The sequence below is a fragment of the Periophthalmus magnuspinnatus genome, chromosome 16 (assembly GCF_009829125.3).
Source record: "Periophthalmus magnuspinnatus isolate fPerMag1 chromosome 16, fPerMag1.2.pri, whole genome shotgun sequence".
Lineage (NCBI taxonomy): Eukaryota > Metazoa > Chordata > Actinopteri > Gobiiformes > Gobiidae > Periophthalmus > Periophthalmus magnuspinnatus.
In genome coordinates, this window is record NC_047141.1 from 6,899,144 (window position 1) to 7,043,322 (window position 144,179).

The 144,179-nt window shown below is 40.7% G+C and overlaps 1 protein-coding gene across 6 annotated transcripts; it reads right to left on the reverse strand.

Moving 5' to 3' along the window:
* Positions 1-3,405: 3,405 nt before the first annotated feature.
* Positions 3,406-116,829, reverse strand: LOC117384035 (DNA-binding protein SATB1). 6 transcript variants are annotated; one of them, XM_055227855.1, is made up of 13 exons: positions 116,691-116,829; positions 83,425-83,768; positions 75,524-75,700; positions 72,078-72,204; positions 67,194-67,242; positions 49,148-49,259; positions 44,874-44,951; positions 39,362-39,852; positions 34,713-34,925; positions 32,759-32,866; positions 31,819-31,974; positions 9,799-10,005; positions 3,406-6,004 (listed from the first exon to the last, which is right to left on the reverse strand). In XM_055227855.1, exons 2-13 carry the CDS (start codon positions 83,741-83,743, stop codon positions 5,411-5,413), a joined length of 2,631 nt encoding a protein of 876 aa, XP_055083830.1. In that variant the 5' UTR covers positions 83,744-83,768; positions 116,691-116,829; the 3' UTR covers positions 3,406-5,410. The 6 variants fall into 6 exon arrangements, with proteins under 6 accessions (XP_055083830.1, XP_055083829.1, XP_055083827.1 ...); XM_055227854.1 differs by having other exon boundaries at positions 32,801-32,866; positions 39,362-39,849; positions 67,119-67,242; XM_055227852.1 differs by having other exon boundaries at positions 39,362-39,849; positions 67,119-67,242.
* Between the last annotated feature and the right edge of the window lie 27,350 nt (positions 116,830-144,179).

The window sequence follows — 144,179 nt, forward strand, 5'->3', positions numbered from 1 at the left end:
TCACCTGCTCCGCTCCAGATGTTCACACCATGCAGTTTTTATTATTATTACACATTAGACTTATTACTCCCAACTGCAGCAACGCACTCAACAGGTATGAGAGAAATGAGCTCATTTACTATATATATGTACCTGCTTGTCTCCATGGAGATGTTGGTTTGTTGCCTGGGATGTTCCACAGCATCGCATTAGATCGAATGTATTTTTCTTGCATTTATTCCATTACAGGTGGATTTATTGTTAAGACCAATTTGAAAGAATGTATTCCTCCTCTGATCGGCGACTCCTCTCCACAGATCTGACCTGTAACTCGGCCTGGTCACCTACTTGTTTCCATGGAGAGAAATAAGTCTTCTGCCTAAATGTGGAAAAATCTAGGCAAACCAATGATTTCTCCATGGAGACAAGCAGAAAAACTACCAGAAATGTTACATATATATAGCCCCTATAATGAAATTGTACTTCTTGGAGTACTTGAGTAATAGTTTTTCATTAAATTAACATCATAGTAAACGTTTTGGTCACTATCCTTGCTGTGATAAAGTCTAAAAGTGACAAAAGCTTCATGTCGACAATAGGTATGGGACGATATATTGAAATTTAGCGTCACGAATATCACGTCAAAAATAATTGCGATAAACAATTATATCATGATAATTATTGTTGCTGGCGGTTTAAAAATGTTCTGAATTACAATTTGAATATTATGAATAGGATCCATTTTGTATTGTACTTTGTTATAAAAGAAAACATCAGTGATCTAGAGGAGATCATCAAGAAGAAGTAGTTTTTTCTGCACATTCTGGTGACACAGTGATGATTATCTTTGTTGGCGGTTATCACGATTATATAAAAAGTGCCATGAACGATTATTGTCAACCGTTTTTATCATGATAAACGATATTATTGTTTATCGTCCCATCCTTAGTCGACAATATGAACTGATTTAATATGATTTAGTCGCATTTTTGAGGTCCATCTTTTAACTTCTTGAGTAGTAGTGTCCCCAAATACTTTCACCTTACGTCTTTTCTTGGACCACTACTTAGTACTTTTAATTTAGTTACACTTTTTTGATGTGGCGTAGTCCTTCTTGAGTACAGTTTTGGATACTCTACACACAGGTCTCAGTGTAATAATAAAAGGGGCCTATTCACACTTGTTGCTTATTGTTTTTGCTAACTGGAGAAGACCTTTGAAATGTCTCTGAAAAGTGGGTCAAATGCAGAGGACCCATATCATACACTGCCATATAAAGATAGCTTTGTTGGGATTGTTTAATATAGATATGTAGGTTGTCTAATAATAAACCAAACACTATTTTTCCTGGTAATAAAGGTACATTTGTTATGCCCCAGTACATAAGTATTGAAATATTGACTACTCTAACCTCGAAAAGTTGTGATACATGCTTTTAAAATAATTGACGTGAATTATTTTGGATGGTGGGAATGCATTAGGAATAGGGTTAGGGAGTTTAGACCGATTTTTCATGTTTTTTAGACAGTAAAACAAACAAAATAAAGTAAAACAGGTTAAGGTTAGGGTTTAGATTAAGATTAGCCACGTAGTAATTACATTTAAGGTTGAGCGACAGTAGCTAACTTGGTGTTTGTCCACTGATCTAAAGGTTGGCGGTGCGATTTCAGCACACACGGATGATTACTGTTGTTGTGTCCTTGGGCAAGACACTTAACCCACCTCTCCCCTAGTGTCTGCATTCACTGGTGTATCAATGTGCGTGTGAATGGGTGAGTGTTTCCTTTATGTAAAGCGCTTTGAGTCACTTGAAGGTGGAAAAGCGCTATATAAAAATGTGACTGTTTAGCATTTAGCATTTAGCATTAGCAGTCTCTAAGAAATGAATGTAAGTGAATGTAATATCCCCTCTAGACGTGTGTATTTTACCGTGATATCGCTAAGAATAAGAGTCCACACCGAACACCAGCTCTTTCACAAAGTTCAAATATATTTACAATAAACAATCACTGATATGATGTGCTATTTACACGTCAGTACAAACACGCGTGACTCCCGCCCGGCGCCTTCACATTGTTAATGCCAAAGATTCGGTGACGATACAAAGCACTCCCATGGAACACTTAGAAAAACAGTCAATCGTAACAAAATAACTGGTGTTCTGGTTTGAAATGATAAAAAAACACATTTGTACACGTTTTGTCTTTACAGGGCTGTCCCGCGGTGACCTAAAAAGGAAGACGCGTCCGCACTCCCACCGCACACAGATTGCATAAGTCACTCCTCCGTTAGCCTAGTGGTCCTTGTACCTAAGCTTATTTGCATGATAGGAAAGATTGCATACGACGTAATGGTGAAGCAAGGAGCATTTCAACATACATACAGCACTTTTTTTTTTTTAATATAGGCAACCGTTAAAGCAGTCCATTGAAAACGTTTAAGACACTTTTTGTTTTTACTGCCCATCAAAATGTATAAATAGGAAAAAAATAAAATTAAAATTCAAAAATGAATTCAAAAAGCGCTATGGAACGTAATATTTTCAAAAGGTAATTACATCGGAAACACTGCATGGAAGCGTTAAATAAATAACATAGGGACATCGTGGATTCACATTTAGAGGAGTGGAGCCCCAGTCTGCACGGCCAGGCATGAGAATAAAGACTTCTCTCTAAGCAGGTCAGTAGTTTCAAAGGAACAGAGCGCAGGGGTGGCTAAGGTTTGTCATATTGTCGCATAAATAAAAGTAATAAATTAAAGTGGGACTAATCACTAAATGCACTTTTTTTCACTCCTGAACTGTGTTTGAGTAGCGTTATGTAATGATCCTAGTCACTTTCTAACAATTTTAGTGAAAATTAGGGTAAATTTTGCAGTATTTTCATCAAAATGTTTGCTGCCTTCAGTGGCCTTTGCAGTTTCAAGTACCACGTGACATCACACAGGACTGACTCAATTATAGCCAAGTCGTTTTGATTACAAAGCACGAAGTTTGAAGTGTGGATGCCTCTTAGTAGGGATGTATCAGTAGGCGATGTATCAGTTCCTGTACTGGTATCAGCCGATATGATAAGGATTTTCGATACTGGTATCTATAGTCAATGCGATATTCAATTCTGATATTTTTTTATGCTTCCTCCTTTTATTTTCACCCTTTTTGAACAGTTTATTATTTTTACAAGTGAAAAAGTTGTTTTTTTTTTACTTAAGATACATCTGTAGGCCTCGCTGTGGATTTTAAAAGCTAAACATTGGTATCGGCAAATATCGGTTATTAGCCACAGTAGCAGGCCAAATATTGGATATGGACTAAAAATTTGTTAGACCAATCACACTGTCCCCCAGAACCCTCCCCCTCCTCCCTCTTTTCTTTAGTCCTTCAGGTACTGCCCAGTTTAGGAGCACAATTTGAACTGTTTGTGGGTGGAGTTTAGGTGTTTAAAAAAAAATAAAAAATGGGGAGGAGAGGCAGAGGTCTGGAGGTGTACGGAGCAGTGTGATTACTCTAACAAGTATCAACATTTCAAACTCTGCCCCTTCACCTGGTGTTTCTGATCACAAACACTGGGGCAGTATTTGAAATTACAATGGCCACTGAAGACAGCAGAGACTCAAAACTGCAAATTCACCTCATTTGCTCTAAAATTGCCAAAAAGGACTAAGGACAGTAAACAATACTATTAAAACACCATATACACTGTTTTGTAGTAAAAAAAAGTAGCTGTAGTGTTTAGTTCCACTTTAAATCAAATATGATCAAGTTTGCAGATTAAACTCGGACAGCAGGGCGTTCTTCCAGTGAGATTAGGTCACGTGTAAAAGAGAATGGTACATGTACAGTGGAGTAGAGTAAAATAACATGAGGCTGCCCAGCGCTGTGCCGTACTGTACTTGAAGTAACATTGCATTGGGTACATATTGTGTGGTGTTTGTGTGGTGGTTTGCATAGTAATAGTCTGAGATCTGATTGTACATCCTCACAGCTCTCCTGTTTAACAGTCACTACGTTTACATGCTCGCCAGGACAAAGAGCGGGATAAAGGGCCTAGTCCAATTTAAATCCGTTTATCAAAATGGGAACGATTGAGGTGTAAATCAAATCTCTCAGATCCAAATAACACATCTGAATATACTTGGATACCTGCTGAATGTAACAGAGCAGTCCAATTTAGTGCAGACTAGGAGAGGCATTCAACTGCGTCAAGTAAGAAATAGATAAGTTTGGACATGTGCCCACTGATTGTAGATCAGCAGCCGTGATAAATTACAGACGCTCCACTGCAGACTCCACATGTTGCTTTGTTTTGGTCTGCTACATTGATGTGAAAGTAAAAACTACCAGGGCTACAATGTATTTATTTGTGCTGCGGAGGGAAAATACCTTTTGAGTAATGCTGTTCGTAGCATGTCTGAAAATCAAAAGATTTGAATTCTGTTGTTCAGCGCACTCTGATTTGTATGTGCATGTAAACATAGTGACTGTCTGTAAGTTTACAGTGGACTTCTACACCTGTGACGTCCCAGTCAGGTGTCTGCACATGGCCTTATACTCCCACTGTTTATCCAAAGAAAAGATCATTTCTGATTGATTGAACTAGCTCCCATTCCCCTCTCTGTGCGGGTGGGGTGGACCTCTTTATTCTCATTCTGGATGCGCGTTTCCACCAGTCTCCAATAAACTGCTGTAAAGTTACAGTGACAAAGGTTTTGCAAAAGAATGTAACCTCGGCAGTGCCGTATAGTACAAGGCATTTGTTGGCATAGTTTCTTTAAGACTGTATTTTACAGTTACAATATATGTCTATATTTATAAGTATTTATATATATTTATATTTCTTTCCTAACAAACATGTAAAGACTGAGCTGTCCATGGTAATCCAGCAGGCTCCACATTTCTACCTCATGATTAAGGCCTGGTCAACTACTTGGTCCTTTGAATTCATTTTCTGTTTTAAAAAAGTCTGGTTGGACATCACAAACACCTATGGCCGCCCCGACAAAGTGCAGGACTGTGGAATCAGTAGAATCAGTGAAATCAGTAGAATCAGTGAAATCAGTAGAATCAGTGAAATCAGTATGTGAAAAAGTGAAGAGTCAGTGTAAAAGAGGGACATCCACAGCATGATGTGTCGCAGTGTTGAGTGAGCTTCAGTCTGTACAGGCATAATACACAATACTACAGGAGGCCCCAGCTTCAGTCAGTCTGCTCCTGCTGCGGTCCCACTGGAGCGGTACGGCTCGGATCAGTCCGGCTTGTGTCTGTCTGCTACAGTCAAACTCTCATCACTCAAGTGCTTGTTGCTCCATTGTCTCTGTATGAAACATGTTTTAAATGTAAGTGCTTTGCTGATACAAATATAAACGTCTTCTTTTCAGATGTTGCCCCACACTGACTCGTCCCATACTGCTCCAGTAAACTGCAGGCTTCCATCTACTCGCTGCTGTGCTCGCTCTCCGGCTGGCCCTCGCTTCCCCGGCCCTCCTCCATCTTGACGCTGAACATGTTGCTGTTGTCGGTCTGCGTGCTCTCGTCCAGCTCTTTGACCTCCCTGAAGTCCGTCAGCTCCTCCTCCAGGGCGGGGCTAGAGCCGGCGCTGCTGCTGGTGCTATGGGGGCGGGGTTCTTTGCTGGCCGCTGCCCCCTTGTGGTTGGTGGGCTGGTTAACGTAGAACTGCTGATTTTGGAAGAACTTGATGATGGTGAGCTTGGGCAGGTCAAGCTGGGCGGAGAGGGTGTGCACGGCCTCTTCGTCTGGGTACAGGCCCACGTCCTGGATGAAGCTCTGCAGGATGCCCAGGGCCTCCAGGGAGATCTTGGCCCCTGCTGAGCGGGGCTTATTGGAGGCCCGGGAGCCCTCGGAGTCCTCGGGGGTCTCTGCGGGGGAGCCGGTGGAGGGCTGGCGGGGCGGCAGGCGGGGGCCCTGCTGAGGCTGGAGGGGCGGCTGTGGGAGCATGGGCTGGGGCAGGACGGCCTGAGAGGGCAGCTGCAGAGACAGGGGTGGAGGGTGCTGACTCTGGGACTGGGCCTGCAAGGAGCACACATCACACCATTATTAAAAGGAGAACACATAAAACATTTTAAACAAAATGTGAAAAATAATACTCAAATAGTCAGTCGAGACAGTTGTGTTTGAAGAGGCGGAAAGAAAAAAATACTATCGTTGTGTTGTTGCTCAGCACTTTAGTAAGTTTTGTTTTTGTTTTAAATGCGCTCTATAAATAAATTTGATTTGATTTGCAGCAGTAAGTAGGTAACCTCCACAAAAGCCTGATCAGTCAGGTCTCAGAAGCTAAACAGGGCTGAGCCTGGTTAGTGCTTGGATGGGAGACCATTGGAAACATCAGGTGTTTTAGTGGGGCACCAGTGGCAAAACTGTTGTTGGGTCTTTAGGCAAGACACTTCACCCACCTTGCCTAGTATGAATGTAGTGTGTTGGTGGTGGTAGGAGGGGCCAGTGTTGTAGATTGGCAGTCTCACTTCTGTCAGTCTCCCCCAAAGCAGCTGTGGCTACAATAGTATCTTATAAAAAAAGGCCCTAAAAATTAAATTGTCACTGTACCTTTTTAAATACATTATCAACCAAATAAAGGTTGAAATATGTTTGAAATATGGTGCTTGAAGGCTTCTAAATATAGGTTTTGATTGAATCGTGCCTGTCTTTGTTATAAAAGGTCTTTTAGAAAGTGTACAATTTACAATCACATTATTTTTATAGTCAACTTGTCACAGTTGGTCGATTAATCGTTGCGGAGCTACTTGTTACTATAGTAAAACCAGTGTCAGTTAATTGACAAAGTCCTGACACGATGCCATTTGGTACTGAGGAGCTGGTAAGACTCTCTTCTAAGCTCTATTGTTATTGAATTTTCAGAAAAATCCAACCACCCGAAAATCAAATCATTTATCAGTCACTTATCTTGCCCCTATTTCACCCAAGCACTACAATGTTACAGATACAGATCTTTGTGTTACGTCATTGACATTCCAAACGTGTGATGTTCCCATAACACATTCAATAGAAAACCTATGAAAAATAATGTGTTGGACTATAAGTGGAACACATTAACAATACACAAGTCAGCGGTGCCATAAAGCGGAGTTTGTTATCAGGGGCCACTTATCAGCGGGCTTTCATTGGATCTACAGAGCTGTGTGAAAAGTCCTGTCCCTCTCTGCTCTCTCGTAAACACACGATTGTGGTTTGGATGTCGCAGCTGATTGGCCGACTGTTTAAATCCTATCGCAGACCGCACTAGTATAAACAGCACTCACATTTGTCTCATTGTGAGTGCAGGGGCCCGAGTGGGACTCTATGGGGCCCCCTGACCTCACAAAATGGCCGCTCTCTCTCCTGACTCACTATACAATGGGTGTTTCATAATCAAGTGGGCAAAACAGCAGAATGTGTCTATAGTTACTGCATGGAGGTATTTTTATATTGAAATGTTATGAATACATTTACATAGGGGTAAAACATTAAACAAATCTAATTGAAATGAAAAAAGAAATAACATTAACCACTGGAGGGCAGGAGCCTACATAACTCTACAGGAGATTTGTGTTTTTTGAAAGTATTATCCAAAATGAAAATGCACATTTGTTGGAGATTGGTTCCGCATATGTGCAACATTAAAGAATTTGTTTTAAATTTCATAAACATGACCTATCTGTGCCCTCAGATGTGAGGTACACGTTCAAATCAAATATAACAATTCTCAAGACGATTATCCAGTGGCCTCACATGAGTCTCATTTGGGACTCTCTCTGATCTGAATGGTCACTACCTAAACCCCAGAACCTGCAGCCAATCATGAATCAGTGCTAGTGCAGCCTCTGCAGCTCAGTGACTGAAGGAGGTTCTGAGCTTGTTCAGTGTTGACTGTAAGAGCACAGGCTGCACACAGTTCCTTTAAAGTCCTTTCAACTGACCACAATCACGTCTTTAGGATTAAATAATGGCACCTCTTTCTGAAGTAATGAAATTAAATGAAATAATATGATTTTATTTTATTTTATTTTTTTTGTGCTGAGAGGGATGTTTTTTATGTAGATAGGCCCAGTAATTACAGAGATATTAACCATAAACCAGGTCAACAAATCTGACTGTTAAACAGTAAATTCCACTCTATAAAACTGACCTGTCCTCCAGCCCAATTTCACACTATAGTATTTAAGAAGCTTTGATGTCACATGAACACATTTATTTTTTGATATTTTATTGTATCTTATTTTATCAAATTTTGCCCAAATCAGAAAAACACCTTCGTGACAGCTCTCATAAGTTGGTTAGCGCTAATCCGCAGCATTAAAACACTAATAACATCTCTTTATCCGTTTACCCGAGTGTCCAAAACTCCCTCATTCCACAGGCCGCTCCTCACTGCGCCATTGTAGCTCAAATCTCATTAGCTTATTTATGCTAGCTAAATGGGTGCCTTTGTGCAGTATCGCGCGCTAACCACATCAGTAATGGCGCTCAGCTGTGGCCCGCACTTTTAATAGAAGTATTATTGTGCCTGATGAACAAGTCGGTCCGGTGTGCGCGCTCATTCGCATACCAGCTGTCGCGCTAGCTCGGTGAGGAGAAGTTCAGATGTGTGAGAGAGAGAGAGAGTAACTTTTAAGTGCCGTGCGTCTGTAATTAAGCTAGCAACACACACCCGGTCGGCTTTAAGGATAATTGGCTGGAAATGAAGATGAAATAAAAGAAATTGTGTTTGTTGGAGTTTCGCTGCAACAGAAATGCTGGGATATTAGCTCGGTATACAGTGGTTGTTCAAAGGCAGCTGTGTTTGATTTAATGGAGTTATTATGGGAACAATGTGCGCGGGGTTAATTCTACAGTGAGGAAGTAAAAGCAGAATCTATAAGTGTAATTATCAGCACTTCTCTTCATTAGGTCTGTTTATGTAATTTGCTTTTTTATTTATATATGTGTTTCTCGGTGCAATTGAGACGAGCTTAAACTTTTCCACTGATGAAAAATCCTCTAATGTATTGATCCACTGGTTGCCTTTTCAGAAAGCAGTAGTTTGATCTTGTTTACATCTATTTGTAGTAGGTTTTTAGCAATCAGTTATCAAATTTTGAACCATGAGTGAAGAACATGTTTCAGAATGAAATGTTAGTCCCGCCCCCTCAGTAGTCCCTTCTTTAAAGCTCATCCAACAATGTTTCTGATTGGTACTTTTACACTTGGTGTGTAAAAGTCAGGTACTGGGCCTTTAATATCATAATGTGAACATTTATCAAAAACTAAATAACACTCACAATGCAATACAGTCACATTTTCAAAATTATAATACAGTTTTATGTAACCTTTGCTCCGTAGTTTTGAGTTTAGTTAATTATGCTGCTAACATGCTACAAAAACAATCAGTTCCATACTGACACACTAAAGTGCAGCCAGAGCTTAAATAAATAAAATGAGTCTTGTGAGGGTGAATGTTGAGTGAACGTGGGTTTAGAATAACATAGGAGCTTTATTATGTGGCGTATTATTTCAAAATCCATATGGGTGTGAGGTCATATGTTTGTGTATGAACATACAGGAGCTGCACACTCAGCCTGCTCCTGTTTACAGCACACACTACACCACATATGTGTGCCATGCTTTGTGTATGTACTCTTCTGTTCCTCACATTATGAGACAATGAGACAAAGGCTGCACCATATATGGTCACAAGATGTTTAAGTTGCAAAGATAAAACTCCTCTCTGTACATAGTGTTAAAAAAATAAATAAAATCAACTCTAAACAAGTAAAAACATGTTAAATCCATGTGAACATTGTAAGAGGGGACTTTAGTACTGTGTGTACCTGTATCTGCTCCTGTGACAGGTGCAGCAGGTGTGTGGGCCTCTCGCTGTGGTGCTGTTGCATGGCGCTGCTCTCCTGCTCGTAGATGGCGTCGCGCTCGCCCTGGGGCAGGTTGAGGAAGCGGCGGATGGTGGAGATGTTCTCCCACAGGGTGCGGTTTTCCGGGGTGGGGTCCTCCTTCCAGCGCAGCAGCTCACACAGCCAGCCCTGCAGACACACAACACACAGTGTAATGCTCAGTTGTATGGGTCACAGTAGGACAGGGTTTAGTCATTCAGTTGTGTCATTCATTTAGTCATTCGCATTGTGTTGAAAATGACAATATTGCTTAACAAAACTTTTTAAAAGATCATATGGGTTTCAAAATTGTTATCAAGTATCGAGTCTATGCCTTAGGATCGAAAATGAGTTAAAACGTTTAGTATCATGCATCAACACTAGGTTTGAGTCCTGGCCTATTTACAACAGAAGGTGCACTTTTATTTGCCGCTTTTTTGATTTGGGGTTCACCCCTGCTCGTCTCCATGGAAATGTTTTTGCTTTGCCTGGAATGTTTCACAGTATGACTTTAAACTTCTATGTCCATGGAGACAAGCAAATGACACCACCAGGCCAAATTACAGGTCAGATTGTGAAAAGTAATTCTAACTCTGGGCGGAGTTGCGTTTTTTTTTTAGTTTCTTTTTTTTGGCTACAAAACACATCATCTTACATTATCATATTGTCTTACAATAAATATAAGACGGATACATTTGATACCATACTGTGAAACATTCCAGACAAAGTAATGGAGACAAGTAGAAAAGGTGAAGTGTTAGTCACAGTATTTAATAAAATAAAAATCTTTATTTATCGATTTGGAACCTCATTTGCAGACAACGGGTCAGTGCAAAGGGGATGTGTGATGTCAATCCATACAAATCTACTGATTAACAAATGTGCTATAATTAAATTCATTTTTTAAAGTAATATTGTAACTACTGACCCAGTTTTTGATTTGTAATATTAAAGATTTTGTGAAATGTATCTAATTTCAGAGATTTTAACTGAAGATTTTCCTGCATGTTTCTTCTGGAAATGATCAGTTCAAGTCCAAACTGCAGCGAGTAAAGTCCAGTACAGTGAGAGGAATACAATACAATCCCACCCACTTGCTATAGAACTGGCGCCGTGTGTGTGGTGCCGCCCCAGTGTGTCCTGGCAGAGTGTCAGGGGCGCGATGTAATCCCCCGGCCAGCGAGGGGCAGCACCTTCCATGTGCTCGGGATTACGCACACACACACACATATGGGAGGACGCTCTGCACACAGGAGATAACTCAGCAGTTTGTTGGTCCCCCCGCTCCAACCAATCCCCCCCCAAAGCCCCCATCAAACCGGGAGGGGGTCCGGGCGAGGGGGAAGTGGGCGCGTACAGCCTGCCCACCTTGTTCCTTTGCCACGTTTATTGTTGCGTTTTTAATTTGCACGCGGAGGGATTTGGAACGGCGCTGGCGTTGGGGCTGTCGGCGTGTTTCAGCTGATTCGGCGGAGAGAAAGATGGAAAGGGAGAGAAGAGCCAGAGAAAGAGTACCGGAGCCCGACCGAGAGCGCGCTAATCCAAGGCAAACACTCCCCAAAACCGGTAGGATTAGACCCCCGAGCGGAGCCAAGCACACAGGCGGGCGCGGCGTGAACTCTGCGCGTGCTGCCAGACGGCCCATTTGATGAAGAAAGTCAGGAGTTATTAGGCAAATGTTGGCGTCTGATCCGTATTTTTTTTCTTTTTCTTGTTTTGTTCGTATACAGTTTCTGAGCTGACATTTGGCACGAACAGAAGCAAAAATGACCGAGTGCAACGTTAGCGAAGCATTGTGTGGTTAGCAGCCGTTAGCTAGCTGCTCTGTGGACGGGCCATGGCACATCGGAGAGATCTGTGGTGTCTGATTGTGCGGGCAGGGGCTGTTACAATTTGCGTTTCTGTCGACAAATTAGCAAATAATAGCTCTTCCGTCATTTTTATTTTTTCAGATTAAACTTTGAAGCGGTGGAGCTGGCAGTGTGGTCTGGAAATGAAGAATCGTGGCGACAAACAAAAACTTTGACTGATGAAATCCATTGTCAACCTGGCGTTTTATGGTTATTGCTGGGGAAATGTCTAATTGCAATTTTTTCAGACAAATATTGCAATTGTGATTGGATTTGTGACATGGTTTGAAAATAAATACTTTTTAGGCATGTCCAGGAGCCTCCATGTTTGAGAGAACTGGACAAATCTCATGCATTTCAGACATGTTTGTAGAGGTCTAAACTCACAAGGTTAGCAGCTTTTAACAATACGCTCTGGACACATGAAATTATTGTAGAGGACATTATATTACCAAAGAGTTAAAAGTACAATATGTAACTTTCTGGAGGCCACTTGCATGATTCCATAGAAATAGAAAGTTAAAATCAAACTTCAGAACTTTCATCGTCGAATATTATAGTCAAAGGAACAACGTTTCCATGGAGACAGGTAGGAGGAGTAAGTTTACGAGTCAATTGGCGGGTTTCAGACATCATACCATTCTATAGGCCAATAATGTTTAATACAGACGGGGGCAGATAAAATGTATATGGGTAAAATGCGGATTCTTGTTGTAATACAGTGAGTTTTTGGGTCTAGTAAATAAAAGAAATGGTTCGATTCCACATTGTGAATTTACCTTTTGGATATTTCGTGACAAAGTACAGTGTAATCTGTATCTCAAACTGGCCCTTGACCCCTGACTGGCCTATGACATCATCATATTGTACAATCTGAAGCACCAATACAAGTCAGTTTTGTGGAGATGCAAGCCCATTCACAGTAAGGGTGCATGCTTTTCAGCGCAATATAATCAAAATGAAGAATGTGCTTTTATTTTACTCTTATCTTTGGCTAAAAGGTTACATAATGTGACTTTAACTTTGGTGAAGACTGACAAACAGGTGAGTCTGTTAACGGCAATGAATAATTCCACTTGAGTTCAACAAGTGGAGGAAGAACTTTTCAAAAGCCAGTCAGAGAAATATGGTGGGCTCAAACACTGCAGATAAGAGCAGTTGCATGTAATTGCCAGATCCTGTACAGTATTAGCCGTTGTAAGTACTTAATATTTTAGGTTGACCGTCGCAGTGTGGCTCTGACTAAGCCAATACAACTGTGCTTCTCTCTTTTTGTTTAATGCCATTTGAAGCTCTTCACTGCAGCAGACAAGCACCATGGAACTTTCTGCCCTTGTGTTTAAGTGTCCAACTCTCTGGACAAACACAGTGTAGGGCTCTTCAGACCCTGTAGTGTGCATCATTAAGGGCCCTTCATGAACAAACAGCACAGGGCTACTTGTGACTCTGCTGTCAGGGGAAGTCAGCATCGCAGCAGTTTAGCAGCTTTACAGGAATACTTTATTTTCAGATTGACTTCTGTGCAAAAAAGAGACTTACAGTTGCTCCAACAATAGACATCTGTGCTTAAGGTTACCCAAAAATTATTAAAATAATTGTGATTTTTCTGACAAGCATTGTGATTGCAATTAGATTTGACATTTATTTTTTAGAAATAGTATTCAAAGTTCATATTTCAAATGCTTCCAGCAGAATCGGGCAACAAACTTATACAAGAATCACATTTCAGATCTTCAAGGTTAGCAATTTTATGTTAAATAAAACAGGATATTTTGATGTTGTGGAGGAAATAATGGTAGTTAAAAAACTGCAGCGTTTTTTGCAATTTGCAAAGTTTATCCATCCAAATTGTAAATATTTCTCTTTTCCGGTGAAGTACCATCAGGACAATGCCAGGAGGACACGGTCACTACATGAGATTGTACATGAGATTGGAAATGGTCTAAAACATGACAAAACTCGATCTAACTAGGTCTAACCAAACCATCCCTGTAAAACTGAAAACTGTTACAGATGTTCATGAATATGCACTGTTCATAGACAATAAACTGGACTCAAAAGTGGACTGTAGAAGGATGAGATCACAAAGCCTGTAGGCTCTGATCGATTAGTCAACTAAAAATTAGTTTGGCAAAAGCTTTCAAAAGTATTACGTATGTCTATGTGTCTGACCCAAACCACACTCACAAGACTACACCTGCACGGGAGTTCATGCAAAAAGTAACTATGCAGGAAAAAAAGTACTAGGAAACAATGTATTTATATAAAGACAGATTAAACTTCTGAATCATGGGATTAATCTTTTTACATAGATACCAAAATGTACCAAACCTTCTGCTAACTCACTCACTTGTCCTTTCTGCTGTTGTGTCATATAAATCCTGTCCCATATAAAGCTTCTTGAGTGGTGCGTGTACCACAGTTTGAAAACCACGTACACCTTTCACCAGTGTCTATGCGGGATGAACATGCCCACATCGTTTTGGCATAAATAAATACCTACTGTCTTCACAAACTAGCCTTAAACAAAGTACCCCCCGCCTGCAGGTCCATATGCATTAAACGTATAAGCCCACATTTCACTGCTGTCCCAGATGCAGCTGTAGGAAGCGTTAACGTGGGATTAGCTAAGTGTCGGCACGCACCTGTGACAGTATTGCGCCATAATCTGCCCCCCTCCGGGTCACTGTCGCTTCGTTTCTCATTCACTTTAAACAGTGATTAGCAATCAAGCTGCCGCGGGCCTTTTGTTTTGCACACGCAGCTCTCAGCCTGACCAGCCCGTGGATCTGGGGTCAGTAGGTGCCAAATTAAACAGCTAATAAACTCCTCAGCGCTCCATTGTAAGCGCTTGTATAAATAGCAGCCGGCTGGGGAGATAGAAATATTTGGGAGGACAATAGTTGAATTGATGAGTGAGATTGAGCGATGTCACAGGCTGCCAATGAGAGCCTAAAGAACAGGCCCTGCATTCACCTCCGCCAACTGCAAAAAATTAGGATAGAAATGAGATATAATGACTTCAATATTTATCTTGATTTGCAAAGCTTTAGATGAATTGGCTGATTTTCATGTTTCCAGCGCTCAAACTGACTTCAATACAAAACATTTCCTGCTAATAACGTACGTGGACATTGCAGTTTTTACCCATATCCAATCTGCCTCAGTGTTATATTTGACCAAACTAAGGTTATTCATACATTTATAAAACATGTACTAATACTAAGATGTCCAAAAGTATTTAAACAGCAATATATCTCCTTTGCCAAAATTAGTTATTTCTTTTTGCAGTGTCTAAATAGCAGCCAGGTGTTCAGACACAAATATTTGAGAGGACAATAGTTGAATTAATGAGTGAGTCTGAGTGACATCACAAACAGCCAATGAGAGAGCAGGCCCTGTGTTCAACTCCAGCACTCACATGGCAAATGTTGTACAGAAAATAACCTTTGTGTATTGTTGTTTCCTGTTTAATTTAATCCCCATTAGCAGCTACACCTCCAGCGTCATTTAACATTTTAGTTACAGTTACAATGACATATAGATCATGTGCATGTTTAACTTTTTACTAGTTACAGGTAAATGGTTTCAATAACATGTACTTCTACTTGTGCACTGGTATTTAAAGACCCTGCATCTGATTTTTACTATTTTAAAAAAGCGAAAAACTGAGCTAATTCATTTTAAACAGTTTGCAGTGAAAGTTATCCCTCACTTACCTTATGCATTCCAAACATCCTAATTATTCACCACAATTAATTTATAAGCGCTTTTCACAACTCTCAGTGACTAGAGTGGAGTGCCGTTTTGCCAGTCAGAAAAACTAACAACAACTAGCATGCTAACACACACCTCCTGAATATTGGACAATAAAACACAGACAGTACACAGTGGACATATTTTTACACAATAAATATGTCCGGGTGAGCTCAAGTACATGGGGAAAGCACTGAATTCATGTCATTTCAACGCAAGCATAGTATTTTTCCAGTGTATAAATAGCAGCCGTGAGTGTGGATAAAAATATTCGGGAGTACAATAGTTGACTTGATAAGAGATTGAGTGACTTGCGTGTGTTTGTGTGTGTCACAAGCTGCCAATGAGCGCACAGGGGCTGCATTGAGCCACGGCCCTCCGCATCAGGACAGAGCAGCAGAGGGACCCGGCTCAGACGGTCACACGGCCAGCCCGCACAACACCTCCTCTCTAATCACATTTGCTCTTATCAGGCCCATCAAGCTGACCCCGGTCACTACACAATAAATAAACAAAATAAACCAACAGATGTCCATCAATTTGGCCCTTTTTGCCCTCGGGATTATGGGCAACTCTAACCTGCCTCTGGGTGTCTCAAAACAAGACAACTTTTTTTTTATAGTGCATTACAACAGGATTAAGGAAGTATTCTACAGTAGAGTCCAACTGGACAGAATGGACTCTTGTGAGCTTTCAACCATGTTATAATGCTGTTACCTCCTCAAAAACATACCCAGAGTTTTGTCTTGTTTCATTCAAACATGTCTGAGTAATCCTTTAGTATTACTACATCTCCAAAGCTCAAAATGCTCTGTTCCACCTTGTGATGTCATATAGTGGTAGGTTTCATGTTAATAGCTACCTTTTGCCTTTAGTTCAGTAGTTTGGCTATTCCAGGGCTGAAATCATCCAAATGATTCATAATGATGATAATAGTGAAGGTGTATAGAGATTAAAAACACAGTGGAGCACTTCCTGTATTACATGACATCACAAGGTGCAACAGAGTTTTTTCTGTTTGAGAAAATAACTCAGCCGAAATATTCAGGATTTATGAATTAAACAAACAAAACTCTGGTTAAGGAAACAACACTCTGAGGAAACAACACCATAACACAGTTCATAAAATAGCATAATATGGGCCCTTAAAAGTTTTGTTGCCCCTATTGACCTTATTCGGCCCTGCTCACATTTGCCTCTACATGATATAAAGTAGGTTGATTTGTGTAAAATGTTCAGTGTTCATGTGACCAAAAAGTCAACACTGCACTAATTCTCTGGGGCCTTTAGAACTTATTTACTGTCAGGACCGGCAGCTTCATGCAAAATAATACAATATGAATGACGGCGCGCATGGCAACTTTCGGAATAAGGTGAATAGGAATAGCATTCAGGAGCAGAGGGTGAGCTTCTCCAGATCTTAAGCTAGTGTTAACTTATTTGGAAGTTTGTATGTAAATCCCATTTTGCCCTTTGATGTTTACATTGATATAATAATAGGATTCTGTTTAAACAACTGACAAAAAGACTGAAATATGAACTGATAAACTAATACAAGATTCCATTCATTGTTTTTGGAGGAAATTATGGTAAAAACTGCAGCCGTTGTGATTTGCTACTTGAAATATTCAAATAGTGATTTTGATTCGATTGCGATTAACCTTGCAGCCCTAGTTGGCAGTTAGGGCTTATGTTCCCTGTAGTTTTATTTATGATGGTGTTTAGTGCTGTTATTCTGTCTTCTATCAGTGGGGACACTTTAGGATCCTGTCACTCCATGATACGACTGTGCCATATAATAACAGGCCATGGTGGAGCAGAAGTAAATGTTATACTGTATTTGATGTAATTAAGCCCACACTATTTTCTCCACTGATGATTAAGTAGCAGAGGTACAAAACAACAACCATATACAGGCATTTAAAGCTCTTTACGGAGAACAATTTGTTCATTTTCATTAAAACCTAAAGCAAACTTCTAGGCCAATTAACAACACTTATTTAGCTGACACAGACAATTTACAGGTTCTTCGCTATTTCAATCCATAATTCAATAAGATCACTCATGATTTATCATCTTAATTATGCTTTGATATTAGCAATTAAAGCCCAGCTCTGAATTAAATCTCAATCAAGCTCTTATAATTGATGGAATCAGACGCATGTAGGTGCGGCTGTTGTGTGTTTATCTCACTTCATCTGCAGTGTTTGTGTCCTCTGTGCATTCTCCATCTGCCTCAGCGCGTCACACCGGAGACGAGGTAAACAACAGCCACAGCAGAGGGAGGGGAGGAGGGAGGGAAAAGGAGAGAGGAGGGAAAGAAGGGGAGAGGAGAGGAGGGGAGGAGAATGGAGGGCAAGAGAAGAGGGGGAGGAGAAGGAGAAGAGAAAGGGGAGAGGAGAGAGAGGGGAGAGGAGAGAGAGGAGAGAGAGAAGAGGGAGGCTCCACAAACCAGCTATGTGCTGTAGACCAGTGTTCAATACAGAGACACAGGGGACCAAGGCCAAAAACTGGCCATGTAATGTTCCATAAGATAAATTATTTCAAATGAGCATTGAGGGAACATAATGTTACATGCACACACATTTTTATGTTTGACATTTCTATGGATGACAATGGTGTAGTCTGGAAACATTTGCCCTTTAACCAGAGGGCAGCTGGTTAAATTATCATTTGACGTTCTGTGTCCCTTGTGTCTTTATTCACATTAGCAGCTTCTGAGACGATCTCTGCATTTGACTCTGTTTGATTTGCTCTGCATCTGACTCTCTCTGTGTTTGACTCTGTGTTTGACCTGCTCTGCATTTGGCCGTCTCTGTGATTGACCCTCTCTGCTTTTGACTCTCTGCGTTTGACTCTATCTGTGTTTGACCCGGTCTGTGTTTGAGTCTCTCTGCATTTGACTCTCTGTGTTTGACTCCCTCTACGTTTAATTCTCTGAGTTTGACTCTATTTGACCTGCTCTGTGTTTGACTTTCTCTACGTTTGACTCTCTGTGTTTGACTCCCTCTACATTTGACAGTCTCTACATTCGACCCACTCTGCGTTTGACTGTCTCTGCTGGTTTATTAGCGCTGCAGTCCGGACAGTGCTATTGTCAGACTGCAGCCTGTTTCCTGCACACTGCACAGACTCCACAGAGTGAGCCGCCAGTCTGTTATTGTTGTCGACTTGCTTATTGTATCTGCAGAGGTCACGACCCCTCTTCAGAAAATGTGCTCTGCTTTGGCGAGGGCTGCTCTGTGTGGCTGCTCCAATAGAGATTAATTGTTTGGCATGTATGATTCCGACTGGCAAATTTTCCCGCTAAAGCGCCGATCTTTGCAATAGACGACAATCTGGCACGTGCGATCTGGAGCGGCGCGACCAACCTGCTTCAGTAATAATCATGAAAAATGTGGTTTTCAAATGATTTAGATGACTCAGTTTTAATCTTCGAGAGCTCCCCTCAAAGGGAAAAATGGCTTAATGTACACACCAGAATTTCATCATTCTCTTCTGCTCGCAAATCCACCGTTCCTTTGGGCCTAGCTGTCATCTATCAAAAGATGTCCAACTCAGTCTGCCATGGATTTGAATAATTTATCTGTGTACAAATATTTATGGAAAAATCCAAATCAATGCCAGGCTAATGGGAAAATAAAAGCAAAAAATTATGCAGTAAATTTAAAAATAGACAGTTTTTAATCTTCACACACTGTTTATAGCCAACCGTAGGGTATTCATATGTAAGACAAATTGGCTAATTACTACAGCTTGTTTGAGAAAAGAAAACATATTTTTTATCTCATCTTAAAGCAGTATAAGTCAAGTTTTTAGACACAAATTATAATTATTGTGTTGTGTTTTGGTTTCAACTGCTAACAACCATGTGTGTAACATAAAACATGTACGGAGCCAGTTTAGAGCCTTGTGGAACACCATGTGAAATCCTAATTAAGACAATGCTATTATGAAGTCTAAGAAAATTAGTAGTTTTTGTTCAGTTAAAATTATATATCACATGTTAAATCAAATTAATTTGTTAAAAGCCCCGTAGCAATTTTTCCCCCATGCATTTGAGCAAAACATTTCTTCCACCAGTATAGATGTATAGTAAAAGCAGCTCTTGAGGTCAACATATGTCCACTGTGTTCTGTCTGCATTTAATTATAAAGCATTTTATTGTCAGGAAGTGTATATGAGCATGCTAGTTGTTGTTAGCTTTACCACGAAGGCACTCCACTCTGGTCTCTAAAAGTTGTGAAAATTGTCATAAACTCATCACAGTGAATAATTAGGATGCTAGGAGTGTATAAGGGTAACTGTGGAACAACTTTGGACCACTGCAAAACATTTAAAATGTTTTTCAAATTCTGTTTTTCACTTTTTTTAAGACTGAAATTGGATACATCGCTTTTAATCTATATCCTAATGAAGGCCTCTTAATTATGAGCACATTCTAATAATGGAGTGCTATGACAGTCAGTGGTTGTGAGTGCAGTTCACTTAAGGCAGCTGACCCCCTTTCCTCGGCCCTCCCTCTGTGCTGTGTTCTGTTTGTGTAGCTCTGTGCCGACTTGTGCACTCAATTATTGCTTATTGTTGCGGCAGATTCACATATGTCTGAGCATCAGGACTGTTTCCGGGCGGGGCGACCTGGGCAGATGGGTGTCCAGTGTGCCGCAGTGGAGCTAAAGCACGTTATGGGGGAGAGAGGTTTACCCAGTGACTCTGCACCACTCTGTAACATTCACAACAAACACCACAATCCATTGTCTTGTATGTTAGGGATAATTCCTTTCTCTTGTAAAGATTGAAGTTGTTGAAACAGTGTCACCCAGCAAGTAAAGAGAATGTACAGCAAAAATGGTGTCAGCTCATAGCATCTCATAACCCAGCCCAGATCAAATGCACTACTACTATATAATACTAATCTCACTGCTACCATCTGTATTCACAGTCTGCTTGGTCAGCACTAGAGTTGTCAAAAGTATCGAAAATCACATACTAGTCGCTACCTACTCCTTTGAGAAGGTATCGATACTAAAAAGGTCATAGACAGAAATAGTATATAAAGTAAGTATAAAGTATAAAAGTCTAAAACCACATAGACTAGTATACACCCATGGACCACTATGGAACCCACCTGGACACTGAGGGAGTACACAGATGTAAGGCTACATGGGAGTAGAAAAGAAAGTGAAAATGACATTTGTTGTCATTGCCATTGTCTAAAAAAAGTGTTCATTATTGTTATTGTGGCATCGGAATCAATATTGAGTCAAGAGTCTTGTCCTTAGTATCGAAATCAAGTTTGAAATTTTAGTATCGTGGCAACACTAGTCAACACACTTCCAGTTTGACTAAGTTAAAACAATTTATATCGGTAGGATTTTACAAATATTCTGCGCTGCCATAGAACATTTTGTACTGCACAGAGATTCCCATATTGCAATATTATGTATATGTAGGTTTTATCCAGGCTTGGGAACAGCACATGAGTTACACTGTACACACTGTGCTAAATAATGATTATGTCATAATTGTGTAAATGTGTGTAATCATCATATTTTGCGTATGTATGCGGTACATTGTGGGGCCATATTGGGCAGTTGTAGACTTGGGCAGGAGCAATAGCTCTGTCAGGAGGACTAAAGTGCACTTGGATGGGGCTAATGTGTCCCGGTGCGCTCTGCTCCTCACACTCCTCTTGCACACACACTTAGCTCTCCTCTGCATCTGCCGCTGCTAGTGGCTGTAGTTAAATTGAAATATTTCCCGGCGTGTGTCAGAAGCATGCAGAATGGTAATTATGACAGATCTGATTAGGCGGGCGAGTCGGGCGGCTCCGGGCTGCAGGTGCGACCTTGTGCATTCCTGCGTGTGTAAATAAAATTAATTACAAGCGTAGGGGGCGCGCGGCGCGTGACATCAGCGCGCGCAGGGGGGACTCCCACGGGGGGCACCCTAATGGAATATTTTCCCCGAGTCTAATAATACAGTTGGTATTGACTTGAGGTAATTAGGGGGATCATTAAAGCGCTTTTCCCGGCGTATTTGCCTGCCTGATCAGATTAGCGAGAATGGGCCTCAGAACAAGCCCTGTGTGGTCTGTCAGGAGGAGTGGAGACAGAGGAGAGGAAGAGCCGCCTCACATTTGTACTACAGCTCGCAGCACTGACACACAGCAGTGAGACAGGGATCGCTTTTACTATCAAGATACATGAACATGCCTGAGTACACACCAGCACAGTTACTCGCTATGTGACAAGTGATTAGGCTCCGATTGCACTAAAGCAGCACGGCTCACCACGGCACACTTTCAGACCTGTTTGTGCTACAAAGGGTTCATAAACAAGTCTATTATTTCACCTCCCCATGGGGACCAGAGCATCAAAAGAGGCGGGGCCAAAGATTTCAGTCTGCTGATTGGATGACAGCTACTGATTACCTGTCATTTGTCAACCGACTTGATTCATTAGCTGTTGACACTTTTTATACTGTCAAATAAATAAATATATAAAAAAGGCTACTAAAAATGCCTTTATGGAGAAGATATATAGTCTGCTTCAGGTGCATAAACAGTGAAAGGAAATACACCTATGGGTTTTAAAAATATATAGCTGTCATAAATGAAACCTTGCTCTGGTAATGACGTCACTGTTTGCGCACTGTCACTTGTGGGTCCAAATGGAGAGCACCAGATGAGTTACTGTACCAGGCCGTGCCATGCTGCCCGCTGGCTGGCCAAGGCTGACATTTCCTGGTGTAAGGACGTACGCGAGGTGGTAATGAAGAGGCATTTGGCTGGAGTCCTGGCACGGTCGTGGGTTGCGGAGGTGGTGGGCGAGCGGTGATGGCAGACAGATGGGGCGCGAGTGAGAGAGAGAGAGTGGCACTGGGCATGCTCAGTGAGGCCCTCCGCCCGGCTGTGGGGAGGAGTGCACTGTAAAACGGGCTGATGGGAATTCCACTGTCCATTAAACAATAAGAGAAGGGCTCGTTTCAGAGGGAGGGGAGGACTTACCGTTTGCTAGATAATTCATTCACTAAATTAATTATTCAGACAGCTGGCTCTCCAGTTCAAGAAATTGTGTCTTTAATAATACAGCGGATCTGGCCTCGCCTGTTTCCCATAGCAACCTAATAACCATGCAGGCGCCAGTGATAAATAAATCAATCAATTAATAAACACTCAGGATCTTTAGGTCCCCAGGGCCCGAGGTGTGTGGAGCCCGAGCTGGCAGCTGTAAGGCAGGGGTTGTGATCACATCTGTACCTGTTCATTCAGAACACAGGGCCATGAAAAATTCAGTCTGCTCTGAGAGGGGAATATATCATATTAGTAGAGTGGAAGGCGGTATGTACCTTCACAGTTTGTTATTTCCGCACAAGATTACAAAGTGTGAAAGTATTTGATGTGCAGTATAAAATGATTTAACTGGGTTCCCTCCCTGTACCAGCCCCAAGCCAAATTGCAGTTGCTAATCAGAAGTAAGTTTATTATTATCATTTGTCATGATTTGTTCCCAATTGATTATATCTAATTTACCAGTTACTGCAATCTTTCTGTCTTCAATTCATAACTACCACACAACAATTACTCTTCAATATAACAAAATAACGCTTCAACATATATTGAGTTATTTAAAACGTCAAACTGTTGTGTCCTTTTTTTTCTGCATCTCCATGTTGACAAATTCAAAATGATCCACACTATACTAGATTACTATTTCCGGTTTTGTGTGTTGTTTAGTGCATGCATGCTCAGCACCCTCTCCCCTTTCACAGCCTCTGGGTGGTCCCTACCCGAGAAGACACCCGAAAGGTCAGCCATCTGCACCTCTTGTACCACAGCCATCAGACAGAGCCGAGCGCTACGTGCACGCTAATGCCTTTTCATTATCATGCTCTTCAACGAGGGATGCAACTGTGTCCACACAAACTCACATCTCATACCACCAGCCTACTGTATAACTCTATATGCCCTTACACAAATGCCCCTGTTCTACATATAACCTCATTCTTGTAAGAACTATAACTATATTTCAGACGCCATTACATTGGTACTTTACTGGTGCACTGACGACTGAGGCAGTTTAAATTAGGCTAACATAGTAACTTCTAGTGAACGCAAGCAGGTCACTAAAATGATCAATATGAATAAGAAAGGGAAGTGGCATAAGAAACATGGAGAAGCATGTCTGGAATACCACCAGATTACATCACGCATTGGAACCCAACATTTTGAGCTCTCGATTTTGGAAAAAAATATCTAATTTCCATATTTCTAACAATTAATGCAAGTGCAATTAGATTTGCAATTTTTAATAAAATAATTCTGTTGAATGTTCACATTTTATATGCGTCCAGAAGAATTGACAAAAGGACTGAAATCTGCAAACTGACAAACTAATACATTCATTCATTTCAGAACATGTTTGTACAGATCTCACCTACAAGGTTAGCTGCTTTTATAAAGAATAAGACAGGATATTTTGTTGTTTGTGGAAGACATAATGATACTTCAAAAACTGCAACCTTTGTGATTTGCTAATTGCGACTGCGAATCATTTTGCAGCTTTACTCAAGATGGAGAGACCCATGCTAAATATGCTGGATAACAGACGTTCAAAGAGTCAGTTTAACTTGATATCAGACCTTTAAGCACAGTTATGTAGAGCGCTCCTCCCCACGCCTCTCTTTAACTCCACCCCCCGTGGCCCTGCCCCGCCCCCTGCCTTCTCTCCGGGGAGCAGCGTGCCAGGCGGGTGCAGGCGGACAGATGGCACACACCAACCTCTCTCTCTTTCCCCCCTCCCGCCCCGCTCCCCCCCCGGCAGCGCGGCGGCACACCAGATCACTGCCATTCTGTCTCATTAGAGCCTGGCTAATTAGGGTAGCCTCTTCCAGGGGAGAGGGGAGTGAGCGTGAGGGGCCGGGGAGAGGGAGGTGAGGTGGCGGGGACGGGGGGTAGGTGACGGGGGGTCTGTACTGGTCACTGTGGGGCTTTGAACCCTGTGGCGTGCCTTGTTCCCGGGCTGCGTGTTTGGTGGCAGCAGGGGCTCTAATTCCGGTCGCTCTCTCTGGAAGTGTTTGGCTCGCCTCCGACATAAAAGTTATGCCACCAGGACGGCTACCAACCCGCTCTGCGTCACCCGCCTCACCTCCCACTGCTCGCACTGCAAAAAGAAGCTAGCTACAACTCATCGGTTAAATGGCGGAAATTTGAGATTTGGATTTGTATCTGAATTTAAACTGTATATGACATATGTGTATGTTTTCATGTTTTTCTAATTATGACTTGGTTTAGTGAGAAAGTACCTGTGGTAAATATGTCAGCTTGTGGGACAAAAGTACAAAATATATTAAGTAGCGCTGAGTTCTACACAGAATACCTCTACATCTGTCATCAACCTGACAATTCCATCCAAAATGCAGGGACAATGTACACACAACGGAGGTATTTTTCTGACAGTTTAAGCATTGGTGTTAACATTGCTAACATTATGGTTGCTAGGTAACCCCTAACGTAGGAAGTAATATTAAAACCTCCACCAAAATTACAACATGTTTTGTAAAATCTTAAATCTAATAATGAGTAGTCTAAACTGTCTCATGCACTTTCATTAACTCAAGGTCTATACATTTTTTCTTGTTCTAACAAATTTATCAAAAAAAAGTTTAGCCATCTTAATGAATAAAATTATCCCATTTCAGATGATGATATGGGACTTGAAATGAGAAAGAATAGACTGAGAAAAAAATATAACCTTGAAATGTAGACCTACTTACTAAATAAAACTAAAGATTTATAGAGCTGAATTAACATTAACTTGTGCAGATATCTCTTTTTTGCAGTGCAGTCTCTGTTGGGCGACCAGCGCAGCAAGACTCCTCTGTAGCACAAATGAGAGCAGAGCAGGGAAGCTGGGAGCTTGTGTTGTCATCCTGCTGCGATGGTTATTATCACCATTAACCCCAGGCTCCAGAACACAGACTGAACCCCTGCTCACCTCTGTGCCATGAGCTCCAGTACTAGACCACACCCCCGCTCATTCAGGTGCTATGGGCCAACTCTCACAAGAATCTGATGGAAAACACGTCAGATAAACAACTGTGGTAATTAGCCTGTTTAAGGCTACATGGGTAAAAGTGCTGTACCTGACTTTTATTGTATTAAAAACCTGAAAAACACAACTAGTTCATTATAAAGGTCCAAATGACTCTTGTGAGTGTCAAGTCATATTATAATGCTGTTATGTACCTCATCAAAACATACCTAGAGTTGTGTTTTGTTTCATTCACACAAGTTTGACTAATCCTTTATAAATAGTCTGAGATGGGCAATTCCGGGTCTGAAATCATCGAAATGATTCTAGTCAAGGTGTATGGAGTGGAGCAATTCCTGTATTACAACATGACATCACAAGGTGTGTTTTCAGACTGACAGAAGAACACAGTCTAAATATGTATATGAATTTGTCAGTTGAAGGTGTGAATGAAACAAAATAAATAACTTCGGATGTGTTTTTGACGAGGAAACAACATTATAACACAGGTCTGGTACAGGCCCTTTGACTATGCATGTAACACTTGCTAAATCAAAAAATTTCACGCTTTTAATAAAAAAGAAAAAGTCTATGTATTTAATTTCCCTACTTCCTCAGAACCAAGCACAATGAGACTTCATTTATGGGTCAAATGTAGGGGAAAAATGACCCCATGAGGACAACAATGTGACAGTAGGATGGTAGGAGGATATGGATACAATGTCCATAACTGTAAACTTATTCTTATCAAGTCAGAACTCAAATTTCCTTCCCTAATCAACCAGCTAATCAACTTATAAACTAAATTACAGGCATATGCATTATCGGAGATTACACAGGCTCTCCAAAAGTCATTTAAAAACCCTGAATAATGTACATTTCAGGCCATTAAGCATAATTGTATTAGCAAATAATTGACTCCAACAAACTTTTCTGGCACTGCTTGGATTTAAACTGACACGCCATCTCCTGAAGCATTCCTGGAACCTGGGAGCAAACTAAGAATAATTGTGATTTCATCAGACAATAATAACTGCCGTCATCAATCACAAAAACTGGCATGGATGACTTCAAATCTGTCTGCCCGGACTTGAAATGGCAGTAGATGATTAGCTGGGATCCACTCGGCACAACGCGTGGCAGTAGCGGAGTGATGGAGAGGAGGCTGGGTATGGGAGGGGGGAGGAGGAAGGAGGGAGAAGGGGGGGGGGGCCCTGGGTGCTGTGGTTACGAGCCCTGAGAGGTCCCCTCCAGTGGCAGCGCTCCAAAGACCGCACCACAATAAGACTCACTGGAAGAGGAGGAGGAAGAGGAGGAGGTGCATCTATTAGTCCATATGGGGACCTGAGAACCCAAAGGTTGGAAGTGACTTGATGGTATCTGACATCTATGGTACTTTATGGTGTTACTGTGTACAATAAATAATCTATCTAAACACTGTGAATTATTAAAAATTCCTGATTTGTTCCCATGTATTTGACCACAATTTGTCATGCTGCAGTACAGATATTTTGTATAACCAGCTCTCGAGGTCAAAATAAGTCAGCTGCGTGCTGTCAGCTGCTAATTATAAAAGGTGTCACTGTCTGATAATCAGCGTTAGCATGCTTGTTGCTAGCATTACCATCACAGCAAAACTTCACTCTGGTCTCTCAAAGTTGGGAAAAGCGCTTATAAACTCATCTTGTAAATAATTTGAATGCTCTGAATGCATAAGGTAAGTGAGTAACTTTGGACCACTGCAAATTATTTAAAATGAAGTAGTTCTGTTTGTTTTAAGACAGTAAAGATCAGATACAGTACCTTTTATATATTATTCTATTTTTTTCGTTTTTTAAATTTTGTGCTGAAAATTAACATCACAATCATCAAATGTCTGAAATCATGATGTCCCTCCCAAAAACACCTTAAAATAATTATAAACTTAGATGTCACAGTTTTATGGGTTCTAAATATATTGATGTCAGTGTAATTCTATGTGAAAAAATAAGACAAATGACTGGAGCTACTGTGATTGCGGGATAAGGTTACGGAACACTCTGCTAATCTCCGACCCTATCTCTAACATGATCCATTTTCAGCTCAAATCTACTCAAGTGGAGAATCAGCTGATCCTGGGGTGTGTGGGGGGGGCTCCTCTGACAGACCCCCTCACACTGCACACACACGCACACACACACATTTACACACATACACACAACACTACCCTGTGATTTCCCAGAAGTCCATGTGGGCACCATGCCAGGGCCGCCCATCCTCCATCCTCTCCACCACAGCCCCACCAACAGCCGCCATATTACGCACCCTGGCATCTTGCTACACTTTGGAGCTCTCTTGCTATGTCAATTGAGTTGTTTTTCAATAAATCAGTGAATCAGTGGGATTTCTCTTTTTACAAGACGCAACACAATACCTATATGAACATTAATTATATGCACAAAATTATTATAACTGTAGCTTTTTCCCTGATGTATAGTTCCTATTTATACTTTCATGCAAAGGTTTTTTGGGGGGGCAAAGTTGGGAGGCAGTAAAAATGTTTAGAAAGAAATCTAAAATACTTAAAAAAAATTATAAGAATTTGACACAAAAGTCTGATCATTTGATTTGACTATGCCTTTAATCATTTGATGGAGTCTTAGCTGATCAAAATTTGTATTAGGTGACTAATTATTTTATTTAGTTTATAAGGATTTATATGGGACAACGGCAGAAAGGAGAAGAGAGTGACTTAGCTGAAGATTAGGTATTTTATTGATATTTATCTGTAAAAAGTCAGATTAAACTCATGATTCAAGTTTAATCTCTCTTTATATAAATAAAGAATTTCCGAGTGCTTTTTTTTCCTGCACAAACAGTTGCTTTTGTCTCGTGCAAATTGGGTCAGATACATAATAACTTTGAGAGCTTTTGCCAAGCCCTTTTTCTAGTCAACTAACCCACCAGCAAGACGGATCTTTAGTTGACAAATCATTTCTTTAGTTGACTACACCCTGAGACTTCTCTGCATCTCTGTGTAGAACATAATACCTAGAATTTACCTGTAATTTTCAGATTTGCTAATTGCGACCACTATTACTTTTAACTTCCAGTAGTTGTCAATTTAAATTCTGAATCCTATATTGTATACATATCTTACTGGTGGCAGGTACATGGTTGCGTTGGCAGTAGGGATGTAACGATATGTAATGATATCCAAATCTCTCGATGCGTTATTTTCACGATATGCATCTCACGGTATGGTATTTATTGCAATGTTTTGAGGAGGCAAACCAATTTGTGAATATGCTACTCCTTCCTTATAAAATTCCTTGACAAGCCTTTGATTCTGTCACAATCCAAATACTTAAGATTTAAAAGTGCTTAATAACAGTTATCATGTATTCTGCACTGACACGGAGCAAAGGATCATGGTCTATGTAGTTCCCTCTGTTTTTTATGTGTTGCTGCACCATAACAATGAGTTTGATGTGTGATGGCCCACGATATTACTGCGAGTCTTTTGACGATACGATATCACGATATTTTGGTTATTGTTACATCCCTAGTTGGCAGGGCTGCTTAGGCGCTGGGCTCGTCTTGGTGGAGGTGGGCGGGCGGGGGGTACCAGCTGCCCGCCGAGCGCCCATTACGAGATGGAGCCGGAGATAAGTGCTCTCCCAGGCCCCCTTTCACAGGCATAATTAGCACACTTCTTATCTGCTGCTCCGCTCCCATTCACACCCGCCTCCCTCCGCCACCCTCCTCCACCCCTCTGCCAGCGCACCAGCACAGGGAGGCTCGGCCCGGTACGGTGCAGCGCGGCACGGGGGGTAAAGCCTGGCTCTCCGCAAAAGCCCGCTCATCCCGGCCCCAAAGTCAACGCGAGGACTTCTTCCCCCCTCATTCTCGCGTCTTTGAACTCCTTGACAAAAACAGTGGTTTGTGCATCAAGCTGCAATTTGGTAAAACAAAGCTATCTGGGCTATAATCACTCTAATCAGCGAGAAAAACCAAAGTCTGTGCAGATATTTCCCCACGATTCCGCCCGGGCTGATCTATTACCTCCCTCGCAGACACAATGGAGGAGCAGGCAGACGCACCCAAACCTTTAATAAGCGCCCCATTTGAAAATTGCTTTTAATAAGGGCTTAAAGTGGCGCGCTGTTTTCTCTCGTGATTCCAGGACACACAGTGGGGTTTTGTGCGAGCTCGCCGAGATAACAGGGACCCGCTCGCTGTGAGTCTAATATAAACAGGTTTGTTTGGTGTTGAAACACTGCCGACTGCACAATAACACGACACATGTCATTATGGCTGTTAATCACGGCTGCTCCTCTCTGTCTCTCTGTCTGTCTATGGCTTCGTCGTGAGGTATTAAAGAGCAGAGAGATTCCTGTGTGATTGCTCGACCCTATAGATCGGTTTACAGGGAGACATTTTAGATCGCCCTGTGCGAGTGACACTGGTTTGCTACAATGTTTGGGAATGTGTTTTACTCTTTAGCCTTTGGGTTTTAGGAAGTCCAAAATGTACATTGTGAAGAGCTAGGCCTGTCATAATAATTACTACATCGACTTATTTTTCAGTAAATGACAGAATAAACAATGTTTAGGGATCAGTATTTATCTTATTGAAGTTTTTGTGGTACATGAAACATATGAGGTGTATAAATACACTTTTAGAGATGGCCTAATATGGGATTTTTAATGACTGATGCCGATGCCAGTTTAGACTCCAGAGCAACTGATGGGTGATAAGCTCTGTCGATATTTTAGGGACGATATGCAGGGCCGATTTAGATTATTTTCTACATAATATATAGTTAAAATTTACAGCAAAGTAATCCATGACTCTGTTTTACAGCAAACTGGATATCAAAGATGTGTAGTCACATTTTGTCTTCAAAGTGTTCAAACAAAGCTTATTGCATATTCTTTAGGCAGCTTATTGACCCAACCCAAATATCGGCCTCTGCTTGAGATTAAAGGCCAATAGCCCACACGCTTAAAAGTGCAAATATTGGCCCCGGTCAACGGTCTATCGTTATACGTTTTAACACATTAGAAGATTGAATTATAAACTTCTATGACTCTTTATAGACACAAATTAACTACTAACTAATTAAGTGTTGCATTGTGTTATTTATTTATTGCAGTACACATCATATTTTTAACAATATTTTACATTTAGAATAGTTTTTGGGGACAATTCTGCTTTATGGTTTGGTTTCAATATTAGTGTTTATCACCTAAATTTACTCAAGTAATATATTACTCTTCAAAATTTGTTATCATGGCAGGCCTTGGTAGAGCCCTGATTTAGTTCTTGTTTAGTTCTAGTTTATTCCCAATTCAAAACATAGTATTATTACAGGTCCAGGGTAATATCGCTTAAGGTATTTTTCCATGTGTTTTTGCTGCAGATTTTGGAAAAGCAGCTCTTGATGTCAAAATATCAGATTTTTTTTTTTTTTGTCAGAGAATCAGTAGGTGCACACACAGTATGCTAACTGTTGTTAGCATTACTGTGACAGTAAACTGCTCTGGTCTCTGAAAGTTGTGAAAAGTACTTAAGCTCATTGTGGTGAATAATTAGGATTCTCTGAATGCATAAGATAAGTGAGGAATAACTTTGGACCACTGCAAACTGTTAAAAATTAACTAGTTCTGTTTTTCACGTTTAAAGTCAGAAAGAATCAGGTCCAGCACCTTTAACTCACCCAGTATTAAACAGGCTGCAGCAAATACTTTCACTATCCTTTCTATTAAATATATCCTGTATCACAAGTTAAAAGTATGTGGTAATGCTTGGCTAGGTGCCCAAATAACACAAAAGTATGTAATGTACAGATATTTGAAACGCACTTGAGAATGGGTACTATGTTTATATCAGGCCCGTCACAATAACAATTTTTGAAATACAATATATTTCTATAGAGATGTACTGCGATAAACAATAATACTGAAACTACTTTATGCCACTGATACAAGAATAATGCAAGATAAGCTTTGTAACCCATTTTTAAATAGACAGTATCATTCAAAAGGTTTGCAACATGAACAAATAATTTGCCACAAAATTTACTATTTCAACCTTCTACAGCTCAAAAATTATTGTATTACAAAAAAAAAAAATACCCCAAATCTCCCCAGAAATGAAACACGTGATAAATTTTGAGCGCCAAAATGTATCGTTCCAGGTTTCATTTATTGAACGATAAGTTGATATAGTAATTATCTTGACAGGCCTAATTTATATTGACGTGATGGTCTACTTTTGACATCTGAGCTAACATATGGGGCTACAGACAGGCCTGTTGACAATGGTTTTTGTGTAGGTACCTGGCTTTTGGAGGCTGCCACTTTGGCGAAGAGCGCCTGAGACACCTTGGCCCTCTTCATCTCTTGTTGGATCTCGTCATAGATGGTGGAGTTGATGTTGACCAAGCAGTTCTCTGTCTTCCCGTTCCACTCGCTGGGCAGAGTGGAGGGCTTCACCTGAGCACAACAGAAACAGGTTCAAGTCAGAAAGCACGCTAAACAAGGTAATTAAAAAGCCTGTACCAGATCCTTTCAATGTATTTGAGCAAAATTAGTCTTGCCCCAGTACAGATATTTTATATAAGTAGCTCTTGAGGTAAGTCTGCTGAGTGCTGTCTGCATCTAATTATACAGCGCTATATTATTGGATAATCAGGAAGTGCACGTTAGCACGCTAGCTGATGTTAGCTTTACCGTTATGGTAAAACTCCGCTCTGGTGATTAGGATGCTCAGACTACCGGTAGTTCTGTTTTAAACATTTTTAAGACAGTAAAAATCAGCTTTTACAATATATTTAAGGAATTACAACTTGGGAAACACTATCTTCAAATCAAATGTCAGACTTTCCATTCTATTGTATTTTAGAGCTCAAAGATTAATCACAGTCAAATTGAAATCTAAATTTGAGCAATTGTCACATCGCAATGGCATCAGCTACTTGAATTATTGTAATGCCCGCTGCAGAGAACAAACAATATTGTCTCAGTGGGGTCCTATTGTGTATTAACCTGCTAATCCAGTGGTTTAGACCTCTACAAATATGTTCTGAAATGTACCGGACTCTTATATCACCATAATAGTTTTAATTCATTGTTTTCTGAAATGTTAATGTTTTTGGAGGTGGATGGTAAAACTAAACACTATCACTATATAGGTCCCACACTGGTCCTTCCGTGTGTAAGCTGGTGGCAGTGAGTTGGTGGTTGACATGTGCAGAGCAGAGTGGTGCAGTGGGCGTACTGGGCGTCTGGGGGGGTGAAGGTGCACAGGGGAGGTGCTCACAGGGGAGATGCCCACAGGGATCCGGGGGTTCCAGTCGTCCGGCCGCACGCTCTCCTCCCTCCAGGGCTGCTCCACACACACAAACACAGATCAACAAAGCCATTATTCCACTGTTAAGCTGATCATTACAAAATAAATGCAAGTCAAGTGAAACAGAGCCCTTATTCAGCAGCCTGTTGTGTCATGACCAAAATCTTTTGACAAGGTAACAAGTATTCTAATAAAAGCAGCCGGAGCATTAGCATATGAATGGCACAGTATTGAGAGGCGACAGAGAGATGAGAGAGAGTCTAGACAGCTGATAGACGTGAGCATGTGAGCTCTGATTATTTTGACATTTGTGGTCAGGTAGATTTTCTGAGCACCTCTAGCCCTCTGATCCTGTTTTATGACAAAGCCACTGAGTGCTAGGTTAGCATGTGGGGCTAATTGTTGGGCTGGGACGTGCACAAACGGGTCGGTGAGAGAAACATACCTGTTCGTGTGTTTTTATGAGGCCAATAAAAGCTCCTGTGTCTCAGCTCCAGTGGCAGCGCTCTGATTTATGTGCCTGAAGTGAGCGGGCTCCATAGGAGGCTGGCAGATGGCCAGGTACACGCGCTGGCTACACGCGCTGCAGACATGACGGTGGCAGTGTGCGGGAGCACTACATGATAAATGTCACTGGCTTTAAGTCACACAGGGAAATCTATCAGGCCTCTACTTATTGTACTTGAGTGCCAACAATCCTGTGGAATCATTGAAAGCAAATGAAAGCACGAGCTAAGCTTTTGTTTGTGTTTGCTGCAGATGGCGTGGCATGTTCCCTTCATTAGGCTGATTGTTAAAATACAAATGTATTACTCACCATTCTGTGCAAAGCAAGTGCTAATCTCTACCTCGATTCATATTCACAAGAAAACTTTCACTTAATGTTAAACAACAGTTGGTTATTCCTGGTAATTTTTTCCTTGTTTTTAGATTTTTGGTAATGATACCTTAGGGCGACACAATATGTCACCATCAATCATCCTGTGCAAAAACAACATGCACAATATTCTGATCACAGAGGCTGCTACATACCACGCTAACATTAGCATAACTCTTTTTACCACAAATGCCCAAAAACACACTCTATTATGCTCATTTGATGTGATTATCGATTATTGGATAGCCCTGTTAATACTAGTTGTTGTGCGTTTACTTTGTGATCATGCAGCTGTGCTATGACACATGGTGAGAAAAAGCCTGTCATGTTTGAAGGACACTGGGTCTTCAGTCCCAAACTGGTCTCACAGTGGCACAAGTGTCCAAAACTTGACTGTCCTGCTTTATGTCCACGTTAAACTAGGTTTAGTCCTGGTTTAGTTTTGGTTTACTCCTGGTTTACTCCTGGTTTACTCCTGCTTTAGTCCTGGTTGGTGCTCTGCTTTTCTGATAGAGGGTTGCTTATCTCCATGGAGATCTAATTGCTTTGTCTGAAATGTTTTAAAGTATGGCATTAAATTGATCTTGTTGCTACTGCAAAGATTGAACCTGTAACTTGCCCTGGTGACATCACCTGCTTGTTGCCATGGAGACAGAGACAGACAGACATAAGTTTAGTGCCATACTGTAGAGAGTAATATATTTCCATGGAGACAAGTGGGTGGCCGATTCTCCTCTGTTAAAAGTTACATAGTAGATCTTTAAAGCCCTAGTATGAAACTTTTTTTAGCCAGACAATACACTAGAATAAAAGCATGTTTGTTCTTTTCAGTTTGATCAATCTTATTTGTCCTAAAGGAGGGCATAAAACTTCCAACTCTCCATGTAGAATGTTCCAAAGTATGGTTTTAACTTTCTATTTCCATGACATCATGCAGGTAATGTGTCACCTTCAAAACGTACCTAATGTACCTAAAAAAGTCTGTCTTTGGAGGAGGCGTGATACCTGCACGGGCCTGCTGGGGGGCGTGCTGATGAGCGGGGCAGACGCCATGGCCGACGCGGCGGTCAGACTCCTCTCTCTCTCCTCCTGGTAGATGCGGTCTCGCTCGGCCTCAGGGAGCTGGAGGAAGTTCTGCATGGCGCGCAGGTTGACCAGCAGGGACTGGGAGGCGGTCTTGGGGTCCTCCTCTTTGCGTAGGATCTCAGAGAGCAGACCCTGTGTGGAGGAGACAGAGGGATGGGGGGGTGGGGGTAATCAGATCAGAGCTGGAGCCTAATGCACTGGACACGGCCTTAAACTGATCACAGCTTTTATAGACTCGGGGCAGTAGGGCTACTCTGCCTCTGACTACGCTCACTCATAGATGTAGAAATTTAAGTCATTAGGGATGTAACATTAGGCAACAAGTATGTACGGTACACATTTATCACAGTACATACCTCAAAGTTATTTACTGCAATATTTATCAGTGCTGTGTAAGAGAATGCTTCTTTTAAAAAAAAAAACGTTTGTGGCAATAATCTTACCCATAATTGGTTAAGTATTTTAATATACATTTTAAAATATAATAATTATGGGTGGGACAAACAATTTTCACAAGACGAGATGAGGCACGAGACAAGACTTTGAAGAAGAAGATTTTGACATAATTGATAATAAGTAAATTGGGCGATGCAGTTCAAACTTTTGGCCTCAGAATGTGTTATTTTAAAATTTTAGCTGTAATTGTGGCCATGCCTTAAAGGACTACAATTTCTCAAGTCGTGTAATTCTAAGCCAAATATAAACTCAATCTCACAAGATCATTTTTGTCATGTGTGTTGCCTGGGATCCAGAAAATGCACTTATTCAATACTTTATGAAGATGTGAATCTGGTCACTGGTGAATCTCCCCGTTTTCAAATGGTCACAATTGAGAGGTGGATTAGCCAATCAAGGATGTGCATGGTCTGTCCGTATCGAACGTATCGGACAGACCATGAAAACCATTGCAGATTTCTGCAGAATCAATAAGCGAAGTCACAGGTTACCAATGAGCTCTTTCATTTCACATATGTCACTGAAAGATACAAATCTGACTGACTGGGCTTGAGAAACAATGGAGGCAGAGGATGTGGGGACCAGACATATCAATCTGTATAAAAATTACAGACAGATATCAGTCTGGATTTGCCAGGCAATCATGTGTGCACAATGCTGCAATGTAATCTCATGAGATCTTGTGGTACAAGATCTTATATATTTTTTAAGTTGACTGCACTGAAATTAAAAAAATTACATCTGTCTAGTTCTTAGCTTTGGCACATCACAAGTCTTCATTCACCTGCTAACCACATATTCAGTATTCACATTCATGAATTTTTGGTCACGTACACAGCTTTAGATCGGCTTTTACAGATGGAGCAGAGAAGTAGAATGGACTACCATCACACAGCTGATGGGCTCTCCCCTCAGAACGTAACATAATGACGTACACGGCTCTTTCTTTCAGGTTTGCAGTCGATAAAATGTTTTAAAATTAGTTGCAAACAGTGTGCATCAGTCTAATTTTGTTACAAAGTACTGCTTTTATATTATAATTACTGGGGGTAAAAATACAGTTACTAATCTACAAGAATAAACTACCCCAGCTTTAAGCAAAAAATAAAGCTGAACATTCCAACATTCCAACGATGAATTCCAGCTCCAGGGGCTATAACTCGTTGATGGCACATAGAATTCCACATTAATGAAGTTTCACATGCACCGTTGTGATTAGTTTTTTTTCTTTTGTTTAAAAGCTTGGGTCGTTTTAATGGCGAGATCTATAGCCAATCCTCTGTCAGTGAAAGTATATCTGTTTTAATAAGACAAAATAAAATCGAATGGACACTCATATAAATCTATGACTTTTTTGTTTTCATTCTTTATCAAATCATTCAGCACTAATTCGACTTAAAATATCCCAACTAGAGTTTAGCTGTAGTTCCTAAAAATCAGCTTGCTCTTTATCTCAATGGGTCTTTTAAATGGCTCTACATCTCCTGTCTTCCCTAACTGCCCACATGCTTTGCTTCCATCGCCTCTCTTCCTTGTAATTGACTTTGTTGGACATATTCTCAGGCTGTGGGGGGCGGATGGCGGAGGAGAGGGAGGGAGAGAGAGAGAGGGAGCAGCTTTGCGGATGGTAGCGCTGTAAGCTAATCAGTGCTTCCTCTGTCTGCTCTTCAATAGGAGTGGATTCCGTCATTATGCGAGCGCTGGCTGTATTCTGCGCTGTGATTGGGCCTTTTCATGAGCTCGGGGGCCCACACGCTGCGCACACCGGCTCCACTCCTCTCATCGTCAATAGGTGTGATTTGGTCATAAAACAAGGTGATGGGAAAAACGGGCTCTATTAGGTCTTATTTATCGTGCAACGGCATTTTCTGGTTCATGAAGAAAAATGTGGTGTGGCTAGTCCACATCAAAAAGATATGATTTTTAGTAAAAACTCTTACAATCTGGGTTATGCCAACAGTTAAGTTTAAAAATTGGGTATTACACTTCTATGGGGAATTAATTGTTTGACACATACATATATATTTAGATCACCATGTTACCTTTTATGTTTTTAAAATGCTGTATTTGCCAATAACAACATATTAAAATGTTAAATTAGTTTTGTTTTTGATGCCCACCAGTGACACTAGTGCACATCACATCAGATTTGTGAAGTTGTAGTGAATTGTTTGTATCCTGCTTTTGTACATTTATGGAAAATTGTTGTCTGTTGGATGATGTAGGCTTTAAGGCTGAGGTTTGGACAGAATTACACAGCTAACCGAAATAAGGGTTCGAATAGGGCCCAGGAGAGATCGCCAGATTACTCAAACATGCATGGAAGACATTTTAAATTTCTTCAGGCATGTTTTTGATGTGGGAACAATGTTATAACATGTTAAAAAGCTCCAAAATGCTCTTTAAACTTCTATCATCTATCTCTGTGGAGACCAGCTACAATAATTCTTCAAGACACTTTTGAGCAACAAAAACGCCTGTAATTTCCTAAATGTATGGGAGTGAGGTCTAATGCCATACTGTGGAACATTTCAGTATCTGTGCATCTTTAAATCCGCCAGTCATTTACTCCGTCTGACCAGTACAAGGAGTGACAAAAGCATAATTTGATTTTATACTGTTATATTGCTCACTAGGGATGCACCGATCCAGCTTTTTCAGTTTCGATACCAATACTGATACTTCCTGACCTAAAGTTTTAATTGATAAGTTTTTGTGCTTTGGGTCCTCACTGTTTTTTACTTTGTTTGCATTTTATTTTATGTTTTGCTACTTTGGTTTTGTTTATATTTATTTTAAAAATGCATTACATTCTATAGGCCTGTAATGTTTAACTAAGATGGGAACAAATCTTTATTGTTGAGATTTTAGTGTGGTGAGATACAGCAGGGTTATTGGCCTATAAATGATCAAATTTCACATAATTTGGTGCATACAGACTTGTCCTGGTTTGATCCTCATTTGAGACCAGTTTTGACCGGATGTAGACTTTGTTTAATCCTGGTCTAGTCCAGATTTAGTTCCAAATTTAGCCCTAGTTTAGTTCCAGTTGACGCCAGTGAGAAAGCAGTGACTAATTCCAGACATCAATAAATTCACAAACAAAACACTTTCTTCCTAAGACAAGTGCATTACAAAAATATATTATGAGCAAAATGTACATACTTTGAGACTGAATAATCGGCTTCGTTCTTGTGTAGACAGTGTAACAATTAAAAGTTTACGGGGGCAGGTATGTCTCATGTATCTAGAGTGCACTTTATGTGAGGGCAGGTCCAAACATGTCAGAAATGCATAGGTGATAATCGCTTGGCGCCGCAGACTTTAGATTAGTATTATGGGACTTTATGCTGTGTTATGTCATGAGTATCAGTCTCTTGTCTATGTATTGCTCCCTCCCTTACTTACTCACCTTCCCCGGCCCCTCCCCCATGGTGTTATTAAGGCGCATATGGCATACAACAAACTGCTAATAAATAAGCCCTCCCTCGCTCGCGCAGCCACTCCGGAACAGTGGCTTTATGGGTGTGCGGAGGGAGGGAAGAGAGGGAGGGGGTTGTCATGCTCCAGTACTAGCAGATCCTTAGCACATCCAAGTGTTTACATGGACCTCCGTTTGGGGTTTGTGGATGCGTTTTTTGATTTGTGGAGTTACATATGTGGAGAACTCATATGTAAGTCATATGTTAGTGTCAGTCTGGGTGTGGTTTTGATGGATTGTTCATCAGGTGGTTTTTGAGTGAGGGAGTTAAAGTCAATTGTTAAAGTACAAAAAAAAGAAAGAAGATTTGGATGTTATGATATTTTTCCAGGTCAATTACACGTATTCTATCATATTACTATGAGGGGAGTAAAGACTCTACAAGGGCTGCTTAGGTAGTGTCCAAAATATCTCTTTTTTTAATTCCTTTGGTCTTTCCACAGTTAGGTGTGATGAAACATGACAGTATCTGTTTGGCTGCTTCTTGTTCACACTTTACTGAAAAGAAAACCTCAGGGCTCCAGCTGCAATCACTAGTTTTATAAGAATAGAGCCCAACAGATGAATCTTAACCCAACATCTCCCCCTCACATGGACAGTACAGTTCTTCATCTGTCCTGTCAGAGCTCACCTGCGTCCTGTTGAAAGCCACCCGTGCAAACACAGCCTGGGAGATGCCGGCTCTCTTGAGCTCGTCCCGGACCCACTGGTAGATCTCTGAGGACACGTCTGTGTTGGAGGCCACCTGGGGCTCCATGGGCTTGGTGTGGTTACGGTTGACTGGGGGGTGGTTGAGGTACTGCTGGGACAGAGTCTGCTGGGCCAGCAGGCGATTGACGGCGTACTGCTGGTTCAGGATCTGAGCCATGACCAGCTGTTGGTTGACCAGCTGTGGGCTGATGGGCGTGGACACCAACCCCGGGTGGTGCAGGCCGGGCATCTGGGGCTGGCGTCCTCCCCCCTGACCTCCGTGAGAGGGCGGAGCGTGGGACAGAGGCGGGACGGGGGACGAGGGCGTCTGCTCCGCTGTGCTGCCAGGGATGGGCTGCTGCTGTTGAGAGAAGCTCAGGTGGTTGTGGTTGGAGCCTGGAGGAGACAGGTCTGCGAGGCCGTCCATGTCTGCTGCACACACACGAGAGATAAGAGGTTATTCATCCAGTCACACACACGAGAAAGGAGGTTACAATAACTTACACACACAAACTGGAAGCACCAGATTAGGCTGATATGAGGCCATTGTACAGCATTAAGCCAAACATGTTCCTCACATATGTTGTATTAAGCATGTTGAGAATGACACACTTAAAGCCTCTTTTCTATTCTGTGAATCTATTCTTGAATCTATTTTAGGGGATGTTATTTTCAGGGGTCACCTTTTTGAATGTCGCAAAGCTGCTGACAGTGCTCTTCTGTCATCGTCTTACTGTACATGGAAACCCTGCTCACATGGCAGGGTTGGTGTTTCAAACATTACCATCGAGACCACCAATAATAATGGGAGGAACAGAAGGGGAAAGTTTTCACTGTGATTGGATGAACTTTCAGTGCTCCCTCATCATTGGTTGAACAAGCAGAATCTTCCATTGTTGGACTTCCATTGACACAAAACATAATTTCATGAGACGCATTTGTTAAGAATTGTATGCTTGCACTGTGTGAAAGCTGCTAACCGAGTAGTTTAGACCTCCACAAACATATTCTGAAATGCCCTGTGTGTCAGATGCCCTCTCTGTGTCTCCATGAGGTCTTACTCTGTGTAAAACCTACTAACCTTGTAGTTTAGACCTCTTCAAACATGTTCTAAAATGCGTGCTTGTATTAGTTTAGGAGCTGATATTTTAGAATTCTCTCAAGTTTGATTACCCTTTGATTTTACCACAGAATTTAGCTTTTAAAGAAACACCTAAAATCAAATCAAAATTTTAACATTAGTTGGACAAATTGCAATCTCATCGTTTAGCTCTATCATGCACTTATCAGTCTGAATATCCTAACAGAAGACTTCAGTGATAGTCGTAACAAGCGTGTACCTCTGGCGGGTTCATTAGTGACAACAGTGCTGCTGGTAAACACAGGGCAGATAGAGCAGAGATAAGGGGCTCATTGTGAGGGAGAGTCGGTCTATGGTGCAGTACTGAAAATCAAGTCAAGGAGTACTGCGGTTCGTCATGCGGACAGGAGTCAGACACAGGCTAAGCAGTGCGCTCTTCTGTACGTGCTCCATTCAGACACACATACAGAAAAGTCAGGCCAGATGGGTGCTTGTATTAAAGCGAAATTGATAATATTAACAAGTATAAGACCACATAGACTAATATATGCCCATGGACAACTGAGGGATTACACAGATATAAGACCACATGGGAATATTAAAGAAAGTACTATTATTTAATGTAGAAAATAACATTAAATTGTCAGACTCTGTGATTTGCAATTGTGAATGATCAGCTTGGGTCTATTTAATGAAGAGGTAAAAACAGTAAAAGAATGTGTTTTGCAGGAAGATTTTTTATTTTTTTGTTAGAGATATTATTAAATGTCTGTACGGTTTATGTAAAATAAGAAAGCTTTCAATATCAATCCTCTTGTTTGTAATAACAGTAAATTAAATGTAACAAATGAGATTGATCAATCCAAGAAAACAAAATGTGATTATTCTTATTCTTATTATTTATTTACTATTATTTTTCTGTCATATTACGCAGCCATATTTTGCAGCCGACTGTAGAGCAAGTCATGGAGTTGCAGCTTACAGACCAACCTCAACTACATCCCTCTGCCAGCGCTGGTGCATTGCTAGTTGTTGTTAGCATTACCATGACGCCGCACTGGTCTCCGACAGTTGTAAAAAGCCCTTATAAACTCATCACTGTGAATAATTAGAATGCAAGGAATGTGTTAGGAAAGGGAGAAACAATTTTGGACCACCGTAAACTGTTTAAAATGAAGTAGTTGTATATGTCATGTTTTTAAAATCAGATACTAGAGCTTTACTTTAAAAATGACCACGTAACATGGAGAGGAAATAGTTAAAAATTGTTATCTTGGTTTTTTCCATTAACTGTCAATAGTTGATTATCTGTAGTTTGGACTTGTAACAGAGTTCAGCTGATACGTATCAAATGGAAAACAAAAACTACATTCAGGCCTCTAACAGATGCCTGTGTTTCAAAAAGCAGCTGTACATTCATTCACTGTTCTGTTCGCATAGTGTGTTAAACCCCCAAATTAGGAGCGTGCAGTAAACAGTGCATATTTAAGCGAGACAGATATCCTTAAAAAATAACTCTGCCTTTGTAATAAAATGTACAATTTGAGTCCACAGTAGTCGCACTATTTTATGTGCGTTTTTAATGTATGTTTACGTCCTCAAACCACAGCCATTCGTTTTTCGGGGCCGGGGAAGTGAGTGGGCTGGACTGAAGACTTCATATGGATTCAACACCAAACATAGAGTTGAATCCATATGAAGTAAAAAGAAACCTCATCCTTTGTCACAGCCTAAACTGCTTTAACCCACAACAAGAAATAGGGACATTTGAAAGATGAAAGATTAAAATCATGGATGTATTAAAAAAAACAAAACAACAACAACAATAATCTGGTGTTTTTTTAACTGTCAACGTCCACAAATGCCGAGCCAAGACGGAGCTTTGAGCGAGGACAAGCAGCGTGGGGGAAACAGACGTGGAGATGGGGGTAATAATGGCATCTCGTGGTAATCCCTGGCATTCTGATGGTATAGTGTGCCTATTCAGCGCTGTGTGTTGTGTGTGTTGTGTGTGTGTGTGCGCTGGGGGGCATTTCCATGTGAATGAGGGAGGGCAGGGCGCGAGAAGAGAACAGGACCAGAGCCCTCCTGTGGAACCCTGCCCGCAAAGAGGCCGGATTAGGGATACAATGGCGCGGGCCGGGGGGGAAGCTGAGGGGGAAGAGAGGAGAGGGGATGGATGGATGGATGGATGGAGAGCTAACTGTCCTCTAGTGGTGTGACAATGCTAACATTTCAACTCTCAGTGCTGATAATGAGAAACAAACTTGATGCTGTACTAGTGTTGTCACGATAGAAGAACTTCAAACTCATACTCATTACATACTCAAACTCATTTCAAACTCATTTCATACTCATTTGAGCAGGTTTCAATACAAAAAAAAGTCAAAGGACAGAAATGAACCTTTCCTGAATCGCTTTAGACTGATCTTGAGCTGTATCTAAACAAGCATAAGACCACACGGACCACTATGGAACCGACCTGGACCACTACATTAAGTACTATTATTTAATGTAGAAAATCACATTCTATTTCCTACAAAAAGACCTTTTTTACTATCACTGTGGTATCGGAATCAATATGAGTATCGAGTCTATTCCTTAGTATCGAAATTGAAAGTTTAGTATTGTAGTAGTGACGGCACTGATCTGTACTGGGGCCGTGTGCTGTGCTGGGTGAATGGCGATGAATTCCTCGCCGTCACAGTGCTGCTACCAACAACTAGCACGCTAACAGTGCACTTTCTGATTCTTGGACAATAAAGCCCTTTTGATTATATGCAGACAGCACGCAGCACTCTTGTTTTGACCCTAAGAGTGTATCTGTATTCAATTACATGTAAGAAAACTGGGTACAGACACTTTTAAACCTAAATATCTGATTATTTCTACTATCTCGTTGCTCGTTATATGATTGTTGTCGTCAGATTGTAGCGCAGCTCAGTTAGCAGCCCGCGTGTCTACAGTGGTGATACAGGGGCCGTGCGTTGTGCTGGGTGAATGGTGATGAATTCCTCTGTTTGTGCTCTATTAAACTCTCAAGTGCTGCGAGCTGTTTATTGAACCTCAAAGCATTAGCCCGCGCTCAGCCGCACCACCTTCTCTTGCAGTGTGCGCCGAGCTGCCAGCGGAGGGAGCCGAGGAGGAGGAGGAGGAGGGAGGGAGGGTGAGAGGCAGGAAGCTGTATGTGGGCTTTTCTGATCAGATAGAGGACAGCGAGTTTAAAAAGGGACTACGGTTGGGCGATATGACAAAAAATGCTTTTTTTTTTTCATTATATTGATTGTAGGGTTGTCAAAAGTATCGAAAATCAGATACTAAAACTAGTATCAAAACTGGATACTCATTTGAACAAGTATCGGTACAAAAAGTCACATTCACGGGACAGAAATGACTAGCTTTAGAATGATCTTGAGTAGTATCAGAACAAGTATAAGACACGTAGACTAGTATACGCCCATGGACCACTATGAAACCTACTGGACGACTGAGGGATTACACAGACATAAGACACATGGGAATAGAAAAGGAAGTACTATGATTTAATGCTGAAATCACATTCTACTGTCTACAACAGTCTTTTTTCTGATCATTGTGGGATCGGAATCAGTATTGAGTATCAAGTCTATTCCTTAATTTTAGAATCGTAACAACACTAACGGATTGAACAAGATTTTTTGGTGAGTTTTATTTTTGTCTAAAACTAGAAAAAAAATTTTAAATAAAAATTTCAATATTAATTTCCTGGATTTTTAATCAATGCCATTCAAAAATGCCTTCCCTCTGCTCCGAACCACATGTTTTTACTGGGAGGCTGAGAGGATTCGTTGTGGACCTCTCCATTAAAAAGACACAAGCTGATCACTGACCCCATTAGATATGACTGAAACTCGATCTCAATTACAATTTGTTTCCTTGCACAGCGCTAAACAAGACAACATGGCGATGTGTTCTAAGTGGATTAGACCCGTTTAATGCTGAGATTCTTCTGATTTTAACTCTGTTTCTTTCCTTGGAATTTGTGCTATATATCAGAATTTATGTGATACGACCAGTAGTGCTTGGGAACCCATACTGTAGTATACTAACAGGATAAACTCTTTTAACTTGTCACATCAAAATATATTGACTGAAAGCTAACTCTATAAATCGTCTTTTGTTTATTGTTAAGGTATTTTGTTTATTGTTAAGGAATGCAAGTCTCTTTATCGCTCTGGATCCTAATGCTTGCAGTATTGAAAGTATTGAAAATCAGATACTAATCAATACTAAAACATGAGCTCAGAGATAAAGTTTTGCAGATTCCGCTCCCATGTACATAAAAGTGTAGTGTGTGTGTGTGCGTGTGTGTGGCCATGATGCCATGACGTACCTAGTGCATTGGCACGCGGGCTCTCTCGGAGGACACACGTCCCCAGGTAGCCCTCCAGCTGGGAGGGTTGGCGCATGCCTGCACAGTCCGCAGCATGGACACACACACATACACACACACACACACACGGGGAGGGCACGAGGGGAGGGAGAGAGAACACAAGGTTAGGCCTGGGTAAACTGGGTTAGGTGCTATGGATCAGGTTAGTACTGGGTTGCTCTATCTATACCGGTACTTGTGATATTCCAGACATATGTGATTACGATTACATTTAGATAATCATTTTTAAAATCAACATTCAACTGACAGAACACATTTGATACATGTCCAGGAGCATCAACATTTAAAAGACTCAAATCTGAACTGCAAAGTTAAACTAGCATAAGAATGTTTGTAGAGGTTTTAAGCATTATAACTTTCTGTTAGAGAGTTTGTCACCTGCTTGTCTCCATTGAGATGTTATTGCCTTGTCTGTAATGTTCCACAGAATGGCATTAAACTCACCTCTCCATAGAGACAGTCAGGGAACAGTGCCAGGCCAAGTTACAGTTCAGTGGAGGGGTGACCCCACTCACAGTATGCTTGTTTTTCAGGGTATTTTTGAGCATTAACAACACAAATTATGAAATACCACTATACACATAAAGTAGGTGGCGGTATACCCTCCACCAGAAAAAATGCGTAGTGCCAAATACCAAAGTACCAAAATTCTATACTTGGTCTGCTGGTGTGGCAGGCAACCAAAACTTGCTGATACCGATATTTAGTTTTTTAAATCTATAGTAAGGCCCACAAGGCCCACATTGCAGTAAAGTTCACACATGAACTGTGCACTTTTTTAAAAAACACTAACAAGATGTATTTATCTGTGATATAAAATAATGAGTTGCATGTTTACATAATCATACAGCCATACTCTTCTATTTCCACTGAGGAAAATCTGGGAATGACACATGGAGACACAGAATATGGCAGTGGCACTATGGTCGATCATATAATGCTGTTTCCTCGTCACAAACAGACCTGGAGTTGTGTTTTGTTTCATTCACATGTTTAACACACAAACCCTGCATATTTAGAGTTCTTCTCTTAAACAAAAACACTCTGTTCCACCTTGTGATGTCATGTGGTGATACAGGAAGTGCTCCACTGTGCTTTTAAACACAATACAGCTTCACTAGAATAATTTGAATAATTTCAATCCTGGAATTGTCAAATAACTTAACGGTGAAAGGTAGCTGTTAACTTGAAAACTACAACTACATGACATCACAGGGTGGAACAGAGCATTTTGACCTTGGAAGATGTAGCAACACGGCGTTGCTCAAATATGTGTGAATGAAATGAAACACACAATTTTGCTATTTGTGTACCCCACTTCCGTGCTCCCCTCTAGTACATACACAGCTGCCCTTAACACTCATGAATGCAGGATAGATGGTAGCAAAAACGCGATGGGAGTTTGTAAAAAAAAATAAAAAATCACCCTCTGAGGTAAAGCGATGTTCCCGGCATATGTTCCTACTTTATAAAAACACATCTGATAAGATAGGATCACAACAAGCTATTTGCATGGAGGCTGTAAAAACATTTTGATAGAATATGCGTTATCACTGGCACCGGAAAAGACAGATCCCCCGACAGATTGGAGCTGGCTAATATCTGGTGTGGGTTATGAGCTGGGCACTTGTGCTGTTGATTCGAATCGGAGGAGTGTATCGGGCTATCTCGCGTATGAATTATGTAACCTTATTTCCTGGCGGGTCAAAGGGGCTTTTCTGGGAGATAATATAAAGCATGCGTTGTCGGGGGGGAGTTGATAACAGATCTAATTGAATTTCAGACAGAGGCGGTGGCTGCTTAAAGTCTGTGCGGTCTTTTGGTGGTGGAAAACTAGAGACTTTTGTGCGTAAACAACAAATAAAGTAGCCCGAGCTCTCAGTGTGCTGCTGTTGTTTGAGCCGTAATAGATTAATTGGAGATAAAAGTCTGCTCCGCACAGTGCAAATCACTAATTATTAGATAACAACATGCTCTGTGCGAGGGGAAGGCAAAGAGGAGGTGGTGAGAGATGTTTTATGAGCACGTTTAGAATGGAATGGCACGGAGCGGTGTGGCGCAGTTTGGAGAGAGGGAATATTTATTGAGTTGTGTACAGTAGAACGGGTACAGGGACATTTTGTGAAGGATAATCAAATGGAAAGAGAGCGCTTGGACAAACAAAGTGCCATATTTCTGACAATTCATTAAAAAAAAAAGATTTAATAGGTAAAATCCTTCATCTTAGTCCGGACTAAGCCTAGATCTTTGAAGGATGGGTCAAATGCAGAGGGCAAATCTCCCTATTGCTGGGTTTTACATTAAAGGTTCAGCATTTGCGAATTTACCTTTTGGATATTTCATGTCAAACTACAATGTAAAATATAGGAAAAACTGGATCTTGCCCCCCGTGGAAGTTTGAAATCATCACATTCTAAAGTTTGAAAACCACCAATAGGGACAATAAAGTGTAACTTAAAAAGATACAGTATGTAACCTTCAGGAGGTAGCACATCACCTGCACGATTCCATGGAAATAGAAAGTTAAAACCATACTTTGGAACATTCTCCTTGTAGATACGTTTTACCCCATACTGTATTATAGCCAAAGGAGCAAAAATTTCCATGGAAACAAGAAGGAGGAGGCCAAATAAGAGTCAGGTTTGTGGAGATGCAAGTCTGCTCACAGTAAGTACGCATGTTTCACAGTGTGATGAACAAATTTCTGTTTTGTTTTGGGTTTTTTCTTAAAAGTTACATACTGTGGCTTTAAACTTAACCTTCTCTTGATTTGACAAAAAACATTGTCATTTCTTATGGAACTTAAGATGATCTAAACTTTATTATGAAGCACTATTGTATATGCAATTAAAAGGTTCATAACACAATGCTGTTTTTTACATCACCTTATATAACATAAATAATATATAGAAACAGAAGGTAATTTATGTTAGACTTATTCATGCGTACACCCCCTGCACTACATATATGATTATCCTCAGGAGTCAGGTGATGAATATGTTTTAAAGCAGCATTGCACATTATGAAACCTTTGACTCAAAAGTGTAAAGTTTTAGATGTTGCCGTGTAGGACTGGCTCTGATGTGTGTGTGATTAGACAAACCAATGTGACTGATGCTGTTAAATGCTCTGTCTGCGGTTGTCTTTTGTAAAGTACACCAGATAAGGCTTTATTACAAATATTTTGACAAAAGTATATCCTACCACTGCTCCATAGCCTAGTGGTGACATTAATCAGCCGTGGCCCTTTTAAATAGGTTGTGTTTTTGTAGAGAGTTGCACAAGTCAAGTTAAGACAAAATTATTTAGCATGATTTTCTTTTTGGTTGTTTTGACCTGGTTTATGGTTAATTTCTCCAGAATTCCTGGACCTACCCAAATGAAACAAAAACTGGCGCAAAGTTCAACATCTTCTCTGTCTGCACAATGAACTTGGGTAGAATTTTTCATTACAAAGAGTCAAAAAGGGATGGAATTGTTCGTTAGCCAGAGAAAGAATCAAAAAGATTTGTTGACAAATGCTGACAAAAAAATTATCTGGTACAACATCTGTCCATTTTCTGTTTAAACAGGGGGTATTAGACTTTTATGGAGTATTAACGGCTAACACATAACATATTTAGATGTTACCTTTTACAACATATTAACATGTTTTATTTGTTTCTGTTTTGTTTTTGAAGCTGAGTCTCACTCCCTTTGCTCTCTGTGCAATCATAACACAATCATCCTGCAACCCACTAATGAAACTACTGAACATCATATCAGGTTTGTGAAGTTGTAGTGTATTGTTTTGTATCATGCTCTGGTATATTTATGGAAAATTGCTGTGTGGGAGCATGACTGAAGTAGGCCTGCAGGCACTGGACAGAGGAGAGTTTGAATAAGGCCTGGGAGAGATTGCAAGATTACTCAATTTATGGATGACATCTAAAACTTCTTCAGGCATGTTTTTGATGAGGGAACAATGTTATAACGCTCAATGAACAATGTTAGAAAGCTCCAAAGAGTCGATTTTGTATCATACCCCCTCTTTAAATATTTTGTTTAAAAAATAGCATCTCATTTATACAGACTCTTTACCTTCATCTAAGATTTTTTGTCAAATTCATAAAATGTTAACGTAGCCTGTTCCCTGACGATTTGAACAAAACCAACTGCTTAAACAGTGCCATGCTGAACACATTGGGGTTGTATTGTGGCTGCGTTGTGCTTACCCATCATATCTTTTGTCTTCTTGAAATGTTTATACCAGCGCCCAAATTCCTGACACTTGGCGGCCGACACATTTGCATAGTAAGTGCTGTTCACGATGGAGGAAATCATGCTCTGAAAGAAAGAGAGAAAGAGAGAGGGGGAACGAGCATTTTAGTTTGGCATTCTGCACTACACGGTTCACATGATGATATTACATTGTATTAGAGAGGGGAGGCATGCACGAGGTAAGGCTGTCTGTGTCAAAACAAAGGGAGTGTGCGCTGGTCAATGGATGCTATACGGTTTAAGTGGGCTTGTTTTGGTCACAGGGTACTTCAATGTGTTTGGTAGGGTCAAATGTACAGTATGTCTAATGGTGATAAAGAAATATATGGATGTTTTGGTTTATTGTGTTGGGTGGGGGTGTAATGATAACTATGGTGATTCTAGATGTCAAAATGGAAGAAAAAAAAAAACACACTGAAGCAAAAATATTCAAATCCTTTATGGAAAGCAGAAAAAAGTTTAAATAAGAACTTTTGATGAGTAGATCTTATATGGTACAGCAAAAATATATGTATTTGTGATAATGCTAAAATCCATATGTTACTTGTCACATCCCTATTTCTTTGTTAAAAAAAAAAAAAAAGTAGATCTTTTGATAACATACATCTAAGACCTTTCTTCTTCAAAGACATAAAGGTCATTTCACTCAAACAACCAATTTTCCTCAAAGTTAGAACAACAATTATCAAGAATTCTGCCAAACTTCTTTTACTTTTCTACTATATAATAAATCAAATGATTCCACATTTTTCAACAAAATTTCGATACCAAGGCTCGATACTTGATACAGATTTCGACACTGCTATTTTTTTTTTCTTTTTACTTTTGAAAACAGTGTACTATAGTTGACAGAAAACACATCTGGTTTGATACTAGTTTTAGTTTTCAATTAGTATCTAGCATTGATTATTTTGAGACTCTTATTTCTATGTTGTATATATTACAGAGTTAGTAGAGTTAAGTAACAGTCCAGAGTCCAGTTTTCATCCACATCTGTGCAAGTCGGGTTGTACAAGTATACACAAGTATAAATGTATGAAATATAACAAAAGCATAAATGAAATCAACTATAGGGATCCACACAAACAAAATAAACAAATATATACCACGTAATGACTCTTGGTGTAGATGGCTGCCTTCTAACTACTTTCCCTCCATCCCTTCTCTGAGAGCGCGGGGGTGCCCTGTCGGATCAAATGCCTCGGAGTTTGCCGTTTCATTTGCGAGTGTTAAATTAGAAGGGTGAGTAAAGTCGGCGCGCATCAAGAGCAGGTGGCGGCGAGATATTTACCTTCAAACGACGCGAGCTACTATCAGCATCTGGGGAATCGGCCCGTGTAAACAGATAAAGCGCTTTTTATTCCCGGCTCCTTTATTTATACAATCTGTTAAATACAAGCGGAGGAAGCGCTGGGAGGGCCACAGCGAGTATGTATCCCTTTGACGAGTGTGCGCTCCTTCAGCCCGCAAACGTGCCCTCTCTCTCCGCCTCTCTGCCTCATCCCTCCATCCTCCCGCGCTGCAGAAAAACAAAGAGATGTGTTTCTTTTTTTTTTTTTTCCTGCCAGTTTCATTAAAATAAATGTTTTAACACCTTGCTGGCCTCCAGGCAAATCGCGGGGTTGGTGCAGAAGAAATTGTTTTTGATTGTTATAAATATTCAAAAGAAGCAAACCATCTGTTTTCAAATTACAGGTATGCCGTCTTTATCATTTTCTATAATATATGCGCTGGGAGGATGCGGGGGGGGGACCTTCTGGCACGGCAGCCCGGCGGTGGGAGCGGAGACGGCGGACGGCGCTCACGTCATTCGGGGTACGATTTGAGAGAAAGTAGTGCAGAGGTGGTGTCATAGGAGAGAGTGGTAATGAGGAGCTGTATGCCCAATGCGCTCGCTTCTCTCGGCAACTGGCGCCGCGAGTCAAAAATACTAACTTTTTTGCCGTAACTTTGCACACGACTAAGAGAAATGCTTTGTGGGTATAAAGCCATAACTCAAGTAAAGAAATACGGTTGTGTCTTTCTGAACAAAGTTATAATTGTGAAGTACTATGGTGTCTGGCGTGCATGTGAATTCAACTTTCGGTCTTAAAAACATCTTGGACTATTTACAAGTCATAAAAAAACTACTTTCGTACACACGCCCAATCCAAATCTGTGAACTTATGCGGTAAGTTCTGCAGGTGGATATTGCCATGACCATTTTATAAACTTATATTGATTTGGATTGACGCCTTTCAGGTAGAGATGGGCCGATATGATTATTTCAGCCGATAACGATATCCGATATTTGGCCTGCTCCAGTGGCTTTTGCTTTTGGAATCCACAGCAAAGCCCACAAATGTATCTTAAGTTTAAGTAAAGATCACAAATTCACTTTTCAATTTGGTAAAAACTAAGAAAAAATGTATTTATCTGGTATATAAAAATGTTGCATTTGTGTAAGAATACAGCCATATAAGGCTCTTTTATTGCTGTGTTTCAAATGACATCACAACATTCTATAGGCCAATAATATTTAATACAGATGTTCAAATTCAGATTTTTGTCACAATACGGTGAGTTTTTGGATCTAATCACTGATAGAAATTATCGAGTTCAACATTTGGCCTTTACCTTTTGGATAGTCCATGGAAAACTACAATGTAATTAATAGGAAAAACTGGCCCTTTCCCCCATCTCAGAGTATGGCATCATCACATGGTAGAATCTGAAAGCTGCCGATTTCCATTTTGACTCATTAATCTGCACAGAGAATGGGGCAGTGCAAAACCATCGGCATCGAATAACGACAAATCTGTATCGATATCAGCCACCAAAATTGGAGCCTAATTATTGCCCTTCCCTAATTTCAGGAGAGCAAAGTGACCGCAGACAGAACATGTAATAGTTATCCTCTTTTCCCTCTTCCCTCTCAGTAAAAATGTTCACAACAGTCCTGGGGCTCATTTGGTCTTCCCATAATTTATTCTAACATGTAATCCAAAGTTTTGGATGTGTGAGAGCAAAAAAGGCCAAGAAAAATCGGTCTGAGGGCCCGTTTTAACTGTCTGACCATCGACTGGACACCCCTGGAATACAGCAACGCTCACCACAATCCTTTACAACTACTTTCACATTTTAGTCACCAATGAACATGCCCTACCTCTGAGATTTTAAAAGTTACCAAGCTGTAAATAAGTAATGTGAAATAGGTCTGCGGAGTGACATATTCAACATGCTAAAACGGGCTATTTTAAGAGCGATCAGTGTGCTAATTTTATACTGAGCAACCAGCAGAAGTTGGTTATGCTGCCTGTCCGTATGCTACACTTCCATCTGATAAGGTACAAGGGCCTGTCACAACGATATCAATCTACTTTATATCACTTACATAATAACCCTAGGGCAGGATAATCTCAGTAAACCTTTTTCGAAATGAACCATACTGTAAAAAATGTGGCCAGCAGTACATAAACCGAACAGTAGTAAGTTCTATATATCTGTTATCACATAGAATTAAAGGCGCTGTAGCTGTTTTTTAGATGAAAAACAAAAATAGTTCATTTTAAACAGTTTGCAGTGGTCCAAAGTTATTCCTCACTCACTCCACACTTATCTTATGCATTCAGGTCAGCCTAATTTTCACAACTTTCAAAGACCAGAGAAAGAAATTGGGTACAGGCACGTCAATACTACTACTACTACTACAAAAAATCTAAATTAAATCCCTAATACTGCAAAGAAAAAGTACACACAGTATTTACTGAAACGGAAAAAGCATTGTTATTTCTATCATATATTGAACGATAAGTCGATGTAGTAATTATCGCGACAGACCTAGGCCTTGTATATTCGTAACTTCAGGAGATACATAACCAAACGCTCGCCTCCCGGCTGCCATGTTTTATTTACAGTATATGTGGGCTACACCAGGAGCTGCCTCTCCTCTCTCCCTCCGCCATCTTTGACACAGATGTTCTAATAAACGCTGCTCATTAATCAGGCCGCTCCCTCACTACATCAGAGGGGCTGTCGCGGGGGGCCCCGACAGCACGCGCGGCGCTCTATCTGGCTCGCGCACGCTCCGGCGACGCTAAGTGAAATCAAGCAGATAACCGGAGCCGCTGCCGCCACTGCCGGGCCAGCGGGGGAGCAGCGGGGGGCCGGTCCAGGGCTTGTCAACAGGTAGGAGGCTGTGTGTTGAGCCTTTAAGTGATAGCCATCTGCGGCGGCACGGAGCTTATCGGCGCGAGCAGGAAGTGGCACTGGGCGACTATCGGCACAGCACATCTCCTCACAGAGACACAGAGAGAACAGGTAGTGTGGGCGGCCAGCTGCCAGACTCACAATCAGCTACAGCACAGCCAGGCTCAGGCCAGGCGGATATGCAGACTGTATACAGGGGTTTGGGAAGTGTTCATGTCATCGACTCACACGTTTTTGTCAATGTCATTTTTGCTGTCTAAACGTGAATAAAAAGTAACCAAAACAACATATATTTTCATTGACTGCCCTACTGTATATTTATATTTGTATTTCATAGTCTATTTTCAACCTTATTTTAATGCATGCCCTTATTTAAATTTTATCATAGTTAATATTAATAATATAATATTATTCTTCGTCTAATGTTGCATCATAACACTGAAGCAAGTTCCTAGTTTGTGAATTTTGTTCAATTACAATGTCAATATTTTAGTTGACAAAAAGTACTGATATTTTGGTACTTTGAAATAATAAAAATGAAACCTAATCAATGAAATGAAAGGAACCACTGGAGGCAAGATCCCAGTTCCATTTTTCAATCCCAGAGCCCAAACCAGCCCATAAACAAACTCAATGTCCAAGAACATATCTGCACGTGTCAAAAGCAATGCAATACTATTTATACGACTATGAACTGACCAAAACTAAAACGATTTGAATCAAAAGGCTAACTAAAACTTAATAAAAATTTCAGTGGTTTTGAGAAGGACAAAAAGGCTGCAGCAGCAGATTCAACTCTGTTATCCTTGAATCGGTACATAGGAACTCTGTAAACATGTGCCCACTAACCAGAAAGTTGGTAAATAGATTCTCACTCCCAGTACACACATTTTTGTCTCTGGGCAAGATACTTCAATCTACTAAAACTATTCAGTAAAGGTACACTTTTCTCCTATTTATGTGTTTCTTTATTTATTTTTGCATTCATTTATTTATTTCAAGCAGATTAATGAACATATTTATCCAGTATGCACCATGCACCATTTTTAAAAGTATCACATTCTTTCAGTACCAGTTCACTGAGTATAGTCAAAAGGTATTTAAATCTCAAATATCTCATTTTTGTCTATTTGATCATTTCTATCAAATCCAAAGCAGATATTAATATTTTATAATGATCTTGTTAATTGTCATTTTTTGAGTGATCTGGCAATTAAATTTAGACAACCACATAGTGTTTTTTGAGTGTTCTCGATATAAATATCCACCCAGTACTTTTAAAAAAATTCCAATAATTATATATATATATATATATATATATATATATATATATATATATATATATATATATAAATATATAATGATAGACACACATGCACACAAATACTCACTTTTTCTCACTAGTCCTAAACATCTTACACTCTGTCTCCTCTAAAGTGAAACTGTCCACTCATTGCCCCTTACGCACGCACACACACACACACACACACACACACATACACAGACTGGCACGGAGGTAGCCCCGGTGGCAGTGTTGGTGGCGCGGGCTCGGAAAGATGGCATTTTGATGACTATTTGCTGCTACGCGACACAGCAGCTGGTGCATCAGGAGCGGCCCAGGGAGAGTGTGCCGGGGGTGGGGGAGCGAGCGCTGGGAGAGGGGGGCTGGGGTGGAGGAGGGAAGCTGGTCCGGTGCCAGGAGATCCAGGAAAAATGGGCATCGGGACCCGCGAGCGAGCCTCCGTCAGGAAAACATGGAGGATCTGTCCAAGGAGGGTTGGGAAGGCGAGGCGTCATGGTAACATTCTTTCGGCAATAAACTCGTGTCGCTATGGGGTATCAAGACGTGAACTAGAGATAGCGCAGCATAATAAATTTGTATGTTATCTAAGTGGTTTTGTACTTATCATAGCGATCAGAAAACGTTATGTGTTTAGCTATCTTTCTAAACTGTTTTTTATCAAACTCTAACTCCATTAAAAAGAATTCCACGTTTCCTTCCACCCAACCACCCGACCCCCAAAACCGCCCACTCTCACATAATCAAACAACCCACACACAGACACCATACAAGCACCGTGTCACCCACATGTACACACACGCTAGACATGGGACCATATTAAAATTTGGTGTCACGATTATCATGGCCAAAATAATTGCAATTAACAAGTATACGACGTTAATTGTTGCTGGCAGTTTAAAAATGGTATGTAATATTTAAACTAAACATCAGGAATAAGTAGCTTTTTTCTGCACATTCTGGTGATGCAATGTGATCTTAGCGATTATCACAATTACATAAAATATCCCAGGAACAATTAATGTCTGCCCTTTTTATCACGATAAATGGTATTGTTATTATTATTTTCTCATCCCTAGCACACACATGCACACACACACACACACACACTCACATGAGGTTCTAACAACAAACAAAAAACATATAGAAGTAAAGATGTGGACCGATGATTGACTTAGCTGTCGTCTCATCATATAGAGTACAAACCCACTTGTTTAGACTGGCATATTCTTTATAATCCACAACTGCCCTGTCCTTTTTCAATGTTTCTTATCTGAATGCTTTTAACTGTATGTTCATAAATGTTGATTTTAACTGTCTGTATATGTATATATATTGTATTGTAAGGTGACCTTGAGTGCCCAGAAAGGCGCCCTATAAATAAAATGTATTATTATTATTATTAAACTGTCAACTCCTACAACTACAGTGTTCTGTTTTTGAGTCGTTCAGATAATACGAGGCATTTTTCAGGCATTAGTATCGGTGAGTACTTGCCAAAGTGCCAAATCACCAATCCGATACTACAGTGTATTTTTCTAAAGGAGGGCACTTAGTTGCAAACCGGAGCTGTTTACGGCTTCTGGCTAAGGCTGTTACGGTAATGCTAACTGCAACTAGCATGCAACTATCACTTCCTGATAAGACTATATAAAAAAAATGCAGGCAGTGTACCGCAGAGTTATTCTGGCATCAAGAGGTGCCTATCCAATATATCTGCCCTGGGACAAGAAACTTTGCTGAAATCATCAGAAATCAAAAATGGGTACAGGCTACAGATAGACAGATATATTAAATCTGCAGCACAGGCCGATATTTTGTTTTGGTCAATCAGCTTCCTAAAAAATTCACAAAAAGCTTTGTATTAACACTTAATATGAAGACATCGCTGCACAAAATATGACTACAGCACTCTTAAAGGTTTGTGGGAAAAAAAGGCTTGGAGGGAGTTAGTAGTAAATTTAAATTACATAATTTGAGGAATATAATCTAAATCGGACATATATATGGTCCCAAAAATATCGGCAGAGCTTATCGGCCATCGGTCGCTCTGGATTCTAAACAGTCGGTATGGACATTGGTCATGAAAAAAAAAACATATTGGCCAATCTCTAGAACAGGCCACAACACCTTCATACTACTGTAATATAAACAAGACAATTTCAACTCATACAGACAGCAAAGAATGTTATGCTAATATGGCAGTGACCAAAAGTATAAAGTCAAGGGTATTTTGAAACGGGGACAAAGCTGAGGGCTATAAGCTGAGGGCTATAACCTGAGGCGGTCGATACATTGACTAATACAAATGGTGAATTTAGAGATGACAGCACCATCACAACTTTATTCAGGAAACTATGATGTTGCTGTGGTTGTGACAGAAGGATTTTTAAACTTGCAGGTAAAAGGAATACTTATGCTAATTTGGACCAATTCAACAGATGCCCTACAAAAATATTTGTTTCTTTAGCTTTGATACTGAAGCAGATACAACAAGTCTTGTTGTATTCCAATCCAAATGCACTGAAAGTTTCGTTTTGTTGTAAGCTAAGAAACGTGGCATTGATCCACAAAAACAATTGTGACAAAGGCTGTTTCTATTAGGGCTGCAGGATTAATCGCAATCGAATCACAATTTGAATGGGCACAATTAGCAAATTGCTAAGGCTGCCATATTGTCCTCCAGAAACAGCTAAATCTCCTGCCTTTTCCTGCATAAAAAACTGATTACCCTGTAGTTTAGATCTGTACAAACATGTTCTGAAATACATGTGATAGTTGTATTAGTTTGTTTGTTCATATTTCAATCTATCTGTCAATTCTTCTGGACGCGTTTAAATTGTGAACTTTGAACAGAATGCAATAATTTAAAAAAAAACACACACACAATTTTTCCCAAATCGTTCAACCTTAATTCCTATCAGCACTTACACACTTACTTCCTGAAGTCTATTCCAACTATAAGTGACTCAATTTTCTCCCATTTCCTCACGCTACTCGGAGGCTAAGCACACAAAGCACCGCCACCTGCTACAAAAGAGCCGGCTAAATGTTGGACAAGGCTGTGGACAAAGCGTCTCTCCCCCCTCCTCCCTGCCTCCCTGCGGCCCCGCTCCGAGGTGGGCTCATTCTCTTTCACTCCCATTCATGTCTTCAGCAACCTCTCCTCTGGCTCGGGATTACCAGTATCAAGGAGACGCTAATCCCATAAAAAGGTGCCAATCTTGTGAGGCCCGGTGTCACGCCCTCTCCCCCACGGCAGTCCACCTTACTGGGGTGAGAGCGGCTCCTGGCCCCTCACCTGTGCTTGCCCTGGTTCCTGCCTGGAGCGTGGATGGAGAGCTACAGAAAGGAGAAGCGTACTGGCACGAGGAAGCGCAGAAATGGGTGGGTGGTGGGGTTGGGAGACTTAAGGATGGACGAGCCAACAAAGATGTCAAATAAGGTGTCGGAGGCAGGGGAAGAGCAAAGAACAGATGCACTGACATGTAGGTCACAGAGCATGCCAGGGAAGTGTGCCAGTGATGCACAGGTTCTGATAGTGTTCAAGATGCATCGAAGGCTCCCGCTTGCCGCAATGAGAAGCAAAGCAGTGTGGATGCTAGCTTCAAAAACAAACAAAAACATTTATTTGGCAATGAAAATGAAAGCAAACTTAATATTTATATTTGAAGATCTCTATGTCTGAGGCACAATTTTAGTTAGGATTACTAAAATAGACTAAAATAGATTAGCCTTTTATGCTTGTGTTTGCTATATAGTTATAATCTATGACACCGTGGATCATTATGTTTTAATTTGGCAATTTTAAATTACAATATTAATTTAAAATGATGTAATAAAAGAAACAAGTCCACTGCCTTCTACATCAGAAAACTGTGGTGGCCAATGGGAGCTGACGTTGCCGTGAACGTCATCACAACAAAGAGCCGTGTGGCTGTCGGCTCCTCCTCCTGGACAGCTGAACATCTCACTAGCAAGCAGGGGATTTTTTTTTTTCAATTGTTGCAAAATGACTGTGTGACACTGCCGAATCCTACGAGTATCACCGATTAAGAAAATTAAAGTAAGTAGAGAGCAGTGGGGATACCGCTGGTGGAAACGAGCTGATCAGTAATATGCCTTCTTGAAAATAAGCTATTAAATATTCCTCAAACATGCACGAATCACTCCAAATACAACTTCAGAGGGTAAAAGAGAAGGAAACAACTAAAACATGGTTAAAAGCTCTAAAAGTCGATTCTGCATTATAGGCTGATTTAAAAATGCACAAATGTGTTCAATAAATGTCATTTTTTATTGATAAAAATACCTTGAAAAGCCTGCCTTCATACTGTGAGTGGAAGGCAGTGACCTGTAATGTGGCCTGCTGACGTCACTTGCTTGTCTCCATGGAGATGATAGAAGTATAATGCCATATCGAGTAACATTCTAGGCAAAGCAATAAAATCTCGATGGAGACGAGCATATAGAAGACCCTACGCTAGAAAAAGTGCATAGTGCACCTTTAATATACTGGATAATAATTTGAAATCAATGCAATAGTTGGTTGTGGCAACACACAGGAGGCTACTCGCAATCACATTTACTAGGGGTAATTCAGATTCACTAGATTACCTTACACGCTCGTATTATCATTCTAATATTAAAACAAAATTGCCAAATATATGTGTCTAGTTTAATGGCATTTAGTGATACAAACATTTAGTAGGCCTGCCACTAATTACTATATCGACTTATAGTTCAGTGTAGTAAAGCTGGAACAATCATTTATGAGGCTCAATATTTATTGTGTAATTTACTTTTGCACTGGTGGGGCTTTATTTTATTTTATTCATTTCAATATTATCATTTATCGTGATATTTTTAGGAGCAATATATATTGCACTTCAAAATGTTTTATGCTGACAGGCGTACTTACTTCTCGTGTGTACTTTTTCCCGGCTCTAGTAGGGACATATTTGTGATTTTTGGGTTATACGATCAAACTTGAGCTGTTGAACTTGACCCATTATAGATACTAACTACTTCACTGTTTGATTGTGCAATGTATTTATAACAACTCTCGTTTGTTTGTTTTTTTGTGTTTTGTTTCATTTAACACACAAACCCTGCTTATTTAGGCTGAATTCTTTTCTCAAACAGAAAGCACTTCATTAAAGGTCCTATGTTACACAAAATGGACTCTTGTGTGAACTTTAATCCATATTAGAATATTGTTTCTTCATCAAAAACATACCTGGACCTGCGTTTTGTTTCATTCACACATCTGAGCAACTATTTTTTTATTAATCTGTCTACATTTCCAAAGCTCAAAATGCTCTGTTCCACCTTGTGATGTCATGTGATAATACAGGAAGTGCTCCACTGTGTTTTAAAACTCCATACACCTTCACTGGAGTCATTTGGATAATTTCAGCCCTGGAATTTTCTATCTCTACTTAACAAATAGTAAAAGCTCGCTGTTAACTTGACTCACTTCATGACATCACAAGGTGGAACAGAGCATTTTGAGCTTTGGAGATGTTACAGACTAATAACAAAGGATTACTCAAACATCTGTGAATGAAACAAAACACAACTCCAGGTCTGTTTTTGATGAGGTAAGAGTTCAACGTAATATTGGACCCTCCTTCAAATACCTTCAAAATGTGGTATCGTGACAGGTCTAATCTTTTGTGCATTTACCTCTCAAATCTACGAAGGATCCCAGATAAGAGGACGAGTGCTTATAGAAGAGGAGGAGGTGTTTTGTGTGTGAGTTTGAAGGCGCAGTGAGTGAGTGAGTGAGTGGAGAGCCGTCCTCACATATGGCCCGTAAACAGGGTGATTACCGAACCGGGCTGGGCTGTGCCTGAACACCACCGGGGGACTCTTTACATCATCAGTGCGCCGCTCAGGCCTGGGTAAACACACAAACACGAGCACACACACTGCAGCACGCACACGCGCACCTAATACGCAGGACGGAGAGGGGACGCGCGCACACAGTAGCGGCGGCACACGCGACAAAAAGGGGACGCGAATGCAGGACAGAGAGGGGACACAGACGCACACATTGAACCGGGACAAAGAGGGGACACACACACACATGGAACCAACACAACACAACGGGGATAGACACACACATTGTACGTAACCAGGATAGAGAGGGGACACACACACAGCAGCACGCATGGCATAAAGGGGATGCAAATGCAGGACAGAGGGGACACACACACACACACACACATGGAACCAGGACAAAGAGGAGACACACATACGCACACATATATGGAAATAACACAACACAACGGGGATAGACACACACACATGCACCTGTACGTAACCAGGACAGAGAGAGGACACACGCGCTCTAATTCAGGTGATCATAAACGCACAAACACAAGCACGCAGCAGCCCGCACTGCACAACAAGGACACGCACGCGTACGTAACCAGGATAGAAAGGGGACACACACACTCACCCAATAATCAGGACAGACAATGCGAGCACTCACTAATTCAGGTGATCATAAACGCACAAATATAAGGGAACGTCAGCCTGCACAGCACAATGGGCACACACATGGACGTAGGACAGAGAGGGGACACTTACACACACACACACGACACCAACACAACACAACAGGGACACACACCTGTATGTAACCAGGACAGACAGAGGACACACACCCTCTTATTCATGTGATCATAAACGCACAAATATATATAAAAAAAAAGGCTTGTACTGCACAAGGGGGATACACACACACATACACAGGACAGAGAGGGGACAAACACACACATGCCCGTACGCAGGACAAACAGGGGACACACACACACGTCCATATGCAGGACAGAGAGGGGATACTCGTCTTTAACTGATCACAAACGCACTTATCCGCATTATGGACACACACTCGTACACAAATGCTAAGTTTACATACTTTTTTGGGGGGACTGCCTGACTGATTACTACTTACCTAACGTTATCCTAACCCTAAAAGTGCTAAAGTAGACTAGCGAGGGGTCCAGCACCTGCTCGACTGCTTGAAATTATGTAATCGCTTTGTTTGAAATGTTCCACGGTACACGAGCCAAGGTATTTTTAGTAATACAAACACCTGCCAATCCATAAAAGCATGAGAGATAAGTTGAATAGAATTAGGGCTTCTTTTTGTCAGGCAGGAAAAACGAGTGAAAAAAGAATAGCTAATTCTAATTCTAAAACTGAAGACAGAATGAACCTTAATCAAAAAAAGTTGCATATTGCAGCTTTAACCTAAATGAACCCATATCTTAAAACTATCTGATATTGAACAACTGATCTTATGATTTTTGGTCCCCATTACGCCACTGTGTGCAGATTTCTGTCTCCACAATGTGATAAACACACACATGCGCACACACACGCACACACCTGTACAAAGAACAGGTTGGGTACACACTCACATACTCTTATAAAGAACTAGCAGAACGGCAGGTGATCGTACAGTTATACACACAATCCTACAGAGCGATGCTGGGGCTAGCGCACATGTACCTGTGTGCAGAGTGTCCATGAAACTACAAATACAAAGCAGAGCAAAAATACACAGTTTGCAGTATGTGGTAAAATACAGCAACTTGGATTCAAACTACATGATTCTTCTACAGCTGAATTGGTTCTAGGAATAAGTAATGTAAGTGTAATGTTCCTGCTAAATCTAATACATCCAACAGTTAATTTTGTGTCATCGTGATGGGTCTCGATATTGCAGTGTTGGAAACTAACAAAGTACAGTAAAAGTACTGTACTTTGTAATTTTACACTGGGTACTTTCACTTCACTACATTTGAGAGAAGGTATATGTACTTTCTACTCCACTACATTTTTGGACAGCTGGACAGAAAAGTAAAGTATTTTTTTCTTGTAGTCTGAGTCTGGCTGAAATGGCTGAGAGTAAACCTCGACACGTTCATAGTTCAAATTAAGGAAAATTAACAAGTTGATTCAATTGTTTCTGTTGAACAAAAATTAGCACAATTTTTTTATCAACATCACTACATTTGACTTTTTAAGATGTAAATATCAGTCTAAAATGCATTTACTTTTTACTCTTAAAGTACATTGTTTTACTTTCACTGAGTATTCTTTCACTCCTATATCTGTACTTTTACTTACAGTGCATATGACATAGTACATACTATACTACTCATTTCACTAAAACATAGTTAACATGATTACATTTAAGATTTTACAAAAAACTCTTGCCTAGTTTTTTTTTCTGTTTTTCTATTTTACATTGTGATGAAGTGTATAATTTTACTTCCTGGTTGGCCCATATTACGCTGTTTTCTAATCTACATTACAGTGTTTCCTCATCAAAAACATAGCCAGAGTTGAGTTTTGTTTCATTCACACATATTTAACACACAAACCCCACATATTTAGGCTGAGTTCTTCTCTCAAACAGAAAACTCTCTGTTCCAGCTTGTGATGTCATGTGGCATTATAAGAAGTGCTCCACTGTGTTTTTAAACTCCATACACCTTCACTAGAACCATTTGTATCATTTCAGCCCTGGAATAGCCCATCTCTGCTGAACAAACGGTAAAAGCTAGCTGTTAACTTGAAAACTACCACTTCATGACATCACAAGGTGGAACAGAGCATTTTGAGCTTTGGAGATGTAGACAGACTAATAATAAAGGATGAGGGAATGATACAAAACACAACTCTGGGTAAGTTTTTGATGAGCTAACAGCATTTTAACATGGCTAAAAGCTCACAAGAGTCAATTTGGCACAACATAGGACCTTTAAGTAACAAAATCTTCCATCACTGCCATTTCTAGCATATAACCATGCATTTCTCTGAATCCGATCATCACACTTGTATCTCTGAACGTGTACAGTCAAATGTGTTGTTTACAAAATGGCTTCTGGAGAGCAGAGCTGTAGCCTTATTCATTCTGCTCATGCTATGGCTGTTTACAGTTATATCACAATAAAGAGACATCTGCCTGTTAACGCCACGGGGCTTTGGGTATCTAACGGTAACAGGGACTCCTATTACCGCTTTAATATGGTATTAACTTTCCACACTGCTTCCGACGACGCTCTCCTGTATATTTCTGTCTGCTTTTTGGTACGTGATGAAATAGGCATGACTATGATAAATTCTCGTATTCATTCAAGGTAGTGACGCCCCAGAGGACAACACAAAATGTGGAATTTCATCTATATTTGAAGCGCTCGATCAGAATGTACAAGGTTTTGCAAGGCACATACTGCTAGTTTCAAACGCACACTCTAACGCACATATTATTAGCCCCAGTGAGAGATATAGACTGATGTTTCATTCACTTGCAGTTGATTTACCAAATCCTCCCCTGTTTTCACCTACCTCCTATCCCTGACCTCTGTTCTGTACTTTCTTGTGATTAGGACTAAAAAAAAAACATATGTAACTGTAATTTTTCGGACAAGCATTGTTATTAGATTTGAACAATGAGATTCAGCTGAAAGTTTAAACCCGTACAGAATGGTCAAATAGGCCCGTGAACTGATGAACTAATACAAGAATCAGCTTTCAGAACATGTTTCTACAGATCTACAGGGTTTGCAGCAAGGAAAAATAAAACTGTACATTTTGATGGTTGGTTTGGTTTTGAAATTTGCTAACTGCGTCCATTCAACTTGCGATTTCGATTCGATTTCAATGAATCTCGCGGCGCTAGTTGTAATCATTCAAAAATTCTGACTACAGATCACACATGAAGGATTAACAAATGCCACATAGTCATTTTTCAACACACTATTGCACTATTGTTACTTTGCAGTGACATCAAGCTGTGTGTGTGTGGGGGGCTGCATGTATGTCTATAGCGAAATGTTCAGCAGTTACCATAGTGACGCAACGCACACATTAGGAAACACAGCCTGATATGTTTTTTTTTTAAGCAAGACATTTTCGGGAGTTTTGTGATCAATATGAGTGTTCATGGTCCTGTTTAGATGTTTGATTTTCAACAAAAAGGTGACACAAAAAAAAATCTGTCGCTAGTACAAATCATCTCACCTGTTCTAGTTCCAACTCAGTTCGTTACAGTCAGTTTGTGCTAAAAGAAAGCTCAGACTAAAGTTGAATAACAGAGCTTCAGACCCCCCAGGGAAGGTTGTTGCCGTCAGCTGCAAAGTATCAATTGCAGTTTACAGTGAACCAAATGTAAAAATAATTATCTGTGTGGTATCGTTTAGTCTATATTTGAAGCGCTAATAAAAATGTAAAAGGTTGCTAGTTTCAAACACTACCCACCTGGAGCGCATATTATTGGCCCCAGTGAGAGATATAGAGCGCTTTTTGATTCCATTCACTCGCGTACGCCTGGTTTTCCGAGCCCGTCGCGTGTTAATATGACACCGGCTCTAGATCTCTCTCCCAACATTGCAGAATATCCGTGGCGATGGGAGAAAAGTACTCGCGGAGAACAAAAGCGGGGCGCGATGATGCTGGGTGCGAGCCAGGCTTTAGCTAACAATGGCCATACGTTCTGCCGCACCTCTGCTTCCTGGCTCCGGGCCTGAGGGAGAGCGGCGGCGAAATTAGCACAGTAATTACCACGCACAATGCAGGTTTTTTACGAACCCAAATCAGACGCTATACCTTTAAGATGTTTAAAAGAGATACCGATCCAGCGTGATGTTACACTGAAATATATGGAGGAAGATTCTGGAAAGGGTGATGGCTGTTCTGGGAAATCTATGTGTACGCAAATGAGAAAAACAGCCGAGCAATATTCGCTGGGTGAGGATTAATTTTTGAATCCCATTTGAATTGATTGCATTGTGCTGCCAAGATATATTCTGGAGCCAAGAAAGTCTAATGAAAATTTAGTGAAAATTTTAAAATATGCAATTTGTATGGACCAAATGCATGCTGATATGAAATTGCACTGCAGTCAAACAATAATTAGAATTAGACAGAAAAATATAAGTAATGCCATGTGGCTCAGTGGTAGAGCTGCAGTGCATAGACAGGTACACCGACAATTGGGGTTGAGTTCAAATTCAATCTACATTCGCTTCCCTGATTTCTTAACTATTGCAATTGATACTATAACAAAAAAGCCATTGATCAGTGTCTGAGCATCAGATTTTTTACAACCCCAATATGGAAAAATCTTTTGAGTGTGAATATAATTTTTGACAAAATTTCAAAAATAGAGGGTTTTTTATCACTTTTGGAGACCAGAGCGGAGTTTTGCCATCACGGTAAAGCTAACAACAACTAGCATGCTAACAGCGCACTTTCCAGTTCCCTAATTTGTATAATTACATGCAGAAAGCACATAATAATCTCTTTTGTACCGCAAGAGCTGCTTATACAAATCAGTACAGGGGCAAGACAAATTTTGCTCTACTACAGGTCAAACTTGTGACTAGATTTGGTCTCAGTAAGCTCTGGGTATTGGATTCTTTTTTGCAACCATAATTCTGATAAATGTTCAAATGTTTTAAAGAATCTGTCCAAAAGCATCTGGAGATCGAATAAAGCAAACTCAGTGTGTTTGATATACGTGTGCCAAAATTAATATCTACTTTTGATAATAGATTTGGTATAGATTAGTTTAGGTATCTTTCCAGCATTTGAAACATTTGTGGAACAAGTGAAACTCAAGGCATTTACTTTATCTACCTGATGGTAGTGATTATTAAGGGTTTAACATGTTTCACAACCGTAATTCAAATAAATCTATCTTTTGAGTATTTCTTTTTTAAATTATGGAACAAGTGAAACAAACTCGAGGCATTTGATATGTGCAGATAAATAAATATGGTAATGATCATTAAGGGTATAACATTTTTTAAAATCCTAATTCAGATACGCTACCAGTCAAAAGTTTGGACAAACTTGATATTCTTCTATATTTTCATGATTATTTACATTGTAGATTCTCACTGATGCATCAAAAGTATGATTGAAGACATATGAAATGTAGCAAACATAAAAACATAAAGAAATATCCACCCTTTGCTTTGAACCCTGGTTTGCTATTTCAGCATTTCTTGACCCTGAGAAAGCACAGCAGTGAAGTGAAAACCATTTCAGGAGACTTCATCATGAAGGCCAAAGGTTTGCAGCACTGTCAACAAAGCTACTTTGAGGAATTTGAATCCAAAATATTAAATATTGTTTTCCCTTTGCTACATAATTCCATATATCTTGCCTCATATGGTTGATGTATGTATATAAAATGTAGAAAGTAGTAAACAAAAAGAGACAAACGTTGACTGAGAAGGTGTGTCCAAACTTTTGACTGGTAGTGTAAATCTTTCAAGTACTGGAGGCATTTGTGATATGAGTGAACCAAAATGAAGGCATCGGATGAGTGCAGCTAAACATGAGGTGATGGATGTGTCTGGGGCTAAGTGTGGAGCAGGGACTATAGGCTGTGTTCTGGGCTTCAGCACCTGTGATAAGGGACATTCTTTAGCCAGAGAGCTTTGATTCATGTCTTTGAGTAACTCCTTGAGGGCGTTTCTTACTGTGGAGTGGCTCCACTGCTCGGGCGGCAGGTCTTCCAGCTTAGGACAACTGCAGAGACAGACGGGAGGGGGAGGGGCAAAGGGGGGAGGAGAGAAGGAGGACATTGTCAGATACATAATGCAGGATCAGGATCAGTTTGTATGATATTCTATTACATACAGCTGTACAATAAGAGTATTAAGTACAAATTTGATAACTGTGTTAAGATTAGTGTTGTCACAATAATAAAATGTCAAACTCGATTTGATACTAAGGAATAGACTTCGACTCTTTATTTAGTCAATAGCGTGTCATTTTCAACATTAAATCATAGTACTTTCTTTTCTATTCCCATGTGTCCTTATATCTGTGTAATCCCTCAGTGTCCAGGTAGGTTCCATAGTGGTCCATAGGCGTGTACTAGTCTATGTGTCTTATACTTGTTCTGATACAGCTCAAAATCAGTCTAAAACTGTTCAGAAAAGGTTCATTTCTGTCCTGTGAATGTGACTCTTTAGTATCAATATTTTCTCAAATCAATAGTATTTGGTTTGCGCTGCCTTTCACAAACGTAGAACAAATGTAATCAATGTTGCAACTGTCAGTTTTAAGACAGTACGTTAAAACGGTAGGTTCTATGAAATGTAAAAGCCCTCACCCAAGTTACAGGTCAGTTCTGAGGAGAGGCAAGCCCACTCAGAGCAAACCTATGTTTATCCAGTGTATTTTAAACAAGCTGTAATTGAATACAGAGACAAACAGATGGCAGACCCATACCAGAAAAAAAATAATATTGTACTTTTAAGTCAGTAATAAGCAGTGCTACAGTGTGGTCATTAATACATTATTCTGATTTTCACTGTCACTTGCAATATGTTGTTGAGCAATCATTTCACAATTCCCCTTTTCAGAAACACTCAACTAAAAAATAGAATAAATAAGAATCAGATAGCCAATCTGAAAAAATAAACAGCTATCAAAGACCCAGTGGAATAAGTAGAAGCTACTGTGAAGAGTTTTTTTTTTTACAATTTGTCCAACGAGGGTCACTCAGGAAAAGATTTAGAAGAGATGCGCCGAATGAAATCTGTCTGTTACCTATATACGTGCAAGTATAACACAACACACAACAACATGCCCTTTGATAGGATTTCCATGTGTTACTAAGGTATCAACTCTGTTCCCAGTTCAAACCAATAACCGATGGCTTCCCCGCAGCACAAGACTACACCAGTGTCACTTTATTACCCCGCTGCTGTGTCGGGCTTGTCTACTGTAGTGTATTGATGAATTGGCAGAACGAGTAGAGCAATCAGACGGAGAGAGAGAGAGAGAGAGAAAGAGAGAGAGGGAGAGAGAGGTAGAGCGGTGCTGATCCAGGGCCCCTCGCACACACCCGGGCCCCTGTGTTCCCCTGCAGCACGCGTCGGCCCTCGCACACAGACAGATTTCATTTGGCGCATGAGGCAGATGCATCTGGAGATTGGTGCGCCTCCCTTTCATATCCCCCTCCTCCCTGGGCCCGGCTCCGGCGCTCCTCTCTCTCCTGATTGTTCTGATTAGTTAATTACTTTATACAACACATCTGCTGGATTGATGCATGAATTATACATCAGCTGCATGTGGCGACTATTATTTCGTGTTACTTCTACCTTCCCGGCGTGTTGTGCTCGGCGAAACAGTTTAAGGTGTAGCTGGCGTGTGCGGTGCAGTGGGGGTGGGAGGGTGGGGGAGGACGGCTGGGGCGAAAGAGGGACAACAAATACAAAGCAATTAGAGTAATAAGATTGGGACCAGATCTGTCATAGAAGAGGCGGGCGTGTATGGGGCTTCAGATGGGACAAAAGATGGAGATATTAGTTCTGCTCTATGTCACGTTTCTGCTTATTAGGCTTGTCAAAAGTATGAAAAATCAGATACTTATTGATACTAAAACTAGTGTCTAGACTAGATACTCAGTTGAAGTATCGATACTACAAAATTCACATTCACAGGACAGAAATTAACCTTTCCTGAACAGCTTTAGAGAGATCTTGAGCAGAACAAGTATAAGACACATAGACTAGTATACACCCATGGTCCACTGTGGAACTTGCCCGGACGACTGAGGGATTACACAGATATAAGGCCACATGGGAATATAAAAGAAAGTACTACCATGTATTGAAAATCACATTCTATTGTCTAAAGAAATTAGACAATTATCGTGACATCAGAATCATTATCGAGTATCGAGTCTATTCCTTAGTATCGAAATCGAGTTTGAAACGTTAGTATCGTGACAAACACTAATGCTTACACTTTAGTATTTACTTCTTTCATTCAGCCACATTGTGATTTAGCAGAGGCTGGGTATGTGCCAACCATCAGAGTTCAGACTTAGGAGGAAGAAATCAGGCTAATTCTGAAACCCATTTGATTTTGTTTTTAAAATGAAAAAAATCAAATAAAAAAAATAAGATCGAGCGATATGAGGGAAAAAAAGATATAGCTAGGGGCACTGTCATGTTCGTTCTGACAAATACACTCTCATTCATACACCAGCGTCCATGGACACTGGAGGCACTATGGGTAAAATTTGGATAATAGTCCAGTACATTCTTAAAAGCTGTGTACCTGGTTTTTGCTTTCTTAAAAACGTAAAAAAAATATTCCTCCATTCAAAGTGAATTTTATTTTAAACAGTTTGTAGTGGTCCAAATTTATAACTCACTTACCTAATGCATTCCAAGCATCCTAGTGACTTTATAAGCGCTTTTCACAACTTTCAGAGGTCAGAGTGGAGTTTTGCTGTCACGCTTAAGCTAACAATAATATAACTAACTATAATTAGATGCAGACAGTAGACATCGGTCTCATTCTCACCCTAAGGTCTATTTTTATAAATCGGGGACGGGCCCTTTAATTAGGATCGAAGCAGAAATAGACAAACCATGTTATTTTAATATGACTAGCCAAATTCAAGCAACTTCCTCTTTAGAGTCTGAAAGTGCATTTTGTATGGACCAGCATGTATATTTTTAGGTGTAGTATTTTTGTGAACAGACTTGTATTCATGCTCTGTGGCCGTTTATAGCCTGGCTGACCGCACTGTGCTTTTATAGTTGTTTGTTCATGATTGTAGGTGCTCTGGCGTTCCTATCGAGCCGTGCTAGAATCAGACGGTGCGGGATATGTGCTGTACGTTTCCCTGTATTGTGCGTTAGCGTCTGTGTGAGCGTGTGAGTAATGGTGCTATTCTGGGTCGTGTCTGGGGGCAGTGTGTGAAACGCCTTGGGCCCCGGCGGCGTGCGGAGGTGAAAATGGAGCTGAATCAGAGCGTTTGTTTGTGGATGTGTGCAGACATAGACCGATATTTGTAACTTTAAGATAATGTGATATCGGTGGTGAGGTTCCAGCACAAGTCGATGTTTTGTTAGACGACTATCTGACTTTGGAGAATGAAACTAGGTTACTTTAGTGTTAAAGGGTGATAATTAAAAAGTCTGTTGTTTCTATATTTGTGAAATAAATTCTGAAAGCCTTTTTTTGTTTTGTTTCTGAAAACAAAAAAGAAAATTGAATCAAAAGCTGAAATCTACCAATACAACTACATTTTTTGTTATATGGCCCAGCCCTAAGATACATGCTGGATTTTAGGCATGAGATCATTTCTATCCATTTTCACATTTGCTCTGACAAACACACTCTCATTGGACACTGGAGGCACGGTGGGTGAAGTGTCTTCCCCAACACAACGACAACAACATACACTTGGTCTGAGGTTGGTGGGTGAGTGCTCTGACTCTACTCTCCCAATAGCACAATGTGACTTAGTAATAGGTTCTGTTTCAGTGCTCAAGGATTTTTATTCTTGTAAAAAAATCCAGTACACGATAGCGTGAAGTGCAGCTATCCATCAGAGGTACAACAGCTGCAAGGCTCTATGTTGTGATGACGTTTACGGTGACGTCAGCTCCTATTGTGGTCAGCGGACTTCTTTCTTTTATTAAGTCATTTTAGATTAAGATTTTAGGTTTCCTTACTTTTGGCTTGTTTTGTCAATGATTGTGGTAATTTAAAAAAAAAATCACGCTAAGACTTTTACAACTGTTGTAAAAATTACTGTGTTTTTTCTGACAATAATTGGAACAAAAATATCACACTGAATAAATAATCAACTAAATAAATGTGATGTCTTACTGTTGTGGTGATATCCAATATTTTCCAATACTGAGATTTCACAATCCATAGTAAGACCCACACATTTAGGTTAAGTTATAGGACAGTGTACAAATGAACTTAATCATGATAAAATGTACTTATCTGGGATATAAAGTACCTTTGCTGCTAGGTTGTGTAAACATACAGCAATATGTTCAGCCTTGCTCCTCAATTTTCCATTTTTACTCATGGGAGTGACACATGGGCACACAGAGACTGCAGCTTAGAAAAAATGATTCATTCCAAATAATGGCAAAATGTTCAATATTGGGCCTGAAAATCCTCCAACATTACCAGAAATTAGGGATGCACCAATACTGATACTATTATCGAATATTGGCACCGATACAGAAAAATTTGCTGGATTGGGTATCAGTCCCATGATGTCAGTTCAGCCAATATCCTCGTTGGGCCTTTTGAAGAATGTAATAAGACTGGCTAATGGTATTGGTTAATTTCAGGTATCGGCAGATTCTTTTAGTCAAAGTATAGATATCGGTATTGGTACTGAAAAAGCTTGATCGATGCATCCCTACCAATACCGATATTGGAACGGACGTATCATTCATCCCTAGTGTATGGTATTTTATCGTATTTTAAGCATTTTTAAAACAGGAGGGTTCAACTAGCATAAAAACTTTGATTGAAGACATTGACATAAGCCATTTCTTTACAGTGGAGTATATGTTTGTGTTTGGTACCTGTGCAGCTGGATCTTAAGCGTGACCACGTGGTACACATCCTGCAGCATGTCGGCCACTGTGGCGTCAGGGGCGTCGGTCACATACGACAGGGGCACAGGGTTCCACTTCCCCACCTGGATCATGCCTGGAGCGACCACACACAGAGAACCTGGTTAGGATATGACTTTATCAGGTTTAGTACTGTAAGCTAAGAACAGCAGGGAAATGATTCTTATGTACTGTGGTCTATGTACGGTGACACTGTAACTAGGGGTGGCCGATACTGACAAAAATGAATCTTTTCCAACAGGATATGTGCTTTTAATTTCATTAGTCTGGCATTCAAAAGAGTTAAAAACACACAGGCAATTATTTTCTACCTGATCTTCCCTGACCTTGTTATGTGAAGAAAAACATAAACAAATATACAAATGTTCACAATTTTTTAATGCAGATTATGGCTGGTTTGTAGAATAATCATATCTCTGCAGTTTGCTGTTGTGTCATTGGGCAAAACATCTACCCATTTTTAGTATGAAAGTGGTGGTTGGAAAAGCTGACAGTAGCTCATCACATCCAAAGGTGCGGACTGACTCAGAAAAAGGGCTTTTTGTCTTTTGGGGACAATGAACAATGAAATACCATCTCACACTATCACTAACTATTATCATAATTAAAAAATATCTAGTTTTGATACCAGTTATATAATCAATTACTGCCTGGGTATGATTTTTATTTTTTATTTTATTTTTACAACTTTAGACCTCCGGGAAACAGAAGTGTGTGGAGTGGGCTGACAGACAGACCATAATAAAGGCAGAACAGCTGGTCTGGCCCCTGAACTCCTGAGGGCCATAATAACCCTACTATGCGCTCCTATATTCTGTATGATTGAGTAAACCACCCATCCTCTCCTATATGAACACGGTATGACTGAGTAACCCACCCATCCTCTCCTATATGAACACGGTATGACTGAGTAACCCACCCATCCTCTCCTATATGAACACGGTATGACTGAGTAACCCACCCATCCTCTCCTATATGAACACGGTATGACTCGGTGACCCTCGAATGCTCTCATATACTGTATGACTGAACGACCCTCCTATGGTCTTCCATATGAACACTGTATGAGTAACACTCCCATCCTCTCTATTATAAACCCTATATGAATCACACTCCCATGCTCTCCCATAACACAGTATGACTGAGTAACATTCTCATTCTCTCTTATATAAACTCTATTGTCTGAGTAACACTATATGGCTGAGTAACCCACCTATGCTCTCTGATATAAACAATGTATGGCTGAGTGACCCTCCCATGCTCTCCTATAACACTGTATGACCAAGTGACCTTCTCAAGCGCTCCTATAGGAACACTGTATAGCCTGAGTAACACTGTATGACTGAGTAACCCTCTCATGCTCTCTTATAACACGGTATGACTGAGTAACACTTTGTAACTGAGTAACGTTCCCATGCGCTCCTATATGAACGTTGTATTGCCTGAGTATTAGTGAGTGTGTGAGATTTGGGCTGAGTGTCAGGCCGTGTTACAGCCGCCTCAGATCTGCTGCCTGCACTGGGCTGCTGTGGTCACGCCGCATGACAGCGCTTCACATGAACTGGAGCCAGGGCAGTGTACAGACTTGTCCTCGATACAGAAGGTACTACTGGTCAGAAGGAGCAGTTTCACTAGATTTTATAGTGCACTTGTTATACTTTTTCTACTTTGTACTGAAGCTGAAATTTACCATAATATGGAAAACCAAAAGGACTGAATAACTTTTGAAATATATTTTGTGCATTTTATAACTAAATATATAACACAGGAATCCAATGAATTTCATAGTATAATAAATTTGATGTTTGTACCATTTTCCTTTTGCCAGTTTTTACTATTTATTCATTAACATTAACATTTTTAAATTTTCACCCATAAGGATCAGTAAAAGAATATTAGACTTCAGTAATACGTAATACAAAACACTGTTATAATATAATCTGAGTTAAAAACGTCAGGCAGTTATGATTTATAGTCACTTATCTGGATTATTTTAAATCTGAGATGGGATTACACTGACCCTAAATCTTAATTAGAATGCATTTTTGACACCAATGCTCACATGGACACCCTCCCTGTAGCTTAGAGGTCACTTATTTGACTATTCTAAAATCTAAACCTCACTAAACATTTTGTGGGCTGTTAGAGCAGATCCCTGTGAAGCGTTTGTCTCCCGGCTCCAAATTGTGCTGGCTAGAATGATTTCAGTCACAAAAGAGCAGAGCATAATTGGCCCTAGACACAATGAGCTAATAAAGAGAGCTTGGCTGGAGCGATGGACAGATGTTCTGCAGTGAACCAGCCGCACCAGAGCACACACACGGCACAAACCTTTATGTGGATTTTGTAGTTTTATTTATTTCAGAAAAAAAAAAAACTTCAATCATCCATTCATTTACTGTGATCAGAATGTTCTACCACAGTTATATGCATGATGGAAATAGGTTTGTATTTAGCATTTAGTATCCAGCTCCATTCTGTCCCATTGCTCCTTTTTTATCAGAGGTCCCTAGTCGCAAAGTGTTTTTCCTTTCTGTTTCAATCAACCATATTGCTGAAACTGGAATGGATTTTGTAAATGAAGCGTATTGCCCATGGATACAACAACAGAGTTAGCCTCCGTGAGATCTGTCTGGGCCAACTCCTGGCTGGAGGGTGAATGCTTACTAACTGCACCACTATATGTATTGTTTGGAAACATTAATAAAACCCAACATAAAGCAGTACATAACAAATATACTTTATTATTGGGTCTAATCACACACTGCTCACATTCTGAACAACGTGTACTACGTAACTTTTTTGGTAGAGGGCTGCTTGTCACCATGGTAATGTTATTGCTTTGCCTGGAATGCTCCACAGCATAATGGACATTGACTGACCATTTTTTCATGCCGATTGTCTAGAATCCAGTGAAATCGATGGGCTACCTGCCAATTTTTTGGGGGGGTGGGGATTTTTTTTTTTTATTTAAATTTACTACAAACTCACCCAGAGTCCTTTTCGAAACCATAAACCTATTACAGGGCAGGGTAGTCATGATTTGTGCAGTTATCTTTGTGATCAAATAAAGCTTTATGTGTACGCAGACACTGGAGTAATGCAGGCGAAGTGTCTTGCCCAAGGACACAACAACAGCATTCATCTGTGGCAATTGAGACCAAACTGTGTGATTTGACCGCTTTACTAACACCGTTTTTGCTTTTTGTTTTTTTAATGTCAGAAGCGGAATGCAAACTGTCGAGGATGAGCACTCCGACTGAGCTACTGTCACCCCAAAGTAACATAGTACACTATTATAATTTAAATGTCTAAGTGTATGAAAATGCGTTGTAGAGCAGGTAGCTGTGGGTTTATTTGTGACTTTATGGTATGTACAGAATGTATCACCTCACCTTTGGCCTGTGCGGCGGAGCTGTGGGAGTAGCCCAGGGACAGCAGGGCCATCTCGATGAGCTGGTTGAACAGCATGTCCTTCCTGACCAGGACAAACTCAGCATGCTCCTCTTTACTGTCGAAGTCCATCGGGTTCTCAAAGTGCTCCACCACGCAGAACACCGGCAGCATGTTACCTGCAGGAGGCACACAATACAAATGATTTTTTTATTGGAACTATGTAATCAACAATGTAACTTTTGGACAAGTCTTTATGGAGTTTTTGTAGATGTCCCTGTATGAAGAAACTAAATGTATTGTAATATTTTAAATTTTATTCTTTATTCTCTTGTTTTTACCTTTTTATTGCACCAGATGCCCTAACCAGCCACAATCAGTAGGACTGGAACAGACTCGCGCAACTGTAGTAACAAGTAAACTAGAGAGGTTTGAACTGGCAGCCATCCTGTTAGTAGGTGAGCTAGAGGTAGCTAGGTAACCAACCACATACACCATCACATACTCCATACGTATTTTTTTTTTATTTTTATAAAACCCCAAACAGAAAAATTAGACATGTTTAAAGAGGAGGTATTAACTGCTAACACATAACATATTTAGATCACCATATTACCTTTTATTGAATTGAAAATGCTATATTCACAGAAAGTAATGCATTAAAATATTTAATTGCGAAGTTTCAGTTTTGTTTTGATGCCCCACCTCCCTTTGCTCCCCGCCTTAAGTCACACCCCCTTCAGAGCGCTACAATCAGCATGTATCCTGCAAATAAAATTACTCCACATCGCATCAGGTTTGTGAAGTTGTAGTGTATTGTTTTGTATCATGTTTTTGTATATTTATGAAAAACGGTCGTGTGGGAGCATGGACGTAGGTTTGTGGGACAGAATCACAGTGTTAAACCAAAGCAGGATTCAAATAGGGCCTGGGAGAGATCGCTAGATTGCTCGAACAAGCATGGATGCCATATAAAACCTCTTAAGGCATATTTTTGATGAGGGAACAACTTTATAACATGGTAGAAAGCTCCAAAATGTTGCATAATGTTTCAGTGTTTCATTTGGTTTCAGTAGAATTTACAAGCTTTGTTTTCTAATGTAACATGTACTACCAACATGTATTCTTCTATAATTGATTATGATACTATCCCGTCTCTTCCTGTAGTGTTACCCTTTACATAAACAGCTGAGCATTCGCCTGTTTTATGATGTGCTGCCGAGGAGGTGCTGTGCTTGTGCTGTCTGCCAACCTCAAATCATCTTCCCATGATGCAGCGCTCCAGGTCTGACCACCTCTTCCCCCTGTGCACACTATTCTGAGCCAACAGAGGCTCCGCTGTCTGTTTACAGGGGACTACTGTGTGTGTGGATCCGCCAGTGTGCTGGGCAGGCTGCAATAACATCCAGGCTGCAAGAGGAGGGGAGCGTCTGCTATTCAGATGCACACAAGAAAGCCTTTCTCACACACGCTATTTAATAAAGCAAGACTAGACTATAGGTTGCGTTCACGTGACACCACAACATTCTTGGTTTGGTGGGATAGTCTCTACCGTAAATATTTATCATAGTTTTACATCAGAAAAAGTACAAAAGAAAGTGCAAAAATACAGGAAGTAGCAGCGAGTTCTAAAACAGATTCCCTCTACTTATGTCATCAACACCGAAAATTCCATCCAGAGACAATTTATGTGCAAGGAAAGCATTTTTCTGACATTTTAAACATGTATTTAACAAAATAAATGTCTTGTCTTGTCTATTGTGCAATATAGACAATTTCTGATCTTTTTGTTAGCATCACGGTTGCTAGGTAACAGTTATATAAAATTACCTCTACGTATGTCACACACAACTTAAAAACTAGGCAAAACTTTTAGTAAAATCTTAAATATAGCTATGTTAACTTTGTGCTGGTGAAATGAGTCTAATCTGTCATGTGCACTTTAAACTGAGCTGGAGGTCAGAATTCTCAGGTGGAATTTGCTGTGTAACTGTCAGATTGCAGATGTGTTGACCTGGTTTATGATTAATATCTTTGTAATTACTCGGCCTATGCACATGAAACAAAAACTGGCAGAAAGTTCAATGTACCATTATTCAACCCCAAAGACGTGATTGTTGTCAGCTGACTTTAAGCCATAAGATTAATATGGTAAGTTCATAGAGCCAGTCCCAAAAAAATGATAAGGTTGATAACATTTATGGTTTATAAATTTGGATATTTCCATCAAAAGACGTTAATCTGCCAGAGTTATACAGGCTCCTACCCTCCATCTGAATTATGACATCATCAAACTCTAGGAAGTGAATGCGACCTATTGGAGAAAGACAACAGACCAAAAACAACAGCTTGCAATAAGACAAAGAATAACACAAAATTTGAGCATTGACAAAAACAAGCCAGTGAATCGTAAAAATGGGATCAAATAAATAAATGGACAAGGTGCCAAATGCCACACTATGGGGACTTATTCCTGGGACACTGGGCATTAAAGAGCTTTACGACTCTCTCAATAAGGAAAGGACATATGGAAACCCTATGTAATTAAGTTTATTTGTTTGGGATTGATTCCACAAACGTTTGAAGCTATTATGAAAAAACATAATTTCACTTCTGGTTATTTATACTGACAGAGAAGATGCTGAAGTTTGTGCCAGTTTTTGTTTCATGTGGATAGGCCTAGTAATTACAAAGATAAAACAAAATGCATTTTCTAGTTAAATTTTACAGAAGCATCATCACCTGTATGAAAATCCTCCGTTAGGGCTATATTGCTTTAGTTGTTTGATTGATTAATGAGTCAAATTAAATCTTTATATAAATACATAGTTCTTTTTTCTGCCTAAACAATAGTTTTTGCCTGAACTCCCCCTGCAGGTGTAGTCTTGTGAGTGCAATTTGAGTCAAGTACCAAAGATCCATAATAGTTTTGAGAACTTTTGCCACACCCCCTTTTTAGTCGACAAGAATTTCTTTAATTGACTACAGCCCTATTCTCTATAGAGATTGATAGTTTTTTTATGCCATACTGTGGAATATTCCAGCTAAAGCAAGAACATCTCCATGGGAACAGCAGCAGATGTGTGCCCGCCACTGGGGCAAGTTTGGAGTCAGGTCTGTGGAGAGGCCAGCCCATTCACAGTAAGGTTTTGAATAGGGATGGACCGATATGGATTTCTTGAGCCGATACCAATATCTGATCTGGCCTGCTGCTGTGACCGATATTTGTCGATATTGAAGTATTAGCTTTCAAAACCCTATCGAAGTCCACAAACTTAAGTTAAAGTAACGATCACAAATTAACTTCTTCTGTTTTAATTTTGGCTCGTTAGTCTGTTCAAAAGGGGCACACAGAGAATGGCACATCGACAAAAATATCAGTATTGATATCGGCTGATACATATATCAAAGAACCTGTATCTTTATATTGGCTGATACCAATACTGGAACCAATATATAACTCCATTCATAGTTTCAAGGTTTTTCATTGTCATCAGCTATTATAAACAGTACGGCGCTTATAGACTTATTTATTAGTGACGTATCAATGTAGTGTTTCCATGTAGCATGTCCATGTGAAGTCCTGTACACTATCCCCAGAACCACTCAGACCATGCGTAGTCAATTACCCCCCCATGTATTAACCCCAATTAACAGGTGCAGTTTGTTTAACCGCCCATTCTCCCGGTGTGACCTCGCGTTCCCTTTTGTGCTCCTGACGAGGAGAGATACATAAAACGCGGATATTTGGTGGAGATGGCTGGGCCCAAACAATCGATGGGCTGACAGATGCGAGGGAATGTGCTGAAAGAGCCACTTTTTCTCCACGCTCATTTTAATAGATAAAGATCTAACAATAAAGACTGCTGTGTAGGTTCATTGGGGGGATCAATACGGGCTTTGTCTGCTGCTAGCCCACACGCGGCTGCGGCTAATATTGTTTTGGTTCTGGACACAATGGTTAGTGTGGGACGGCCAACGCGCGGCCTCTGGGGAATAGACTGCTCCTGCCCCACATGCACCCAGACAGGAAAGCTCTGACAGGGCTGTGCAGGGATCATGGGGATGGTAGAAAAATCAAGATTAGTTCAATGATAGTCGTGATAATTCAAGTCATGATATTCTTGTATGAACTATGCAATTGAACGAGAGCAATAAGTAAAAGCTGCAGTATATAAAGTACTATAAGACAGGAGATTTGGTTGTTTGTGGAAGAAATTATTCTGCATAAAAACTGCTAACCCTGTAGTTTAGATCTGTACAAACATGTTCTGAAATGTGATTCTTGTACTAGTTTATCAGTTCATAGTTCAGTTTTTTTGTCAGTTCTTCATGGAATTACTTTAAGTTTTATTTAAGCATACATTGCAAATTTAATTGCAATCGCAGAGTTGGTATGACAATATAAATTAGATATCTTTCCCAAATCATTCAGCCTTTTTCAAAAACAAGATTCAGTCAAACTTCTATTTAACGTTTACTTGAGAAATGTAAACCTGCTTTCTAATTTGTGCTACATGAATTTGACTTTATCCTTCATAAAGTTTGATTTCATAAAGCAGGCCATATTCTAGAGGAAAGGTGATCCATTAGACAATGTGAACAAAAGACTATTAAGGATTTTACTATTGTTTGTCTGATTTTGGTGACAAGAGTAAATAATCGTTTCTTCTCACAATAATTCCAACACTAAAATTTGATATCAAGACATTTCCAGAGCTGGGTGGAGCTCAATACTAAAAAGGAGCAATTTTCAGGCTTAACTTTTTTGGAATTAAAATATTCACTTTTTTTTTCACAAAATGTTAAGCCCAAAAGTTTCTCCTTTATAGTTGCATACTAAGTGTACTTTGGGGATTTGGGCATTAGTTAAGTATAGGTTAGGTTGCTGTTTTTGAACCAGATGGTAACCAGTTCAAATCAATCAGCAACTTGTTTGCTGGTGACTCCTGACCAAAAGTCCCGCTCAGGGCTGCTCAATTATAGAATTAAAGTATGAATCATAATAATCACGATTATTTGAGTCATAGCTGAAAATGAGATTATTGAAAAAAATTATCCATGGGCTTTAAAAGCGTAGTCTTATTATTATTGTGTATTAGTAATGTTTTTGTGAGTCATGCTTTGTGAGCCACTGTAGATTGGACCAGTAGTTTTGCTCCAGGTTCTGAGGGCCTAAACTAGTGCTCATACCATTAACAACTGAATTACTATTATTTTCAGCCTGGACCAATAATTGTGATTAGGACTGTAGTCAACTAAAGAAATTCTCGGTCAACTAAAAACATGTCATGTGAATCAACTAAAAGAGGCACTGGCAAAAGCTTTCAAAATGACTAGAATCTTGCCCAAAAACTACTATGAACTAGGTATGAACGTTTTGGGAAAAACATCTAACTGTGATTAGAGCTGCCATTTATGTCAATTCTCACAAACTTTCAGAACATGTTTGTGGAGACCTGAACTACAGAGTTAGCGTTTTTTATGAAGAATAAGACAGGACAGGTTTGTCACGATATAAAATTTGAACCAAGATATATTGCTACAGAGAAATTCTGCGATAAACAATAATACTGAAACTACTTTTTGTAACTGACATAACCCTAAAGCAGGATAATCCCAGTATTTTTAACTAAAGAGTATCACTGAAAAACTGAAACATTAACTGCAACTAATAAATAGCAGATTAACAGTTAAAAGTTACTTATTCAACCTTTGACAGCTCAAATAAATTATGGTGTTAAGAAAATGTTACAAAAGTGTCCCCACTTTTGCAAAGAAAATGTACACACTCTAAATACTGAACCCCAAAATATGTTGTTCCAATGTTGCTCATATACTGAATGATAAATCGACATAGTAATTATCATGAGAGGCCTCCTAAAGGACAACAGCTCCAGTTTTAAAAGTATTATTAATTGCACAGCCCTGTTAGAATCGCAACATTACTCATTACACTAAACCAACCAGCTTTCGTTATTGGTATGAGAATTAACGGCAATCGGTTATAAACAATAGAAATGGGAGGAGTATCGTGGTAGCAGGATGCCAGGGTGCAAATGAAAAATAAAGTGTTTCGGAGCTGAGCGTGACACAGAGAATAAGGAGCGGATAAGAGCAACAGCCCATCGGAGGACGCTCGCAGCTCCTTTCCAAGAGCGGCTGGTCCCTTTTGCCCAGAAAAGCTCACGCCACGCGCCAAATCAACAAACAAACAAGATCCATCAGCCAAGAGAGCGCTCCCAACCTGTAGCGTTCATTTTCCCGACCTCGGAAAGCGCGGCCGTAAAGTGTTTTTCACTCGATGACAGCGCTCATATTAAAGCTCTATGTCACCATCTCGACGGGGAGGTTAAACGGAAACGAGCCTTAAAGGACCCAAAGTTTGCCTTGACAAACAAATGCAGCAGGAGCAAGAGGGTTGTTGTCTGAGTGAGGGAAGACGGGAGGGAGGATTGAGGGAGGCAGGGAGGATGTGTGCAGCTTTGGGGGTGAGGGCTGAGGGCTCTGGGGAGGTTTGTAGCAGGCTGGGAGTGATTAGAGGGGAGGGGGTGTGTATGTAGGGCTGGTTCAATTATAATTATTATTTTTTTAATACATTTGTCTTGTTGTTTTGCCGATACCAATATTAAGAACTTAAAAACCATAGTGAGGCCCATAAATGTATGCGGACTTATAGTAATGCTCACAAAATCAACTTTTTAGCTTTATTTAAAAATATATATAACAATAATTTTCACTCATGAGTCTGTTGAAAAAGGCCATTCTGATGCACTGAAGACAAACTGGGAATGACACATGGCCACACAGACTGGGGCAGCTTAAAAAAAAAGTGAAAATATTACTGATACCACTGTCATTTAAAAGACGTTTATAATGTGGTGTTGTCACTACTGCTGATATGGATAGAAACTAGCATTAGAATGTCAGGCTGTCCAGAATGTGGATTGTTTTTGGTGGTGATATGATTTATTTTCTTCTTTTTTTTTCTTTTGCAACACTTAAATAAAAATATGCTTTGTTTACAGCTGTGTGTTTTGTTTGTCTGTTATTGTAATAACTGTATTATTATTACTTGAATGGACCACAGACACATGTGGCTTTCACTGAAATAGCTATTTTCTAATGTGTTATTGAAGTATAACACTCAAGTCAGTGTAGAGTTTTGGACTGGTGGAAAAGGTTTAGTAACATGATGAATGTGTTAATACATGTTTAATAAAGCAACTGAAATGTTGAATAAAGCCGTAACTTACTGAGAAAATAAAATGACACAAAACACACAACAGTAAGAGATCCAGGTTATATTAGAAAAGTGCATGCGTCATAAATAATGCTTTCTGCTTAAATACAAGAGGCTGCCCTGTCCTGTGGATAAATACTACCTCTGCTGTAACACTGCAGTACTGTAGAATGACATGTACTGAGTCAGTGTGTGTGTATGTGCTGTGTACAGTCAGTATGTGTGTATGTGCTGTGTACTGACTCAGTGTGTGTGTATATGTGCTGTGTATTGACTCAGTGGGTGTATGTGCTGTGTATTGACTCAGTGTGTGTATGTGCTGTGTATTGACTCAGTGTGTGTATGTGCTGTGTATTGACTCAGTGTGTGTATGTGCTGTGTATTGACTCAGTGTGTGTGTATGTGCTGTGTATTGACTCAGTGTGTGTGTATGTGCTGTGTATTGACTCAGTGTGTGTGTATATGTGCTGTGTACAGTCAGTATATGTGTATGTGCTGTGTACTGACTCAGTGTGTGTGTATGTACTGTGTACTGACTCAGTGTGTGTATATGTGCTGTGTACTGACTCAGTGTGTGTATATGTGCTGTGTACAGAGTCAGTGTGTGAGTATCTGACAGAGAGTCACATGACACATGACAGTTAGGTTGTGGCCTCTCACCTCTCTTGTGGCAGGACTTGAGCAGGTGGCTGCTGGGCTTGTACGGGATCCCGGAGAGTTTGGCTCCGTTGCTGCCGAGGCGAGCGCGTCCCAGGGGGCTGCCGTTCTGCTCCAGGCGCGGCAGTTTGGCGGGCGGGCCGCTCGGAGTGCTGGGCCCGTTCTGCTCCAGGCGGGGCAGCTTGGCCGGAGGGGCTCCGGGCACCGACGGGCCATTCTCCAGACGGGCCAGTTTGGCCGTCGGGCCCTTGGCCTCTGCCATGCTGCTCACCAGCTCCGAGTTCTCTTTGCCCAGACACGTCTCGCTGAGATGTTCCATCATTCTCAGCTCCTCAGCTTACTATCACCTGTGCACAGACAACAGTGAGTCAGCAAACATGTCCACAGATGAGATGTTACATTTAAGAGGCATGCTCGCAGAACACACTCTGCAACACTCAACACTGCCACACACTCCCACACACAACTTTCACTCACTCTTCTCCACATCGCTTGTGTTATTTTAGTGTTTGTCTTTCATGACTGAGTTACTGCTTTATTTCAAATTCATGAGTAATATGGTGGTACCTGCGGGGAAGGCACAGTATATCTAATCAGTGAATCAGAAATGAGACAAATGTGTGTTCTGTGCGAGTGTGTGTGTGTGTTTGTGTTTATAAAATAAGTCTAGTGAAAAAGACATATTTTACTGCCTTAACAGTCTAAGTAATGTCTGGAGCGCAGAGTGGTGACGTGGGGACTGTCATCTCGGCTCAGTTTAAACAAGTTGGCCGCGGTGACGTTTTCGTGCAGCACTAATGTTCCTATTTTTCAACGCATGTTTTATGTATGTGCGTCCCACTAGACCCGTGTGCGCAGGGGGGCAAAACAAGCCCTACTTTTAGTTCAAATACATTCATTTGCAGAGAAATTCCACATGAATGAATACAGCATAAGGCTGAGTTGCTACGCACGCCACTGAGGAGACCAGAGGCATTCTCCAGCCAGTGTGTTGTGTGTATGTAAAATTTATGATGCAGTTTTGGGCAATCAAAATATAATACAGAAGACAGGTGCATCACTCTGAAAATAAAAGGTACATTTGCGCAGACTAGCTTCGGGTCAGTTGTGGACATCTGCTGACTCATGGGGTCATCAAAAGTTAAAGAGGGGAAAAACTAAGCCAGAACTGCTCGCTCACCAAACACTTTCTGAAATCCACATTTGTAAGTGTAAAGTTTGTGTTCATATTGCATTCTTATGACGGCTAAAATACTTTGGCGTATACAAGGTTGAAGCACTGAACCAGAACACATTGTCAAAGAGTGAAATGAGCAAATTCATCCACCCCCACTCCAAAGATCATAACTCCCCCATTCATAACGCGCAATGAGGCAACTAATTCTGCGAGAATGGAGGGGCACAGAGAGCTAGACCCGAGTGGAGCACAGATCCAGGTCAGGGTTTGGAAATGACCTCATAACACAAACAAAATACTCACTGTTTTTCTTTTTCTTTTTTTTTTAAATTTGAGTAAAATAAGTGGGATAAGTTTACTGTGAAACCCATCCACAAACCTGAAACACAGCCCTTCAGCACTGGAGAGCATATAACGCCACCTGCACCGCGTCTCCTCTTCTTCAAGTTTGTCCAGGGTAGAAAAAAAAAAGCTTCCAAAACCAAAACAAGCCCCAAAAACAGTAACTCCGGTTGGGGCTATAGCCGGCTCCTGTCTCTGCCTCTCCCGTCTCTACGTATGCATGGCAGCGGATCGCTTTGCTTTTTTCTTCCGCACAAAACAACACTCTCCGCGGTCAGTGGGAAAGCAGCGAGGTCGAGGCGGACCGTGACATGCCGCTCTCCGCTGTAAAGCTCTGCCTCTGTGCCCGCGCGTTCGTTCGTTCGTTCGTTCGTTCACTCACCGCGTCCCCCAACCGTTACCGTTAGCTAACACCATCCACCAACGGAACACGGCGACTACGAGCTCCAGAAACAGCGGCATCAACCACGGGGGGGTGTGAAAAAGACGGGAGGGTAAGGTAGCAGCGTCCACGGGTACAACTGAAGCCGAGTTTGTGCTTCTAGTTCGCGGCGTACATCCACAAACGGTAAGCGCGGAAGGAAGCGGCAGCGGCAGCGGGCGGCAGCGAGAAGGCGCCCGAGCAGAGCAGTTAGCAGGCGGGCAGTGAGAGAGCTCAGCAGCCCGGGCGCGGAGCTGCTCAAACCTGGCCACCGACACCGAAACACCCCGGGGTTTATCTCCACAGACGAGCTAAAAAAAAAAACAGCTTGTCGTCGCTTTAGCTGAATTGTAGAGGCGGGAAAAAAACAATAACAATAATAATAATGACAGCGTGCTCTTGTTGCTAACTCGCGGTGGATGCGGGCAGGAGGTCGGAGCAGGTTCGACAAATTCAAACAACACGGCGAAGTGCAAAAGTGCCGTCTACTTTCGAAGGAGGAGGTCGAAGGAGGCTCGCCGAGGATGTGCCCGAGTGCCGGAGGAGCGGGAGCAGCGGTGGAAGGTGTCCAGGCGGTCGAGGGGGGAAGATGATAGCGCCCGGTCCGGCAGCAGCTGCCTGTGCTCTCCTGCCTCGCTGCCTCTCGCTCCGCGTACACTCCGCTCTGTCCCCATTAAATGATTAGTTGTATTGACTCATCGCTCCCGCCTCTCCGCTGCTTTCCGCGTCTCTCTCCGCTCCGTCCGCCGCGCTGCCTCTGCCTCTGCCTCTATACCAGCCTGGCTCTCCTGCCTGCCTACTACCGCCGCTTTCCCCCGGTCCTCCTCCGCTTCTAATGGCGTGCTAGTGGGCTAAAGAATTTGGGGGAAAATAGAAGAAAGGAGGGGGTATGTTTGTGTGGAAGCGGCGGGCGCGGAGGGGAGAGTGTGCCAGAGAGAAAGGCAATAAAAGCGTCGCAAACACGGGCTGGTTCCTCCGCATCCCCGAGCACTTCTATGGGGCCCCAAAGTCCTGGAGGACACTAATAAAGTGGAGAAAGTGGACGGAGACTGGGAACAAGTCACACTCACGCACGCACGGATCCACGCACAGACGCACACACACATAGGCGTACACACAAACACGCACGCACACACACGCACACACCGTGGGAACAGCTGCTGCGAGCCCCGGCTGCGCGCGCTCGGAGGAATTTTTAATCAGCTTGATTAGAGGGATGCGCGCGCCCGGCGTTTATGAGTGAGGAGGAGACGTGCACGCGCTCCCCGGGCGGGCATCCTCGTGCGCGCACGCTTTACATTGAGCCTGATGGTGACCATGAGAGTGCGCGCGCGAGGGAGTGCATGTGAGGTGAACGCAGGTGGATATGGTCAAACACACCAACTGTCTTTAATACAACACAGAGGCTTTAACTTTTGAGCTTTTTGAGGTTATAGATGCTGATGTATATAGATAATAATATATAAAGACATGAACTGGGTGCCCCCTAATCTGCCCTATCCTCCTTTATGTAACCTTTAATGCATGTCCTCCTAGAGAATAAAGAGGGCTCTTCATAATTTATATACTTCTCTATATAGGTATCTTTTTATCCAGTTAATTAACTACAGATTTCAGTTCAGTTACCATCATAGAAAAATAAAGGCAAACCTATCAAGCCACTGAGCCTTATTTTATTTCTTTATAAACGATTCCAATTCCATAATGTAACTTTTCAGGTGGACAGTCTGTCTTCTGTCTCCATGGAGATGATATTGCTTGCTGGAAGGTTCCGCTGTGTGGCATTAAGCATATCTACCTCGGATTTCCTCAATTACATCTGTTGTTTATTGCTCCAAAATACGTTTAAATCATGAAATCTTAATTTGACTTCGCCTCTCCACAGATCTGACCTGTAACTTGTTTCCATGGAGGTACACAAGTTTAATCTCACGCTGTGGTACAATATAGGCAAAGTAAAAGCATTACCATGGAGATAAGTTGGTGGCAGATATTCCAATAGAAAAGTTACGCATTACACCTTTAAGTATGAAAACTAAATTTGAATTGTGAGTAAATGCGGCAAGTTTAGCACTGATTTGTATTATTGATTTACTGAATTGAGGTATTTCTTGTGAACAGTCACTAAAAAGCTATTAGCTATGGGTATGTAGCATGTTAGCAGCTTGTTTCCCCCCATAACATTCCATTGTCTTTTTGTTCTTCCTCACCGTTCCTCTGGTGAACTACAGCGCAGGAGACAGTGCGTTATGTGGGACTGGATCTGTCTAAACACTAAAAGGCTAATCTGTGTTGACACTGACAACAGCAGCTGAACTCCGATGAGGTAAGACGCACTCGGAGCCGTGTTTGGAAAGCTCTTAATGTGCTTGTGTTATTCTTCAGTCAGTTTATCATCGTTATTAACCAGCAAATGTTCACCGCTGCGTCAATATGCGCCAGTGTCACTATTGTCTGTGCTCACCCATCAGAAGGGTTAGTGCAGTCAAATCGTCCTGTTGGGTTGTGCAATTACGCAGTGAATTAGTGATGGGTTAGTGGTCATCTGCGATATCGGAAGCTACCTCAGATATCGGTATTGGTTAAAGGGCCTGTATTATACCAAATGGACTCTTGTGAGCTTTGACACATGTTATAATGGCTGTTACCTCCTCAAAAACAGACCTGGAGTTGTGTTTTGTTTCATTCGCACGTGTTTGAGTAATCCTGGTTTATTAGTCTGTAACATCTCCAAAGCTCAAAATGCTCTGTTCCACCTTGTGATGTCATGAAGTGGTAGTTTTCAAGTTAACAGCTACTTTTACCTTTTGTTCAGTAGAGATTGGCAATTTCAGAGCAATTCCAAACGATTCTTGTGAAAGTGTGTGGAGTTTAAAAACACAGTGGAGCACTTCCTGTATTACCACATGATGACATCACAACGTGGAACAGAGTGTTTTCTGTTTGGGTAAAGAACTCAGCCTAACTATGCAGAATTTTTGTGTAAAACATGTGTGAATGAAACAAAACACAACTACAAGTATGTTTTTGATGAGGAAACAACATTATAACATAGCTCAGAAAATAGCGTAATATGGGCCCTTTAAATATTGAAAATGTAGTCGATATTTAGCACCGATATTTTTGTGCCCATTCCTATTTGTCTGTGCATCTTTTTAATTAGTATAACTATGACTGTTTACACAATTATGCCACAAATAATTTTATATTAGAAGTAAATACATTGTGTGAAGATGTTGTGAATTTAACTTTTAGTATAGCTTAACATAAATAATATAACTGTAAGCTTTATTATGGATTTTAAAAGCTTCATATCGGTATCGCAAAATATTGGTTATCGGCCACTACGGCAAGACAAAAATCGGATATCACCTCAAAAAATCTAAATAAAAACTATCCACTGCTTTGAATATTAATTTGTGAAACGCTACTATAAATATACAATTTGTGTCTTTAGTTTAGCTTAGATATCCGTGAATAACACAGTTGTTTACACAGTTGTTAATATAACCTGGATCACTTCAAGGGGGAGGTTTACGTGGGGAAGTAACTGCTAATACATAACATATTGTTTTGAAAATATTCACTGAAAACAATGTATTAACATATTTTACAAGTTTTGCTTTCATTTTTGATACTCTGCGTCCTCCTCCCTTTGCTCTCTGTGTTAAGTCACTCCCCCTTCAGAGCGCTATCACAACACAATCATCCTGCTAATAAAACTACTGCACATCCCGCCAGGTTTGTGAAGTTATAGTGCACAGTTTTGTATCATGTTTTTGTGTATTTATGGAGAATTGTCGTGTGGGAGCGTGGATGATGTAAGCTTGTGGGCGGAGCTTTGCACAGAATCTTAAAGCTAACCATAAGGAGAGTTTGAATAGGGCCCAGGAAATCGCTAAAATACTCACACATCTTTATTTTTTAATGAGGGAACAACATTATAACATGGTAGGAAGCTTAAAAAATAAATTTTGCACAATACTTTAAACAAAACCTCCATCATGAACTCTCAGAAAAAGGCCCTAACATTGAATTTCCTGTGTTAGGTCTTTTAACCCTCTGTATAGGTTTCATTAAAGGTCCCTAAACTGATTTTTTCTTAGCTTTATATTAACATTGTTTAAATGTATTCATCAAACACATTCTTTTGTTTCTTCCGCACATTGATAATCCAGCATATTTAGTCCATCTCTCTCCAGAATTCAAAACCATTAGTTCCAGCGTGTGACATCATTAGGTGACAATCCTGCCTCCACGATTACACACGTCCAACACACACATTTATGTTATTTCAGAGCTTGATTTGTGTTCACAAAAAAGCCTCTCTGTGTCATAGAAGCAGTTAAAATGAGGCTAAATATCATAGCTGCAATAGGGTGTTACTGTTTTACTCAATAATGTTTTGTCCTTCACAGACTGCATCAACATCTATCAAAGTCAAAACAAGCATCACATCTGTCCAGAGAGTCAAGAACAGGAAACCACAAGCGGTACAGAGGAAGTGAGTACACCTATTACAACCATATAGGATTGCAATACAACAGCATCTGAGTGGGTGCACTTATCAAATCACAAAGGCTGCGAATATTTAGATCATAAAATTACCCCTTTTATAGAACAAACATCTTATTGTTCCTGTTGTTTACACCTCTACAAACAGGTTCAAAAATGTACAGGATTCTTGTATTAGTTTATCAGTTCATATTTGATTTTTTCCCCCTTTTTTTTCTCAAATGATAATGCTCAACACAATTGCAATACTTGTCAGACAAAATGCTGTTCATAATCAGAAAGGTCATGCAGTACAACCCACTTTATGACTGATTTATTATGGCAAATATATGGAGGAGATGGAGAGGCTGAGGAGTTGGATGGTTCTACTGCTGAGGTGGAGATGGGGTGGTGGAGGGTTTTAGCAGAAGAGAGAGAGGTGATTGGTTGAGAGGTAGAAGTAGCAGTCAGACTGGCAACCAGTCTTAAAAACATAAAAAAACAGAACAAGTTAATTTTAAACAGTTTGCAGTAGTCCAAAGTTATTTATCACTTTTCTAGCTATTCACCACAATGAATGTTTAAACTCTTTTCACAACTTTCAGAAGCCAGAGCAGAGTTTTGTCAAAACAGTAATGCTAACATCGAATAGCAATAGCAATTTGACCCTAAGATCTGCTTTTACAATATATCTGTACTGAGGAAAGACAAATACCATATTTTCCGGACTATAAGTCACACTTTTTTCATAGTTTGGCCGGGGGTGCGACTGATTTATATGTGAAATATGTTTTGTTCTTCATTATTATGGATTTTTTGGCTGGTGCGACTAATACTCCAGTGCGACTTGTACTCTGGAAAATATGGTATATAAAATGAAATATATAATACCTGAACAAAGTCTGGTGTAGCCTCTTTTACAGTTAAAGCGTGATTTTGTGTGCGAGGAGAGCACACTGCAGTAGGGTTTCCCTGTGTGGGGCTCATACAGAGAACAGTGCGCTAATCTGTTGTTTAATACACAAACAGCCAACGATGTGACGGCCCACCAGCAACACAGAGCAGAAATAAGAAGCAACTCATGTGGTTTATACAGAGGTCCAGTTTTTATCATCAGGGTTTTTTTTTTTATCTCAGTTTTGTTAAATTACTGCAGTGCAAGTCTCAAGTTTTCATGTTTTACTAGTTATGACTCAGAGTGGGTTAGATAATGTATGTGGTCAATAGTCATCACTTACTGTGTGAAAAAGTTAGAAAAAAGTTGACAAATTATGGGACAGAACAGGCAAAAGTAAAGTAAAAAATAAAAACTGGCTTAAATTTATTATTATTATTATTATTTTTTTTTCTTTTAATCTTTTCCAAATGTAACTGTATTAACTATTCCTTGGACAGTAACTCAACTTTATTTATATAGAACATTTAAAACAACTTCAGCTGACCAAAGTAAAAAAAAAACCAACAAAACACAAAAAAACACAAAAACAAATAATAGAAAAGAACAATAAACCACACAATAAAAAGATATCCTGTCTAGCTAGTATTAAATACCAGGGAGAAGAGGTGGGTTTTCAGTCTATCTATCTATACTTCTGCCACAACTCTTCACATATTAAAATACAGACGCAAACCGCCACATGTGCACCTCATTTGTGATTTCAGAAATACCACCCTCAACTCCTTCCACCGTACTCGTGCACACAATTATTTCTCAACAAATATAAACGACTATAAACGCCTGATTGTCCAGTAGTTAATGCGATTATGAAAGCCAACAGCACGACCCGACATGTGAACGCCTGGATGTGAAACCAAGCTGTATCTCCACCCATCTCCACATCTCCGAAGGGGTCAAAAGTTTGTCATCTCAAATGCAGCCTCCACTCCAAAAGCTGCGTGAGGCTGCGTGTGTGCGTGTGTCTGTGTGTGTGTGTGTCGGTGTGTGTGTGTGTGGAGGGAGGCCAGAGAGGCGAGACCATGGAGCGGAAGTGAAGTGATGGCTCTAGAGAGAGAGAGAGAGAGGGAGCGAAAGGAAGGGGTATAGAGAGAGGGAGGGAGAGGGGGAGATACAGAGAGGGAGGAAGAGAATGAAAGAGAGGAAGGAAGATAGAGATGACAGACAAAAGAGAGAGCGAGGCAGAGGACGACAGAGAGAGGGGGAGTGACAAAGGGAGGGAGAGAGAGGAACGATCAGAGATGGAGAGGAAGAGAAAGAAGTAAGGAAAAAAGAGAGAAGGAGGGGGTAGAGCGAGAAAGAGAGAGAGAGAGGAAGAGAAAGAAAGGGAGAGGAGGGGGTAGAGAACATGATATGAGCAGGAAGTAGCCGAGTTAGCCGCTTGTTTGACTCTGCACTGTTCTGTATGAGATGTAGCTTTGTGGTGTGGGCTGTGGTTAGAGCTAAGGCAGGGAGATTTAGACTTTCTATTTTTATTTAAGTACCAGTACTCTTTCTTGAGTAAAAGTTTTGGTTACTCTTCCCACCGTGAGCAAGTCTACGGGTGACAAAAGCTTCATGTTGACAACTTGAGCATTTGCGTTTCTCGCACCGCTCCCTCAGATATGATTTCGTTTGTCTCATTTTATTTTAATGCGTCCAATTTTACCAGTTTATTTGACTAGTACATTTGCCAAATACTACAAATAATAATAATAATATAAAGGGTTGGTCTTATATCTTGCTTATTCCAGGCACTCGCTTTACAATTTCACACATTAGTCATTCATCGGTGGTGGTAAATTACTTTTGTAGCCACAGTTGCCCTGGGGTAGACTAGCAGAAGTGAGGCGGTCAGTCTGTACCATCGGCCCCTCTGACCACCACCAACACTCAAACACATACCTTCATACTAGGCGATGTGGGTGAAGTGTCTTGCCTAAGGACACAACATCAGTTTTGCCAATAGCGCCCCACTTTGTACTTCTGCCTGGGTCAGTTGGTAAGTTGCCGGTACAATCCCAGATACCACAGGTGAATACTGTTACTGTGTTCTTGTTTAAACTACAAGCTACGAGGGTTGTCTAACGTATCAAAAATCAGATACTAATCAATACTAAAACTAATATCGACACTAGAGACTTATTTGAGCAGAAACTGACGCTTAAAAAGTCACATTCACAGGATAGAAATGGATAGAAATGAACCTTTCCTGAATATCTTTAGAATGATCTTGAGCTGTATCAGAACAAGACACATAGACTAGTATACACCATGGTCCACTGTGGAACCTACCTGGACACTAAGGGAGTACACAGATATAAGGCCACATGAGAATATAAAAGAAGGTATTACCATTTAATGTGGAAAATCACATTCTTTTGTCTAAAGAAAGACAGTTTTTATTATCACCGTGGTATTGGTAATGGTATTGCGTATCGAGTTTATCCCTTAGCATCGTGACAAAACTACAAGGTACAAGATTTTTCAGTAAAACAACAGGATATTTTGTTCTTTGCAGAGGACATTTTTATTAAATCGATTGAATGAACTTGCGATTTTATTGGTCCAACTCAATTTACAGTCTCCGTTCATTTGCGATATCTTGTGCAGCCTTATGAAGCTCAACAGTGACTCCTCACCCCCCAGTTCTGAATGTGAATTTCTCATTCATTTTTCACTTCATAAAAAAAATAAAAAAGTATATTAAACGTTTAAGAGTTTGCACAGGGCTAATCAGCGATGTGGTAACTAATGACCACAACACCTATAGTTTTATTTAAAATCTGTTTCTGAAACTTTATATTAAATGTGCTTACTGGACTTAAAACAGCCACTTTATGTTAGCACGTAGCTGGTTAGCCTCTGCGATACCTTTGACCTCTTAATATAAAAATTTTTTTTAAAGTCTGTGGGAAAAATTAAAGGGAAATTGACTTCCGTAACTGGAGCAGGCGGTCAATGACAAGCTCCATACCATGTTCTCTGCATCTGTGTCTGTGCCTGACTTTGATTCACACCGACACAGACAGGAGCGGAGAGCAGCCATTGTGGACAAATACTGTTTTTCCCCCTCTCCCTGGCGTGACGCGAGCAGCCGCAGTCATTTCCAGCAGCACCGTCGCCGGGCACCGCCGCAGAGCCGCGATAACCCCTGCCAGGGCCTTGGCACGGACTCCGGGTGGCACGGGTGCCAGGCAGCTTGGCACGGGGCGGCTGCCGAAAACCCTGTGACATCCAGGAGGGCACGCATTCAGGCCGCCGCGCCGCTCAACCAACACCGCTGATTATCAATTAGCATATAGCGCTTTGTGTCGGAGAGGGGATTCAAAACAGTGTTAGCCTGTTAGCCCGCTCGCGCTAGTTTGAACAAGCGCCGGAGCATGGATACAGAGGTAACAAAGTGGATTTGGGGGATTGTTGGCGGCGTTTGTGAAGGAAACAGGGAAAATGACACAAAAGATGCGGCGAAACAATGTCGCGTCTGTCATAATGTTGTATTCAGGCATAATTTTGGTTTATGATGATAATGTGACAGTGTAACGGTGGAATGGTACAGCGTTTTGTTGAGATGGGGATGAATGAGTCAAGCTAATAATAGAGCTAAAGATTGTGTCATTCATCATAGCATTTTCTGTTAGCCTAATGTTAAAGGTGCAGTACCTGATTTGTACTGGCTCTAGAACTAGTAGGAACTCTAGTGGGAGTGACCTCAGAGAAAGAAGACTCCTTATTGGTCTGTAATTAATGTTCATATCTTTATTAACAGACAAAATAGTGAACTAAGAACACCCAGGATCATGTAGAGTAGGTTTACAGAGAGATGGGCAATGATTTTTCAGCATAAGTCAATTGCAACCAGCTCTTCAAGGAACCAGTTCATGTCTCAGCTAGCAGCTAGCAGGTTAGCTATGTCTATTTATATATACAGTTTAAGATTCCATCCCCAGCTCTGTATATGTCATGCTAACATGCTAAGTATCATCCTAACTAGTGAAATCATCAATTAAAGCAAACTATCAAGCTAATTTTCAACTTATATTTTCATCACAGTTATAACAATAAAATAGTTGCACATATACTGATTGGAGTGAGTCGTAGAATTACATTTGTTTTGCCCAGTACAGATACATTGTAAAGGCAGTTCTTGGGGTTAGAATGAGACAATTGTGTGTTGCCTGTATTTAACTATATATTTATTGCCCGTGAACCAGGAAGTATGGCTGGTGTGCTGTTAGCATGCTGCTTGATGTTAGCCTTACTGTGACTGCAAAAGTTCACTCTGGTCTCTGTGACAAGTGCTTATAAACTCATGACAGGGGGATTTCTGAAGCGAGGGTTATGTTAGCAAAGTGAGAAACAAGTTTGGACCATTGCTAACCATTTAAAACTTAAATCTGTTTTTCATGTTTTAAGACTTTACAATCTGGTACAGTGCCTATATCAAAAAATATAAGGGGAAAAAAGAATGGGAATTTTACATCAATAGAGAAAGGCCGGAAAGTGAACCCTAGACCTTCTGGATGCAAGGGAAACGTGTTCAGGCTTTATACCACTGTGCCGCTATGACTGCAAATTACAAAGTATGAAGTGTTTACCTCAAGTTTGACCTGACAACAGGAGTGGCGGAAACAATGTTGTTCAGACTGCATGACTTTTCATACTTGGGCTTAAAGTTTAAAATGGAAAATTTTGTTCAGCTTGCACATTGTAAACAACTCTAAACTGGAGGAACTCAGGGAAAACAAATAACTCTGCAGAGAAAGGAAATGGAACCACAGACCATCTTGCTGTTGGGAAAAAGTGCTATACGGCACTGTGCCGCTATGAGTGAGTGTTATAAAGTATGAAGTGTTTACCTCAAGTTTGATCTGACAACAGGAGAGGTGAAAACAGCGTCGCTTAGTGCATTCAAACCTTGAGTGCACATTACGAGCGCACGCATCCCCAGCTGGCAGCGCCTTATAAAAACACATTTATGTCGGAGGGTGAAATCTCCTGATTAATGCCATTATAAACAGATAAAGCCAATGCATCGCGCGGCTGGCTCGGGCGCAGGAACCCTTTTTTATATCCCTAAACGTAGGTGTCGTGACGTCTTCACTTCTGTCGCTTTTAAACGGGCATTAATACGATTATTTGGATTACTAAAAACAAATTAGTCTACGCGTCTCGCCTGGGCACCGAGGAACTGCCAGAGCGTTCCTCGGAATGCCTCCCACATCCAAGCGCGTATACAGAGACAGACACGGGCGTATTATTAGAGGATTTAATAATGAGGCGTGTCAAAACAGGCCTCACAAACGCAGACAGAGATGATGGTCGTGTGAAAGCCTAGGAACAAACAAGTGGTGACAAATATGAAATTAATAAGCAGCCCAAACAAAAGCGCGATTGGTACACAAGCAACAGGCTAGGCATTAGCCCGCGCGGATGGGAACGTGTTTGCGCGCATCCGTGTTTGTGTGAAGTGAACTTAATTCTGCAAATAACAATCAACTCAAAAAAAACAAGTGGAGGCGATGCATTTTAAAAGTGTATACAGTAGTAGTTGTAAGGATGAGCAATGAGATAATAAAAATTGAGCTGTGATTTTTAATGACTATATGCTTAAAGGTGCACTATGTAATTTTTCCTAATAGAGGGTGTCTCATCTGCCTGTCTCCACGGAAATGTTAACGTTATGACTGCATGGTAGATCATTAAAGAGAGGGTATTATGCAAAATCGATTTTTTTTTTTTTAGCTTTCTACCCTGTTATAGCATTGAACCCTCATCAAAAATGTGCCTTAAAGGTTTTAGATGTAATCCGTACATGTTTCTGTAATTTTGCCATTTCTCCCAGGCCCTATTCGAACCCTACTTACAGTTAGCTATAGCTGTAATTAATGTTCATATCTTGATTTACGGACAAAATAGTGAAATAGAAACCCCAGGATCATGTAGAGCGGGTTAAAATGAACATTTTAAGGTCAGAATGACGAGTCTGATGGCTGCATTTACAGAGAGGGGCAATGACTTTTCAATAGACGTCAATTGCAACCAGAGCTCAAAGGAAATACTGGACGGCCACGCTCACTTCCTTTTTGGAACGTCATGTTATAACGTTGAATCCTCATCAAAAACATGCCTGAAGAGGTTTTAGATTTTAAGTTTTATCCATGCTTGTTTGAGTAATTTTACGTTCTTTCCCAGGCCCTATTCGAATCTTCCTTGTGGTTAGCTGTACGATTTTGTGCAACACTCAGCCCGCAAGCCTACGCTCCCACGCTCCCACACGACAATTCTTCATAAATACACAAAAGCAAGATACAAAACTGTACACATCAACTACGACAAACCTACAATGTACAGTAGTTTCAGTAACGCGATGCACGCTGATTGTGTTGTGATAATGCTCTGCAGAGGGAGTGAGCAAAGGGAGGAGAGACTCAGAGACTCAAAAACAACAGTGAAACTTAAAAAAAAAAAACACATTACGTTGGTTTCAGTGAATACAACATTTCCAAAACAAAAGGTAACACGGTGATCTAAATGCCATGTATTAGCAGTTAATACCCTATAGAAGTAAAATAATACCCCATCTTTTAACCAATGTTGTGCCATGGAGACAAGCAGATGTCACCGGGTCAAGTTTACAGGTCAGATCTGTGGCGAGGCGACCCAACTCACAGTAAGAATGCATGTTTTCCTATTTATTTTTGAACAATAAAGACACCTGCAATTGAATAAATGCAAGATATACAGGTTTATTGCCACAGTACACCTTTACTATGCAACTTTTCTGGAGGCCACCACCTGCTTGTCTCTATGGAAATGTTATTGCTTTTACTGGAATGTTACACAGTAAGGCATTTATCTGGCATTTATTCAACTACAGGTGTTTTATTGCTAATGGGATGCGTTAAATAACATGCATTCCCTGACGATATATACGTTTAATGCTATATTGTGAAACATTTTCCGGCTATGCTAATCCTCGGAAGCGAGCAGGTCAAGCTGAGTGAGTGAAAGCTGGATCTAACCAATCAAAGTGAAGTGTGAACTCTCAGATGAGGCAGATAGTGTGAGTTGTGATGACATTAAAATGGATATCCACTTGAAGGATACTGTCATTTTTTTATATTAGGGTGTCATGCAGGGGGTTTAACTCATATCTCTCTTTATTTATTATATAGATTGATATCCCTCTGATCACAACTCTCTCCTCCATCACAGCCGTCCAATCACATTTGTTTATTTCAGTGACACATGTGAAACAAAGGAGCTCACTGGTCACCATCATTTCCAAACAAAATCAATCTTCTCTCACCTCAGATTAAGACAGTTTAGTGCTTCATTCTTTCTTCCTCGTAAGCAATCATATTTATTTTGATACAGATGGACCATTCATGTCCCTGATTGGCTAATCCACCTGTCAGTCACACCCATTTAAACCCGGGGAGCTACAACCAGACTCACATCTTTGTAAAGTACTGTAAAAGTGTGTATTCTAGATCCCAGACAAGCAGGGAGTGAGTTTTTCGGTGAAATTTGGATCTCCGGTGCCCGTGCCAGTGTGGGAGGAGAGCTTTAATTGTTTTCTAATGACATGAGCAGACAGGAATAGAGCAGAGTCGCTGGTGGAGGTGTCCCAAAGCCCTCACGTCAATGTAGGCTACAGGAGGTCCGCAAGCTGTGGTCTGGCGGTCAGGCAGGTCTCTGTGCAAAAGCTATAGTCAGACTTTCTCACACTCAAATAAGCCTGTGTGGTCTGTGTCGTCTGCTACTAAAACAGATCACATTTTAGCCTATATTCTGAGTGGGTGAAGTGTCTTGCTCAAGAACACAACACCAGTATGCAGTTTACACACATTTATTAAAGGTGCGCTATGTGACATTTCCGAGAGTTTGCAACCTGCTCGTGTCCATGGAAAATGCTGTTTATTTAGAATGTTCATGCAGGTTCAAGTAGCTAAACACGATGGCAAAGTTACAGGTCAGATCTGTGGAGAGGTGACTTCGCTCCACTGTAAGAATGTATAAAAAAAAGTTTGTATTTTATTTTTTTTATAATTTCTTCTCATTAATATTTATATATTTCCTTACACCATTAAAGCAACACTGTTACTTTTTGGAGGTGGCATATCACGTGCCTGAAATTAAAACCACATTTCGAAACATTCTCCATGGAGATAGATTTGTTTTATGCCATATTGTGGAGAATTATAGTCGAGGGGAGAACATTTCCTACCTACTATCACCTATCGCCTACCTATTTCCTACCTACTATCAAAACTAGATACTCATTTTAGCATTTACAGGACAGAAATGAACTTTCCTGAATAGTTTTAGAATGATCTTGAGCTGTATCAGAACAAGTATAAGACACATAGACTAGTATAGACCCACTAGGGAATCTACCTGGACGACATTACGATTTAATGTCAAAAATCACATTCTGTTGTCTAAATAAAGAGGTTTTTTTTATTTATTATTTTCTTTATTTTTATTTTTTTCATATATATTAGTATCAGATGTATAGAGTTGGCAATTTTAGCACCGTGACAACACTACAATAGATGAGGCCTATGAGTTCGATGAATAAACAACACTAAAACATGGTGAAAATCGTAAAAAGTAGAAGAAAAACATATGCCATTGAAACAAAGATTTGATCACCGACATTCTGAGCCCAGACTAATACTAGACATCTGTGTGCCGTGTGTTTGTATGCGCTGCTCCCGGCCTCACCTCCCACCTCCCTTATCGCATTATGAGCCCAATTAGTGGTCCACAGATCGAGGAGACCAGGCCGCAGCCCAAATGACTTTTCTGCCACACGGAACGCGCTCGTCACATGAGACAATCATCACAATCTAATCTGGGGCCTCGTGCATCGCAACAAATACACAATTAATGGTATTAGCAGGACAGGACAAGTGCGTGTGTGGACCTACATGTGTGTGGAAGGAGGAGGGTGGGGGGGTCTACGGGGTCAGATCGGGGACACTACAGCTGGACTATCTGGTTTATTTGATACTTTTTTGTATGTTGTTTTTATTTACTACTTGCTAGGGTTTTCAAAAGTATCAAAATTCAGATACTGTACTTGTTTGAGCAGGTATCGACACCAAAAAAGTCACATTTATAGGACAAAAATGAACTTTTCTTGAATAGCTTTGGAATGAAAACTGAGGGATTACGCGGATATAAGGTCACATGATAATATAAAAGAAAGTACTATTATTTATTGCTGAAATGACTTCCTATAGTTGTGGGATTTTTTTTTAAATTATCATCGTGGTATCGGAATCTGTATTAAGTATCAAGTCTGTTCCTTAATATCGAATGTCGTGATAACACTACTGCGTACTTTCTCTCACTATTTAGCCCCCTGTATTCTTTTTATATTGCTGTACTTGTTTTGTCGGTGTTTTCTATGCCCTAGGACTGTGTGTGTGTGTGTGTGTAGGACTTGGTGTGAAGGGGCCTCCCGGGAGTACAGGTTGAGAAATTATGTGTAACGTTTAGCAAGAACTAAATTAGCATTATATTTAGATGGACTATGGCTGTCTTCCTTCTGTCTGGGGAGAGGGAAGTCTGATTGTATTTGACCCAGCCTCATGTGAACAAGGGAGAACTGTTTTATTCGTCAAACTACGTGTCAATTAAATAGAAATCAGATTTTTAAAGCAGACATATTGTGCTTGTGTCTGATATATAGTTATAATGTCTGACACTTGTGGATCATTATGTTATAATTTGCACATTTTTAATCACAATGTTCATCTAAAACGACTTAATAAAAGAAACATGTCTGCTGACTTCTGTGTTAGAAAACTGCCCAGTGGGAGGTGATGTCGCTGTAAACGTCGCCACAAAGAGCTATGAAGTTAAAAGGTTCCGTATTAAACTGTTATTGTATTGTACTATTTTAAAAGTGAAAACAACATTGATCCACAGTTGTCCCTCACTATATAGCCTTTCACCTTCCGCGGTTTCGCCGTTTCACAGATTTTTTTTGTACAATTTCACATGCTTTTTCACAGTGTATGATCGTGCATTGTGTTCTGCGTCCTGATTGGCTGAGGGACTGTAGACCATTGTCCATCAGTCTCCTCCGTGCCGTGTCTCCTGTACAGTACAGAATGTGTTCAGACAAATTCACATAAATGTTTGATCGCAGTGTGACTCTAAAGTGCTGTAAGTTTTCTCCCCGACAAAATTCACAATGTCGATGAAACGTTCTGCAGCTACGAAGGTTTGAACTTTGAGAGTGTTTAAACAAGAGAGAAATGTGAGAAAATGTTAACGCCTGTGTGAGAAAAGTGTATAAAGTGTGTGGTGAGGGGGTTTACAGCTGCAAAACATATAGAATAATTGTAAAAAAAAATAAAGCTGATACTTCGCAGATTTCACCTATTGCGGACTATTTTTAAAACATAACCCCCGCGATAAACGAGGGACCACTGTATTGTTTACCCTTTTTTTTTTTAAACCATATTATCTCTTATCGTCCCATCCTTACAGAGCAGTGGCCGTGCACCTCAGTGACCTCAGGTGAGTAAATGGTTAGGAGAAACAACAATATGACGCTTAAATGCTCTGAAAAGTCCATTTTGCTACATAGGTCCACTTTAATGCCTTGTACGAGAAAGTTGAAATAACGGCAAAATAATGAAATGAATTACAAGGCTTTGCAAAAGTGATCTTGAGTTAATGATGCAAATGAACCAATTCAAATATCATTTATTGTAAAAGTTTTGGATTTCACATAATTCAACTTTTACAGTAATTAATTCAATTAGCGTTCGCCAGGCTCTAAAAATATCATTAGTAACAGGTTAATGCAACTTACTCATTTCATTTGATTTGGTTTGCTAATTATCTGGAAAAATTTGAACCCAGCTAAGAGTGTTGAAGGTGAGGAGACTGTAAATGAATACTTGATTAGGGTCAAGATGGCCGCAGGAGGGAATCAGATATATTAACGCAGCTGTATTTTTCTACTACAAATTATCAGATTGGTCGTAACTCGCCTTCCTCAAAACTCAAGTTTGCCTGGCTGAAATGATCGGGTGAATTCTGCCGTGTGGGAGTGTTTACGTTACACAGTACATAACCGACTTACACACTGTGGCGCTGACTGGTGAACCACAAACATTAGTCACGGGTAGTCAGGGAAACGAAGTAGAAGTACTTTGTTTATGTAATTTTACTGAACATAATTTAGCTGGTTTGGTTTAAGTATACAAGTCAGTGGTGCTATAGTTACAGTACATGTTATACTTAAGGAAGTCCTAGAAGTATTATCGATTTATCTTTGCGTTTCACACTTGCCTATGTATTCTCTCGCTCTCTAAAACTCCCACACCAATGGTATGAACGGCCGTTGGTTAAGTCCTTGCCCTCTAACCAGAATGTTTGTGGTATTCTAAAGGAGTGTATTTGTGGGTTTCAGGTATGAGGACTCCTTCCTGACTTAGGCTTCGGCGTGTCAACGGTCCTTTGCTCGTATACCACAACTCAAATCAAAATATTATATCTCTTGAATGGGAAAAGGTTCTCACACAATTGCCATTGCCTGAAACCTATGAATCATTTGCCTGAAACCCGTAAATAGGTGTATGGTTCTTTGTCACAAGGCACAGCTTTTTTTTTTTCAGCCGGCAAATTGAAATCGGGGAGGACCGACCAAGTGCAGCTGTTCAGAGAGCTGCTTCTGACGCGTACATTTTGCTTTACAATACATACTGTATTTTCCAGAGTATAAGTCGCACTGGAGTATAAGTCGCATCAGCCGAAAAACGCATAATAATGAAGAAAAAAAAAAACACATCTGAGTATAAGTCGCATCCACAAACTATGAAAAAAAGTGCGAATTATAGTCCGGAAAATACTTATTATTCATTTATTATTGTCATGAAGGCATCAAAACTATGAATGGACACGTGTGGATTGTAGTAAGAAAAGACTAACTCATTAAAATAAAAATAGCCTTTACCCTTTGCTTTGGTGACTGTTTTGCACTCTTGGCGTTTTTTGGCGGAATTTTTGGCGGAATTTGAACGTAATTTCATCCATCTTACTCCATGTATTAGATCTCTTAGTGGTTAAATACTTTGAACGAGAAGGTGTGTCTAAACTTTCGACGGTAGCGTAAATCCAGGCCCGTGCTTTGTACACAGCACCTATAGTTCCTTAGCGCCTTTTTCCACGTGTTCCTTTAGCATGTTTAATCCTCCGTCAAAGCAGCGGCAGGGACAAAAAGCTGATAAGACTGAATCACAGCACTGTCTCCTTCAAAAAAAAAAAATTAAAAAGATTAAAAAAAACACAAAATAAAGCATTCCGGGAGCATGTGGGCGGGTATTAACAACCTGATCTGAGTGCAGCTTTTTTTCCCCTTTCCGACAAAAGCAGCCAAACCTACACAGATACACGAATTAAGACAAGCATTCCAATGAAAGACAATGCGTTGGTTCCCCTTTTGAATAACAGAGAAACATATGGCGCTGGCGGTAATAATGTGATTTTGAATGCTTTCCGGGACTTCTGTGTGCGCTAACCGGAATGACGGCGTTTAGTGGCAGCCGTGACGGAGCCCACACTGCGGACTTCGGGTGCGTTGCTTTTGCCGATTAGGACGTGCCAGGACGCGGCGGTGAATGCGATCGGAGGAGACAATGGAACGCTTTTGATACACGGGGGGATTAAAGATGTCGTATCAAACATATGGCGAGATGCGCGCGGCCGGAGACTCCAGGGAACAGCCACTTTTGATGGTTTTGTTTTTAAAGGGTGTTTTTCAAAAGCTTTTCAAGGAGGTTTAGAAAATGGCTTAAAGGGCCTGTACCCGATTTTTTATTTTTATTTTTTTCAATTACGTGTATTTGAGCAAAATATGTCTTGCCCCAGCACAGTTATGTTTTATAAGCAGCACTTGAGGTCAAACTAAGTCCTCCGCGCGCTGTCTGCATATAGTGTTTTATTGTTCAATGAAAAGGAAGTCTGCGGTTAGCATGCTAGTTGTTCTTGTTAGCATGACCATGACGACAAAACTCTGCACTGATCTTGGAAAGTTGCGATGCTTATAAACTCATCTATGTGAATAATTAGGATGCTCTGAATGCATAAGGTAAATGAGGAATAACTTTGGATCGCTGCAAACTGTTAAAAAAAAAGAAAACAGAACTAGTTAATTTTAAAGAAAGTAATTTCTTCTTCTTCTTCTAAAAAAAAAAAAAAAAGCATGATAGATAAAAAAAAAAAAAAAAAAAAGATAAGTTTAAAGCCATACTGTGAAAATACTCCAGGCAAACACCATGGAGACAAGAACCTTTGTTATTTCATTTTTTAAATGCCTGTTCGGGCCTCCACTTCAGATATTTTTTTATTAGTATTAGCATTAAGTATTTTTGTTGTACTTTTGTAGTAATTGTATTTTGAGGTAAAAGTGCATTTGAAAGGCAATATTTAGTTAGTTTTAAGCATAGCCAATCAGAACGGTGTTTTCTGTGCTTCCTTCCGGGTTACCAAGAAATAAAAATACTAGTAACACCTTATAATAACTATACTATTTACAGCCTTAATAACTAACCAATGACCTAACCCTTTATTTAATTAGAGTATTAATTAAGTTGTTTGGAGGTTTTTATTGCATTGAACATATGTCCTCACTCTCCTCCACAAACCTGACTCTTATTTGGCCTCCTCCTGCTTGTTTCCATTGAAAAGTTGTTCCTTTGTTTATAATATTCCACAGTGTGGTCCTATCTATCTCCATGGAAAATATTTGGAAGTAGTTTTAACTATTTCCATGGAATCATGCAGGTGACGTTCCACCTCCAGAGAGTTCAGGCGTGTTGCTAAAACACTTAACTACAGACAGCGCACAGTGGTCTCATTTTGTCCCTAACTGCTGCTTTTACAACACACTCTTTGGGATAAAACACTAAATTTACTCATTAAAAACAAAAAAGAGTCAGGTATCCGCGCTTTAATTCTTCAGTTTAACCAACATATAATTTTACACATTTCAAGTTGATTCCACTCAGATTTATTGCAGTCTTTTATCCCGTCTCTCTCTAATGACATAAGTCCCGGTGTTACTGCTCTGCGCTGCGGGTGGTATGCGCGTGTGCGTGTGTGTATGTGCGTGCACGTGTGTGTCGCTCACTTTCACACATTCCCCTCGCTCCTGGAATGCAGCGATTAAGAACAACGCCATACTTTGTTATAAGCGTGTCCCAACTCGTCGCCGCTCGAAAAAAAAAAAAATGCTGGGAGTCATTGTTGTCTTTTGCTCTGTATTAGCTATCACAACAGGACCTTTGATATGAATGGGGAGGTGTGTGCGCGCGTATACATCACACTGAGCGGACTCAAATCTGTGCGCACACTCATGACCTCAAGGCATTGTATCAGATTCTTTCTCCGTGTATCTGAGCAAAATGTGTCTCAGTACATATTTAGGTCTAAATATGTGTGCTATGTGCTGTGTGCGTCTAATCATAAAGCGTTTGATTGTCAGATAATCAGGGAGTGTACGTTAGCATGCTTGTTTTTCTTGCTTCAACTGTGCTCTGGTCTCTGAAAGTTCTGAAAAGCGCTTTTAAACTCATCATGGTGAATAATTAGGATGCTCAGAATGCATAAGATAAACGAAGAATAACTTTGGACCACTGCAAAGTTTAAAACATCACATTTTTAAGGCAGTAAAAACAGGTACAGCGTCTTTAAGTCTAATCTTAGATCGACACGGTTTAAAGTTCCGATATGGGTTAAAATAGGTTAAGGTTAAGGTTTGGGTTAAGTTTATCAACACTAAAACTAGTATCGAAACTAGATACTCATTTGAGCAGGTAATGATACTAAAAAAGTCACATTCACAGGACAGAAATGAACCTTTCCTGAACAGATTTAGAATGATTTTGAGCTGCATCAGAACAAGTATAAGACACATAGACTAGTATACACACATGGACCACTATGGAACCTACTGGACGACTGAGGGAATACACAGATATAAGGCCACATGGGAATATAAAAGAAACTACTATTATTTAATATTCAAAATCTCATTCTATTGTCTAAATGAAGGGTGTGTTTTAAAATTTTGGACTCTGCATTGAGTATCAAGTCTATTCCTTAGTATAAAAGCGAGTTTGAAATGTTAGTATCGTGACAAACACTAGTACTGACTATGGTTAAGGTTAGCATCAGTCTCTAGGAAATGAATGGAAGTCAATGGAGTGTCCCCGAAATGCATGGAAACCTAACGTGTGTGAATGGGGAGGTGTGTGCTTGTGTGTGGGGGGGGAGAAGAGGGGAGGAGGAGGAGGGAGGGAGGGAGGTTGAGGGTTGGAATCCCCAGAAGAGCCCGGGCACATTACAAACTCAGACAGAGCTCTTATTTACTGGCGACAGTCTAATAAATACATTGGCTGGCAGCTAAACAGGTATTTTGCGGGGCCCGCCTCGCACACGTATAATTTGGCTGTTTGCGGAGCGCGTAATTATCGAGGTGGTAAAGGGAGACGATTAATGGTTTTAGAGAGATATCAGGATCCCAGAAAGCTCAAAAACTACTGTCAGTACTGCTGATGCTACTACTACTACTACAGGCACTACTACTACTGCTACTACTACTTCTACTGCTGCTACTACTAATACTGCTACTACTGCTACTAGATATCAGGATCCCAGAAGCTCAAAAACTACTGCCAGTACTGATGATGCTACTACCTTTGGTACTACTATTACTACTATTACCACTACTACAGATACTGGTGGTACTACTACCACAACTACAATTACAGATACTGCTGCTACTACTACTACTACTACCACTACTGCTGCTGCTACTTCTTGCACTACTACTGCTACTAGATATGAGGATCCCAAAAGCTTAAAATCTACTGTGAGTACTCACACTACTAATACTGCCACTAATACTACTACTACTATTATGACTATTACTGCTGCTGCAGCTGCTGATTTACTGATAATACTTCTGCTACTACTACTACTACTGCTGCTCCTGCTACTACTACTGCTGCTCCTGCTACTACTACTGCTTCTACGAGGGACCACACAAAGAGACAGAGGTGTTGTGTGGGGATTACACATCAGATCACAGATTCCAAACTTGTAATAGTGGAAAAGCATATTTGATAACTATCGCAAATACTTACGTTTCTATGTTATATTTGAATATGTAGTTCAATAATTAAAGCCCCACTGTAAAAATAAAATAGACCAAAATAAAAGCATATTATGTTTTTTGTTGAGGTTTTTTTTTTTTTTTTTTTTCATTAAGAATGTTTTTATTTTAAACAGAAAAATGCGTCCTCACTGTGAGCGGGCTTACATCTCCACAAACCCGACTCTTATTTGACCTGGTATATTCCTTTGACTCTAAAATTCCACAGTTTGACGTAAATGCATCTTATCTCTAAGATAAATGTTCTGACGTGTGGTTTTAAATTTCATTTTCCATGAAATCATGCAGGCGATCTTCAGAAAGTTACACAGTATTGCTTTAAACTTGACTTGACATGATAAAACATGGTATTCCAGGCCAGATATGGAAAAAGTTACTTCACATTTTCAACTCAGAACAGTTTAATATGTTAGGAAAATGGATAAATCTGTCAGATGGAAGACCAACAGTGAACATTGTGTTAGCTGATACTGCAGTAACTGTACATTTCTACGTATCCTACATCAATATTTCTACATGTACTACCCACAAACATACCAGACAAATCTCACGTGCCGTATTTAGTTCCTCACAATTGTCAAAACAATCAGTGTAGGCGGCATTTCACCAACCAACCGGAAAGAAAGAACGAATGACAGCAAAATATAGGCTGTACAGTGAATATGAGCGCCTCAAGAGAACAACATACACTTGTACTCGTCTATTGTTTTAAAATAAATACTGGATATAATATTGGATTTTTGGACATAAACTTTTTCTATGAAGGTTGTATTCACATGTTAACTCAGCCAATGAAAAAATCAATAAAACTTAACATAAACTCAATCTTGGTGTAAAGTAATCAATCCCAAATATAGCAATATATGTCAGAAAAATAGAAATTTGAATTCAGATACAAAGCCATAAGAGTTGTGCATTGAGGAGGTAGTGGCTTTCCGGGTTACTACAGTACAACGTTGCTCTAGTTTCGATTGTGTGTGAAAACCAACGCCAGGGTGACATCAAAAACAAGACACAGGTATGAGACGGTAAACAGTGTAAATTTACAGGAACATTTTGGCAGTTTTTGTTTTTTTTAATTGAAACTTTTGCGGATTGAATCTTTGACATACTATTTCAACGCGTTTCCATAATATCACGTAGCAATTTCGGGTATAAAAACTCACATATTTGTTTTTATTTTAATAGATTCTTTTTCCAGACCAAGTTTTAGTTTGTTTTAGTCGAATCTATTAAAATAAATGAACGGATATTACATTCAATACAAACATTCGGTTTTGATTCACATGTAAACAACAAAAAAAGGTGCTTTTACTTTGATATTTTCGTTTTATTTGCGATAAAGTTGCGCAATGGGGCTTTATTTATTGAACTGTTTATCAAAATATAACATTGATACCTCAATATCCAAGCGAGTGTCGAATGTAGTTTTCTTCTCTTGTTGTTTTACCGTCATCTAGATAATTATGTACGTTTGGATCTGCTATCTATGTGTAATCCTAATCAAATACCTATCTCTTTGTGTGGTCTCTCATAGTAGCAGCCGCACCAGAAGCAGTAGTAGTACTAGTGGTAGTAGTAGTAGTAGTAGTAGTAGTAGTAGTAGTAGTTAGGCCTATCACGATAACCAATATTGAAGTATGAAGTATGAAATATTGAGCCCTAAATACATAGTTTCAGCTAGCACATATTGAACTTGGTAAATCGATATAGTAATTATCATGACAGCCTAGTAGTTGTAGTAGTAGTTGTAGTAGTAGGAGTAGTAGTAGTAGTAGTAAGGCCTGTCATGATAACCAATTTTAAAGTATGCAATATTGAGCCCCAAAAGACATAGTTCTAGCTAACATATATTGAACGATAAGTTGATATAGTAATTATCATGACAGGCCTAGTAGTAGTAGTAGTAGTAGGAGTAGTACTAGTAGTAGTTAGACCTGTCACAAGAACACATTTTGAAGTATGAAAGATTGAGTCCTAAAAATATAGTTCCAGCTAACATATATTGAACGATAGGTCGATTTTGTAATTATCGTGACAGGCCTAGTAGTAGTACTAGTAGTTGCCGTAGTAGTAGTAGTAGTAGTAGGAGTCGTAGTAGTAGTTAGGCCTGTCACAATAACCAATTTTGAAGTATGAAATACTGAGCATTAAAAATATAGTTCCAGCTAACATATATTGAACTATAAGTCGATATAGTAATTATCATGGCAGCCCTAGTAGTAGTAGTAGTAGTAGTAGTAGTAGTAGTAGTAATACTTAGGCCTGTCACGTTAACAAATTTTGAAGTATGAAACATTGAGCCCCAAAAAGTATAGTTCCAGCTAACATATATTGATAGTAATTACAGTGACAGGCCTAGTAGTAGTAGTAATAGTAGTAGTAGTAGTATTAGTAGTTGCAGTAAATCCAAAGTGATATCTGAATTTCAAGTAGTTTCCATTTGAAAGCACCAAAACCTGGAATACACAACTTCTTATGTATAACAAATCCGCACGTCCCATTCAAACCAATAGTATCACAGCTGCACGACACGACCGCAGTATTTCAGTCACGTTCAACCCTTTTTTTTTATCTCTACACGATTAAGATTAAGACCGCCATTTTGACAAGTTTGCAGATTGATTCATGCTCCATTACGTCCGATCATAACCAGCTCGTCTGACAGCGGTAACAACACTTCACCCGAAATCTCCCAAGGGGGCGCTAATTGGTCCCTAGGGGTCAACTTTGTGTCAGCTCTCACTCTCCTCTGCACGGAATCTACCTGCCAACCTTTAACGCACACACACACACACACACACATAGACTTTTCAACTGATTAATCATTTGAATTGCTAGCTTATCCTGCATAATAGCTGCTAACGCTGTAGTTTAGACGTCTATAAACGCTTTCTGAAATGTATCGGATTCTTCTAGTAGTTTAGTAGTTTATCAGTTCATATTTTAGTCTTTTTTTCCAAACGTTAAAGGCCCAAAGATCAAAATAATATAACTGGTCATATACTATACTAATTATAAACCGTTTTATTGTCCGTTCACTAGGAATTGCGCGTTTACATGCTAGTTTTTGTTAGCATCACAGTGAAGGCGAAACTTCACTTCGTCTCTGTTGTGAAAAGCGCTTATAAACTCATCACGGTGAGTAATTAGGATGGTCAGAATGCATAAGGTAAGTGAGGAATAATGTTGGATCACTGCAAATAGATTCTGCTTTTCAAATTTGTAAGACGGCAAAAAATAATATATGTATGATTTGTAAGTTGGGGGGGGGGGATAGTAACGAGATTAATCACTTTGCGAATTGTCACTGCTCTGTTTTTTAAAATCTATAAAAATTTGGATGATAAAACTGCACAATGAGCTGAATGCACAACACCAGAAGTGAAATTTATGTCAGAAAAAAATGTAGTAGAATCAGATATAAGGCCTTAAGAGTTGTAAATTGAGGAGGGAAGTGGCTTTCTGCGTTACTACAGTACGACGTTGCTCTAATTTCGATTAATATGAAAACCGATACTAAGGACAAATCAAAAATATGGCAGAGATGAGACTGTAAACAATTTGAAGTGAACTGAAACTTGCAGCATTGTTCATGTTCTATCTAATTAAATGAATCAAAAAAAACCTTTGAGTTGTTTCTAATATGCTGGAAAAATACAGAATTGACTTTGGTTTGTTTTTTTCTTATAGTTTTTTTTACTGACAGTTTGAAATATTTTGCTATAATTATGTAAAACGTTGTACGAAGTGGGATTTTGAAATTATGGTGCTACTCATGGATTCATTTATATGCGACATTTCGAGGACCCGTTCGAAACATATAATATTACATCTTAATATGAATAATTGCTAATCACTATAGCAACGCACGGGATAGCATGGCAAAATCAAACTGTGTGGCGAAACGTACGTAGAGATATTTACGCAAAAACAGTACAAGCTGCTTAACAACATCACGCTATAACTGTTTAATGAATGCTAACTTTAGCATTTAGCATTTTGAAATCCACATTAGTTTAAACACTGAATTCTCACTGAATATTCTCCGGCACATGTTTTTAAATTAAACTATATATATGTTTTAATTGAGTATTTTTGCTACACCTCGTCGCCATGGTTTCGGCTGCAGAGGAGTACTTTAACGTCGCAGGTAACACATTCGAGACATCACATCACCGGTTTCAACTTCCTGTTTTATGCAACATTTTTCTTCGCTCAAAACATATTTAAAGCCGTTGTTCCATTCCATACATACAAGTCCTACCTTATACAAGTATGTGGGGCTAGCAACTGTCTGTACAATTCTTATCATTCCTGCTCGACAAGTTCACAATATGTACGGTACTGCAAACAAAGAAGTAATAGTATGATTGATTGGAGAAGTAGGGAGTAGTGTTGATTTATTTACATTTTAGACCTACATAAGTTGACTTTGGCGAGATTTCAATATATAGTATGTCAAATTTGAGTAAGTAACTGACGGTTTTTATTTATTTTTTTCAAATTTTAAGTTTAATTTGTTCTTGTTCTAGCTAGTTTTGCATGGAAAAATCCTGTTTAAAAGCATGTGAGCATTATCAGGTGCAAAAATTGAAATTTGAATGAATAAAAGGATATTCTATACGGTTTAATTGGGTTTAAAACTACACGATAATACATAGCCACTGTAGGATTATAAAAACTCAAAGCATTGTTCATTACCTGTATTATTTTTCACATTCACAAAGAGACGGAAAGATGGTTTTTAACAGGAAACCGCTGAATTCTATCAAGAGACTGACGGTATGCTACAGTGTTTTTACAGTGTTGTTTCATGGTGTTGTTTTGCAGCGAGAGTGGCACAAGGAGGAAGCAGACGTATATCTTCTATCAGTGGCCGGGCAAACCACAGGAGCGAACCATCACTTCGCTGTACACAACAAAGGGCCCTAACCCGGTTCCCATTCCGCCTGCCAGCCTTGACCTCCTAAACAGCTACCCGCATGACCTCGATACAGCAAAAAGGGGTAGAGACGTGCGACCGCAAAGATGGATTCATGCAGTAGAGCTAATGATAATGAGAACGCGTTTTTTTTAGGGTTTTAAACTTCAAATTCGAAGGTAAGATTATGTTTGACTCGCAAGACGTTTCAAAAAGTTGCTATCAAATGCATTATTAGGAATTCATATCTCAAAAAGCAATACAATTATGAACAAAATTGAATAAAAATACAAAGTTATGACAACGTGGAAGAAGTTCACGCACGGCAAGGCAACAAAAAGTATTCTATGTTTGTGAAGTGTCCAAAAGCGAATAAGATTTTGAAACGTAACCTAACACAACACTCTGCAGCTGATTTAATTGCAAATAATTATATAAATTAGCCTAATTATCACAAATCACTGTTATTATCCGTAGAACATTCAAGCAGGTCTTAAAGGTAGACTGTCTTAATACCGTATTGAAACACTTACAATACAATGCTATGTTTGAATTGAATGCGAAAAAGATAGAAATCAAAATTTTTAACATCTGCACATCTGCTACAGAGCTGAGAATCACAATCACACTCGAAATTCGAATGTGGAAATTTGCAAAAGCGTCGACAAACACGATCCCAGCCACGCAAAGCTACGTTCAAACACACTGTGACCGCTTTCAATATGGACTGAAGCATAAACAACGCAACAGCCAGCCTACTTAGCGACATCATTAGAAGCCTTTTTTTCCAACCACCCAAACCACCGAGTAAGTATTTTCCAGTCAATCAAAAACGGTGACAGTGTGGAGGTTTTGATACCAGAGTTCAGTAAGTTCAAATTTGCATTTTACAGACAGAAATGTTTTCAAGACCAAAAAAAAAAACCAAAAACTTTGACCACAACGGAGAGATTACGCACACGAATATTGTAATTAGATGTTATAAATGGCATCGCTACACAGCACGTTACACTCTAAAGGCGAATGCGTGAAAAGCATTAAGAGATCGTGCGGTAGCCGTGATTTTACAGAAATGTTTGAATTTAATGTCAGTTTGTAAGATTTTTCAAGCAAAATCGAAATTCCCTCAGGTTCACCCCACAATTCAAACACGATCATCTTTTCATAACTTTAACCACAAATGACAGATTATGCAAAACAATATAACAATTTGGTTTTAATCTTAAATAACATGAGTACGAAGCGTTACAAAGTGCATGCGGTAACTCTGATTTGACAGAAATCTACAAATCTGATGGTGATTTCTGAGATTTTTCAAGCAAAAATCCAAATTCTTTCAATGCAACATGATTTTCTTTTCATATTTTTGACAATGGAGAGGTATTATAAACTGCGTCATTATACACTGAACATAAATGCGTCAAAAGTTTGATTTTACATGTTTAACTTTTATGTCAATTTCTGAGATTTTTCAAGCAAAATCAAAATTCCTTCAGATTCACCCCACAATGCAATACGATCATGCTTTCATATCTTTAACAATGGAGAGGTATTACAAACTGCATGAATAGATAACACATTACAAACTGAACGTAAACGCGTAAAGAGGTTTCACAAACGCATCACGGAGTGCGCTAACCGTGATTTCACAGATACGTTTGAATTTCACGTCGATTCCTGAGATTTTTCAAGAGCAAAATCAAAATCCCTTCAGATTCACCCAACAATGCAACGCGATCATCTTGTCACATCTTTAACCACAGTGCAGAGATTATGCAAAACAATATTATAATTTGAATCTTAAATAACATAAATAGAACACATTTCAGCACAAAACGCTTTTTTACGAAGTGCGGTAACTCTTGATTTTACTCAAACGCTCAAATTTGATGATGATTTCTGAGATTTTCAAAAGCAAAAGCAAAATTCGGTCAAGTTCACACAACAGTGCATTGCGATGATCTTTTTTATATCTTTAACAACAATGGAGAGATTATGCAAAAAGAATGTTATAATTTGATATTATAAATTGCATCAACACATAACATAACATAGCATAACACACTAAACGCTAAACGTAAATGCGCATGAAGCTTGACATCGAGAACATTGCAAAGCGCAGAAGCTGTGATTTTAAATGTGCAAATGTGAAATGTGCAAATTCCATTACAATTTCTGAGATTTTTTCGAGCAAAATCTAAATTCCTTCACCCACCTCATCATATCTTTAACCACGATGGAGAGATTATACAAACAATACTGCAACTTCTTATTAATAAAATCAATAGATAACACAGTGCTAATCAGAAATGCATTTAAAGTTCGAGATTAAGAGCGGTAAACAGGAGTTGACAGAAATGCTCAAATCCGATGTCAATTTCTGAGATTTTTCAAGAGCCAAATCAAAATTCCTTTAGATTCACCCAACAAGACAACGTGGTCATAATTTCATATCATTAACCACCATTAAATTCCACCAAAAAAATGTCGATATGAACCTAAAAATGCACGAACAGACAGCACCTTACTCACTGAATACGTAAAAAAAAAAGTTTAAAATCAGGAATACATGTACAAAGTGCTGTGATTTTACAGTTAAGCATCTCTATGGTTATGAATCATATTTCATAGTTTTACAGTGCACAGGCATCTCCAAATCGTAAACAGTTTGTGGTGACTCATAGTTCAAATCTGTGCCCTGATTTAGGCCCCGAGCCAGCCTTTTAAAGATACTCTACCTGTGCAAATTCACCCTTTGTCTTTCACACGAGAATTTTGAACGTGCTTTTCCCAGCAGATATTTCAATTATTTTCTTAGAAGTTGACAAATCAATATGCAAGCCAAACGTTTCTGATGCAACTTCTCCAAATTTACACAAAATTCACCTCTAAAAATGACATACTAAACGTGTTATTATATGATCTCACGTTGTTAAGTTAGCTATTAGTTAAAAATAAGTGCTTTTGAAACAATTTTGCAGTTATTAATGACATATTTTAAACTTTTACTTGCTACCTGTCCTTCATCCTACATTTTTAGGTAATGTCCTAGTGTTTTATTGATGCCAAACCAATTGTTTTAAAAAGAAATCAACACTTTTGGGTGTTAGGGCATTCACTGCTGTTCCAATCTCTCTGCGCATTCCGACTAATAAAAAAAACAAAACTTAAATTATGTAACGTTATTATCTTAAATTCCACGAGTTCTTCCTTCCACGCCCCACCACATCCAAGAACGTGTCTCTTTTTCTACAATTTGAGCTGGTCACGATGGCTCTTTTACGCTAAAAACACGCGCTTAGACAATTTTGTGGTTACACGCGTCATATTTAAACTTTTACGCGTAACGTTTGGCGCAAGAAACGTTTGACCCCGCGCAGTTATTGGCGCAATTACTGAAGTGGAATCGGTGTTACGTGCTACTCCGCATCCCCCTCAGCATCAGCAGCACCGTCCTGACTGTCGCCTTTTCTTTCTCTCTCCCCTCCAAGTGTCGTCTCGTTTTGGAAAGTGTATTAATCCGTGACGCGTAATTTAACGGTAAATATATGGAGAGGCAGATGAAGCAGAACTAACAAACTAATAAAAAAAAAATACTAAAATGAGATCGTGTCTAGTTTAATATACCGAGGCAGCAGCGTGGAAGGTTTGGAACGAGCTGTCCGAAATAAGTTCCTATTCCGTTATCAGATCCTAACGCGTGTTTTTCAAATCGCGCGCATTGATCTGTTAAAATCAAAACAACTATAAAAGGTACGTGTCAGTGTTGCATAGATCTATTTAGTAATGTGAGTAAGTGTGAATGAATAATATTAGGCTTAGGTTTGTGGTTTAGAGCGGGTACGCGCCAGATTTGGAGACAGGTATTTACCGGAACACGTGTGCGTAATTTCTAGAAAGTTATAAGTAGGCTAGTTAATCTATTTGTGGTGTGTGAAGTGTGCCACGAAGAACGAGCGGGGTAGAAAGTCTGGTGCCAGGTGTGGGAAACAGCCAAAAACACACTGGAACACTCTTTATTTAAATAGTTTATGCTTTGATATAAAGGTATTGCTTTTACGCACGCACTACCGTTTAAAGTATTAAGCGTAAAATAATATTAATAGGTTGAGTAGATGTAAAACTGGCAAGCTACTTTTAAATACGCAGTTTGGTACAGTGGTATAAATACATTTTTTTTTACCCAAAAGCTGATCCACATATAGCCAAAAGTTTAAAATTCTCCGTAAAACGCGTAATTTGTTCTTGGCGTATTTAACACACAAGCAAAACACGTGCGCATAAATCTGGCTGTTTAAAAGAATCAACTTAGATCGTTGCAATTCATCTTAATTCTGTGAGACGCACGGACACCGCGAGCACATCCAAATTATGCCTTATTCAGACTCGCACCTGTTTGGCACAATTACGCACAGAACTAAGCTATTAAGATTGATAACCCGCTGCGACTCTGTGGTTGTGATCAAACTTTTGGAGCGATCAGATTTGGAGCTGTATAAAGTTGTGACGCCTAAGTTAAAGCGTTTGCAAAAGCATCGTTTGGCACCATTGTCTGTTGTATCAAATGTTGCCTTCCTCCTGGCATTGTACATTGTTCATATCTGCACTCTGCACGCTGCTATAATTGTGTGCACATAGTTATTAGCGAGAAAGAATGAAGTTGGACTGGATGCGCTCCATGTAATAAGTGACCCGGAGACACAACCCACGTCAGCCCGCTCATTACGCACGCTTGTTCGGTCAAAGTGCAGTGGAAGAGCCGGGTCCTACCTGTATCTCAGCGCAGGGCCGGCCGCTTGTCTTCCATCAAAAGTTGAACCTCTTTTCCTTGAGTCACCGCGAGACCGTGCGTGCAGCGTGAGCGGCGTAAACAGCGACACGAGCGAGCGCAGCGGCGGTCCGGAGAGCAGAGAGCGCGAGGAGAAGTGGAGAGAGGTGCAGGAGCGCGCGGCAGTGTGGAGGCAGCTTTGAGGGGGCGGCAGGTAAAGCGCGCCCCTCCCTCTGACGCTCTGCCGCTCTGCCGCGCTGCTCTGCCGCTGATGCTCGCAGCGATGATTTGCCAGCTGTGGCGCAGCTTGTCTCATTGCCCCACTTTGGTTTTTACAGGCGCTCCTCTCTGACGCGCGGCTCTCTCGGGACTCTCGGGCACACGCTCTCACACTCTCTCACGTGCATGTGGAGGCACGAGGGCGCGCACCAGAGGAGAAAGCGACAGCCGTTTCAAAGTGAGACAAGACGTGTAGAAATTACACAGAGAAGAGGAGGCTTCGGGGCTTGTTTAAAGCAAGGGTGAGATGTCACGTGCATGCGCACACGCACGGAGTATTGGAGAAAAGGGAGCCGCACGAGAACTCGTTCTTGTTCAGTTATGTTTGTCTGTTTATCTGCATACAGCCGTGTTTCTCATGATTTGTATGAAAGAGTGTGCACGTGTTAGGTGAGGAAACATGTGCACGCGCAATAAGACACCAGAACCATATTGTGCACGTTACCCGCACGTGCACTGAGGAAGTAAGTCACTTAAGAGTAAAGTCAACAGTGAGTCCTATAGCAGTTCTCTGACACGTGCGGGTGTGGAGAAAAGTGATTAAAATTATAGTGCACGCACGCACACGTGCTCAGGTCATCCAACAGACAAGCCCAGGTCTGGTCTAAAGAGGTCAAGTGTGACACGACGCACGGAGACGCACTGACGCGTGGTGTTTAGATGCGGGCTGATAAAGAGACAACGAGTTAAAGTCAAAGAAGCGCTTCACTCGCACAATGAGCACTCGTGCGCGCGCAGGGGGCACCAGCGCGCAGAGATCACTTGAGGAAACATTCAGCTGGTCACAGTCAGTGCCGTGCGCGTGAGGGCTCATGTCATGTACACAGTAAACAGCTCAAGACAATACACGACACTGGTGTATACCCCTCAGCGAATGACTGCAGTTTGTCATTGCTCAAAAGTGATTCTGCGTTATACATGTATTTAAATTGAACATGTAGGAGCGCAGTTTTTAAAAGTATAGACGCAGAGAAGTCCCAGACGAGAGGTAAAAATCCTGTGATATATGACAAATATGCCAATGTACGTTAAAGATGCAAAAATGCTAGTTTTTAAAGTTAAGGGCCAAAGAGGACAGGACTTTACGCACGGACACACGCAGAGACCGTGAGAGCGAGGGGACAGCGAGAGGAAGCCATTCATTTTCATATTTATTGAACTGCTCTTGGCAAGAAGCCGCGAGGTGAGGACTACTCCACACGCACGCGCACAATCCCCGGGGACACGTGCACGCGCGTCGAGTGCCTCAATCATGTCCTTCATCTTCATATTCAATCTTTACGCGCGTGGAGCTGAAGCAGAAGTCCCCACCAGGGCCAGAGCGTGTTAGAGGGGAGGCCACGGCGTCAAGGGCTCACACGCACGCGCTCAATCCGGACACGCGCGGTCACACTCGGACACGCGCACGCTCACAGGTGCCAGAGGCCTGAAGAGTGACCGGTGTTATGTTTAGCGCAATGATAAGTTCGTAACGTGTAATATGCAGACATTTAGACAACTGTACGCAGATGGATAAAATGAGTATTAATTAAAATGGCGGGGTAATTCTTAAAATCTGGGGTAATTGGAAATTTTATAAATCACAACTCACGCGACGCTGTGCGCAAAAACCTAAACAGTGAGACCGAAAACAACGGTATAACAGGAATTTCTCATGACAGCGGGCACGGAGCAGCATGGGAAAGTGGCTCCTCTTTCTCTCAGTTGCGCGCGCACACACAGTCTCGCGCACATACTCCCACGCACACACGCACACCCGCTCACAGGACGCGTAAACATATAGACGCTATAGTATCCCACCGATCATAAACGCATTTACGATCCTGAATCTAAACTTGGGGAAATCCTGAATGGTTCCAGTGAAGTTGCTGGAACCGAGCGCGCGGCCGACGACACGAGCGCGCGCCGCAGTCTGTTCATCTGTTTGCACATAATTCAAATTTAAACAGAGCTCCCGCAGTTAAGCAGCTCATATAGAATCATTAAGCCGTTTATTATTGCGCGTTTTCAATACAACACATTTGGAAATATATTCAGCCAAACTGCCCGGTTTTACGAATGACCACGTAACAAACATATGCTTTTGTAGTTACGTTTTACGCGTCATGTATTTATCATGTGGAATAGTTTAAACGTACAGGCTGTTCTTGGATTTTATCTTCTTACTATATATGACATTTGGAGGACTTTTCATCATTCAAAAAGATATATTATTTTGTTTTAAATTGTTAATTGCTATGACACCAATCCTCATTTTTCACCATTCCGAAATCCATGGATGACTTATTTACATATCCTCTACGCTCTTTTTTTCTCTTTTTATCTTTACGCACGGCCCGTAGTGACTTCATTGTGTTAAATATGGCTCACCCTATCTTTTATAGAGAATGTATTGTGGGATGTGTTTTTAAAATAATCCTAAAGAATAATAAACTATGAATAAACTATGTAAAATATGTTGCGTTTTGAATTGAAAGCGGTACACAACATTTAACAAAAATTGTCGCTGTTGCGTTTGAACGCGAGCCACGGACGCGCTTCAGAAATAACCCAAGGAGTGATGCGCACAAGCTGGAATCTATACCGCAACAGTTCGCTTCCAAATGGAGAAATTAAACGACAGCTCTGTCAGACTTGGGCTATATAAAGTTATCTCTCCATACTTCTGAATACGCGCGAATGGTTAGAAAGAACGAGGGGGGGAAAAAAAAACAAGACGCCGCAGCTACGTTTGGACACGCATTCCCAAACAAACAAACGTGGTTTCAAAAATAACCCAGGCACATCACAGCGCGTCCTTCAGCTCCTTCGTGACTTTGCCTCCGCTCCATATGTCCTTGTTCATTTGTGGCACATCTCCTCCTCTCTCCCAACCCCCCCACCCCCTCGTGCGCGCGCGTGTGTGATTGACAGGTAATTTGCGCGTGCGTGGCGAGCGGCGGCAGGTGCGCGAGCCCACAGGTAATCCAGCTGTTTGCCTCTGCGCGCGCCGCGGCTCCTTTCGCGGTTCACGGGGAGCGCGTTTGGCACAGCAGACGGTCCGCGGAGAGGCGAGGATGGAGAGGTTTTACGCACAGGTTTATAACGGAGCCTTCCTTTGACATGACATATTTTGCGTTACATATTTTATCATGGGGCTTGGAACTCGAAGAAACAGTAAGTATTGTGAAAAATAAATTAACATTACGCACGGGAGCAACGCCAGAAATGCTCACAAACAACTTTCGCACGCGTAAAAATATAGATTATCGCCACGCGGAAACAGTTATATTTTAAACAGGGGCCCAAATATTAAAACCAAACTGTAAACTGTAAACAACCATGTAATAGTCTACTCTTTTTGGGGGTAAAACGATATTAATTATGACAAATAAACGCTTTTGAATGCACTTAGATGTTGCCAGTAATACGGCGCATTACAAAACGTGGACGTACAATTTGACCTTTATGATAATGTGTGGCTGGGTTTAAGGTGACATCTTAAGCTCTTGTTGCCTATTGCATTTGTGGATTCTTAATTTGGATATAATTTACAGATACAAAAAAATAAAAAATACAATCTGAGACAGTGGCATCACAAGATACTGGCCTAAATAGGACACACATTTGACATATAAACAAACATACGGCCTGCTATGCCAGTAAAGGTCCAGTATTATTTTGCATATTCAGAATTCTCTAATTGAGGCTAAAACAATACGAAAAGACGTTTTTGGTTCATTGGGAAATTTATGCAGGAGACAGACAGACGCAGAGAAAGGGAGAATGGTGCTTATGTGAATTGCCACCTCCAGATCCTTCTCAGAAAACTGTTTTTGTTGTGGTTTCTTCACCGCTCCACAAAAAGTTTCATTCTGAGCCGAGTGTAAATTTTAAAACAAGACCAAAAAAAAAAAAAAAAAAAAAAGAAACAGTAAGAAAAAAAGAGTGTGCAGCTTCGTCCCTGGAGAGAGCCAAGCGTAAAAAGTTCCACAAACGCATCCAAACGCGCGTCTTGGTTCCTCTCTCTCTCCATCTTTCCCCCTGTCTCATTACGCACACGAGTTTTGATCATCGCGGAAAACAGCTGCCGCGGCTCGGAGCGGAGACAGGGGGTGCAGGGACAGAAGTGACCGCCAGAGGGCCCAATGAGGCGCGGAGAGGGGCACGAGGAGCGTTTAGGGTGACCACTGAGAGGTGGAGAAAAAAGAGGGACACGCTGTGGAATGTGGTGGGACATGGAGAGATGGATTCTGGACATTTAAAACCGGAGTATGCAACGATTTTACCCAAAAATTGACAAAAATAAAGGCATGTTTTTGTTTTGTTTTCATTATCAAGGCTTTTATAGCAGTAAAAACACCCAAAAACATGTGTTACTCTGAGTGGACTTGCATCTCCACAAACCTGATTGTGGAAATGGTTGTTCCTTTGGTTATAATATTCCACACTACGGCATAAAACTTATCTATCTCCATGGAGTATGGTTTTAACTTTCTGTCTCCGTGGAATAACGCAGTTGACTTTCCACCCTGAGAAAGTTACTTACTATCACTTTAAAGCGTCTCAAGGGAAGTTTCTGTAGCTCCAATAAACACCTAAACAGTAAAAACACAGTACCACATGATGATCCACACATACACCTCCAGTCAAAGGTTTGGACACACCTACATATTTAGTGTTTTATTTATGTTACTATATTTTAGGGAAGGTATATGCAATAATGTAGCAAAGAAAACAACTAATAACTAAACATGTTTCAGACTTTAAACTTGGTCACTTTTTGCTTTCTCTGCAGCGCTCTAAACCTTTGGCCTTCTCTCAACGAGCTCCTGAATGAAGTCTCCTGAAATGGTTTTCTCTTCGTAGCTGTGCCGCATCAGGGCCAAGAAATGCCAAATGTGCAAAGCAGTCATCAAAACAAAAAGTAAGCACTATTTTTTATTTTAAATTTATATCTGACATGTTTTGAGTTATTTTGAGTTAATGTTTTGTTCACTACATTCCATATCTGTCCATTCATTTGTTCGTTCTGATGCCGTCAAAGAGAATCTACAATGTAAATAATCATGGGAACAAAGTGGAAAAATAAATAAAATAAATAAAACCTTTGACTGGTCGTGTATAATAAAAGTGCTACCAGGATAAATCAAATAAAAGTTAAAAATGTACAAAATTCAAACATTATCGGTTGGGGGTGGTTCAGAGGGAGGGGTTGATGCTTCGGCAGCTCTGTGTAACATCTGGGCAGGAGCTCCTCAGACTGTCCTGTGTGCTGTGCAGAGGGGGCAGGGAGTTCCCCAACATGAACCTGAAAAGTACAGCGATACAGGAAGTAGCAGTGAGTTCTAAAATACCTCTACCTCTGTCATCAACACGGAAACTCCATCCAAAATACAGACCATTTTACGCACAAGGAACACAGTTACCTGGCAGGTTTAACATTTACGGAACAATAAAGGCATTGTCATTTAATAATGTTGGTCTAATCATAGTTATTGTGCAATTTAGGAAAGATTTGGCTCTTGGTGTGTTATCTGACTTTGAGAGATTGGAATAGTAATGTGTCAACATGTTACAAACCTAACAAAATAACCTGACAAAGTTTAGTTTAGTTTTTTAAATAATATTGCAATGGATTTATATAAGGCTTTTCAAGATAAATAAAGGCCAGTGCACTATTCACTCACTCAGACAGGAGCAGAGGAGAGCAGGAGCAGCAGAGAGGAGGAGCAGAGGAGAGGAGCAGACAGGAGCAGAGGAGAGCAGGAGCAGCAGACAGGAGCAGAGGAGAGCAGGAGCAGAAGACAGGAGCAGAGGAGAGCAGGAGGAGCAGAGGACAGCAGGAGGAGCAGACAGGAGCAAAGGAGAAGACAGGAGCAGAGGAGAGCAGGAGGAGCAGAGGACAGCAGGAGGAGCAGACAGGAGCAAAGGAGAAGACAGGAGCAGTGGAGAGCAGGAGAAGCAGACAGGAGCAGAGGAGAGCAGGAGCAGAAGACAGGAGCAGAGGAGAGCAGGAGCAGAAGACAGGAGCAGAGGAGAGCAGGAGGAGCAGAGGACAGCAGGAGGAGCAGACAGGAGCAAAGGAGAAGACAGGAGCAGTGGAGAGCAGGAGCAGCAGCAGAGGAGAGCAGGAGCAGAAGACAGGAGCAGAGGAGAGCAGGAGGAGCAGACAGGAGCAAAGGAGAAGACAGGAGCAGTGGAGAGCAGGAGCAGAAGACAGGAGCAGCAGACAGGTGTAGAGGAGAGCAGGAGGAGCAGACAGGAGCAAAGGAGAAGAGAGGAGCAGAGGAGAGCAGGAGCAGCAGACAGGAGCAGAGGAGAGCAGGTGAGCAGGAGCAGAGGAGAGCAGGAGGAGCAGAGGAGATCAGGAGGAGCAGAGGAGAGCAGGAGCAGCAGAGGAGAGCAGGAGCAGCAGACAGGAGTAGAGGAGAGGAGGAGCAACAGACAGGAGACAGAGGAGAGCAGGAGCAGAAGACAGGAGGAGCAGAGGAGAGCAGGAGCAGTAGACACGGGGAGCAGCAGACAGGAGCAGACAGGAGCAGACAGGAGCAGAGGAGAACAGGAGCAGTAAAGGAGCATAGGAGGAAGTACAGGAAGTAGCAGTGAGTTCTAAAATACCTCTGCCTCTGTCATCAGGAGCAGCAGAGAGGAGGAGCAGAAGAGAGCAGGAGCAGTAAACAGGAGGAGCAGAGGAGAGCAGGACCAGTAAACAGGAGGAGCAGAGGAGAGCAGGAGCAGTAAACAGGAGGAGCAGAGGAGAGCAGGAGCAGCAGACAGGAGCAGAGGAGAGCAGGAGCAGCAGAGAGGAGGAGCAGAGGAGAGCAGGACCAGTAAACAGGAGGAGCAGAGGAGAACAGGAGCAGAGACTAAATCATTTACAACTGAAAGGAAACAACAACTTTGGGAGCAGCTGGATTTGTGCGAGGAGCAAACACAAAATGAACGCCGTTTTTCAGTTTTTGTCAAAGATGGAACTTTGGGAAATAAAATCGTCGGACTAACTGCTCCGTTAATGTGCACCCGTCTATTTGATTTAGTCATTTAGATCTGGTTTTCCGCGTAGACCTGATTTAGTCTGTGATAGTGTGATATTTTATAATCAAAATACAAAACATTGCACAAAAGTGAAAGAAAGTAAGAAAGAGAAAGTACTTGTTGCTGTGAAGGGGAAGAGCTGCGTTCAGTAGGTTGCGACTATCCACATGAAACAAAAACTGGCACAAAAAGTTCAGCGTCTTCTCTGTTAGGATAAAGAAACAAAAGTGAAATGAGTTCTTCGTAATAGCTTCAGAAAGTGGTGCCATCATTCAACCCCAAAGACGCGATTACTGTCAGTTGAACGGACTTTAAGCCATAAGATTAATATAGCAAGTTTGTGGAGCCAATGCTAAAATGGTCATGGTCACGTTTTTATATAGCGCTTTTCCACTTTCAAGGCGCTCAAAGTACTTTACATCAAGAAACCGCTCACCCATTCACGCACACCAACAGTATTCATCCATGGGAGCTGGAATCACACCGTCAACCTGTGGGCCAGCGGATCTGATTGAACCAAAACTGGATAAACACTGTACCAGCTGAGCTACTGTCGCTACAATAAATAATGAGAGTTATACAGGCCCGTGTCTGTCTGAAATTATGGCGTTATCAAATTCTTGAAGTTGAAGCAGCCCACTGATGCTTCAAGGACTGAGAATTCAAAGGTGCTCGTATCATTGCACAGGAGAAAATAGTGCCTAATTTCATGTCTTTATCCTGAAAATAGTAAAAAAAAAAAAATAAAAATCTGTTATTAATCACCAATTTACTCACGCTACTTATTTGTAAACGTACTTCTCAGAGTAAGTAGTAAGAGCGCGTTTCATAATATATCATTGATTACCACCTTATGATGTCACAATGTGGAACAGAGCGTTTCGAAGTCAGGACGGACTTTATCGGGACTGAAAAGTTTATATTTCACTGATACAACACATAAAAAACATCACAGCCCTCTAAGTCCAGCACCATGAAAAGTTTAACGTTTCAATCTCCACGGCAAACGACGCTACCGACGCCAATTTACACGTCAGATCTGCGGTGAGGCGAGCCCGCTCACAGTAAGAATGCATGCTTTCCAGCTAAATTTGGAGCAATATGCATTCCAAACATCCTAATTATTCACCACGATGAGTTTATAAGCGCTTTTTTTTTAAACTTTCAGATACCAGAATAGCTTTTTCATTGTAAAACCAACAATAACTAGCATGCTAACACACACTTCCTGGTTAAAATTAGATGCAGACGGCACGCAGCGGACTTATTTTGACCTCGAGAGCGGCTTATACAATGTATCTGTACTGGAGCAAGACTAATTTTGCTCAAAAAAATCAGACGTGGAATCTTTAAAGAGATGAAAAAAGTGGTATAAAAATCACAGAAGAGCCGAGTACCTGTGTGTGGTACTCGCTAATTCCACCTTCCCTGTAAAGCTGTCTGCACCTTCCCTTTTAAAGACAATAAAGAGAGAGATGACAGGGCCAGGTAAGGGCGGGGGGAGCTCTGAAGTGGTGCGCCCTAATCACAGGCTGTTCTGGGTGATTTGTCTGAGCCAGATGCCCCGGAGCGAGCAGGAGCGGCGGGCGGCGTCTCTCGGTTAGCTCGGGAATGCTGAGGTTTGCGGTGAGCCCGAGACATTTTGTAGAAGGCTGCTTTATAATTGTGCACTTTTGTAGATGAACAAGGATTCTTTGTGAACACGTGTCGCGTTTGATCGAGCCGTTTTTTCGCCTTCGGGGTAAAAAAAAAAAAAAAAAAAAAAGAAATTGGGACGTGAGCAGACAAATTAGTGAGGAATAGTTTATAGTTTAAGAAAGCAGTCAGAGATGTGATGAAGACAGAGAAAAGAATGGGTTTGTTAGGGCCTGTGCGCTGGGGCTGGTGAAGAGGAGGAGATGGAGAGGACGGGGTGGCTGAAGGTTCTGCTGCTGCGATGGAAATGGGAGAGAAGTTGAGTTAAAGGGACTATATGGAAGATTAAACACAACCTAAATGTGTTCCAGATATGAGCTAAATATGTTCAAATCAAACATAGCTTTTATTGATAACTACTGTAATGCAGATTTATTCCAAAGTATTCACCATGATGAGTTTATAAGCATTTTTCACAACTTTTAGAGACCAGAGCGGAGTTTTTCTGTCAAATGGGAAAAGCTAAGAAGAATAATAGCATGCTAATGTGCACTTCCTGATTCTCGGACAATAAAAACAGCACATGGCAGACTTATTTTGACCTCAAGAGCTTCTTATACAATAAATCTGTACTGGGGTGAGACTAATTTTGCTCAAAAACGTGGGAGAAAATTGTGTACAGGGTCTTTAAGTTATCAGAGGATTAACAATAGTGTGTAACAAGTTTTATTCCACTAATGCAAAAATGACCAAAGCTACTGAAGTTTTCTGATACTGCAATGTCCAAAGTAGATAGACCATTATACAGTGTTATTGACTTATGTTTTACACCACAATAAATAATTAAACTTGCCTATCTCCATGGAGACAGATCAATTTAAGACAGAGAAAAAGACAGAAGTACCTGACTAAATGCAAAGAATCAAGATAAAAAAAGTAAGTTTAATTGTGGAAAATTTTAGTTAAAGCAATAAAATCTTCCCAGAGACAAGCTCATAACTGACCCCCCCACCGGAAAAGTTACATTGTGCACCTTTAAGGCTCAACAAGGCAACAAAACATACCCGCTTGTCAATGCCTGATCTTGTCTGTTCTCTGAAGCTAAGAAGGGCTGGGCCTGGTTAGTGCCTGGATGGTAAACCACAGGAAAAAAAACAGGCACAACTGTTGCTGTGTCCTTAAGCAAGACATTAGTGATAAGACAAGATCTTGTGGCAACTGTATCATATAAGATCTTGTCTCACAGTTTTGTGTACACATGAGGAAAATGATCTTATGAGGGTTTTGTTTCTATGCGTTAACAATTGGATTGGACAAAACAAGGGTACATTTTGCTGAGGAGCTGTAGTTCTAAATGTCACAGCCATAAAAACAGCTCAAATGTCAACTGAATCGCACTATTTATTTATTTATGCCTCATTCTCGTTGACCCGTCTTGTGAAAATTGTGTCTCATCCCGCCTTACACCCACATTGCCTAGTATGAATATGGTGTGTGAGTGGCTACAATAGAAGCTTACACCGCCAAGTGTGGAGTGACTGATTAATGTAACGTAAAGTGCTTTAGGTGTCGTGAAAGGCCGTATATAAATTGATGGCATTATAATGTTTAAAAAAAAAAGACTTTGTAGAAAACTGTTCCGCCTAGCAACATCAAAGAGCTTATATTACGATTTCTGATCAATGTTATAATGTCGTTTCTTCGTCACAAACAGACCTGGTGTTTTTTTTTTTGTTTCATTCACACATTTATCACACAAACCCTGCATATTTAGGTTGAGTTCTTCTCTCAAACAGAAAACACTCTGTTCCACCTTGTGATGTCATGTGGTGATACAGGAAGTGCTCCACTGTGTCTTTAAACTCCATACACTTGTACTTCACTAGAATCATTTCAGCCCTAAAATTGCTAATCTCACCTGAAGTAAAGGTAAAAGCAGCTGTTAACTTGAAAACTACCACTTCATGACATCACAAGGTGGAACAGAGCATTCTGAGCTTTAGCGATATAGACAGGAAAATATTCAGGGATTACTCAAACATGCGTGAAGTATAAAAAAGTAAAGCTAAAAAAGTAAAGTAGAGCTTCTCCTCCACATCGATGGGAGCCAGCTGAGGTGGTTCGGGCATCTATTCTGGATGCCTCCTGGACACCTCCCTGTAGAGGTGTTTTCCGGTCCCATCGAGACGAGGCCCCGGGGAAGACCCAGGCCTGTGAACACCTTAGGGTCCCAGCCAATGTTCCCTCTAATTTTTCACGAGTCTGAGCAAACACACAAACTCCCTGAGCGTCCCATGGACCACTGTGAGCAACATCAGACGTGTGCACCCAGGAAATCCAAGTTAAATGGTTTATTAAAAGAATCAAATCACCGCATTTACATTTCTGTTATAAGACTTTTAATTAAGTGCTTTAGCCACTTATACAATGAAAATGACAAAAATCTTGCTCATGACCTGTGTAGTATGTTAATGCTATTGGAAGTATAAATATTTAATTTTAACTATGGCAAAACATGTTGAAAACACACTTAACATTTTTATTATAAAGCTCTGACTTGTATTATGAGTATAAGCCATTGTGTGAAGCTTTTGCTGTGACTGAGTGAGATTGTCCTACTGTGTCTGGGAGACAGTCCGTTAACTCTTTTTCAGTATATGACACAATCATTTGATTTTTACAACTCATAAACTAGTGACAGTATCAATGACCAACACACACTGAGAGGAATCTTTATCTGCACAGCTGCTCTATTACTGTACATTTACATAACATATCAAAACACAATATATAATGTGTATTTGTATATAAAATATAGTCAAAACGAGTGGTATGGGTCAAAATAAATATATATATTTACAAACCACACACTGCAAACAGTGAACAAACACAAACACTTCAACACACTGGACATGATTGTACAGTGGGACAGTCATTCTGCTACAGTGGCTCAGTGGTTAGAGGAGGAGGATCGAGTCCCGCTCGGCGCAGATTGGCATTAGCTAACGCTAATGATTATACATGATACATATTTGACCCACAATTAAGTCAAAAGCAGAATAAACCACACTTACCGATCAGGAACAGCATCCAGTCCATCAAAACATAAGGTCCTCTGCTCCTGAGTCCATCGTGAGATCTTCACTCGGTTCCACGAACCGCTCCGGGTCCGAGATGCCTCTAGTTTAACTTGTACAAACATCCACAGTGTCCTCGGTCGTGTACTTCTTTTGTTTTGTCCGTTTCGTCCTGTTTAAAACGCAAAACTGCTACAAAACAGTGCGTAACAGTGCGCCCGAGGGCGGGCCGTCGGAACGTTAAGGGGATAAACACTTAGCATCATTAGCATCATTAGCATCATTAGCATCATTAGCATCATTAGCATCATTAGCATCATTAGCATCATTAGCATCATTAGCATCATTAGCGAGTCTTCAGTCCACATCGCCTAAGCTAAAACTCTGGTAGCGGGACATGAGGAGCCTCAATGACGTGGATAAGCTGCGCAAATACGTATGTGAATCACATAATTGTCTGGAGCAGCTCGTCCCCGGTCACACTCACTGAATCACATTGAAAAATAGCGCAGAATGAATTGTTGTGTGTTTATTTTATTTTCAATTCCGGTTCGATTTGTTTGTGGCAGTACAGATTTCCTGTGCGCGGAGACCGTGTCAGCAGTGCGCCATTGCGCACGCGCGCAGTTTAGAGGGAACAGTGGTCCCAACTGAGGAGCTGGAGGACGTCTCTGGGGTGAAGGAAGTCTGGGAGTCCCTGCTAAGACCTGCTTCCCCTGCGATAAATGGAAGAAAATGGATGGATGTGGTAACAACATTCTAACATTTCTTAAAACTCCATTCTGTGTAATCTAAGGCCTCTAAGTATTATGGACATAGTAGCGTCCGTAGTATTTGGACATCGCTCTGACTTGTCCCCTCTCACCTCTTTGGACATGCCCCTCACAGCTGCAGTGCCTTGTCTCCTCCGCGCTCTATTAGCCGTGCGTAATTAAACAAATGTGATTATGAGAGCGGCGTGCACTCCCGAGCGTGCACTCCGGGGCGTGCACATGGAGACAGCAGCCGCGTCACGCCTGCTCGCGTTTATCCCTCCGCCGCGCTGGTGAGTAATGCTCGGAGACAGGCCTGTGCGCTCCACTCGTGAAGTCTGTCAGTCAAACGTTTAGCACCCGCCGTGGCTAAATGTGTCTGCGCGAGTGGGCTAAAGGGGAGCGAGCTAACGGGAGCGACACGTGCTAATGAGAGGTGAGAGGAGGGGGCGGGGTTTAGGGACAGCTGTCATGGAGTGAGAGATCAATTAGGTGAGAATCTTCATTGATAATAACAAGAGGCTGAAGTTGTATAGTTTTGCAGGTAATCACTGTGTTCTCTACGAAAAAAAAGGGTTGAACATCGATGTTTGTTAGAAGAGAACAACACTGTATGAAATTTATTTAAAGGGGACTACTTCTAAAACTGCCAGAAAACCTTACATTTCAGTATCAATGTTAATCGTTGATACCAGAACATTTAATACCAGATCACACGACTGTATAAAGCTAAGGACGAGCCGCACCAAAACTGAGACAGGAAAGAGGGCTTTTAGCTGTTTTGCTTCAGAAAAATGGAATACACTCCAAGGAAAAGCAAAAGTGGATGCATTGATGACACTATTGCAATTTAATAATCTGGTAATGAACTTTTGTACACACACCCGCACCAGTTTTAATGTTTTATATGGACTTGTATACTTTTATTTTTCTGCTTGTATTGTATTTTAAACAGGGCACTCATGGAAAAAAGAGCCCAAGTGCTCTGGCTGAGTTCCCCTGTATGAATAAAGATAAATAAAATAAAATAGTAAAATAAAATAATATTTGTAAATTTCCACAGTTGGTGGACTAGCCTTTTTTTTTTTTTTTTTTTTTTTTTTTTTTGTAAGAAAAAAAAAAAAGAATAATGGAAATAAGTTCTTCTGCAGAAAATTATTTTTCCACACCTTAGAAAATATCCAGTCAAGGTTAAAATACTTTCCATAATGAAATTTGACCCATCCTTCAACCTGTCAGGAGCAATAGGACCCATCTCCAGATCTTGAGCCAGTCTTGGTCAGGACTGTACTTTAGCTGAAGCACTTGACCTGTTGTGCATGTTTTAGGTTCATGGAAGAAACCTGGATGCCTTGAGGAAACCCACCCAGACACGGTGAGAACACAGGGAGCACAAACTCCACACAGAAAGACCCGGGCAACCTGAGGATTGAACCTGCAACCTTCTTGCTGTGCTTGCCACCCAAAGGAGGAGGAGCTGCTTTACCTTCTCGAGCCAGGATTTCCTCATGTACTGCGACACTACACTGCAGCTACAGTGCTCTTACTGTTTCATAAAGGTACTACAACAGGCATGTCCAAACTGCGGCCCGGGGGCCAAATGTGGCCCTCGGACCAATTTTTGTTGGCCCTCAAGTTTCCAGGTGAATTGGCCTATTTTACTTTAAACAGTACTTTTTACTATATATTTCTGAAAATCTACTTTAACAAGCCCTTATCAAATTTTTAATGTGTTCCATTGAGGATGTAAACATGAATAAAGGTCTAGTGGTTCAGTCTAACTTGTAATAATAACACAGATTTGAAGTATTCACTGTACTGGCGACCAGTCTATGGCCCTCAATCGGCCCTCGGCTTTGTCTGTGATTTTATATGTGGCCCTGCATGAGAAAAGTTTGGACACCCCTGTACTACAATCACAACTGAACCTGTGTTGCCAGAGCGTTACCCTGCAGATCGAGGACACATACGAAACACCAACTTATAACATAAACATCTTGATCATGTATCGGCATTAACACGTCAGTAAAACCTACATTTGTACGTGTTTACCTCATATCTGTGGACACTGCTAGCTCATGTATACGGAACTTCAAATCCAAATCTTTCCATGACTTTTCTACGGACATTTTGGCCGCTGACAACAAACATGGCGGATATCCCTCAAAACCTTCCATCTATGACTCATGATTCTTCTCTTAGTTGACACCTCGGTCCACGTAAGACTCACTACCACCCCTTCCCCTCGTCCGCACAGTGCGTACAGAGCCTGAATGACTGTAGTACAACGGGGCGGTTTGATTGACAGCTGCAGTGTGCGACATAGAGCTAAATGTGTCCGTGCGTAAAGGTGGGAGCTAATATGAGCACCGGCCTGTTACTGCTAATGTGAGAGGGGCGGGGCGGGGCTTACGCGCACCTGTCACTCACGTCCGGGTGGAAGGCATCGGGAGCTTTTCGCTAACTACGCTTCACAGAGACAGGAGTTAGAACAGCAAAAACATGCAACATGATTTAAAGGGAGTGGGTCAATGTGATTTATTAAAGGCGTGATGTTACAGAGGATTGACTAATTTGCAGCACTTATTCCTTTGCTTTTTAATTCTATATAGTAAATCTAAGCTTGAGTTATCATTGGGTCGAAGAGGCATCTGGACATGATTTAAAACTGAGCTGGAGACGGGTCACATTGCAGATTTGTTGACCTGGTTTATGGTTAATATCTCTGTAATTACTGCGCCGATCCGCATGAAACAAAACCTGGCACAAGGTTTAACATGTTCTTTGGTAGTAAAGTAAAGTAGGGACATTATTCAACCCTGGTCCTTCGTTTATCGCGGGGGTTACATTCTAAAAATAACCCGCAATAGGCGAAATCCGCAAAGTAGTCAGCTTTATTTTTTACACTTATTCTATATGTTTTTGGCTGTAAAACCCCTCACCACACACTTTATATACTTTTCTCACACAGGCATTAACATTTTCTCACATTTCTCTCTCGTTTAAACTCTCTCAAAGTTCAAACCTTCGTCGGCGTCTTTGTCAGTGCAGAACGTTTCATCGACATTGTGGGTTTTGTCGGGGAGAAAACTTGCAAACATACAGCACTTCAGAGTCACACTGCGATCCAACATTTATGTAAATTTGTCTGAACACATTCTGTACTGAACAGGAGACACGGCACGGAGGAGATTGATGGACAATAGTCTACAGTCCCAGGACGCAGAACACAAAATTGCACTGAAAAAATCTGCGAAATCGTGAGGTGAACCAAAAAGGTGAACCGCGTTATAGCGAGGGACAACCGTATCAACTGAAATGCTATTGCAAGTTGGTTGACGTTTAACAGTTGTGGTTTTCTGTTTGAATGTCATTTACAGTCAAATACAGCGAGTTTAAACTGACTCACATCAGACTGATACGTGTGTCACTCTGAATTAAGTTGTACACATCATCAATCCAGATCAGCTCTCACTGACGGCGATCGTGAAAGGGCAGAACTCATAAATATCGCGAGAAGGTCACAGCGAGTTGCCCTCCATCTGAAACCATGACATCAACTCATCTTCTACCTAGAATGTTACAAACACAACCCAACGGACTTGTAAAAATCCGAAAATCACAAAACTAAATTAAAAATAAAACGTAAACTCGCCGTCAGAAAGCATTAGCTCCAGGTCAAAACAAATAGCTTCAAAAAGTACATTCTGAAAGTCTGAACTCTACGTGGCCTCTGGATCTGCTCTATTCAATTGTGGCCTCATTACTCCTGTCCCTGCGCACGCTCATTCACGTACACGCACAAACACGCACACACGCGGGAGTGAAGGGACAGTGCGGAGAAACAATCCTGCCTCTGTAATGGTGAACTTGGGGTCAGGGGCAGTGAAGACTTATAACATCAGGACGGTTCATTAAGTCATTCCGAACATCACTATAAGTTTAACCTGTTTAAGTCCATGTTATTACCAAAACACACAAATAATCCATGTTGTTGAAGTAAACCATTAACCATGAAGCACGCAGAGATGTTTTTATTTTGGGGCATATTAACTGTTTTGCTTGTTTTAGCCTATGTTTTATGTTTATCAAAGATGATTGTGGCTTTTAACAAATTACAAATACAATACAATACAAATTAGGTGTTTTGCTTTATTCATGCTTGTTTCATGAATTCTCTTTAATAAGTCTGCAACCCCGTACTCTCACAAAAAAAACAAAAAAAAACTTGTTTCGAATGACCCAGGATTGTTACATCACAGACAGAGGCCCTGTGCAGTTTTAAGTCCATGAATCATCACCAGACTTGTTTTAAATATTTCCGCTGTCACATCATTAATTACATCCGTATATTTTGATATGTGCAGTGACATCGCACTGGCGGAGGTACAGCATGCATGTCTGTGGCAGAATGTTCAGCAGTTACAATGGTGACACAATGCAACACATGCCTGATAAGTTTATAGATTATCTGAAAACTCATTAAAAAAAATGCCAAATTGATTTAAATAACAGATTTACCTGAGCCTGAAAAAGCTGAGCGTGACACAGAAAAGCAGGGCTAATGCTAGCTACTTTTGTAATGTCATTTGAGAGGGACTTGTCACAAAATCAGCTTACGTGTTGCAGTTCCAGCTCAGTTCTTTATGGTCAGATTGTGTTACAGCAAAGCTCAGGTGAAAGTCTAACTTGAGTAACAGAGCTTCAGACAGAACAGTGCCTTCAGTTAGCTTTGTTGAGCTGCTAAGTGTCAAAAGTGCATAGTTATTATATAGTGTTATTAGGCTCTAAAACATGAGGTGCAAAGATGCTACGACGGCAAAAATGTCACATAGACCTTAAACGTGCAAAATCTACTCACTACTACACATGTCTGAGTAACCCTTTATTATTAGTCTAAGATGCCAAAGCTCAAAATGCTCTGTTCCACCTTGTGATGTCATGATGTAGTTTTCGAGTTAACAGCCAGCTTTTATCTTTTGTTCAGTAAAGATTGACAATTCCAGAGCTGAAATCATCCAAATGATTCTAGTGATGATGTGTGGAGTTTAAAAACACAATGGAGCACTTCCTGTATTTGTACATGATCCCGCCCCCCCAAAGCATAATATGTCTCCTTTAATAACGTCTTCTCCGATCTCCATTCATCTGCCTCATTATCGCAGGTAGCACATCTGTACGGCGCTCAAGTACCTCCTCTGCTCCTCTGTCATCTGCTCCCATCCCTCACTCTCTCCATGGCCCCGCCCCTCCCCTCCCGCCAGCCCCTCCCACCTCCCCGTCGCCCCCGGTGACAGTGACAGAAGCCCCGTAATTGCCGTCTTCATTAGCGGGGAGCATTGTGTGTGTGCGTGGAAACCCGGGGCTGCTTTCGGCGGGGTGCTGGCAGGTGGGGCCCTTGGGTGCGGGCGCGGTGGGTGGGTGGGTGTTGTGGGTAGGGTGGCGCCTCATTTTTCAAGCCCTCTGTCATTAAGTGCTAATGATTGGATGATTTTGCAGATGAATCGCGGTATATGTCTTGCTCACAAACGTTTCCGGCTGGTATTAATCAAAGGCATCAAGTGCGGAGCAGTCGGAAAGGAATTAGCAAAACAACACGTCGACGCTGAAATGTCCGTAATCCGTCATCGGGCCCTGAACTCATCGTGGAGCGGGCTGACGGAGCGTGGCACTATGACAGTTTGACAGACGGGGGGAATTAAGACGCTTAGAATGTCAATTGTGTGTAAAGTTATAACACAACAATACAAATGAATACAGTGCCATCCATTCATATTTATGCACTTGACAACAGTAGTCTTTTTTTTTTTTTTTTTTTTTTTTTTTTGGATTCTTGCTCAAAATCCATAGAAAAAAAACGTAAGATTTTGAAGAATAATTTTGTTGAAGATATAAACGTCTCACAACAAGTATCTTGGTCATGAAGATGCACTTTGTACCTTTTCTGGAAGAGGACCCGCTACCTTCTTGAGTCTCCATGGAGCGGTTATAGCTTTGCCTGGAATGTTTCACAGTATGGCATTCCTTTTTTGGTTTAGCTTTTTGCTGTATGTTTAAAGTAAAAAAAAATAAAAAATGTATTTGTAATTGAATGAAAGCAAAACCTAAGCAAGAATTCCACGCAAAGCAACAACATGAGAGAAGCACATAGAGCAGACATGCCCAAACTGTGGCCCGGGGGCCAAATGCGGCTCTCAGACCAGTTTTTCTTGGCCCTCAAGCTTCCAGGTGAATTGGCCCATATTACCTTAAACAGCACTTTTTACTGTACATTTCTGAAAATCTCCTTTAACAAGCCCATATCAAATATTTGTTGAGGATGTAAACATGAATAAAGGTCTAGTGGTTCAGTCTAACTTGTAATAATAACGCAGATTTGAAGTATCCACTGTATTGCCGATCAGTCTATGGCCCTCAGTTGGTCCACAGCGTTGTCTGTGTTTTTATATGTGGCCCTGAACGAGAAAAGTTTGAACACCCCTGACATAGAGGAAAAGCCAGGAAAGTTACACGGTGGATCTTTAAGCCCCGACGCCATAAATAAACCGCGAGTATGCTAGTGCAGACTCTGCAACGTTAGGTCTATAGTTAATAATGCTGTACTGATTTTTACTGTCTTCAAAACATAGTACAAAGTTATTCCTCACTTACCTTATGCATTCCGAGCATTCTAATTACTCTCAGTGATGAGTTTGTAAGCTCTTTTCACACCTTTCAGAAATGAGAGCAGAGTTTTGCAATCAAGATAATGCGAACCACAACTAGCGTGCTATCAGTGTTCTGGATCTCACTTTCTGGTTTTTATGACACTTTATAACTAGACAGTAAACTTATTTTGACCTCAATATCTGTGTATGTAATATATCTGCAGATTAATCTCAAATAAATGCAGTGTTTTGAACAGGATCCTCTGCATTAGAATGACTGAGAAACTTCAACACATAGTCACATAATTTAGTAACTTAAAGGGGCAGTGTTGTAGACTTTGAAACAGCCCAGTGAGTTAAAGGCGCTCTGTTTGGCCCAGTTAAGCACCACTTGTTTAAAGCCTGGGAAACAATATGTCAGAGGTGATGACTCATTTATGGTGACACAACATCGCAAATTTATTGAAACTAGTCATATTTGCCTGTAACGTCTTTTTTTTAATGTAAAAAACTGAACTAGCTCATTTTAAACAGTTTGCAGTGGTCCAAAATTACCCCTCACTTATGCATTCCGAGCTTAATGTGACCTAATTATTCACAGTGGGTTTATAAGCACTTTTCACAACAACACAAAGGCCAGAACAACAGAACAATTAGCAGGCTAACAGCACACTCTCTGATTATTGGATGATTAAAATGCTTTATAATAGACGCAGACAGCACGTAGGTATCACATTCGACAGCTTCTTTTACCGTATAGCTGTACTGTAACTAACTAAATAGAAAAAAAATGGGTACAACCACTGGCTCCAAATAATTTAGTAATAATAATACTTGTGTTGTTACTTGTGACAATGACCATAAATCCTTGAATCTTTGAATGTACCACACAGATTTTATACAGTCAGGTGCCAAGGCCTTCGAGCGGTGTTTCCCACACTGAGGCAATCCCTGTTTGAAACTTGGCTCAGTGCACCATACTTTTACCACTTTTATATCTTTAATTTGCAAATGTGTCACTATCTCATGTTCTGAATCACTATTTCTCATTATGACTGAGTGTTTGAGCGAGCGTTGGTGAGTGTATTGAGTGTATTCTGTGCTGTATTCTGCTGCCTCTTGGCCCCGGTTTTCACTCTAAATGAGAAGGTGTTGACTTATCTGGACAAATATTGAATAAATCATCCAAATAAATCTCTTTAGTTTATTTGTTTAATTGGTGAAAGGTGTATTAGTTTGTATTTGTTGACTTATTATTTTATTTAGATTATGAAGATTTATATGGGACATCAGAAAGGAAAACGGATATTGCGTGATCTGTAGTTTTACATATACACACTACTGCTTTTGTGTATCAATAGTTGGTTTGTTTTAGTGCAGTTTGGGTCAGATATGGTCAGATATAGATATTTAAAGAACACATATTGTGCTTGTGTCTGCTATATTGTTATAATCTAAAACACGCGTGGCTCATTATGTTATATTTGCACATTTTAAATCACAATATTCATCTAAAATCATTTAATAAAAGAAACGAGTTCGCTGATTTCCACGTTAGTAAAATCCGTTGCCCCATGGGAACTGACATCGCCGTAAACGTCATCATAACAAAGAGTTACGAAGCTGTTCGCCTGATTTTTTTTCATTTGTACCAAAATGGCTACACAGCAAATCCTACATGTATCACCGATTAAGAAAATGGCGGCGAAATCAGGGTTGATCGGTATTATGGTGTCTTGAAAATAAGTGATTAAAGATTGCTCAAACGTGCACAAATCGCTCCAAGTACAACTTCGAGAGGGTTAATGTGAAGGAAACAACTATAAGATCTGCTCTGAAAAGTTCATTTTGAAGAACAGGTCTAGTTTAACAGTTTAGGAAGCTTTTAACACGCCCCCCTCGACTAATCGATCTGCAGGACAGGTCTTAAGTCGATCAAGAAACTACAGCTATAGTTACTTCTTTACGTTTATGGCACTACTACGAGCATAACGTATAATTTGTACTATCAGTTTTTGTCCAGCTTGACTAAATTAAACTACAGGGGGCCAACAATAGTCCCCTCTATTAAGGTAAACACTGCCTTGGATCAATAGTATTCCCTGTATTATACCAGCCCGTTTCACACTCCCTCTAAACCTCAAACGATGTCATTTTCTGCCCATCTCCTCTGATAACCAGCAAAACCTAAGGCCCATTTAAATCTCCTCTTCTTCTCCAGGAGGCCTTCGTCTCTGGAACCGTCCCAACCCCTCAGTCCTCTTCCATCCTCCTCTTCCTCCTCCTTCTCCTCCTCGGCACCCGGCAGTCCACCCCTAACCAAGGCATTCTTTCATCCATCGCAATTCCACCCCAACGAACTGCCCTCGGAGGAAGCCTATCGCCCACCCCCCGTTGGCTCTTGGACCGTCTCCTCGCCTCTTGCCAAGCGCCTTACATCTCCACGGGCCAGTACGCCTCAGGGACACCACAAAACCGTAGGGGCGCACCTTGGCATCTCCGTCCCAACGAACTACCAAGCAACCCCCCGCCGCCGCCATCGCCGCCACCTCCTCTCTCCTTTAGCTGCGCCACGATGGCTAAAAGGCGGGCGGGAGGGCTAGCGTCGGCCAAGCGGAGCGGCCCGTAGGGTGGGCTCGTCTGGATGGTTCGATAAGATGCGGCGCGCTCCCGTCCCGTGCCTATCGGGGGCGCACACAGGGGGGAGAGGGTTGGCACGGAGACGTTGAGATGCCAGCAGTGAGAGATGGGTAGAAGGAAGAGGAGATGCCATGGTCAGAGCATGCCAGGATTGTTGGGCTTTGACTGTACGGAGTGAATGGCGGGGAAGATGGCACGCGGTTCTGTATAGCGGTGGATAGTTGTTTGGTGTTAACTTTGTGGTGTTTTTTATCGGCGTTCAGTGGAGGAGCAGAGGTAGTTGTTGCTGTGTTTTGATAAAGGGTGAGCCAAACGAACGCAGAACTTGTGGCGACTGGGTAGACGTCGTGGGGAAAGAAAAAAGCATTGGGGGTAGATGCGGTTGGCACAGTGCAGTCTGAATGCTGGGGCCTTAGTAGATAGAGGATGTACAGTGAGTCTATGGGGGCTACTGCTGGACTGTGAGAGGACTTTGACAACTGGCACTGCTTTATGGAGGGGGGTAAGCTGTGTGTTTTAGATTTGCTACATTTTAACTGTAATAACGTGATGATATTTCTTAATTAAACACTTGTAAAATAACTTTTTATGCAAGATTAACTCATTTCACTATGGTGTCTGGACTATGGGGAAAGCATTCAAGCTTCCCTCCGCTCCTCCTCTTCCCTGCACCTCACTGTCCCTCCTGCCCGTCTTGTCACTATGGGGAGCAGAGCCTTCAGCTGCTCTGCTCCCCAGCTCTGGAACTCCCTCCCCCATGACCTCCGCAACACACACTCACTCTCACACTTCAAATCTAAACTCAAAACTCATCTGTTTAGAAAGGCCTTCTCACCCTGACCACTCTGACCATAACTGCTCTGTCTTTTAATCTATATTTGTTTTTAAATGTATTTTTAATCATTTTACATTGTTCAATTTGTATTGTGTATGTATGTATGTACGGCGACCTTGAGAGCCTTGAAAGGCGCCTAACAAATAAAATGTATTATTATTATTATTATTAAGCTCTGCACAGAAATCCTTTGGAAAGGAAATCCAGGATCTTCTTGCTGTGAGGTGAAAGTGCTAACCCCTTATTTGCCATTTCGAAATATAGATTATACATGAATGGAACACATTTTTTGCCATCTGTGGCTTTGAAAATCTGACTTTTTAGGCCTATAATTTAAGATAAATCATGGTTCTAAAGTGCTGTTTTGTCTGTTAGTTCCACAAAATGGCATAAAACTTGGTAATTTCCATGGAGACAAGAAGGCCTTTAATGCATTTAATGTTATTTTGGCAATAAAAATGCTTGTAATTGAATAACTGCAAAATAAGTAAGTTAAAGCCATACTGTGGACCATTCCAGATAAGGTCTTAACTTTTTTATGAATCAAGCAGGTGATGGAGCCTCCACCAGAAAACACACACAGTTTGCGTCACTGATCTAATAATAATATAATGACACGTGTTTGCTAAGACCGCTGATTGTGTCCTCCTCTCTCTGCATTTAGATCTGAGGTGAGACCCTCCCCGGGCCTGTCCTGATGACTCTGTGATTACAGCACAGTTACAGAGTCGTTCTAATGAGACTATTAGCCCCACTGACACTGACAGAGAGAGAGTGAGTCTGAGGTGGAGCAGGAGCCATTTACACACTGCTTAATCACAGACAGAATGGAGGTTAACCTTCACACACTGCTCCTGTCTGCTCCCGTTTGCTCCTGTCTGCTCCCGCTCACTCTTGACGGTTCCCGGCGGCTTCTGTCCACTCCTGAGTGCCCCTGTCCCCGTCCACTCTTTCGGCAGCTATTGAGCTAAAGCCCCATACTCACCCATCCGCCCTCCACCACCTGTCAATGACACAAAGAGACCCACTGTCCCCGTGTCTCAATTTTGAAATCAAAATCCAAACAAGTCCGCACGGCCAACAGAAACAAACGAACTGTATGACTTGTATTGTACCAGTTTAGTTTTGACTTGATTGAATTAGTTGAGCTTCAAAAAAAAAATTAAAAAAAATTAATTAATTAAAAAAATAATAATAAAAAAAAAAAAAAAAAAAAAAAAAAAAAAATATATAAATATATAAATAAATATAAATATATATAATTATAAATATATTTATATAAATAAAAAACCTGGAAACATATTTGAAGAGGGAGAAAGTTAACCTGGCCAGATTGATACGTGCAGCCCTCTGAACCGAGTTCTACACATCAATCTGGGATGGCTCTCACTGACAGCGATCGGAGCGTTTAAAATAAAACTTCACACTGATTAGTCGAAGCGCCACAACATCGAAATCAGCCTAAAATCAACCTTTAATCTAGTTGAAAGAAAAATACCCTCTGCACATAAAAAACTGGCCTATTTCAGCTAAAATTTCAGGCCAAGTATGTTCGTCAGAGTGGCCATGTTTGTTTTAGTTCATTCAGCGCTGGCTTCCGCCCAAACCACAGTGCTGCCCTGTGATTGGTCAGTGTGCAGGACCCATCATGAGCAAACGTTTTGGAGTTTCAGGAGAATGTTGCATTTCCATTGAATCTATTTTCCTCCATCATGACGTCTGCTCCTTGGATACAAACTCCTGGCCAATCAGAGTGCTCCTTTGACAAAGACGTCCACCCCCGATAAGACAATCAGAAACTTCTGTGAGACAGAGCTGTGGCCTTCGAGAGCCAATGACACTCTCTAGATCAGTGTCAAGATAAATCTATTTCTTTTTCCCTCATACTAATCAATAAAAATGTTCTGTTCCAAAATTCCAAATCCATTATCTGTCCTAACTCTGCCGTTTTACTAGAAGATCCTTAAGTTTTGAACATTTCCTTGTCTGTTTGTTGTCATCTGCAGCTGCTGTGCTCAATTTGAGCTGATGCAGTGGTGAAAAAGGTGTTGAATTGTGTCATTTCCTATCATTATATCAGACAGGAGCTATTGCACTGAACGGAAATTTAACCCCGTTCAGATTTAGCACGTTATTTTGAAAACCTTAACATGCAACACCTTAGAAAACATCTGCAATTAACTACATTCTTGTTATCTCTATTATATTTGAATGTATCTTATGTTATAGAATTAGGTTATATAATGGTGAAGTATGTGATTTTTACCATCTTGAACACATGAAAAACAGAACTGGTTCATTTTAGACGGTTTGCAGTGACCCAGAGTTATTCCTCAGACAGTAAAACGCTCTATAATTATATACAGACAGTACACAGTGGTCTTATTTTGACCTCAAGAGCTGTACAGGAGCAACACACATTTAAGACATTCGTCAGAAGAATGATTTTCACATGACACTTGTTCTTGCTCTTAGTTTAAACGAAATACCCCCAATCAGAATAACCCTACATAAATTAATAGCTCTACCACAGTTGCATGATATATAGCGGTGGGTGAGTGGTGGGTGCTGGTTTCCGTTTGGTTTACAACAACTGAAAGTGAAATTGAACAAGTTTTTCACGTAAGCTTGAGGTGTTTTGTTGCAATGGTCCCCCACAACAAAGAGGTACAGGCCAGGCCGGTGACTCACGCTCCTCACACACTATTGAACTTACTGTACAAACACCCGTTCTCATGCGCCAACTGTATTATGTGAAACTCAACTTGTGATAATAGTAAAAAAATAAAAAAAATCAGTTTTGTTCAGACATTTCCTAGAATAGAGATGGGTTCTTTTAAATGTCACATACACAGAAGTAGTACGAGGCTGGAGCTCCATTCAAAGGGTTGAGGTGATACCAGCTTTGGCAGATGTAGATGGAGCAGATAGGGCACAGGGAGTGGAGAGGTTAGATGCAGTACTACAAAGAAACACTCGATCATTTCAACACAGGGAAGGAACGCTGACATTTTCATAAAAGTACTTTGAAATGAAGCAAAGTTTCTGGTAGTTAAACGTCTTTAAATCAGACCTATTCTGCAAAATCGACTTCAGAGCTTTCAACCATGTTATAGTTATAGTTGTTTCCCCTCAACGTTTACAAGTTGTATTTGAAGTTACTGGTGCATGTTTGACCAGTTGCTTATTTTTAAGATGCCATTTTGCCGATCAGCTCCTGTTTTCACTGCCACCCACACACGCCTCCTGCTTATGATCGACAGGTGTCATCTGTTCTGCAACAAGTCTTTTTAAAATCATAAATGTAAGAAGCATAAATATGGCTGGGGTCACAGATTTAGGCCCTTCCAGGAGAGACGTGTTTAGGGTAACTGTGCCCACAGCCTGGTACTGAGGAACATTCTATATCAGACATGTTAATAGGATGTAAATGTATGTATGTTACATTTGACAAAGAATAATACTAACCAATAACATCTAGCTCCAGTTTCTAAAGTTCACTAATGGATGTGGGGTTTGTGGTGCTTGATGTAGCGTAACGTCAGATTTAAGAAATGTTTATTATGTGGTCGTTAGCATTTATGCGTCATTTCTGCGCTAAGTGCTAATGTTTATAACCTACACAAAACATCTATCTCTCCCATTGAAAATGCATTGGAGCTAACGTATGGAATGGTACCAGTCTTTAGAATATATGTGCTATGTTTACAAACACTGGAAGGGTCTAGAGCTTGCTAGCTTGTTAAGAATAGTGTTTGGTCAATTTAGTTGTGGACTGAAAATGATAAGTTGAACTTAAAGCTACCGTTCGTAATTAGATTGACCGACTCAGCCCTGTTGTATTCTCAAAACACACCACTAAATGCTGTACTTGTTACAGTCTGATTGCTGATCTGATCTCCTCACAGAAGAAGAGCAGAGAGAACAGGTGAGCATGAACAAAGGCCAGGTGAGGGTAGGAGGGAGGGGCCAGGTGAGGGGGGAGGGGCCGGGTGAGGGGAGGAGGGAGGGGCCAGGTGAGGGGGGAGGGGCCAGGTGAGGGGAGGGGGGAACAGGTTTCACAATAAATACATTTTAAAAATTGTATCTTCTTTTTGGTGGATGGATTGTTCGTCTTCAGGGAGATGTTCTTGTCTTGCCTGCAATGCTCCAGTGTGTGGCATTAAACTTCTTCATGTAATGTCAAAATGCTGTAAGTGTTCACTGGGGTTATCCTGCTTTAAAGTGACTGTGTCAGTGATATAAAGTAGTTTCAATATTATCTGTAATCATGATATTTTCTGTAGTAATTCTGCAGTGCTTCCAAATGTGCCCTCGTGACTGGCCCTGTCCCACTCTGAAAGATTGAACAAGTACCATGAGCACAATAAACAAACCCCAGTGTGTCTCGTGGCAGTAACCATAAGTCTAAAACGTGACATCATTATATCCTATAGATACTCACCGCGTACACATCGCCGGAGTGCGTCTGATGTCTTTATTAGTTACCGCGGTGCCCAGATGGCGGAGGAAGACGTGAGATTCCGAGGCGCGCTGCACTGCTCGGAGGAGGGAGGGCGGAGCGGGTGGGGGGGGGCTGTGGGGGGGAGGTGGGGGGCTGTCCCAGAGG

Excerpts from the sequence above, each read along its gene's own strand:
- LOC117384035 (XM_033981305.2), bottom strand. The coding sequence starts at position 83,743 with ATGATGGAACATCTCAGCGAGACGTGTCTGGGCAAAGAGAACTCGGAG. Across the intron at positions 44,952-49,147 it reads GAAGACAAAAGATATGATGG|GCATGCGCCAACCCTCCCAG; the intron begins GTAAGCACAACG and ends CGGACTGTGCAG. Across the intron at positions 32,867-34,712 it reads CCCCCAGCAGGCCCGTGCAG|CCCTGGAGGGAGGAGAGCGT; the intron begins GTATCACGCCTC and ends TGTGTGGAGCAG.